This window comes from Pseudorasbora parva, chromosome 7 (assembly GCF_024679245.1).
Source record: "Pseudorasbora parva isolate DD20220531a chromosome 7, ASM2467924v1, whole genome shotgun sequence".
Classification (NCBI taxonomy): domain Eukaryota; kingdom Metazoa; phylum Chordata; class Actinopteri; order Cypriniformes; family Gobionidae; genus Pseudorasbora; species Pseudorasbora parva.
In genome coordinates, this window is record NC_090178.1 from 13,637,713 (window position 1) to 13,769,875 (window position 132,163).

At 38.5% G+C, this 132,163-nt stretch overlaps 5 protein-coding genes across 7 annotated transcripts; 2 read left to right on the top strand and 3 right to left on the bottom strand.

The window, feature by feature from the left end:
- Positions 1 to 724: 724 nt before the first annotated feature.
- Positions 725 to 44,850, top strand: col6a4a (collagen, type VI, alpha 4a). 3 transcript variants are annotated; one of them, XM_067448220.1, is made up of 41 exons: positions 725 to 767; positions 6,830 to 6,927; positions 12,543 to 13,133; positions 13,802 to 14,356; positions 15,439 to 16,056; positions 16,555 to 17,112; positions 18,530 to 19,087; positions 21,309 to 21,881; positions 21,996 to 22,571; positions 23,470 to 23,825; positions 24,912 to 24,990; positions 25,163 to 25,308; positions 25,632 to 25,724; positions 25,807 to 25,860; positions 28,012 to 28,083; positions 28,195 to 28,221; positions 28,543 to 28,587; positions 29,785 to 29,838; positions 29,954 to 30,016; positions 30,317 to 30,382; positions 30,592 to 30,645; positions 30,736 to 30,771; positions 30,847 to 30,909; positions 31,103 to 31,165; positions 31,280 to 31,342; positions 31,978 to 32,040; positions 32,229 to 32,279; positions 32,402 to 32,437; positions 32,527 to 32,589; positions 32,986 to 33,048; positions 33,122 to 33,157; positions 34,816 to 34,852; positions 34,956 to 34,967; positions 35,382 to 35,875; positions 37,359 to 37,455; positions 38,477 to 39,145; positions 39,478 to 39,586; positions 40,329 to 40,474; positions 40,624 to 40,794; positions 44,146 to 44,193; positions 44,360 to 44,849. In XM_067448220.1, the coding sequence occupies exons 2-41, from the start codon at positions 6,852 to 6,854 to the stop codon at positions 44,530 to 44,532; spliced, it is 7,707 nt and encodes a 2,568-aa protein (XP_067304321.1). In that variant the 5' UTR covers positions 725 to 767; positions 6,830 to 6,851; the 3' UTR covers positions 44,533 to 44,849. The 3 variants fall into 3 exon arrangements, with proteins under 3 accessions (XP_067304321.1, XP_067304320.1, XP_067304322.1); XM_067448219.1 differs by lacking the exon at positions 725 to 767 and adding an exon at positions 876 to 923; XM_067448221.1 differs by lacking the exons at positions 725 to 767; positions 40,624 to 40,794 and adding an exon at positions 881 to 923 and having other exon boundaries at positions 44,360 to 44,850.
- A 929-nt stretch (positions 44,851 to 45,779) lies between these two features.
- Positions 45,780 to 61,758, bottom strand: pik3r4 (phosphoinositide-3-kinase, regulatory subunit 4). Its single transcript, XM_067448222.1, has 21 exons — positions 61,520 to 61,758; positions 60,213 to 60,964; positions 59,990 to 60,123; positions 59,002 to 59,611; positions 57,630 to 57,764; positions 57,242 to 57,464; positions 56,990 to 57,162; positions 56,756 to 56,901; positions 56,244 to 56,447; positions 55,439 to 55,640; positions 55,313 to 55,333; positions 53,909 to 54,129; positions 52,193 to 52,415; positions 50,477 to 50,642; positions 50,228 to 50,392; positions 49,864 to 50,075; positions 49,447 to 49,578; positions 47,943 to 48,043; positions 47,744 to 47,832; positions 46,483 to 46,603; positions 45,780 to 46,396 (listed from the first exon to the last, which is right to left on the bottom strand). Exons 2-21 carry the CDS (start codon positions 60,928 to 60,930, stop codon positions 46,226 to 46,228), a joined length of 4,167 nt encoding a protein of 1,388 aa, XP_067304323.1. The 5' UTR covers positions 60,931 to 60,964; positions 61,520 to 61,758; the 3' UTR covers positions 45,780 to 46,225.
- Positions 61,759 to 61,879: 121 nt separating this feature from the next.
- Positions 61,880 to 73,396, top strand: decr1 (2,4-dienoyl CoA reductase 1, mitochondrial). Its single transcript, XM_067448223.1, has 10 exons — positions 61,880 to 62,078; positions 62,468 to 62,664; positions 63,812 to 63,869; positions 63,969 to 64,055; positions 64,151 to 64,298; positions 66,870 to 66,969; positions 71,719 to 71,791; positions 72,022 to 72,168; positions 72,511 to 72,573; positions 72,654 to 73,396. Exons 1-10 carry the CDS (start codon positions 62,007 to 62,009, stop codon positions 72,711 to 72,713), a joined length of 1,005 nt encoding a protein of 334 aa, XP_067304324.1. The 5' UTR covers positions 61,880 to 62,006; the 3' UTR covers positions 72,714 to 73,396.
- A 901-nt stretch (positions 73,397 to 74,297) lies between these two features.
- Positions 74,298 to 95,893, bottom strand: calb1 (calbindin 1). The gene is made up of 11 exons (XM_067448224.1): positions 95,697 to 95,893; positions 95,318 to 95,394; positions 86,371 to 86,445; positions 83,961 to 84,041; positions 83,491 to 83,547; positions 79,766 to 79,843; positions 79,634 to 79,689; positions 79,488 to 79,527; positions 79,353 to 79,406; positions 78,171 to 78,242; positions 74,298 to 75,053 (listed from the first exon to the last, which is right to left on the bottom strand). The coding sequence occupies exons 1-11, from the start codon at positions 95,773 to 95,775 to the stop codon at positions 74,940 to 74,942; spliced, it is 783 nt and encodes a 260-aa protein (XP_067304325.1). The 5' UTR covers positions 95,776 to 95,893; the 3' UTR covers positions 74,298 to 74,939.
- An 8,880-nt stretch (positions 95,894 to 104,773) lies between these two features.
- On the bottom strand, positions 104,774 to 121,033 carry pnp4b (purine nucleoside phosphorylase 4b). The gene is made up of 6 exons (XM_067448225.1): positions 120,883 to 121,033; positions 119,708 to 119,880; positions 115,765 to 115,868; positions 108,864 to 109,039; positions 108,544 to 108,734; positions 104,774 to 105,189 (listed from the first exon to the last, which is right to left on the bottom strand). The coding sequence occupies exons 1-6, from the start codon at positions 120,903 to 120,905 to the stop codon at positions 104,942 to 104,944; spliced, it is 915 nt and encodes a 304-aa protein (XP_067304326.1). The 5' UTR covers positions 120,906 to 121,033; the 3' UTR covers positions 104,774 to 104,941.
- Between the last annotated feature and the right edge of the window lie 11,130 nt (positions 121,034 to 132,163).

Consider the following 132,163-nt stretch of genomic DNA (forward strand, 5'->3'; position numbering starts at 1 on the left):
TTGCATACTCGTACTATTTATGCGCATTTTTCGTGAGATCCGGCTGATTAAAGCACATAATGCCTAATTATTCCTGAACATCTTCATCCCTTACCCTATACCTAAACGTAACAACTACCTTACTAACTATTAATAAGCAGTAGCCTAATAGTATGGTGGACTAAACCTGCAAAAACATTTGTGAATAAATATGTATTTATTCAAAAAAGTTTATATGAATAAATACATCTGCAAATAAATAAACAAATACATAAATCCACATAAAATAAAATACTACATAAATTAGCAGTTTATTGAGGCATGAAGTTGTAGTTAATAGTATTATTAGTGAGAACTGGACCCTAATCTAAATTGTGACCCTTTTCATGGATTACAAGCCGCAAAACTGTCATTTTGAAGGGTCTATAATGAATGTTGATGGGCTCATTCAATATAATCTTACTTACTATATTATTATATAATGTTGTTTATTACAAAGTACAATTACAAACGTATTTTAATATTTTTTATTTTTATTGTATGTTAGTTTTATTGTCATTTCATCTCACATTAAATGAAACGTACACAATAAAAGGTTATAAGGTGTTCTGATGGGATGTTTATATATATAGCCTATAGTTTGAAAATTATATTCCAAAATATGTCGAAGAACTCATGAAAAAGAATGAAGATATGGCGGGGGGAGGGGGTTCACTGAGGAGTGGTCACACACCATCCAGGCACAGATGCGCTCGTGCAGTGCTTGTCTCGCGCTCCGCAGATGCACAGTAAGTACACGCGCTTCATTCTTGTGTGCAGAGGAATTTAGCTGCATCATTGTGTTGTTGAAAATTCCTGAGTTTTTTATTTATTTATTTTTAGTAAGAGCTGCAGCAGGGGTGTCGTGGGTGTGTGGAGAAAGCTAAGTGAGATGAAAGTTTAATGTAGGTTACATGTAAACATGTGACTGTTTATTTAAATCTATTGTTCTTTTTTACGTGCCAATGTTCATTTTTTGGGGAGTTAGTGTAATTCATGGTAATAATAACATTACGATCATTTCATTAGTTAAATATATATTTTTTCAAAGGTTATGACCCACATCTTGGCGCGTGTCTGTTTTCTGAGGGCTCTTAAAAATGTATGAAGGCAGCAGACAAGGAAAAAATAGTATACATTTCCAAAAGATTTAATTAAGTATTTGCGTTACACTCACCAGCCAAATACATGAATTCCCTCATAATAATAATAATAATAAAAGTTATTTTTCATGAACAAATTGGTTCAATTCAAATGTGATAAACTGGGGGAAATACTGGAAGCTGCTGAAAAAGAAAGCTGAATTGTTCATCTTTGTTGAATGTGGTAAATAAACCTAAAATCAACATTCAATCAACTTGGGGGGTATGCCTGTAAGTCCCCAGTAGTCTCCTCTTTATTTACATGCTTTTTATGAATATGATGTGTTTGCTTGTTCAGTGATGCTATTTACTTAAGTCATGAAGATTGCATGCAATGCCTCCAATCAGATAGTGGCCTGGTCTAGTTTGGAAATGAGGGGGAAATGAAGTGTTATCATTACAATTCCTGAGGCAAGCCACTGAAGCTTCTCGCATAGTATACGGAATATATTCTTCATATTTTCGGCTTGTGGTGACTTATGATCCTAATAAGGTGTTGTGGAGCTTCGGTAATTAGTTACTTAGTTAATTTGGTGTACAGCCAAAATTCTGCGTTTAAAGGATTTTACAACCCAACATAATTGCACATCTGGCAGAGAAGATCACAGCCATATGTTAAATTCTGTCAGGATGCTTGATCATACACAATACACAGTACAATGAATTGTTTATATGTAACATATGTGGCATGTTATGCACATGGGCAGACTCAGTAATTACAGAAGAGAGCATCAAAGCCGTGTCTTTACCCATGCATACCCAGATGTGCTATGCTTTGTCACATGAAACTGACTGTTTGCCATTGAGGAATACAATCCAGATAGATTGAGGTCTAGATTGCACCATTGAGGAAGGTAACTGTAATTGTAATGGGGTGATTTACAGAGTATTGCATTTGTTATGTTTGATTATTTGATATGATAAGATCATAAGGCAGGAAACGCTTGACATAAAAGAGCACTCAAAGATTTGCCCCAGTGAAGTGACCTGTCATGGCCCCTGGCTTTGCCTTCTCAATCTGTCAACTCTCTCTTCACAGTTTAATTACTTCCTTATGCACATTATTTAAAACCCCCACATGTGGGCCTCTCAAAAGGTTTTACACTCAGTGTGTTGTTTTGTGTTGCCAAAATGGTTGACTTGGCATAAAACGTCCATAAAAAATCAGATTGTCTTTTGATCTCTGTGCTGTATTTCCTCTTGAACTAGGGTGTGGTTTAGTGAATTGGAGCAAAGACAAAATGATAAGAGAAGTCAATGTAGAACAAAGGAGCAAATCCAAGGCACTCTTCATCAAATTATTAAAAAGCCTTTATTTAACTGGCTCTTTCATTATGAAAAAATTAAAAGACATGAGGGAGGAAAGCAACCCACGCATAGCGGCCCGAACAGCCTTCAGGGTGTGTTTCCCAGACAAACAATTTCCTCTTTTGTATGTGCTGATTAAAAACACCTGCGTAACATAGTAAATTAACACGAGCTATGCAAAAACAATCCACTGGGTGGCAGGCTGTAAATGTTCACATGCAAAAAAAGAGATAAACATAGGGGGCCATACTAGCCTGGATGCCAGCCGAACTTAGCCCCGCCCACAAAATGTTTAGGTCGGGCAGTTCGGTCTGGCCTTGCTCCATAGAGGAGTAATTATCTTCGAACAGAAACTGTTTGGACCAATGAAATCATCAGGGTGGGCTTTAGACAATGATGGACAGATGATAAACAGTAACGTAATCATGCACGTCCCCAGAGGGGCTTGGATTATATTTTTTCGAATCGTAAACGGAGAGCTTGTTTGTATATGCATTCACCTTCACAATTTCTCTCAGAAATGATGATCATGTTGGGTAAGTACTCTGTGTATCATTAAATTATTTTATTTTTTTACAACACCGGCAAAGATCGTGTATTCCAGCCTGATTCCAGCGTGCGTGCAGACAGGGTTGCCAAGTTTTTACAACAAAACCCGCCAACTACTAGCCCTAAACAATAGCTTCTCGGGGGTTCTCTGGGGGAAAAATGGCGTTTGTGGGGTAAAATGTGTGTTATTTTGGCAAGGTTGCCTGCTAGAATTCGCACTCATGGGTCTATATATCCCATAATAGTCGCTTCAACCCGCGGACAGAGAAAACAATCCTCGGGGAAAAAACGCGGACTTGGCAACACTGTGCAGTTGAGCTCTGTTGACTTCGCTTCGTTGCTCTGATTGGTTGTAGGTCTATCCAATTGATGTCTTTCCTGGTTCGGTTGAAACACGCCCCATAATCACAGCCCAGTGGAGCAGTTTCAGACTCTGGCTAGAATTGAGTATGTCCATGTCAGGCTGGGGCCATACATCATGAATATAAAAAAATATATCGAAATACAGAGAGAAGCCACTAGGTGGCTATACTACAAATCAAGCACAAACAAATTCAGAAAGAATTACTACAAGAATGGACTGAAATCAAATTCTTCATTCAACCCTAGGTACACAGTGGCCTGTAATTCCTATATGTAAAAAGTTTCTCTCTGTAAAAGTAATTTTGATCGGTCACCACCCCAAATATTCTTTTTAATTGTTTCTAAGCCTTCAACCATTAGGCCTTCTGGATTGCTGTTATGCACTTTTTGCAAGTGTTTTGCCATAGGATAATCGACATTGGCTTTTCTAATAGCATTTTTATGCTCCGAAAAAATACGTAACGCGTTTCGATTATGCCATTGGTTCCCGTGTTGTGATTGGACAGCAGCTTAGCGCACATTGCCCGGAAAGGCCACACCTCTTACCATAACGGGGAGATGCAAGTGCTCAATGTGCTCTTCTCCACGTGGGAGAGAAACAAGACCACGCCCCCTTTTTTGCGTGTTCTTGTGGGCAGAGGGTCAGTCAACAAACGGTTCTAGTGACGTCATTACATCCCTGCACTTCCTGCTGTAGTCCAAACCGGCGGTTCGCTGTAGGCTTTGAAAGGGAACTTCTGTTAAATAAAATATCTCGCTTGGCATTGAACTTTGAGCTTTATAATTTTACAGGTATTATTTATGCTCTAACAGCAGCATTACACACTAACTAAACTGGGGTCGCGAGGAACAGGACCTTTAATACTTTTTAAAAATAAAACGCCATATTTTTCACAAATAAATTTAACCTTTATTTCACACCGCTGTCTCCACTGTCCTTTGAACGACTCGTTTGCTTCCTGCTTCTATGAAGCCCATCCCTCCGAAAAACGCAATGGTCTTAGATTGGTTAGATGGCCAAATGTAGTTTCATGTATTTTTATTGGCTGAAGTGCCAAGCACAGGTTGCCGGAAACGCCACGGCCTTTACCATTACGGACAGAAGTCACATCTGCGGTGTAAATAATGGCATCAATATTGCCAAACCAATTTGAGCCTGAATCAGACTCAGATAGCGGGGATGAAAGTCAAGCAGAACCTCTGCACGCAAGGCTTTTAATGGTCATTAGTGAATGGTAAGCATTTTCGTATTTCAAGTATTTTTGTAGAGTCACTGCTGTTTGTTATTTTTTCATACTCTGGTTAAAGTTTTACTGTAACCTAATACACGACCGAGTAGCTTGTTTGTAAAGGCATTGTTTTATTTGTAGCATGAACATCTTGTTTATATAATATATTTTATATAAATAAATAAACGATGTTCGCAGGTGTGATTACATATAAGTTTGTTGGTGTTTGTAGCCGTTTGCTGGAGAAGTATGAAACAATTTAGTTAACTGCCTAGCGTAGCCAAACCACATTGGTCTTGATGCAACCAAAACACATACATAAACTACACATTGTAAAGACATGTACTTATAGGTTTAGGCCCATAAAGACCAGCTTCTGTCTTTAATGTGGGAACTGCTTCATCTTTTAGTATGAGCAAATGGCTAAATGGTGCATTGCAATCAGTTGGAACTGAATTAAACACAAATTGTAACCATTGCTCGCGAAGTCCAGCGGCCCGAGGAAGGCCGAACACAGAAGTTGTGCACTTGGGGTGAAAATAACTTTGTTTCGATGGCATGTCTGCTACACTCTAGCCTACTGCAACAGCTCTCTCTCTTCCGTAATGACTGCGACTGGGCCTCGCCCACTTTTTTCTGTGTTCGCGGGGGCAGTGTTAAAGGGTTACTTCAGCGATTAGCATATGGCTTTGTATCAGTAGAAACCCTATAGCCTGACGTGGTCATACTCAATTCTAGTCAGAATATGAGTCTGAAACTGCTCCATTGGGCTGTGATTATGGGGCGTGTTTCAACCGAACCAGGAAAGACCTCAACTGGATAGAACTACAACCAATCAGAGCAACGAAGCGACGTCAACAGAGCTCAACTGTTGGATTGAAAATGGACAAACCCAGAAATTGGGTTGTTTGACCCCAGTGAATGGACCCATTCAAACAACCCAATTTCTGAGTTTGTCCATGTGGCAAGCAGCGGGGCGAGGGACCGCGAGAGCGGGCCGATGACGAGTGGTAATGAGTACCAACTGCGTGACACACCGGTCTCGTCTCGCGGCCAAGGGATGGGAGCATAAAAGGAGGAGCGAAGGCAGCGGAAGATGAGAGAGGACCAGGCCTGGATTTATGTTATGTTTTGTTTACGTTTTATTATGTGTGTGTGGGCAGTCGTCCGTGAAGGGCTGTGATGGGTCCCCTCACAGACGATTGCCCACACACACACACACATAATAAAACATAAACAAAACATAACATAAATCCAGGCCTGGTCCTCTCTCATCTTCCGCTGCCTTCGCTCCTCCTTTTATGTATCTTTCCGCTGCTTGCCACAGTCCATTTTCAACCCAACTTTGGTTGTTTTTAACCCAGCATTTTTAGAGAGCACACTTTTTGCTGAACAGAATAAAACAAAATCTTAGCAATTTAAATAATTAAATTGGACTATGGGAAGTCTGACATTTCTGTGGTTGTTGGGTCTTTAAGGTTGTGTTCTGCATTCCATGAAAAGATTGGCATTCCTTTCTTCTCACCACATGAAAGAGTTTGTGTCTTAGGCTATGAGAGCTTGATGGTCTAGACATGCCCTCATTTTGACCTTACATTTTACAGCTCATCTGTGAGTGAAACATGCTCTATGCTGTCATCCAACACAAACATTTTTTAAGAGGGGAAAAAACAACACTTTTGTTTACTTCACTGCAAGTAGACCATTTATTTTTGTCGTTATGTTTTCAGTTCATTTGGGTAGAATATAAAACTGAGACTCATTTCAGCACAATTGTTATGCTTTGCTTAATTTTTCACATTTTAATCTGAATCAATTAAATCAGAAGAATGTATGATTAGTGAATCTAATTTTTTGACACTGTTTATTAATGACATGGAAACTTAAATCACATAGAATACATTAATTGATTTCTTTAATAATTCCATACAAAACTAATTAAAAAAATGGTTTTATCATTCTTTATTAATACTGACTGTTGCTATTCAAATGCTCCTCATTTTAAAATATGTATTTTAAGGAATAATTTTATCTTTCTGCTGTATTTCCTTGACTGACTTTGGTTTTTCAATTTGATTCACCTCTGTAAAAATCAGATGTTTGCTGGTATAAGTGAACTTTTTCAGAGATCTTCTTGCACGTGTTAGAGGTCATCAGGTATTGCTGAACTGACTGGTATTATAATGCAAAATTGATTTTTTAAAATTTTTTTCTGTTAAGGCTTTCGGGACGCACTGAGACAATGGGGAAGGCACTGACATTTCTTTCTGTTTTAGTCATTACATCATGTTTCATTGCAAGCACTGCACAGCAAACAGGTAAACACTCAGATATGACAAATGTATGCAATTACTAATTTACAGAATAATATGAGGCAAACAATGTTATATTAAATGTATAATGAATATATGAATATGTAATGTTTATGGCTATTATTATTCTTTAAAGGTGCAGTGTTTAGTATTTATGAGGGTCTGTTAACAGAAATGCAATAAAATATACATATATTTTCAGTAGTGTATAAAAAAATACATGTACCATTATGTTCCCTATCTGGGAATTCGAGCTGCGTCGAAATGCTGTGAGAACGCCTCTGCGTGAATGCATCGTGAAGCGCGTGTAGAACCAGTCCATCGGGAGATCAATAGTCGCCGACGTGATGACGTCATCGACCGGAAACTATAAAGCGTCCGCGAACACAAACAGGAACTAGCTTCTGTGCCTTCAGTAAGCGATCTGTGTGAACCTGTCTGTCTATTTGGTGTTTTTGTCTGTATATTAGAGAGAATTTTCCACCTTTGTTAAATATATCTGATATATATTTTATAACATAAAGAGAAAAAGGAGATTATGGCGAGTGAACAGCATTTCACAGTGTGTTCATCCCTGCCCTCGAAAAAAATATATATTACGTGTGGGAAAACACACTCATTGTGTATGGCTGTTTGGGAGCGCAGCATGCTCAGGCAGCCCTCGAGGGGGCTGCTTGCGAGCATTTTTGAGCGGTTTGCGTTAAGAATGCTGCGCTCCCGCCGGGCACTCTTCGAGGAGGGTGCTTCGGCTCTTGTTCCCCGCGGCTCGGTCCCGCTCCTGCCGAGACAGAGTGGTGGCTTCAGTCGTGGGGTTCACACATGGACCTTACAGAGGGGTTCGAGACGGGCCCAGCCTTATCTCAGCCCTCAACTGTACCGTCCAGTGCCTCGTCTCGGGGTTTGGAAGCCCGCTCTGCGGTCTCTTCCTCCCCCGGCGGGTCACCGGTGCTCCAACTATCCAGCTCTGAGGAGGTGGACGTTGAGAGCATCGCGACTGAAGACTCGCCACTTCAGTCACCCGCCGTTCTTCCCCGACCTGCACACCGTGGTGTCTAGGTCATGGAGGAAACCGGTATCATATAGAGTGTTCAAACCTCAAACATCTGCATATAGTAATATATTAGGGGTGAGACACTATGGTTATGGGGCGATGTCGAAGGTCGAAGAGATGCTTGCGAGCCATCTCTCGCCTTCAGCTGCTTCGTCCCTGGCATTTCCCACAAAGCCGTTAAAAACAACTTTGGCATGGGTGGGTAAGGCGTACTCCGAGTACAAGCTCCTCACGTAGGGCGCTCGCACCGAGGCCTTCGAGGGGTAGGGCTGTTCGGAGGACAGTCCTTATCGCCAGGGAAGTCTCGTCGAAGAAATCCTGACACCAGACGGGTCAGGACAACGAGGGGTTCCCCTCCGAAGGAAGTCGGTGCTTACCTCAGCACACGGTACCCGTCTTCCTTCGGTGCCCACAGGGGGCCGCGCTGCCAACCCCGCCGCAATGTCGGGTCGCAGAGGGTCACCGCGGGCCACCTGAGGGTGGTCCGCCCCCGCCTCGGAGGGCATGCGAGTAGTCAGGTCAGGTGTTCCCTGCCATTTCAGGGCACTGCACTCGCTGCTCAAATTACATCAGAGGCCAGCCTCGAGAGGCTGGTTCCCTTAGTTTCCCCTCCGTGGGAAGACGGTGCTTACCTTTGCCTACGGTACCCGTTGTCCTGCGGCGCCCTCTGGGGGCCACGCTGCCGACCCTGCCGCAATGCCGGGCGCAGACTGTCCCCGCGGGCCACTCGAGGGTGGTCCGCTCCCCCTTCGGGGGGCTCCCGAGCAGTCAAGTCAGTCGTTCCCTGCTGGTCCGCCGCTTCAGGGCACTGTGCTTGCTGTTCAAAGTACACCAGAGGCCAGCCTCGAGAGGCTGGTTCCCTTAGTAGATTTTCTAGACGAATGGAAACGTCTATCGAATATATCTCATTGGGTCCTGCAGATAATAGAAGGGGGGTATGCCATTCAATTCAAAAGGTGGCCACCTCTCTTCAATGGTGTCCTACCCACAGAGGTGGGCCCGGAGCAGGCTCTGGTAATGGCACAGGAAGTAGAGACACTCCTGCGAAAGGGGGCTATAGAAAGAGTTCCTCCTCCCGGCAGGGAGTCAGGGTTTTACAGTCGTTACTTCATCGTGCCCAAGAAGGATGGGGGCTGCGCCCGATATTAGATCTGCGCCTATTAAATCACTCTGTGGCAAAGCTAAAATTCGAGATGCTCACACTCAAACAGATTGTATCACAGATCAAGTCAGAGAATTGGTTTGTCACCATAGACCTCAAAGATGCGTATTTCCATATCTCCATCCTTCCACATCACAGGAAGTTTCTGAGGTTTGCCTTCGGGGGAGAGGCATACCAATATCGAGCACTTCCCTTCGGTCTAGCACTGTCACCCCGCACATTCACCAAGTGTGTGGATGCAGCTCTGGCGCCGTTGCGGCTGCAGGGCATCCGCATACTCAATTACATCGACGATTGGTTGATTTTAGCTCACAGCTAGCAGATGGCGGTTCAGCATCGAGATGCTGTTCTCGCACACATGGCGAAATTGGGGTTGAGGCTGAACGCCAAGAAGAGTGTGCTTTCTCCGGCTCAGAGAACCACTTTTTTAGACGTGAACTTGGACTCTGTAATTATGCGGGCGCAATTATCGCCGACACGCATAGCATCGATCCTGGCAGCAGTCAAAGAACCGAAGCTAGACCGTGCAGTCACTGTAAAGCAGTTCCAGAAACTGTTAGGCCTCATGGCAGCTGCGTCCAACGTGATACCTTTTCACCTGCTCAACATGAGGCCGTTACAGTGGTGGCTCAGAACGAAAGGGTTCTCCCCGTCGTGCTCTGGTCATGTGGAAAGATCCTGGGTTTCTGTCCCAGGGACCTGTGTTGGGAGCTCATGTTCGTCGCGTAACACTAACGACAGATGCTTCCCTCACGGGGTGGGGTGCGACCATGGGTGGTCGTTCATCCCAGGGTCTATGGCAGGAACATCAGCGGTTATGGCACATAAATCGACTAGAGATGCTCGCTGTGTTTCTTGCATTGAAACAGTTTCTGCCCGACCTCAGGGGCCATCATGTATTAGTCAGGACAGACAACACATCAGTGGTCGCCTACATATAAACCATCAGGGAGGTCTAAGGTCCCGTCCCTTGGACAAACTGGCACGTCAGATCCTCCTGTGGGCCTAAGGGAAACTGCTTTCGATCAGGGAAGTTTTCATCCCAGGGGTCCTAAACCAGGAAGCGGACATCCTGTCGAGGCAGGGGCCGAGGCCCGGGGAATGGAGACTCCACCCCAAGGTGGTGGAGCTCCTAAGGCAAAAGTTTGGGAGAGCAGAGATAGACCTGTTTGCTTCGGCAGAGAATTCTCACTGTCCTCAGTGGTTCTCTCTGTCTCATTCAGCCCCACTCGGGTTGGACGCCATTGTACAGGAGTGGCCGAGGCTGCCCCTGTACGCATTTCCCCTGATTGTTCTGCTTCCGGGAGTTCTGGAGAGGGTACGCCGGGACGGAGCCCGTGTACTTCTAGTGGCTCCGTACTGGCCGACCAGAATCTGGTTTTCGGACTTAATATCTCTCCTGGAAGGTTCTCCTATGGAGATTCCGACCAGGAGGGATCTTCTCTCTCAAGCGGGCGGGAGATTCCTGCATCCCCACCCAGAGTTATGGAAACTGTGGGCCTGGCCTCTGAGGGGGCCAGGCTCCTAGAGGAGGGTCTCTCGACTGAGGTCATAGAGACCATCCTGCACTCCAGAGCTCCATCTACGAGGAAACTGTACGCTCTGAAATGGAGACTGTTCTCAGCATGGTGCAGAGAACGCCAGTTGGACCCAGTTAACTGCCCGGTTGGTACAGTGCTGGAGTTCCTGCAGGCGAGATTCTCGGCAGGGTTGAACCCCTCCACAATAAAGGTGTACGTGGCGGCCTTAGCTGCTTTCCACACTCCTTTGGGTGGAGTGTCTTTGGGAAGACACCCTCTAGTTACACGTTTCCTCCGTGGCACTTTAATGTTGAGGCCGGTGGCTCATTCGAGGGTCCCGAATTGGGATTTGGCCATTTTTTTACGGCCATTTTTTGTCTGAGCCTCCGTTTGAACCCATAGAGGAAGTATCAGAGAAATTCCTCACGCTAAAAACGATTTTTCTGCCGGCCATCTCGTCCCTTAAAAGGATAGGTGACATACAGCCCTTGTCGGTAGGGCCCTCATGTCTAGAGTTTGCGCCTGGCATGGTGAAGGCTTTCCTTCACTCCAGACCAGGATATATCCCCAAGGTTCCTACGAGCCCATGGGGTCCTATTACTCTTCAAGCCTTCTGTCCTCCTCCCTTTATGACGTCAGACCAGGAAAAACTAAATCTGCTGTGCCCAGTTAGGGCGCTTGACGCGTATGTCCACAGATCTGCCCTGTGGAGAAAATCTGTTCAGCTTTTTGTCTGTTTTCGAGCCCCGAAAAAGGGGGCGCCCGTGTCTAAGCAGAGAATGAGCAAGTGGTTGGTCGAGGCCATTTCACTTGCTTATGAAGTGGTCGGACAGCCGTCTCCTCTGGCTGTCCGGGCGCATTCTACCAGGGGTATGGCTGCTTCTAAAGTTTCGTTTTTGGGGGCTTCCCTCCAAGAAATCTGTAATGCGGCAGCCTGGTCTTCGCCGCTTACTTTCGTAAGGCTTTACGATCTGGATGTTGCATAGTGGGGGCGCAGGTGCTATCGTAGTCGTGTGCGCTACAGTTTCACACATACGAGGCACTTGGTCCTATGGCGATGTGGGTATAGCGTTCTCACAGCATTTCGACGCAGCTCGAGTTCCCAGATAGGGAACGTCTCGGTTACGTATGTAACCCTAGTTCCCTGAGGGGAACGAGACGCTGCGTCGCTCAGCCATACTCCCGGCATGCCTGTGATCACTTACTTCAGGCTGTTCCAGAAGCTAGTTGCTGTTTGTGTTCGCGGACGCTTTATAGTTTCCGGTCGATGACGTCATCATGTCGGCGACGATCGATCTCCCGATGGATTGGTTCTACACACTTCACAACGAATTCACGCAGAGGCGTTCTCACAGCGTTTCGACGCAGCGTCTCGCTCCCCTCAGGGAACTAGGGTTACATACGTAACCGAGACGTTTTTATATTATATTTACTATTTACAGACAGTAAATAGTTTCAAAAAAACTTTATAAAACAAATTCTATTTGAAATAATTGCTATTCTTTTGAACTTTCTATTCTTCAAAAAAATCCTGATACATTTTATATTTATAATTTAAAATTATTAAGCGGCACAGCTGTTTTCAACACTGATAATATTAATGTTTCTTGAGCACTTATTCAGCATATTAGAATTATTTATAAAGGATCATGTGACATTGAAGACTGGAGTAATGATAACTATATTAACTATTTTACTAAAATAAAAAATAAAAATGGTAATAATATTTCAGAATATTACTGTTACTGCAGGGTTAGGTTACTTGGTGAGCGTGAGAAACGTCTTTCTAAAGCATTAAAAAATCTTACCGACCCCAGCATGATATTAATTTATGACCATTATATATGTCTCGACTGTCATGTGCTGTCTTTTGTACTCTCATTTATAGGATGCCTGTATGAAAACCCGGCATATGACATTGTATTCCTCGTGGATAGTTCTAGCAGCATCAGTACTCGAGACTTCCGGGAGGTCAAGACGTTCATGCACACTTTCGTAGATGGTTTGGATGTTGACACTAAAAATGTACAAGTTGGCCTTGCTCAATTCAACAACGATCCCCACAAAGAGTTTCTTCTGGGGGGCTATGCAAACAAAGCAGAGCTGTTAAAGAAAATAGATAACCTTCCATACCGAACAGGAGGCACATTTATGGGAAAAGCCATGAATTTCCTTAAGGACAATTATTTCACGAGTGTGGGTGGAAGCCGCATCAATGAAAAGGTGCCTCAGATTGTTGTGGTGATTACGGATGGAGACTCAGTCGATGATATAAACGGACCTGCCAGAGATCTGCGACAGAAGGGTATTATTATCTTTGCTATTGCTGTCAGTCCCACCAATATGACTGAGTTGAAGGCCATCGCCAACAGCCCACCTGAGCGTTTTGTTGTTAAAATCGACAATTACCAAGCACTGCAAGGACTGACGACCACCATGAAAGAGACAGTCTGCGTCTTGATGAGGGATCAGGGGCAAGGTAAGTTAAGTTTTGAAGCCATGTTCATAAAAGTCAACAAGCCTCGGCCTCTGGTGATCCAATCACAAGTGGTCATGTGAGATATTTGTATTATTTATATACTGTCATATGATTTATTCATATTTTAAATCTGTTTGACATCAGGTTCAAGTACAGGTCACACAACATTGCAGGTTGGCTGGTGGTTATGTTGCCCGCATACCGCCTCCCATGGCCGAGACTGGTATTACGATACCTTTTGGGCCGGGGCTAGTAAGGCTACTGCTAATTAAGGTTGATATCTCTGCAGCACTATAACTTGACATTTTTTTAATGACATCATCGCCCTTATTTCTTCTCATTCTTTTGATGCGTGTAAGTCATTTTTTGGAGATTTTTACGTCAATTTTTACACATGGCACCTTTAATTAAGCTTATTTTAGTCTGAGCTGTGGCATAGTGGGCTGTACACATGCTCAGTAGAAATATAGAAAGCCCAGAAATTAGCTTTTTTCCCCATTGTTTTTCTTTGTAACCATGCACTACAGATGTGTTTAACCCATGTCTTTTGCAGCATTTTGTGCATGATGGTTTATTTGTAATAATTTATTGTGTAATATTTTTAATATTCATGTATTAATGTGCAAATACATTCAATAATTGTTAATTCTTTATTGTGTCTGTTTCAGCTCTCGCCCCAAAGTTTGCTGATATATTTGTTCTGGTGGATAGTTCATCCCAGGTAGAGACACGGCAGATAAGGGACCTTCTCAACCAACTGGCAATGCAGCTCAGTGTGGGTGATGGATCTCATAAGATGGCGTTGGCTCAGTTTGGCGAGACCGTTGTCAAAGAGTTCCTGTTCAATGATTTCCAAACCACGGAAAAAGTCGTTCAGTACATAAATCGGTTCATGCCCAGGCCAAACGGAGAGCAAAAATTAGGAAAAGCCATAGATTATGTTCGCACTCACTTTCTCAACACGGCATCCGGCAGCAGAATTGCTAAAGGCAACAAGCAGTATCTGCTGGTGCTGAGAATAGGGAACTCATACGACTCCACTGTGAGGGCCATACAAACAATGAAGAATCAGGATGTGACCGTGATTGATATTAGATTGGAAGCAAATTTACGCTACCTGTCACCTAAACTACGTACTTTCCAGATTGACCAGAATGTTGTGGATGTTGCTTCAGACATCACAAAAAGGATTCAAGAAAAAGAAGCGTTCAATGTTACAGGAGGTTAGTTTCCCTTTATTTTAACCATTTAATTATGAATTTTAGGTGCTTAAAGGTGCAAAGGTGAGAAATAATAAGATAAGAAATAGTGATAAGAGAAATATTGATACATACGAATAGTTTTTTAGTTAAAATGTGTCCAGTTATATCAGTGACATAGAAGATGTTTTAGTCTACATAAGGTGGGTCATGGTGGCCACCATGTTAAGATCATGACAAGCCATGTTTTGCAGTTCAGCCCTATAATAAACACACCTCAACCTTCTGTATTTTCCAGAAAATGTTAAAGGGATAGTTCAACTAAAAAAAAAAATTTCTGTCATACTCACTCTCTTGTTCTAAACCATATGAATTTCTTTCTTCTGTTGAACACAAAAGATATTTAAAAACATATGGGCACAGTTAACGTTGTGCTGTGTGGGCCTTTGTGTGTAATATATAAAATGACAAGTTGTGTGGAATAATCAAGTTCACATAACTTCTTTTTTTTTCAATTACAATTACGCTTGAAGTTTATTACTTAATCATGTTAAGTTTTCTCACTTTTTTAAGTTAACTGATCACTTTTTACATGAATGTTAATGGGGCCCATCAACTGTTTGGTAACCGACATTCTTCAAAATATGTTCTTTTGTGTTCAGCAGAGAAAATAAAGGTTTGGAACAGCTTGAGGGTTAGTAAGTGATAACAGAATTATATTTTTTATAACTTGTGTTGCATACTAGTCAATCTGTGGTAACATCTTATAAACGCCAGAGCTCATGGGGGCAGCAGAGAGCTGCTGCGTTGGTTGTTTAGGAAAAAAACAGTTCAAAATAACTGAAATCCAGTAGTTGATCATTTACGTAAACTGAAAACCTTTGCTGTTAATATATATATATATATATATATATATATATATATATATATATATATATATATATATATATATATATATATATATATATATATTATATATATATATATATATATATGAACTTAGCCTTAAAAAAATCACCTTTGAATATTTTTCATTACTGTTAAATTTTACCTCACAACTTTTCCACCAGTTAACCTATTAATGCATTTTTATTGTCTTCGAACAGACTGCAGATCAGCCCAAGTGGCTGATATTGTGTTTATTGTGGACGAATCTGGCAGTATCACCAGAAGCAATTTTGAACTGATGAAGCGATTCCTCCACCGCACGATTAGTGGCCTAGAGATGAACCCTGACAGTGTGAGGGTGGGAATGGTGCTTTACAATGACAGACCCAGGGCTGAAATTTACTTGGACACATTTGATAACAAGAATGATATTCTGAACTATATTAAAATCATACCATACCGAGGCGGAGGAACTGCAACCGGTGCAGCCCTGAGGTTTGCCATGGATAATCTCTTCACTAAGAGTAGAGGCAGCAGGAAATCTCTTGGAGTTAAGCAGATTGCTGTAGTCATCACTGATGGCAAGTCACAAGATGATGTCACCGCCACAGCTGCTGATCTGAGGCGCTCAGGAGTAACTGTTTATGCCCTTGGGGTGAAGAATGCTAGTGTGGAGGAGCTTACTAAAATGGCATCCTACCCTGAAAGGCAATTTGTGTTCAATGTGGATAGCTTTCAGATGCTTAGTTCTCTGGAGAAAAGCCTCAGAAAGAGCCTTTGTAAGGTTGTGGTCAATAGACGTTTTGACAAGAACAACAGATTCCTCTTAAAACAAGGTAAGATTCCTCCTAAAACAAGTATTAATGCATGTTATTACTCTTTAACTTAATATACACCGATGAAGTGTGACATACAATGTGTTTGTTTGTTTGATGTAACCGTTGATATTTTAGTTTAAAGAGAACGAAAATTCACCTTAGCAATTTTCTAAATCTATGTTATCGATCTTATTTTGAATGATTCATCCATGTCATAACTTGATCTTCCAATGAGGGACCAGACTTCTCTTTGGCGATGCTTATTTTGTCTGCATTTTACTACTATTTTGTAGAATGGCTTGGGCCAGGGAGACTTTAAAATGATACCGATAACATTTTTCATAATCTATTACTTTTTTAATTATTTTTATTGTATTATTTATTTTTAATATTATAATACACTTAACTTTACAGAGCTTTTGCTGAATGTTATGCTTTAGATGGTTAAGAAATTTAGTGTTACAACAGCCTTTATATTCCCCTTCTCATAATTTCATGTAATTCAATTCCTTTTAGGATGTGTGAACACAGAGGAAGCAGACATTTATTTCTTGTTGGACCACTCTAGCAGAACTCGTGCCGACTTTGAAGATGTGAAGAAATTTATCCTAGGCTTCCTGCAATTATTCAACATTGGACCTAATCGAGTTCGCGTGGGAGTTGCTAAAGTCGACCGTGATCCGATTCTACAGTTCAGCCTGACGGACCACAAAAACAGAGCCTCTTTAGAAGCAGCTGTGAAGAACATCATTCAACCCACTGGAGGCACAGAGAAAGGCAAAGCACTATCCTATGTTGCCGATCTTTTTAATCAGGCTAAAGCGTCCCGTTCGGCTAATGTGCAGGAGATTCTCATTGTCATTACTGATAAGGAATCTCAAGATGACGTGAGTGAACCAGCGGCAGAGCTGAGCGCTCAAGGTGTTTCAGTCTATGCCATTGGAGTTAAGGATGCCAACCAGGATGAGCTCTTTAAGATGACGACTGACGAAACTAAGATGTTTTACGTGACCAACTATGATGCCCTGAATGCCATCAAGAGTGAAATTGTCACAGATATTTGCTCACAAGAGGGTAAGACTAATCAAATATTTAATGCAAAAGAACATACAAACAAAATTGTATTTATTTATTTTTGACTGGTTTAAAAAATTTAGACAAACATTAAAATACTAATCAAAGATACCATTGAAATGTTTGAGGTCAGATTTATTCGAAAGAAATACATTATTTTATTCAGCAAGGATGCAATAAATTGATTAAAAGGGTAAAGTAAAGACATTTGCAAATGTTTTCAGTATTGATAGTAATAAGAAATGTTTCTCGATTACCAAATCAGCATAGAATGATTCTGAAGGATCATGTGACACTATACTGGAGTAATAATGCTTAAATCCTATCACGAAGATAAAAAATATTTATATATAACTTATTATAATAAGTATTTAGAACTCTTTCCCCACCATTGACTGCATTTTCCAGCTTTCCGTGTTTTCCCTGTTATACGGTAGGGGGCGCTATGACACATCTTCTGTAATGCCGAACTTACACTGCACAATTTTAGCCCCAATATTGACTCGCTGACAGGTTTTGTGCAATTGCCGACAAATGCTTGCCTGGCTATCACCAAGCCAAGCTCAATTTAAGATTGAACATCAGTCTGGTGAGTCTGCTCTCTATTTTCTACTGCACGAGAGGTGTGATAAACGAGCATAATTCAAATGACTCTGTACACAATTGGATAGTCCTTCAACCAATCAGACGACAAGATGCGTGATCAATGGGCAACGACCCATCGCTTCTCTGTCCGTCATTAAGTTAAACCCACCAATAGCGCGCCAGGGGAATAAGCCAGTCTGTGATTGGTTCCTGCAAAAGTGTAATAGAAGCAGTAGAAATTAATGTACAGGTTTCCAGACAGTTGTAGGGTGAAATCAAGTCACCGGCAGATCAGGCTGGGATTACCCAATGTAGACAAATGCCCGAAACCATTGGCAAATGTACGTGAGTGACAGTCACGCAGAATGATCAAAGAAAATAATGCAGTGTGAACTCAGCATAAGAGTACTGAATCTTCTGATCAAATTTAGCATATCTAAGCTGATCTATATGTAAAATATCGAGATCATCAAAAAAAAAATTTAAGCAGAGGCTCTGTTCTATCTTTTGATATATTGCTGGAAAGAGCTAAATTAGAAAACTTATTTTAAATTAACACAAATTGTTTAAAATAACAGTATTTTTGTTCAAATAAATTCAGCCTTATATAAGAGATTACATTAAAATTATAAACATTAAAACATTCTACCAACTTCAACATTTTGAATAGTAGTGGATTTTCTTTGTATCTTTTTTTTGTTGTTGTCTTATCTCACACAATTTCTATTCTCAATAATTGTATTTTAATTATGTTAGATATATTTACTGGATTTGAACACAAGATGAAAAAAACTGGTTATGTAAATAATTGTTTCTTTTCTACTTTCTTTAGCCTGCAAGAACAGTGTGGCCGATATCATGTTTTTGATTGATGGCTCTTCTAGCATTTACAGCACAGACTTTACATCAATGAAGACTTTTATTACCAAAGTTGTTAATGGTACCGTCATCGGAGAAGATAAAGTGCACATCGGTGTGGTCCAGTTTAGCAATAATCCAAAGGAACAATTTGCCTTGAATAGGTTCTATAACAAAGATAAAGTAGAGGAAGCGATTAATGACATTGGACAGCTAACGGGGGACACATACACAGGAAAAGCACTCTCATTCATTTCAGACTATTTTGATGCATCCAAGGGCGGTCGACCTGATGTTCCACAGTTCCTCGTAGTTATCACAGATGGGGAAGCTCATGATGCTGTCGCCATACCTGCCAAGGCCATCAGAGACAAGGGTGTCACCATCTTCTCAATAGGTGTGGGGAGTGTAAACGCCACACAGTTGTGGGAAATCAGTGGAACTCAGGATAAAGTGTACGTGGAGAGGGATTTTGATGCACTTCAGTCCATAGAGAAAAACCTCCAATTCAAGCTCTGCAGCTCTGACACAGGTGAATCATAAAATGTTCCTAAAATGCCACATTTACCGCACACCCCTGTTAAAAAAGAATTGAACGCTGGTTATTCAGGGTTTGGCAAAAAATCTCTTTCATTTTGAAATTAAATTGGATTGAGAAGAAGTGAAATTTGCTGATTAACAATTCTAAGAAATACAACAGGCAATGGCTTTCTGGGATATATATTTATTTTAAAGGAACTGTATATAAGAAATGTATTTTAATTAATCATAAAATGGCTCTGTTATGTCACTAGACAACAAGAAATCATGTTAATTTCAAATACTAAAATCTCTGAAAACAGTAGTCCGGCCAGGATATTGTCATTTAAAGGTGTCATTAACTGGCTTTTTTATTTTTTTGCTGTTGTCTGAGGTCAACTAATGATGTTCGTGTGGTTTTTACATTCAAAAACATCATAATTAATAAGTAATAGGCTATTTTCTACACTGGTTTTGAGGCTTTTTCAAAAACGCTGGGTTTTGGTTGGTGTGCCGCACTGAAGACTTGGAAGTAAACGCCCACGGCTAGGATTGGATAAGATTTGCATATTTAATGAGCTTAAGCTCCCGTCAGTCCACATGATGGAGAGGAGAGAGTGAGAGAGAAGCAACCGGAATGATTATCTCGATCACATGGCTCGTAAACGTCTTTATCAAACAAACACAATGTTTTAACTCTCATCGACCCGCGATTGATTGGACTATTATTTTTATATTATAAATAGCCTGCAGGATCGGACGATATAAGCGCGAACACGCGCGCGCGCCGCCCTTCAGATGTCAGAGAGAGAGAGAGAGAGAGAGAGAGAGAGAGAGAGAGAGAGAGAGAGAATGAGAGAATGAGAGAATGAGAGAATGAGAGACAGAGAATAGCAGAACATTGGCCTGCCGGGCTTTGCGAACCCTGGTCCATGTCTGAGTCCAGTGTGCGAAAGGTAGGCCTATGTTCTGTTTGAGACATACACATAAGCAAAACGATCTATAACAATGCAATACTATCACATATCAAAACACGTTTTACTCACATGGTGTGTTGCACCATTCCTGTCGGATCCTAATCCAGCTGCTACTAGCATTCCATGAGTCGGTGAGTGAGGCTACTGAACTACAAGTGCTCATTATTCTGTATAGGCGGTGTTTCGTTGCGCACTGACGTCGCGCACTGACGTCAGTAGAAGCACAGGACCGTTTGTTGAGCCTGGTGTCTATAAAAGCTTTTCTTTGACTAACAAGGAAGTTTTCAGCTCTGAAACTTAAGAGGATATTCTTATATTACCATGACCTTTTATATATCAAAAGCTCAAGGAAAAGATGAATCCTCAAATCATACCCCTTTTAAAGTTGTTGTTGCCGCCCTCAACTGATGTTGATGTTGACATTTTGTGTTTTGGCCTGAAGCTCCACCCTCCACCTATCTACCAATCACAAAGTCAGTAGTGTTTCGCCATCCGGGTTGCCAGCTCTGCTCTAGTTACCTCAGCTGCAGCTACAAACGTTCCTGCTGAATCCTGCAGCCAATCTGGCAACCTCGAGTCGGGGGGATGGGGAGAGGGGATACACCGCTCTACAGTAATTTGAAAGTGATTGCAGTACCAGTTCTGGCCACAATCTTACATACACTTCCTTAAATTATAGGAATTCTACTTCACATTTTAATTGGAATTCTGCACCCCATTAGTTACCCTTTTAAAATTCACTACAAATTAACCATGTTGGTTGACTAAAACATTCTGCTGGTGAACAACAAAGCTATGACCAGCATCAAACAAGCACTAGAATGAACCAATTTGGAACAGTAATTCCCCAGCAAGAAATTGTACATTTAAAATATATAATATCCTTCCAAACACAGCCCTGTAATCTGAGCTATAAAGCAAGGCAATATCTGTCATTGAACATTTTATAGATGTCTAACCATAGTCCAAGAATAGACTAGTCATCTAGAACATGAACTTGAAACATAACACCTTGTAATCACTGTTGAATTTGCTTACATGATGGAATATCATACATCCCGTTAATTATTTTGGCAATAACGACATGTAACCAAATTGAAGGTTATTTTGGCTACTCTATAGCCGGACTATATCGGGTCTATAGTTAACTGATACAGTGAAATATTGCTTGCTGGGTCATGCTAGTTTAAGCTAGACTTGGAGTACATGATTTCTTTTTGGAATATCAATAAACCTTTTTTCTCATTTTACCTGTAGGTTGTCAGAGCACCCAGTTGGCAGATGTGATCTTCTTGGTGCAGTGCACCAGGCAGATTCGCTTTCAAGATTTTGAAAACATTAAAAACTTTTTAAGTTCCGTGGTGAACAACACACAGATTGGGGACAATCTAGTTCGCATTGGCATTATTGTCTACTCAGACACTCCGAATCAAATTTCCCTAAACCAGCACAACAATAAACGTCAGGTACTGGAGGCCATAACAACCTTGAAGTCCCCAACTGGAAACGGCTACACAGCGAAAGCTCTTAGATACTCACTTGCTTACTTCACTGAAGCGAATGGTGGGCGACAGGGACGAGGCATACCTCAAATGCTATTCTTGATCACGGACGGTGATGCTCGAGACCAGCAAAACCTACGTGCACGGGCTGATGAGTTTGCAGCCAAACGTATCAATGTATATGGAATTGGAGTGGCCAGAGCTCAAGATAGCGAGCTGGAGAGGATTACCATGGACAAAAACAAAATCTTCCGTGTTGATAATTACGCAGGCCTTCAAGATCTGCAGAAGAACATCTCAGGTGTGCTCTGCAGTGCAGCCAAACCAGGTAAAAACCATGCTTTTTCTTTAGATCTTAAGAACTTAAATGACTTAATTAGGTTTCATATTTATCAGCATGATCAGTATTGGCTCATCTCAGTTTGATTGTTCTGTCTTGCAGAATGCCAGAACCAGGTAGCTGACCTGGTGTTTCTGATTGATGGATCTGAAAGCATCAGCGAGGAGTCATGGGAAACTATGATTTCTTTTTTGATTAATGTTGCGAACAAGCTCCGTATTACTCCAGAGCTTTTCAGAATCGGTATAGCCCAGTTCAGCAACATTTATCAGAAAGAGTTCTACTTGAATGAGTATAAAGATGCAGATGAAGTGAAATCAGCAATTCAACAAATCACACAAATTAAAGAAGGGACAAAGATTGGAAAAGCTCTGAGTAACGTCATGGAATTCTTCCAAGAAAGCAAAGGGAGTCGCAAAAAGAGCGGCGTACCGCAAAATCTCGTACTCATCACTGATGGCGTTTCATCAGACAGAGTGAACGAAGCAGCCGATAACCTCCGAGACTCGAAAATTAATGTTTTTGTGATCGGAATAGGGGCTGTCTCATTGCAACAGCTCAGTTATATTGCCGGGTCACCAGATAGGTTATTCAAGGTGCAGAACTTCAACTACCTTAACCTGACAACAGCCACATTTGTTGATACCATTTGTGCTCATGTACCACAATCACAATCAAGTGAGTAGAAGTGCCAGTGTTTCTATGTCTGATATTAAATTGTAGCACGTTGAAAATAACCTTGAAATACACCATTAACTAGAAATATTGTATATTGGTACCATATTGGATATTGGCTGATATTTATGATTTTTCCTTTTTTTATTTATCAACACTAAATTAAATTGTATCACATTGAAAATAATCTGGAATATACATTTAAGAGAAACACCAAACTAGAGTGCACACAATTTTTGTTCCATATTGGTTATTGGATGATATTTGAGCTGTTTTTAATTTACCAGTCGACACCAAATAAAATTGTTGTGGTACATTGAAATTAATTTTTAAGAGAAACACAATATCATATTATTATGATTTTGATAATTAATTATGCTTGTTTGTGTCTTTAATTTTTACATTTAGATTACCTCTGCTATTATCTTAATGGTCACTTAAAGTTACAACAAAAAATTTTTTAGGCCTACTGTCAGATATAATTAAAATTTAATTAATAAACTTAATTAATACATTTATTAAACTCAATTAATAAATTTTTCATACTGCACATTATAATGCTGTGATAGCTAAATTCACTTGTAGCATTTAGAACGATTGATTTTGATAGGTTTTGGGGTTAATTTTGATTAAATTAGACAAAATAGGATATCATTTTATTATCAGCCATTTATAACCCAGACAGCAACATAGTCTCTGCCCAGATCAAATAAGGCTCTCATCTGGTACGTGTTAAATCCACATGTACCAGATGTTGCCCGGATCTGGGCCAACACTTTGGTGCTGTCTGGGAAGCAATGACATAAAAGCAATTATTGGTTTCTCAATTTCTGATTTAAGCAGTGATAGCATTCAAATTTTAATAATCACTTATCACACATGAATTCTATTTCTCTTTTAGGTACTGAATGTACTGTTGACATCGGCATCGGATTTGATAACTCCCGCACCAGTTCAACTTCTCGCTCAATCTTTAAAGACCAGAATAAGCTGCAAGCCTACCTGCCTGAGATCATCCGTTACATTTCAGTTGTGCACAACTTGTGCTGTATCGACCAACCAACCCTAAATACCAACGTTGGCTTCCGATTGATCGATGCTAATGGAAAGAAGTTGGATGATTTTTCTTTTGAAGAGTACAATGAAGGTGTGGTACAAAAAGTGATGGCTCTGCAGACTTCACAGTCTCTGAAATTCAACTCCCAGCTTCTGCGCTCTTTTGAGGAGAAGTTTAGAGCTTCCAGTTCTAATGTAAAGGTAAGAATGGCAGGAACCAAACCAACCGTATCTGACAAATACACTAATTTGCCAGACTGTAATTACTTAAAGCTGCAGTCTGTAACTTATTTTGATCAAAAAATATTTTTGAGCAAATGCATAACCAGCCAGTGTTCAAAACTATCTCCTACCATAGCCCGATTTTTGCAGCAAAAAAATAGCAGCTTCAAACAGAGATGGCTACAAAGAGGCAAACCTTACGGACTGCAGCTTTAAGAATACCACTGGAATTATAAAGTGTTAAGCTTGGGACATAGGCCCTGTCCCAAATGGCACACTTCATGGGGACTTTCGATCTTGTGGACTTACAATGGCCGCTGCGTGCGCGTGTCTGTTAAGTCCACAAAACCGTAGGGTGTCCTATTCGTCATTTAAGCTTAAAGAAGGGTGCTCGTGAGCGCCCCCTTTGCGGCTGCTATGCGCCCTCGATGCGCACTTCAGCTAAGCCCGCAAGTTTGCGAGCTACGCAGAGGAATTCTTACGTCGTGAAAGTGCGGACTCAGAGGAGGACCGTGAGGGTTTAGGGTGCCATTTGTGACAGGGCCATACTCTGCAAGAATAAAGATATTTGTTACATTTTGCATTGGCAAGAGCAAGAATAAAGTTTTTGTTCTGGGCAGTACATTCCATACTTCATGAGAAAAGCAGGTGCCGAACATCTGCGTTTCTCCGCATTAACCATGCCCACTTTAAATTTCTGACCAGTCACACAATTGTTCTCGGACAGCCGCAAGAAAAATGTTCTGCTCAGACGATGTGTCGAGAACAAGCTGTGAGAACTCCCAAACCAGGGCTGTGAGAACAAAATGACATAATTTTTTTCTCACAGCCCAGGGAGCCAGAAATGTTTTCTCTTTTCTTGTGGTATGTAACGACCTTTACTCTGTTGATTGACATTAAGATAGATAGATAGACAGACAGACAGACAGACAGACAGACATACAGACAGACAGACAGACAGACACACCACTATAGACCAGCCTGAACCAACATATTGGATGTTCATATTTAAAAAGTTGGTATTTTCTTCAAGGAAGTAAGTTTTTCCTTAATTTCTCTTCATAGGTGCTGATCGTCTTTACAGATGGGTTGGATGAGCCTGTTGAGGACCTTCTGCTTGCCATCAGGAGCCTCAAGACGAGTGGTACAGTGACTAAAACAACATTTAATTTCTTTAGAAACTCTTTACTTTGTATAGCTTTTCAACAAAAACAACTTCATCCTGTGTCATACAGTATGTTAAACTTTTCCAGATGAGCCTGGTTCAAATCAAAGGCTAATTAAATTTGCTAAAATTGCCTTTGTGACATACACAGGTGTAAAAGCACTGCTGACTGTGGCACTAGATGGATTTAAAAGCACTCTTGACCTGCAGAGACTAGAGTTCGGTCGAGGATTGCACTACAAGCAGCTTCTATCCATCGGCATGCAGAATGTGGCCAGTGTCATGCAGAAGGAGATTGTAAGTCTGTTTAAATTGCATTAAACCAATCATAGGCAAAAGAATGACACTTTAGGGAACCAGTCTTAGATTAACATCAAGTAGAATATACATTTCACATGAAATAAACAGTACTGAAATACATTAACTGGCTTATGATTTGCTTTAGTGATCACAACAGTGCTTTGACGGCTGAATAAATAAATGGCTCCCTGTAGGTGGGAGTGTGAGGCGAAAGGGAAACAGCTGTGAGTTTTTAAGAGTGCTGAAGGAAGAGTGCCTGGTCAATCCATGTCAAAAATCACAGTTTCTCTCTCTCTCTCTTCATTTCTTTCAATTCGCAGGATACAGTTGTCTCAAGGGAGTGCTGTAATGTGTTGTGTAAATGCACTGGTCATGAGGGAGTACGTGGAAATCAGGGTCCTCGAGGTGTTAAGGTGATTAGCTAAAGATTCACGACTGAAGATTTACTGAACATGGAGATAAGTGTTTAATTTGTCTTACTGTACTGCTGATCAGGGGTCACCTGGACTGAAGGGGCTTCCTGGTTACCCTGGAGAAGAAGGAGGGCCTGTAAGTTCTTCAATTTACATATATAATTCCTTTATTTACATTCCTTTATATATATATATATATATATATATATATATATATATATATATATATATATATATATATATATATATATATATATATATATATATATATATATATATATATATATATATATATATATATATATATATATAGCCCACAAGACAAAAAAAGATGAATTCATTAAAATGACCAAAAGTTTATGAACCATTGATCCTTAATACTGTGTATCGTTACCAGGATGATCTACAGCTGTTTTTTTTTTGTGTGTGTGTGTGTGTGTGTGTGTGTGTGTGTGTGTGTGATGGCTGTTCACTAGTCCCTTGTTTGTTGTCAAGCATAGCATCAGGGTAGTTAGTCAAACTTTAGTCCAAACTATAGAAATACGACGTCTATCACAGCATACTTATAAAGCTCATTCAGTACTATCAGCAGCTATCACGTTTCTCCAGAGCTCATTTACCCTCCTCCATCCCCAGCTCCACCTCTTGTGGATTCGTAATTCCTGAATTATTTTGTACATTTAATATCAATATTAATGATATCTGCAATACATCATGTTAGTTCTGTTCTGTTTACCCTAAGGGGGGTTATTGCTGGCGAGTTATTGCTGCTCATGATTCCGTTCTGGGCAAGAACTCCCTGCACATCCATGCAGACTAGCATTGATGAGAGCAGGGAGTTCTTGCCCAGAACGGAATCATACCGCCAATCCAAAATATATGCTAATAGTCAATCAATCATCTTTGAAAATAGTGGTCCTGACAGAACTGAGCAGTTGTTCTTCAGCTGCTCAGTTCTGTTGCAGTTGCAGAACAGTTGCCCAATGTTCTTCAGAAAAATCCTCCAGGGCCTGAACATTCTTCGGTTTTCCAGCATCTTTTGCATATTTTAACCCTCTCCTGCAGTAAATGTATGATTCATGTATGATAAATGTATCTTTCCACACTGAGGACAATTGGGGGACTCAAACACAACTATAAAAAAGGTTAAAACATTCACTGATGCTCCAGAAGGAAACTAGCCTGACGTGGTCATACTCAATTCTAGTCAGAATATGAGTGTGAAACCGCTCCATTGGGCTGTGATTATGGGGCGTGTTTCAACCGAACCAGGAAAGACCTCAATTGGATAGACCTACAACCAATCAGAGCAACAAAGCAACGCATTGTCAAATGTCAACAGAGCTCAACTGCACTGTGTTGCCAAGTCTGCGTTTTTTCCTGCGGGTTGAAGCGACTATTATGTGATATATAGACCCATGAGTGCGAATATTAACAGGTAATCTAGCCAAAATAACACACATTTTACCCCCCAAATGCCATTTTTTTCCCGGAGAACCCCCCGAGAAGCTATTGTTTAGGGCTAGTAGTTGGCGGGTTTTGTTGTATATATGATGATATATATATATATATATATATATATATATATATATATATATATATATATATATATATAGTTTTGATATAGATCTATATACATAGTTTGATGATACACAGAGTACTTACCCAATATGATCATCATTTCTGAGAGAAATTGTAAAGGTGAATGCATTTACAAACAAGCTCTCCGTTTAGATTTCCTTGGTCCGAACAGTTTCCGTTCGGAGATAATTACTCCTCTATGGAGCGAGGCCAGACCGAATCGCCCGACCTAAAAACTTTGTGGGCGGGGCTAAGTTCGGCTGGCATCCAGGCTAGAAGGAAACATGATGCATAAAGAGCTTTTCATATAAATGCTTTCTATTCACCAAAAAAATACAAATTGGCTTGTTTCGATTATCAACTTTTCAATTGATAATAAGAAATGTTACTTGAGCTGAGGACCAATCAGCATATTAGAATTCTTTCTGAGGGATCATGTGATTGAAGACTCAGGTAATGGCTGCCGGAAATTGCAGCCTTGGTGAGCATAAGGGACGTCTTTTAAAATCATAAAAAACCCTTTCTATCCCTGTTTTTTGAGTGGTATTTTATTTGTGAGAAGAAGTATTAATTTAGTGTAAAATTATTTTTAAACAAAACAAATCACTTAGTGCCCCTTTAAACTATGTAGCCTCTTTTAATACCTGAATATATACTAAAATATTGATATCATATGACTTTCATGTGCAATGTATGTGTGTTTCAGGGTGACAGAGGGCTTCCGGGTTTGAATGGAACTCGAGGACATCAGGGATGCATTGGAAGAAGAGGTATAAAGGTAACATGGAGTTCAATGCGTTCTCCTTTTAAAACCTTATTGAGTTTTAAATGTGTTGAGTTTTTGTCTTGAAACACTGCAACATTAATCTTCTGCTGTTTTTTTCTTCAGGGTGCCAGAGGCTACAGAGGCGACAATGTGAGTACTTTCACAAGGCTATGGACAGTGAGGATTGCATAAATATTTAAGCTTCGGGGGAGAGCAAGATGACTTGAAGATAGCTGTGTGCATCAAGTTTCTATCTAATTAATACCAGACAGTTGTTATTAGCCAGCATCTGTGTTTGGATTATTGTCTTTGATTGTCATCTGGAAAAGGTTTGTTTTAACCTGTGTTTTTTTGTGGTTGCATATAAAATGTTCCTGTTTCCTTTATTGCTTTCATCTGGCTTGTTAATGAAGTTTATGTAACCGCTGTTTGCTTATTAATAGCTTGAGTTTCTTTAATGTTCTTACACAGGGAGATGAGGGAGAAGATGGTATAAATGGGGTGGATGGTGAACAAGTAAGAAAATTATGGTGCACTTCTAATATCCAGTGAGTAATCGACATACACTGATCAGGCATAACATAATGACTACTGACAGGTCAAGTGAATAACACTGATTATCTCTTCTCTCTGTTAGTGGGTGGGGTGGGATTCTCTCTTATCTCTGTTAGTGGGTGGGATGTATTGAACATTTTGTCCTCAATGTTGATGTGTTAGAAGCAGAAAAAATAGACAAGTGTAAGGATTTGAGCGAGTTTAACAAGTGGCAAATTTTGATGGCTAGACGACTGGGTCAAAGTATCTCCAAAACTGCCGCTCTTGTTCCCGGTCGTGGTCAGTATCTATCAAAAGTGATGCAAGTAAGGAACAGTGGTGAACCGGCGACAGGGTCATGGGTGGCCAAGGCTCATTGATGCACGTGGGGAGCGAAGGCTAGCCCGTGTGGTCCAATTAAACAGATAAGCTAATTAAAGTTATTTCTGGTTCTGATAAAAAGATCTCAGAATACACAGTGCATCACAGTTTGTTGCGTATGGGGCTGCATAGCCGCAGACCAGTCAGGGTGCCCATGCAGACCCCTGTCCACCACTAAAAGCAGCAACAGTGAGCAAGCTGGCGAAGGCAGTGTGATGCTTTGGGCAATGTTTTGCTGGGAAAACTTGGGAGACTTGCCATCTATGTGGATGTTACCTTTACACTTACCACCTACCAAAGCATTGTTGCAGACCATGTACACCCTTTCATGGAAACGGTATTCCCTGTGGCCTCTTTGAGCAGGATAATGCACCCTGCCACAGAGCAAAAATGGTCCAGGAATGGTTTGAGGACCACACCGAGTTTGAGGTGTTGACTTGTCCTCCAAATTTCCCAGAACTCAATCCAATCGAGCATCTGTTAGGATTTGTTGGGCAAACCAGTCCGATCAATGGAGGCCCCACCTCTCAACTTCCTGCAAACATCTTGGTGCCAGATACCACAGCACAACTTCAGGGGTCAGGGCTGTTTTGCAAGCAAAATGAGGGACCAACACAATATTAGGAATCATAATTATGCCTGATCAGTGTATGTATATAATAAGATAAAAAAAATAAATGCCCTGGCAACACCTTAGTATTGTGGTGGCAAGCACAACTCACATTTTGTTAATATCTACTTTTGCCTTTATTTTTACAATGTGGATGTGATGCATTTCTGTTTCACTGTACCTCTCAGGGTGTAACTGGAGCAGCCGGAAGAGCAGGGGAGCGAGGAGATGCAGGCAGCCCAGTAAAATCTCTTACACATATTCTCTACACTTCTCAACCATAATCCATTCTCTCTTTAGTGCTCTAGTTTTATTGATTCCTTCATATGCATTATCTTTATTGTGCCAAAACAACAGGGTCCACGAGGTATCAGAGGAAGCCCTGGAACCCCAGGACAACGAGGCCTGAGAGGAGATCCGGTTTGTAGGATTTAGCTGCACATAATTAACAACACTGTTCATTCATACTGTCTTTGAAAAATTCATTAGAATTATGTTTTTTTATTTAATTTTATTTTTTCCAGAAGCAAATGATTTAGTTCAGGTTAGATGGTTCAATGTTCCAATATAAATTTAAAGGAATGGGTTGCAGCTAACATTTTTGTTGCCAAATTTGACAGAATAGTGAATAGTGAGGCATTGGCAAGATCAGCCATTGATTCATTTTATGCAGCAGATGTTCCATTTTGACCCCTTGTCAATCCATTTAATCTTAATCAGGGAAGATCAGGATTGGACAACAACACCCCTGGTCCTAAAGGTGACATCGGCAGTCCAGGCATACCGGTATGGGACATTGTTTACTTTCAGTACAAACTGACCCCTTATTTTTATGCGTCTAGGAGTATTAATAGCTGCATACCTGATAAACAGACATCACTGAACTAAGACTTGACTAATTGATGGTGAAATGTATTGTTGACTATATATTATCAAATATATCTACCCAATTGTTCTGGTAAATTTTTTTCTCATTCTATGTGCTCTGTTAACAGGGTGAACCAGGTCCAGATGGCATTCCAGGCCAAAATGGTGATAATGGCAGATCAGTAAGTTAATATGTAATTATAGTACAGAAGATATAAGTATTAACTTATGAATCCTGTTTTCTATGTTGATATTTTTGTCATTATTTTCAGGGTCTAAGTGGCAGAAGAGGCTCAGCGGGTCTACCGGTACAGTACTTTAGAAATAATAATTAAGCCACTACAGACGTTATACCAAATGACTTAGTTTGCTTGTGCGTTCAGGGTCCCAGAGGGCCTCCAGGAGAACCAGGACAACAGGGACTTAATGGGGCTTCAGGTCCACTGGTAATGTACAAATGATCCTATTTTTAAAAACTAGGTGGACCCCATAATGACACAGCAAAAAAACTGTCAAAACCATGTAAAGCTGTATCTGATTTGCTTGCCAGATTGTTAACAGTGAGAAAAGAAAAGAAAAAAATATTGAAAAAAAAAACAGTTTGAACTGTTTAATTAGTGTCTTTCTGTCTCTGTTCAGGGAGCTTTTGGTCCATCTGGTCCGGTTGGGCAGAAAGGTTTTCCTGGTCTACCTGGACCTCAGGTAATTGTTGAAATAGAATGAATTGACCAATTTTTGTTGTTGTTATTAACACCAATAATATCTAATAAACCACATCTGGTCATCCATGGGACTTTGTTAATTCTTTTTACACAGGGGTCTCCTGGCCTTCCAGGAAGGCCAGGAACTAAAGGAAGCATTGGGTCCAGGGGACAGAAGGTGAGTGACCTCTTTATTTATTAATCTATGCTTTTTTAAAGGGATAGTTCAGGCAAAAATGAAAATTCTCTCACCTTTTACACATGCCATCACTGTTGTATACAACTTTTTTTCTTCATAAAACCCAAACACATTTTCGGGGGGAGATACTTCATCTCTGTGAGTCCATATAATGCCATTGAAGGGATGTTTCTCGGCTGATGCTTTAAAAACCACACACAGCGATTATGATGGTAATCCATATGACCCCAGTAGATGAATCAATGCCTTCTTAAGAGAAATGATAGGTGTGTGTAAGTAATTTTTTTAACTACAGATCATTGCTTCAGGTCTATTTTCATACAAGCATCACAACACACTTATTTCAGGCGTCACAATGTCTCTCTCCCGAACGCTCCTATTAATATTAGTATTTTTCTTACACATACCTATCATTTCACTACAGAAGACGATTGCTGAGTGTCAACTGAGCGCACCCATTTACTTGCATTATATGGATTAACAGAGATGGATTATTTTCTTTAAAATCTCATTTGTGTTTATCTGAACAAATAGTCATATACATCAGGGATTTTCATTTTGGGATGAACTATTCCTTTAATGCTAAACCTGTGCATCATGCTTTTGCCTTACAGGGCCAGCCAGGTGATCCTGGAGTTAAAGGAGCTCTCGGACCACAAGGCCCCAGAGGACTGCCGGTTACTTTTTCTTTCTTTTTTAACCGCTACTAAAATTCAGCAATGTCAGGCCTCATCCATTATCATCCAAAAAAACGATTTTGTTTTTAAATGTTACAATTCAACAAGTTGTCTAATAATGTGTTTACTTGCATTTGACATTAGACACAAGTGATCCAGCTGATTGCGCCATTATTTATTATTAACAGGGAAAAGATGGTGCAGATGGCTATGGATTCCCAGGACTCAAAGGACAGAAGGTTTATATAGAATCATACCACAATACTTTGTTCTTAAATAGCAAATTTGGAGTTTTTAGACATAACTCTTTTTGAGCATATGTATTGATGTTTGTTTATTTATTTGTTACTTTTCTTTAAAGGGAGATTCTGGTTTCCCAGGTTATACTGGACTTCAGGTGACTTCACATTCAAAACTTGCCAGTCCAGTGATTATAATGATAATTATAACTTGATTGTGGAACAATGTTTCTTCTTTGAAATTCAGGGAGAACTTGGCTTTAAAGGAGCAAATGGAGGTGGTGGTCCTAAAGGCAACAGGGGAAGAGGGGTATGGAATAACATTTTGTGAGCTTTATTGTGTTACTCATTCTGTGAACCCTAAAGGGATAATTCACCCAAAAATGTAATTTTCTCCCCCTTAGGTTGTTCCAAACCTGTATGAGTTTCTTTGTTCTGCTGAACACAAAAGAAGATATTTTGAAGAAATAGTAGATTGAGAAACCTATGAAAACCATAGTAGGGAAGAAATACTATGGTAGTCATTGGTCGCTCCATCTGCTTGGTTACAAACGTTCTTCAAAATATCTTCTTTTGTGATCTGATCATCAGAACAAAGAAACTCATACAGGTTTGAAACAACTTAAGGGTTAGTAAATGATAACAGAATTTTCATTTTTGGGTGAACTATCCCATTGAGCAGACTTAATTGGATGTCTGATTACAGGGCAATGCTGGCAGGGCAGGACCACCTGGAGATCCTGGCAGCGAAGGGGTGACTGGACACAGGGTATGTGAATATTAGTCACGTCATATGATAATAAGATTTTGAAGGGATAGAGAATGTTTTCTTCTTTACTTAGGGCCCAAAAGGACCACGAGGAGCCAGACAGATGTCTGTAAGTTTCTGATTTTCTTTACTATTAACATGTACACACACATATACATATACATACTTGAACCTGGAAAGAAATTGTAGGATTTTGAAAATAACACTTTAGTATACATAATGTGCCAAAAATCGAACTATTACAAAACATTTAAATGGCTATAAAACACACACATTATATTATATATTATTTGTTATAATAATTTATATTATAAGTTATATGCTAAAGTAACAATTCTTAGCATAATTAATGCTGAAAACAGTTGAGCTGCTTAAAGGGGGGGTGAAACACTCAGTTTCAGTCAATCTCATGTCAATCTTGAGTACCTATAGAGTAGTATTGCATCCTTCATATCTCCAAAAAGTCTTTAGTTTTATTACATTTATAAAAGAAATATGGGCTGTACCGAGTCTTTCCGGAAAAAAACGGAGCGCCTGGAGGCGTATCGTGTGGGCGGAGCTAAAGAATGACGAGCGCGCACAACGGTGAAGTCCTCAAGCGTGGAAAAACCCATGGCTATCGAGCTCAGCTAATACAGATATGATCCAGAATCATTCTGAGGCTGAAATAAATTGAACAGGAGAAACAGCAACAGCAGGACGTCCGTCTCTGTGGTATGTACTGTATTTAGTGGCCTGTCAACATTTGTGTGTCTTTACTCGCAGTTTATGAGGACATGATTCGGTTTATGGACTATTGTATGCGACTAAACCTTAGTAGTAGCAAGCAAAACGGTTTTGCACGTCAGACTAGTGTAACGTTATACATAGAACAACAATGGAGGAACCGTTAGCGCATTTGAATGTCGAAGCACGCGATCGTGCCGTTTACTGATGTTTACTCACGCGACGATAGCCAACAGCACAGACATTTGAAGCAGTTTTACTCACCGGCTGCTTCCAAAGCAGGACCGAACCTTTATCGCTGGGACCGCTCCGTCAAAAACACACTTCTTTGGTATGATTTGCTTAAGTCCTGTGACAGCAGTGACGGTGGAAATCCACGATGTTGTGAAGCTTCCCGTCATTTCTGCGTTCAAATCGGTTCAAATGCAGCGCTGCCTTCCCGGAATGCTGTGCTGAAGCGTTGAAGTCGCTTGATGTCACCCATAGGAACAAAGTGGAGCGCGGCGCGGACTATAACAACATAAGTGTTAACGGACGACTAGATCTGCAGCTGAGCGAGTGTTTATGGGCGTGCATTTCCTCTCTCGCTCTAGTCACGCGCGCGCACCCTACCGGGAGAAGAGCCCGTACGGCCCATACAAGGACCTTCCGCTCTTATTAACGTCAAGCCGAGCCATACTCGAAAAAAACTCTCAGAAACTTGTGAGAAACCGGAAGGAGTATTTTTGACACAGAAATACTCCATCAAACGTCCAACATTAGTTTTTGAAACTTTGTCTATGTTTAGGATGGGAATCCAAGTCTTTAACAGTGTAAAAAGCTCAGTATGCATGAAACAGCATTCCCCCCCCCCTTAATATAATTTTTTGTGCCCAGGATTCTTTGATGAATGGAATTATGTTCCTTTTGACCAATTGAACGCTCTCCCTTTTCTCTCAATACAATGTTTAGTTTCTTTAAATAAATAAAAAACATTTTAACTTTGTGTTTCTAAATACAAAGCATTTTGTTAAATACATATTAATATATAATCTTTTGTAGGACTGTCAACTGATTTCATATGTTCGAGACAACTGTGGTAAGAAATCTTTATTTATTCTTTCCCCCCCCCCTTTAAATAGACAATAGTAACATAATAATGATATTGACATTTTTATGTTTTTTATTTTTTTATTTAACAGTGTGCTGCAAAAGTAGGTAACATTTTATGTCATAACATTTTATATCATAAAGGACACGGAAATACATGGAAGCTTGTTTCCGCCACAGAATACAAAAACGTCAGACTTCTTTTTTCTACTGCGAGATATAAACACACAATTGCGAGTTATAAAGTCAGAATTGTAAAATATAAACTCGATGTAAACGTGATTCAGATTTTCTGGGGGGGTTCTCGCAATTTTGTCTTTATATCGTGCAACGAAAACATTTTTTGTCGGAATTGTGAGGTAAAAAGTCGCAATTACCTTGTTCATTTTTTTAATTCTGTGGCGGAAACAAGCTTCCATAGAAATGAGATGCAAAAAATGTGAGATATTGTTTTTTCAATTTACCCTCCATTTTTAAATATGACTCATTATTTTTCTCTCTCATATTCGTCTCTCTAGATAACATAAAATGCCCTGCCTACCCCACTGATCTTGTGATTGGCATGGACATGTCTGAAGATGTGACTCCTCAAGGCTTTGAACGCATGCGTTCTGTAGTCCTGAGGCTGCTGGACAATATCAATATTGCAGAGAACAGCTGCCCGACGGGGGCTCGTGTGGCTGTGGTCTCCTACAACTCCTACACCAGATACTTGATTCGTTTCAACGACTATCAACGCAAGAAGCAGCTTATCGAAGCGGTGAATAACATCGCCCTGGAGCGCACTTCAAATCGGCGCAACATAGGCGCTGCCATGCGGTTCGTGGGGAGGAACGTCCTGAAGCGTGTGCGAAAAGGTGTCCTGATGAGGAAAGTAACAATTTTCCTCTCTGCTGGAGAATCTCAGGATTCGACCTCCCTCACCACGGCCATTCTAGAGTACAAAGCCCTGGACATTAAGCTCGGGGTCATCGCACTGAGGAATGTCCCTACTATTAGAAAAGCTTTTGAGGTAAAGTTAAGCACTTTACTTTTTAATCATTTAAAGGTATTGTTAAAGCAAAAATAAACATTTTGTGATCATTTACTCAACCCCAATGTCTTAAAATGTTTAATTTAGTCTGTGGTACATAATGACATTTTAAATTGTTCATTTAAATATGCACTCATCTAAAGGATTATTAGGAACACCTGTTTAATTTCTTATTAATGAAATTATCTAATCAACCAACATGGCAGTTGCTTCGATGCATTTAGGGGTGTGGTCCTGGTCAAGACAATCTCCTGAATTTTCAAACTGAATGTCAGAATGGGAAAGAAAGGTGATTTAAGCAATTTTGAATGTGGCCTTGCCATGGTTGCTAGATGGGCCGGTCTGAGTATTTCACAATTTGCTCAGTTACTGGGATTTTCACGTACAACCCTATCTAGGGTTTACATAGAATGGTGTGAAAAGGGTAAAAACATCCAGTATGTGGCAGTCCTGTGGGCGAAAATGCCTTGGTGAAGCTAGAGGTCAGAGGAGAATGGGCTGACTGATTCAAGCTGATAGAAGAGCAACTTTGACTGAAATAACCACTCGTTACAAACAAGGTATGCAGCAAAGCATTTGTGAAGCCACAACACGCACAACCTTGAGGCGGATGGGCAACAACAGCAGAAGACCCCACCGGGTACCACTCATCTCCAATAAAAATAGGGAAAAGAGGCTACAATTTCCAATAGCTCACCAAAATTTGACAGTTGAAGACTGGAAAAATGTTGCCTGGTCTGATGAGTCTTGATTTCTGTTGAGACATTCAGATGGTAGAGTCAGAATTTGGCGTAAACAGAAAGATAACATGGATCCATCATGCCTTGTTACCACTGTGCAGGCTGGTGGTGGTGGTGGTGTAATGATGTGGGGGATGTTTTCTTGGCAAACTTTAGGCCCCTTAGTGCCAATTGGGCATCGTTTAAATGCCATGGCCTACCTGAGCATTGTTTCTGACCATGTCCATCCCTTTATGACCACCATGGACCCATCCTCTGATGGCTACTTCCAGCAGGATAATGCACCATGTCACAAAGCTCTAATCATTTCAAATTGGTTTCTTGAACATGATAATGAGTTCACCGTACTAAAATGGCCCCCACAGTCACCAGATCTCAACCCAATAGAGCATCTTTGGGATGTGGTGGAACGGGAGCTTTGTGCCCTGGATGTGCATCCCACAAATCTCCATCAACTGCAAGATGCTATCCTATCAATATGGGCCAACATTTCTTAAGAATGCTTTCAGCACCTTGTTGAATAAATGCCACGTAGAATTAAGGCAGTTCTGAAGGTGAAATGGGGTCAAACACAGTATTAGTATGGTGTTCCTAATAATCCTTTAGGTGAGTGTACTCTTATAATAAAAACCTTTGAGTGACCTGTCCCTTTAATTATTGAATACATTACACAGTTACAGTGTGTTGACCTATTCATTTGTTGGCTGTTCTATTGTATGCAGGCGGATGAAACCAAGAGTTTTATCTTCACTGTGCTGGGTAGATTGCAAGACCAGAATGCTACTCTCAGTAAGATCCAGAGTTGTGTTATCTGCTTTGGTAAGCACCAGAAATCATTCTAATATTAGGGCAGTAATGGTTAGCGACTCAGACTGATAACCCAAAGGTTTTGACACCATGATTACAGATTTTCTAATGAGTAGAACCTGAAGATAATGCATGTATATGATGTATATGAAATAGAAATCTTTTGTAACATTATAATCACTTTTGATTAATTTAATGCATCCTTGCTGAATATATATATATATATATATATATATATATATATATATATATATATATATATATATATATATATATATATATATATATATATATATATATATATATATATATCTTACTTTCCCCATAATATAATGTAATATAATATTTGTATAATTTATAGTTGATATAAAATAATATTCATATACAATTGTTTGTTTTGCATAATATAATTATTATTTTTTTATTTAACTGTTACAGTTACAAATGCTGTTATAATTTCACCATTCATTTCACATATGTGTGTGTGGGGGGCGGGAGTGGTGGGGAGGGAAGTTTGTATTGTAATGTTCAAATCTAATCACTTCATATCTGTGTGCAGTCTGCATTGTGACTGATTGATTTTTTATTTGAAAAGGAAACAAACACACACACACACACACACACACACACACACACACACACACACACACACACACACACACACACACACACACACACACACACACACACACACACACACACACACACACACACACACACACACACACACACACACACACACACACACAAACACCTAGAAGTGCCCATTGAAATAAAGGAACGGAGCATATAACTTGCAAAGCTTTGCCCATGTTATATGCTCCCTTCCTTCATTTTAATGGGCACTTCTAGGTGTTTGTGTGTTTGTGTACAATGTACAATGTTTTGAACTGTGCTTTGCAAAGATTTCAATATGAACATGCAAGGAATGAAGTATGTGTAAAACTCTGAAAAGATGAGTGTTTTAATTGTACAGAGCATTCTATGGCTGCAGTGTCTTTGTAGTCATATCTACACTCTTTTCTCTACTAAGATCCCTGCAGACCAGCTAGGGAATGTGAGGGCACCAACCTGGCACCTGCTCCTCAGGAGTTGGAAATGGACTTGGCAATGATTGTGGATGGCTCCCGTAGCATCTTGGCTGACGAGTATGAGGGTGTGAAGGAGGTGCTAGGACGTGTGCTAGATCAGATTGTTGTGAGCAATCGACCCAGCGCGGTTGACAGACTTGCAAGAGTGGCCGTCTACCAGCATAGCTCCACGTACAGTGAAGCCCAGTCTGCTGTAAAAATGGTATTTGGCTTCCAACAGTTCTCTGATCGCGATCAAATGAAGAGAAGCATCTACCAGGACCTAAAACAAACCGGAGGCTCTTCCAGACTCGCCCTTGCGATGGAACATGCCATACTGCAGGGCATCCTCGCGGCCCCCAAAGGTCGCAAGAACAAGATGGTACTGGCCATTGTCGGGGAAGAGATGACATCTCAGGACAGAGCAAAGCTGGCTTTTGTCTCCAGGGCGGCGAAGTGCGAGGGTGTCGTTCTCTTCACCTTGATGGTGGGTGACCACATCAGCAGTACTCAGGTAGATGAGTTTGCAAGCTATCCCATAGAACAGCACATCATACACCTGGGCCACTTGAAAAACGGAGAGCAGGAATACACACAGCGCTTCATGAGGACATTCTTCCACATTCTGAGCAGTGAGTGTTTCACATCATTCAGTACAGATTTGAGGGCCTAAGCTTTGCTATATTTCACTTATTGAAAACTGTTCACCCTCATGTCGCTCAGAAAGCACAAAAACACCACAAAAGTCATTGATATGACCTGTGCACGGTATTCCGCCTCTTCTGAAGCCGTAAAATAGATTTGTGGTACTTTTTGTGTTCCAAAACATGACATCGTAGATTTTTGAGCAACAGGAGGGAGTAATTGTTTACAGAATTATTGCTTTTGCACTGTCCCTTTAAGGATGACTTTGCAGACATTTTGTTTCTGACTGTGTGTTAATATAGTTTCTTTGTGAATGCAGAGAATGTGAACTCCTACCCTGATCCATCACTCCAGAGTCAGTGTAGTAATTATCCACAACGTCCAGATCAGCGTTTGGACTACGAGGCTGCAGAGAGACCTATATACTGGTATCAAAAGACAAAACCATCTAATGTGAAACAGCTGAATGTTAGAAACCATAGCAGTAACACTGAGCATTAACATCTGTATTCATTTATTTACATATAAAAGAGGCAGGTGCTTATTAAGCTGCAGGTTAAAATAAATCTGAAATGAATAAATACGTTATTTATTTAGTATTTATTTAAATCAAGTTAAATAATTTTTCTATGTAATTTAAAATATAAAAGAATTATAAAAAATGTGTAAATGTATTTTATTTATATATAAATTATATATATATATTTACATTTTAATAATGGCTTATAACATAAACCTGCAATAAATGTATTTGTTTATAAATTAATGTAATTTACTTATTTTTAAATTATATATGTATATTTTATATTTATACATTTATTTATAAATTTAATATTAATGTACATAGAAAGATGACTGGTGCTTATTAATATCCAGGTTAAAAAAATAAATGTGAAATACATTTATTTATTTTGACTGTAGAAAGATTGCAGTTACATAAAAATAAAGCCGATGTCCGTTTCCGAACTTTTCAATGTTGGTAAGTTTCCTAAAAAGCAACATTTTGAACTAAAAATGCTGAGAAAACCGTGTTTTTGTCAAAGACTACATCAGATTCAGAAGGATGGAAGATAAGTTTTTGTCTTCAAATATGCTAATATATGCAAATATGCAAAAAAATATGTAAATATCCATTATGTGCCCAGTGTCAAAACAAATGCTATTCCCTAGGGTTCCTGTGCCATCTACTGAATTCCCAAATGTAGTGGTGGAAGAGGAAATGGAGGAAGAAGACACTGCACAGGAGGAGAAAGAGGGCCAGCAGACCTCAAGCCGTGGAGACTCAATAATCGAGTCCCCGACTGATCGCACAAACAGTATGTTCTTATACATCTCTGCTCACGTCACAGTGTATAGTGGTTAAACCTATTCAACAAAAAGAACAAATCATTTAAAAGTTACGCATTTAAATGATTCTCCAGCATCATTGTCATTGCTTATTAGTAAATAAGTGTTTTGCTTTCAGGTCAGTGTCACCTGAACAGTGACAGTGGCACCGCCTGTGGTGAATATATACAGCAGTGGTATTATAATGAAGCAGTTGCTGCATGTTTACCCTTCTGGTATGGGGGCTGTGACGGTAACAATAACCGCTTTAGTTCAGAAAAGGAATGCCTTCAGACCTGTGGCAAACAAAGTAAGTCCTGTACAGTGGCAGTGTTTGGGAAAAAAACCTTTAAAAATAATGCATTACAATATAGAGTTACGGCTTAAAAAGGTAACTAACTAATTACATTTCTCACCTGGGCTGGGCTTGCTTGTTTTTTTTAAATAACAAAAAAACAAGTTCTATTTTTGTCAAGTTAAAGGGGTACTTCAGCGCTGGGAAGATGAATCTGTATTTAAACTGGGTCATCAATGCAGTAGAAATGTGAAATTATTTTTGAATTTGGTGTCTTCTAGACTGAGAAAAGACAGAAAATGTATTTTTGTCCCATGGGGATGAAAGACTACAATTCCCAGAATGCTTCGCTGCCCTGTGAGGCCATTCACAACGCCAACAACTTCATTACTGTGACTGAGTTAGAGAAGACACTACAATTAAAAACTGAACGTGTCTGTTCAATATAATGAGTGAGTCACGGCGCGATCACAGCACTGAGCACTAACTGCACGAGTGATGAGAGCTGAGGTAATCGCGACTACATTCGCGGCATACATTCACAACGCGAGTTCAGTCTGGCGCGTTTCAGTTCATGCCTTTGCAAGCTTAACTTTCATAGAAATGTATTTGAGAAGTTAAAAGACTTACATTGCTCACCATAGCTCCGTTTAAATGATCCTGTCTGCAAGCTGAGCTCTCCCTGCAAGCTGAGTGTAATCTCCCATCCCCCAATGCCGGATTCAAAACATGCAGAAATGGCTCCCTCTGCTGGCTGTAGTCTTTAGCCTTTGGGCAAACATTCCTCCTATGATGCAAAAATCGTCATTTTGCATCATAGGAGGAATTTTTCCAGAAATAAAATGCATAAATCTCTCGTCTCAGGGAGATATGAGGGGGGAAAGCACAATAATTTGAAAATTCTCCAGGGTTTCTACTGATACAAAGCCATATGCTAATCGCTGAAGTAACCCTTTAAATGACCAATGACCTTTCAGACCAAGGGCCCTATTTTAACGATCTGAGCACATGGTCTGAAGCGCATGGCGCTGGTGCACTTAGTCTGAATCCACTTGTGCTAGTTTAACGTCAGTTGGTGCTCCAGGCACATGATCTAAATCTCCTATTTCCTTTAAAAGCCAGTTGCGTTTGCACCATGGCAGATTCGCTATTTACATGGCGGAATGTGAGCAGAAAGACTGAGCGCTTCCACAGAGGAATTTTATTTTTAATATTTAAAAATGTTTGTCTGCTGCTGCCCTGTGTGTAATAAGCAGAGTGTACGCGCATTGTGCACCCACCTATAGGCGAATATTACTAACGCGTCTTTTAAATAACTAAAATTCTGTGCTGTTGACTTTACACCTGGTTTTTGTTGCTCATGGCGCAGTCATTTTCAGGCACCTCAAAATAGCAACAATGCGACTGAACACCTCGTTTTGTACTGTAGAGGGCGCAGTGCAAACAAACCTTTCAGCTGTGCTGACATTCTGGATTCCAGAAGATGCAGAAGAAGAAAGTTGAACACTCTTACTTCAGTAATAAAAACCAAACTTTAACAGAAATGTTATATTTAACTAGTTATTTTTGCTTATTAGATAGTTGAATTGGATCACTCAAGGTCAGCAGCAAAGATATTGGTTAATAAAGTGAGATTAAATACATAAAGAATATTTGTATTATTTAACATTTCATTATTGCAAGTTCACATAATATTCAGCGTTTTCATTTCACCTGTTTTCATTTAATTCATTTTGAGGAATACTGAATCTGTTTTTCAAGTGAGACCAGAAATGCCTGCTCACAGTTAGTCTGGAACTACAATAACCATCATGTTCCCACTGTTCACACAATGCCTCTGTACTTTACCAAATATTTTATATATAAAGTAGACTGGGTAAACCCAGCCTGATCTGCTAGCGATTTGATTTCGCCCTGCAGCTCAGTCTGGAAACCTGTATATACTTTTATCCTGCTTAATCCTAGCCTGACAAGCCAGACCCACATCAAGATGTTTGGTCTGGAAACTCACCATAGACAGGGCTCAATCCGAGGGGCGGGATAAAATGGTTGTCATTCAAACTCCCTCTGCCTGCGATAGGATAGCGCTACACCAACCAGAGCAACGAAGGTGAAGCGGAGCTAGTCTTCCAGAGTCGTGGTCAAAGCTGATTCGAAAGTCCGCCGTTCGGCAGTTTCTGTGTTTACTAGAAGCACGCAAGCGCAACTCTGCCTTCACTATGTTAAGCCCCGCCCACTGACTCTATACACAATGTGACTGGCCAGACCAGAGTTTGGCTTTTACAGCTCAGAAGTGTATTGAGAGTTGCTAGACGACACTCACGGCAGATTAGATTTTCTGCCGCTAGGGTGCGTTTAGATTTCTAGGCTAGCTTAATCCTGCTTCTGTTACAAATTTGTGGAGACCAATCACAAACCGGCTTAACCTGGCGGCCTTTTGGAAGTTTAACACAATGACGGATAAAGAAGCGATGGATCGTTGGTCCGATTGGTTTAAAGGACTATCCAATTGCGTTCAGAGTATTTTAAATGATGCTTATTGATCACGCCTCTTGTGGTCTGATTGGTTAAAGGACTATCCAATTTCGTACAGAGTTATTTGAACTATGCTAGTTGATCCTTTTGTCCAGTAGAAAATACAGAGAAGACTCACCAGACCAATGTTCAATCTTAAATTGAGTTTGGTCTGGTGATAGCCAAACAAGGAAGATGGTGGAGTCCAATTACATATGAATGAGAGAAAAAGCCAATCGTTGATTAGTAAAGTCATCGGGTCACTTCAGCTGTCATTAGATGCTCCGGTTGCTATAGAAACAGGTAGGGATCTGAGACGCACGCTTAGGATTGCGCATGGGCATAGACTTCATCCAGGCTGAAAAATGTTTAAGTGTTCAAAAACTAAATTTATGAGACAGCAGTCAGATTTCATTGGTGATTTCAAATATGAAATTTAATCGTAAACTTGGTGAACAGTTTCTGAGTTTTTGTTGTTTCACCATTCAAAGACAGAGGAGCAGCACTTGCATGCCCAAGAGGCGTTTCAAAGATGGTCGCCGAGTGAAAATGTCTTTGAGGGACTTTGATTTCTCTTAACTTGGGTCTCATTAAGTGTCAGTCAACAAATAGGAAAATAAACTTGGGTAACTTGCATGATTTACTTGAAAAAATAACTCAGATATTGTGTTGTAAAGTAATGCATTACTTTACTAGTTACTTGAAAATGTAACCTAATTAGATAGCTTGCATTATTTGCAAGTACTCAGCACTGCACTGGTTTATAAATCTTTGTAAATTTACATAGTTTTAGTTTAAGGTCATTTGTCAATATAAAACAAATGGTGAAACATTTATTTATTCCATCTCCAGATCCTAAACTAATCCTGCAGGCAAAGGAGGAAACTGCATTATATGATGGTGAGAAATGAGCCACCTCTCATTGCTTGTCTGTCTTTTGTTGAGTACTTCAAAATAAATCTTCATTATTAAGTTATCTGTAAAGCCAGTAAAAGCATTTGACATGCAAAAACAATATTGCCTGAAGTGCTATGCATCAACTCTTTCCTGATGTTTCCACTCACAGATGCATGCCTCATGAAACCGGATGTGGGCCCCTGCAGTAACTACATTTTAAGATGGTACTATGACATCCAGCAGAATGAATGCACTAAATTCTGGTTTGGAGGATGTGAAGGAAACAAAAACAAGTTTGACACGCAGCAGGAGTGTGAAGCCCTTTGTCTAAGGGACATTTAACCTGGATTACTTATTTTTTTTAAATGACACAAATGTTCACCCTCACATTTAGCAAACTTTTTTTTTACAACGCTAGAAAATTATATTTGTAAAAAATAGTTTTTTAACTTTTATTTTTACTAAAAAAAAATTTTTTTTTTTTTTTTAAATCCAAGAATTACCCACCAGCATCCAAATAAGCATTTTTTTGTAATTGTGTTTCTACTTTTATGAAGTTACTGTAAAAGTGTAGATTAAAATGTAAATGTACATAATGGTTGTTAGTGAAGAAGTTCTGTGACAGCACCAATACTGTGCAATTAAAAAAAAATGTATACAAATTAAAATACAAATTTTAGTCTGTGCTTTTTTTTTTCTTCATAAAAAATTGTGAAAAATTACCCGCAACCGACTTTACATCAGTTGCTTGACGTATGTTTGAGTGAAACCAGGTTTTCCACAATAAAAACAGGGTTGGACTTCAATGGGAATCCATGAGTTAAATGGTTAGTTCACCCAAAAATTAAAATTATTTAATTAATTACTCACCCTCATGTCGTTGGACACCCGTAAGACCTTCGTTCATCTTCAGAACACAAATAGAGATATTTTTGTTGAAAGCTGATGGCTGAGAAAGGCTTCAGAAAGGCCTCCATTGGCATTCAGTACATTCCCACTCTCAAGACCCATAAAGGCACTAAACACAGTCCATCTCACTACAGTGGCTGTACAATAATTTTACAATGCGGCGAAAATAGTTGCACAAAAATCAAAATAACAACTTTATCCACCAAGTTATTGACGTGAACTCAACGCATGCACGAGAATATGATGCAGATCCGCCGTTCAGATGCATGACCCAGAAGAGGAGGAGCGCCGCTATCGCGCGAGTTCACGTCCGACCTACATTTTAGTACAAATTTAGTACCTACAAATGTACAGCCACTGTAAGGAGATGAACTTTGTATCGATGTGTTTAGTGCCTTTATGGGTCTTGAGAGTGGGAATGTACTGAATGCCAATGGAGACCTTTCTGAAGCCTTTCTCAGCCATCAGCTTTCAACAAAAATATCTTCATTTGTGTTCCGAAGATGAACAAAGGTCTTACGGGTGTCCAACGACATGAGGGTGAGTAATTCATTAAATAATTTTCATTTTTGGGTGAACTAACCCTTTAATTTAGAATTTTCGTGTTCACTTTAAACTTTAAAATATGCTGAGCTACGCACGATACAGTATGTTGTCTTTCAGCAAAAACTCCAAGAAAATACGGCTTTATCATCACATTTATTCAGTAATTTCCATTACGCAGTGATTACAATGGAAGTTTCATTCCATGTCTTGCATTCAGGCCTCAAAACAAAACTACGTGTTTACATAGCTGTGCAGAAATAACACTATAAGTGTAAGTACTGTGTGAAACAGACCTCAAATACTTTTTAGCTACGCTGTGTCCTGTTTTCTAGAGTGTGGCCATATTGTATGACCTTGATATCCACAAGAAGCAGTTGCAGAAAAGAACAAAAGTACAAAGCAAACTGTTCACACGCAAACTGCAGGCTTACACTGTTTTATATAGTCATTTCATTTCTGTTTGAAAGTGAATTTGATCCTATTTGACTGAATTATATTAATTGGCATTATATTTAAATTTACATTGCACATGATTGGACGTCCATACAAACAATGTCGTCCCATCTTGGCACAGCGCATCTCACTTCCAAACTTTGACGATGCCATCTCTAGAGGAGGTGACTATAAAGCCCTGGGTGGTCTGGAAAGTCGCAATATCAGTAATGATGTCGTGGTGGCCCACGGGAAGGGATTCTGGGCCACGGCGAGGCGTGTCTTCAGTGGATCCGCTCTTCTGCTTACTGTGGATCTCCTGTTAAGGGAAAGAGAGGCAGGAGTGAAGATCAGCTAAATAGAAGCATGCAGAAACCAAAAATCTGATGGAAATGAGCTTCAGACCTGTACTACTTCTGTTCCTTCTATGATCTTGCGATTGTAGAACACAGAAGGGCAGTGAAGAGAGTCATTAGCACCACCTGCGACGATGTAGGACCTCTCAGGGTAGGCCAAATCCCAAAACCTGTAGATGCCATTTAGAACATATATTGAATTTGTTATGAATTTAAGCCTTTCCATTCCATATAACTATATGGTATGGAAATAGTCTATATCCGAAAGGCAATTCTTTATATATGTAGGTACCCTCAAAAACAAAGTCACCTAAGCTTTGGGGATATTCAATAACTATATGGAGGAAATAATGTCTGGAGTTGAAAATAAAGGCACATTTTTAATTGATTTACTTTAAACCGCCCAGGATTGTGGGATTTCATAGGTGGCCTTCTTAAAAGACTACCATAATGTGAACCAGGGACAATAATAATGATTTAAAAATACATTTGAAATAATATTATATGGTTGTGTACTCTATCATAATATAGCCACAGACACATTTATTAATGAGGGAATAATGACCTAATACTTTTATTAATTTTATTGGAGTCTTACACATGATGTACAGTTAGTCTATGCCATGCGTGCATTAATTTGAACCACGACAGACATTAGGGGAGAGGCTTGAAACTTTAGTAGTAGATATGTTTTAGTATAATGCTGTCATGTAACAAATCTGCTTTAAATGTCAAATGAAATGAATTGCTAAATTACAACTATAATATTAAAATGTGAAGCCAGTACAAAGACTAGAAATCATTCATATAAATTAGGCCTATTGGGAATCCTGTGAATTTTTTTTACACATTTAATTTATCTTTTATAACTTTTATGTAATTTTGGATGCCTAATTCTACCTTATAAAGGTCCGGAAATTTGAAATTTTGGAAATTTTCACCAGGTGTCTTTTTTAATTGTATGATCTCACTACGTTGCTGTCTTGACACCAGCCAAATGTGGTTTCGAGTATCGATGCATCTGCCCTTTTCAGGGAACACAAGAACGTGATGTTGATGATCCAGATATTTTAATCCAATCCACAGATTTGTTTGAAGAACCAAATTAGCCAGAGTTCAGTTATCACGATTAGAAGAGCTGGCATGTCAAATCATCTCAGATGTATTAATTGAGGCACAAAGAACAGACCCCTGAATTGGACACCCCTGATATTGACAAATTTGTGGATGGCCCGAGATGGACTGCCTGTATTTTTTCAAATATATCTGTTAACAAATCAACAGTGATTATCTGAACTAATTAGCCACACCTGATTCTCATGTCAGATCCAGCTGTTAGTAGGAGAGGGTTGCCATCGGCAGGGCTGCAGTATATCCCATGTACACTGTGAGGAGAGGGCTATGGAGGACAACATAGACAAGTATGATGACAGCAGGTTATGCTGATTGAATTTACTCATTATTGTGAAAATGTTCTGTGATGAAGAAGAAGAGACAACATGTAACAACCTGCATCTCTGAAAGCGGAGGTGCAGAACTGGCCCACAGAGTAAACTTCCTGTCTCCAGTCTCCATATCCCACATGGACACCTCATTGTTACCTTGGACGGCTGAAGAGAATGATAAAATATTTATGAACATACTCTATATTATATATTTATAATCTATATTTAGACATGGTAGATAGTGAATACACACACACACACTACCATTCTAACGTTTGGGATAATATATAAATATATATATATATAGCATATTGTGATAAAGTTCTTTTTTTTTTTTCAATAATGAAATGATAAAAATTTAACTTTCATATAATTTTAGATTCATTTCATACCAACTGAAATATTTCAGGTCTTTTATTGTTTTAATACGGATGATTTTGGCATACAGCTCATGAAAACCCAAAATCTCAAAAAATTAGCATATCATGAAAAGGTTCTCTAAACGAGCTATTAACCTAATCATCTGAATCAACGAATGAACTCTAAACACCTGCAAAAGATTCCTGAGGCTTTTAAAAACTCCCAGCCTGGTTCATTACTCAAAACCGCAATCATGGGTAAGACTGCCGACCTGACTGCTGTCCAGAAGGCCATCATTGACACCCTCAAGCGAGAGGGTAAGACACAGAAAGAAAATTCTGAACAAAAAGGCTGTTCCCAGAGTGCTGTATCAAGGCACCTCAGTGGGAAGTCTGTGGGAAGGAAAAAGTGTGGCAAAAACGCTGCACAACGAGAAGAGGTGACCGGACCCTGAGGAAGATTGTGGAGAAGGACCGATTCCAGACCTTGGGGGACCTGCGGAAGCAATGGACTGAGTCTGGAGTAGAAACATCCAGAGCCACCGTGCACAGGCGTGTGCAGGAAATGGGCTACAGGTGCCGCATTCCCCAGGTCAAGCCACTTTTGAACCAGAAAAAGCGGCAGAAGCGCCTGACCTGGGCTACCGAGAAGCAGCACTGGACCGTTGCTCAAATTTTGCATGTCATTCGGAAATCAAGGTGCCAGAGTCTGGAGGAAGACTGGGGAGAAGGAAATGCGAAAATGCCTGAAGTCCAGTGTCAAGTACCCACAGTCAGTGATGGGGGGGGCCATGTCAGCTGCTGGTGTTGGTCCACTGTGTTTTATCTTCCATCTGCTGAAAAGCTTTATGGAGATTTTATCATTACATTATGGAAAATAATGAACTTTATCACAATATGCTAATTTTATGAGAAGGACCTGTATAAATACTTTTGGAAGAACAATTTATACCTTTCAGCAAGGATGCATTAAATTCTTTCAAAGTGCAAAATTGTGCATTGTGTATTTAAATAAAAATCAAAAATGAAATGAAAAAAGATATTTTGAACTATCATGTAACACTGAATTAATGGCTGCTGAATATTCAGCTTTGCCATCACAGGGGTAAATTACATTTTAAAATATATTAAACTGGGAATTTAAATTGAAGTAATATTTCACAATATATCAAGTAGATGCAGCATTGGTAAGCATAAGAGATTTTTCACCTGCAATGACAGAGGACTGGTAGAGTGGATGCATCAGCAAGCGTCGGATTCGAGATCGGGCTGGGTGGGAGTGGCTGGAAATTGGTAGCTGAAACCGCATATCCCAGCATGCCATTGTGCCATTACTTGTACCTATGTCATTAGGACAAAATAAATCCAAGCTTGACAGAGCAAACCTCGTTTCTCGATTGCTTTCATATTCTAGGCTTCTTCTGTAATTTGGCCTTTGATCAGCACTCATTTCGACTGTACCTTACAGCAGAATTGAATTGTGTTAACTGATCATTATTTTCCCATTTATCACTGTAAAGCTGCTTTCAAACAATCTGTATTGTATAAAGTGCTATATAAATAAAAGTGACTTGACTTCATGATGTCACTACTAAACATCATCTGTTAGTTATGCAACTATCTTACCCACACACAGCCAACACTGGTGCATGTCCACAGCAAAGGAAGTGATGAGGCCCAGGCGCAGGTCATGACGGAGAGTCCAAGCGTTGCTGTTGCTGCGGAGGTCCCAACCCACCAAAAAGCCATTCACAGTGGCATAGGCCAGAACTGTCTGCGCCCCTGAGTTAAAATGATGTACATCCACCACACAGCCCTCATCTTTTGGATCCAGAAACCTGAAAGAGACTCAGTGGTTCACTGATCTGACTGCTTGACTGACACTGACACTGAGTGTGATGGGCTTGATTTACTTATGTACTGTTGTATGGCAGCACACAAAACTCAGCATGCTACAAGTGGAGTAAGCATTTATATGACCTGCACACACCTGGTCTGACAGGGCTGAACTTTTGGTGATTTGGGTGGCTTGTTTGCCTCAACTGCAAGAAGCTGGATGGAACCATTATCTGATGCGACAGCAAGGTAATGCGACCCCTGACAAAAGGTCAATGTTTTCACGTGTCCTCCAATCCGAGAATACGTCAGCACAGACCTGAAACAATCACAATTTTTAACAACCTAGAAAATGTATAGATCCAAAAGAGTCAAAATATTGACATTAAGATTATATATATACCTTGTGGTGGTCGTCTTGCCCTCCATTTTCTGGCTGTCCCAGATCTTTACAGTTCCATCATTGGAGCATGTAGCAAAGATGGACTGCTCGTCAGAGACTCGGATTCGGTTCACAGCAGATTTGTGCTCGTGGAGATGGGCCACTAGAAGACCTTTTGGATGCCACCCTGCAATGCAACAGCTACAATTACCAAGTGGAAAAACTAGTAAAACTTGAAGTAACTTTTTCGGAACCTGAACATTTCTGACAGGAAAAATTTCTGTTTTGAAATGTTAAAAATCACTGCTTCATCGGAATGATAGGAAACTTGGTGACTTTTCTAGCATTAGGTATGTAAACACACACAAAAAAATTGGGGTCATGATTCGAGCATGCTAACTGGTCGTAAAAAAAAGTAGCGTTCATTGTCTTCGGTCATTAATGACCAACCATTGGAAATGAATGGGAAATCGGCAAAAACACAAAGATTCTCTGAATATTTGTGTGTACAATCTACAAATCGGCTACAATGCTGAAAAAAAGTACACAGCAGTAAAGGGGTGACACTCTAAAACATTAAGACTGTGATATTGACACATCCACTCACACACACACACACACACACACACGAAAAACTGAACCTATGAACCACATTTTGAATTTTTAAAAATCACAGCTTCATCGGAATATGAAACTTGGTGACTTTTCATTAGGTATGTAAAAAACACACAAAAAAATTGATGCATGATTCGAGCATACTAAGTGGTCATAAAAAAATACTCCCTCTTGTGCTCTTTGGTCAAAAATGACAACCATAAGAAATTAATGGTAAATCTGCAAAAAGACAAAAATCCACAGGAAGAAAAAAATTATAATTATTTCTAACAAAAAAAAAACTTTTTTTTTAAAACTTTATAATAATATTTTTTTTGTTTTTTCTAAATATATATTCAAATCTATCTAAAAAAATATTAAATGTGTTCAAAATAGAACTAAGGAATTCACAAGCCGCTCCATAGAGACCTCTAGTGAGTACACCCATGGTTGCATACTTTCTTAAATAATTCTAAAAGAGGGCACTAATCTCCCTTCAAATATTTTCATTTTGAAGGCCTAGTTTTTAACCTGAAATACTGCAATAATAATAAAAAATTACAATATAAAAAGAAATAAATTTCAAATGGTAAGAATAGACAATAATTATTGCATAAATATTAAAAAATACCATAAAATCACCTCAAAATACAAAATTAAAAAGAAAAATATTATTGAAGAAAAATAAATTGCATTGGTTTTACTGGAATAGAGGAAGTTAAATTTGTAGGTGTCCATTCACATAATCGGGAAGACAACCAATGCAACCCCTAAACGAAGAGCACCAGAGTTAAAGTAGTTCAACTACAGAAAAGCCACCCTTTTCAAAAAGCAGTCTCTTTCAAAATATCTTTATGATAGTGTTTATACTTTCTTTCAAAATCCTGTTCTAGTAAATTATGCTTATGATTAATTACCCTAATTACACACACACACACAAATCAGGCATAGCATTAATTAACCACTTAATTTACATACCCTGTGTAAAAGCTACTTTTAGTTGGTCATTCCCCAATTACATTTAATGTATACATTTTAAATATACATTTAACAAAAGAGGTCTACAAAAAGGTCAGCTGCAGCTACTGATTTCAGTACGAGACAGCCACATGACACATTAGCGTGGTGATGTGACTGCTGTACCTGGCAGAGGAGGCCTGCTTTCCCACTCTGCGCTCTCCATCATCTGTTTGGCCATGCGCTCTGCGTTGCATTGCTCTCTTTTCTGCTGCACTAGCTGTTGCAGCTCAGCCTTGCACGTAGTGATGCGCCGCTGGTATGTAGACGCTCCGGTTAAGGACTGTACCACTTGAATGCTAGGGAGCACTGTGGTTTTCCTGGGCTGCACAGATCCGGTCTCAGGCACCTGTGGTTGGAAAAGCAACGGGGAGAGGTATAAGATAAAGATTTTAGTCCTTTATCACCACTATTGAGGAACAACATTCTAGTACATTTAATCTAGGGAAAATCCAGGACATTCCTGCATGTTTGTGTTAAAGGGGGGGTGAAACACTCAGTTTCAGTCAATCTCATGTCAATCTTGAGTACCTATAGAGTAGTATTGCATCCTCTCATATCTCCGAAAAGTCTTTAGTTTTATTATATTTATAAAAGAAATATAGGCTGTACCGAGTCTTTCCGGAAAAAAACGAGCGCCTGGAGGCGTATCGTGTGGGCGGAGCTAAAGAATGACGAGTGCGCACAAAGCGGTGACGTCCTCAAGCGTGGAGAAACCCATGCTATCGATCTCAGCTAATACAGATATGATCCAGAATCTAATTTGGAGGCTGAAATAGAAACAGCAACAGCAGGACGTCCGTCTCTGTGGTATGTACTGTATTTAGTGGCCTGTCAACATTTGTGTGTCTTTACTCGCAGTTTATGAGGACATGATTCGGTTTATGGACTATTGTATGCGACTAACGTAAACTTTAGCAGTAGCAAGCAAAACGGTTTTGCACGTCAGACTAGTGTAACGTTATACATAGAACAACAATGAAGTCCGTTAGCGCATTTGAATGACGAAGCACGCGATCGTGTCGTTTACTGATGTTTATTCACGCGACGATAGCAAACAGCACAGACATTTAAAGCAGTTTTACACACCGGCTGCTTCCAAAGCAGGACCGAACATTTATCGCTGGGACCGCTCCGTCAAAAACACACTTCTTGGAGTGTGGAGATCCACTTTGCGATGCGACTGAAGCGATGTTGTGAAGCTTCCCGTAATTTCTGCGTTCAAACCGTTTCAAATGCAGCGCTGCCTTCCCGGAATGCTGTGCTGAAGCATTGAAGTCGCTTAATGTCAAAGTGGAGGAATGAAGCGGAGCGCTGCGCGGACTATAACGACAGAAGTGTTCACGGACGACTGGATTTGCAGCTTGAGAGCAGTGTTTATGGACGTGCATTTCCTCTCTTTCTCTCTAGTCACGCGTGTGCGCATCCTACCGGGAGAAGAGCCCGTACGGCCCATACAAGGACCTTCCGGTCTATTAACATCAAGCTGAGCCACACTCGAAAAAAACTCTCCGAAACTTGTGAGAAACCGGAAGGAGTATTTTTAACACAGAAATACTCCATCAAATGTCCAACATTAGTTTTTGAAACTTTGTCTATGTTTAGGATGGGAATCCAAGTCTTTAACAGTGTAAAAAGCTCAGTATGCATGAAACAGCATTTCACCCCCCCCTTTAACATGATGGAATATGATTCAAAGACTTTACAGGCTATAAAGCTGCAACACAGACAAATGCACACTAAGATAGGTGTTGATGAAGAAAAGGGAGAAAGGATATGGAGAGAGTGCAGAGAAAGAGAAGTGGGGAGGGGCGATAGCACACTGTCGGCTCAGCGGTCGACCTGGGCTGAGGATGGAACATGAGGGAGGTTAAGAGTCTGTGAGGAACTCTCAGATCGCAGGTGCTCTCCGGCCAGAGTTCCATTGGGCTCCCCACCACCACTCGGAACTAGAACATTAGGTACCGTCGAGGGAGTCGTCGCTGAGCTGGGAGGGTCCAGAGAACCAAACATGCTCTTCCACTCTTCGTTCAAGTTGGAGTCCTGTTTCGTGTGTTTGCGAGCTGCCACAAGAGAAACAAAAGGGACCTATTCAAATGTGGTTCTGATAAATGTTGCACTTCTGCTTTCTAAAACACTCTGTGCCCAGTTACAGTGTTAACATGCGGACTGACACATGAAAAACAAATCAGGCAATGAATTTAGTCAGCAAAGTGACAGTACTTAAAATTCAAGTAATTTAATATTAGTTCAAAATGCAGAGGCAAACAGAATAAAACTTTACTTCACAAATGCACTTGAACTGAAGGGGATCATTAACTCTCAGCAAATAAATCTACAACATTTCAAACCACCTGCAACTTCTCTTAAAGCTGCAGTTTTACAAGCCCATCTTCAATTAATTTCTTAAAAAAATAAAGTAAAATGGTATGAATATAGCTAATATTTCTCAAATTTCTAAAGACAGCCCTAGTATAAATCATTGAAAAATAATAAATAAAACTAGGTAAAAAATGGGTTATCATACATGAAAAACAGTATAACTAGCTGTATATTATAGGAAGGGGGTCCACTGCAAAGCAAACATATTTGGGGGTCCTAATATTTGCATACACTATCATTCAAAAGTTTGATAAAAAATACAGTAAAAAACTAAGGTTATAAAATTGTGAAATATAATTTAAAATAATGCTTTCTATTTTAATATATTTTAAAATATAATGTATTCCTTTGATGGCAAATGTTTATTATTAGTAGCCATTACTGCAGTCTTTAGTGTCACATGATGCTCAAGTGCTCAAGAAACATTTCTTATTATTATTATCTATGCTGAAGACTTTTTTATTAATATTTTAGTTGAAACCATGATGGCTGTTTTTGTCAGGATTCTTTGATGAATAGAAAGTTCAAAAGATCAGTACTTATAACATAATAAATGTTGTTACTGTCACTTTGATTAATTAAATGCATCCTTGCTGAATAAAAGTAAAATTAAACCTAACATTTTGAATGGTAGTGTATACTAGGAAATCTGTGATGCTATTTATGATTAAATTACTTCAGTCGCCAGTAGCTATAGACTCTCACAGCATTATTACATGTGCTGCAGTGCACAGCAAAGTGTATCTATAAATATATCTGCGTGTTATCATGAATTCTGTGATCTAGCCACACAAAGCCTCTGAGTTAGTCAAAGTGATTAAAACTTCAAACAGAGCTTAGCTCTTTGAGATCTAAACAATATACCAGAGGCAGAAGGGATGAAGTCTGTAAGCAAACGAAAAAATATAATGCATTATTTTTAAATGGTGGACCAACGACATGAGAAGTCTATATATCTTTATTTGAGGTAGCTGTAAAAATGTCACCCGCCTCTCTTGTCTTCAGACTCTTGCTTGGGCTTGATCAGGTCCACCTGTCGGCCAGTGATGCCCAATGTGCCGAGATCAATGACTCCACTGAGGGCTCCATCACTCAGGTGGCTCTGGTCTATGATGTTGGCTTTGGCTTTGTTGGACTTAAGCATGAAGTCTTTCAGAGCCAAGAGCTTGTCCTCCTCAGCTTCTGTCATTCCCTGAAAGAAATCACATGATAACATCTCAACTTGATTTATACATACTCCCGATGAAATTGGCTACTTATTTGCCACGATTGGTTAAATTAGCAATACACACATGTATAACTGACTCGTCGTCAGGTTGAGGGTGTCTATATTCTGCTATATAAATGGCAAATCTGCTATGGTGCAAGGGACACTGGCTTTTAAAGGGAATCAGAGATGAGACTCTGATTGGTTTATTGCACGTTATGCCAAAACACAATCATGAATCATAAAGAGAACAGGGGCAACTCTTTCAGATCATGCGCCGGTGAAGCCGACCATTTTTCCTGTCGTTAAACTACAAAAAGAGGACTCGGATACGCCCTAAGTGCAATTGCACCGTGCACTATAGACCATGCCCTTAGATCGTTAAAATTACATTTCTATTAACCAGTCATTATTTAGAGCCAGTGTTCGCATCAGAACTATGGTTATTTAATAGAAATGTTACTCTAAAACTATAAAATAATTATTTACTTATAAAAAAATACAGTAGCAACAAAACTACATAACTAGAACAAAAACTATAAATAAACCATTAAAAACTAAAATAGTACTTAAGTTGAATTTCCTAACCTGTGAGAGAAGTTTCTTAAGGAGCTGTGCAATTGCGGGGTCCTCGGGAATGGGGCATTCTGGGATGGAGCCATTGCGCTTTTTTTGGCGGAGTAGCAGGTGTCTGAAGAGGCTTCCGATATCTTTGGAACGCAGTGCGTAGTCAAAGATGGAGCGACTGACAGGCTCTTTCAGCACACTGAGTAACACAATCTCCTTATCAATCTGTACAAAGGCAGAAAAAGTGTTTGACCAAACTGAAAATTCTCTTCATTTACTCACCCTCATGTCATTCCAAACCACAAAAGGTGAATTGTTAAGAATATTCAGGCCATAATAACTTACAATTCGGTCTGTAAGTCCACCATATAAACTATTTTTATATTATTTATTTACAATTAATTGTATTACTGTATATGAAAAGAATGGTCGGCATACTCATTAAAAACTCACCTTTTGTGTTCAGCGTAAACAAGAAATTATGCAAATAAGTCACAACACTATATCTGAAGTTCACACTAATGTAACCTCACCTGTATAATTGGCTGTGTAATAAAGGGGTTGAGATGGGGCATAAGTTTGCAGTAGACGTCAGCAATGTTTAAGTGCTGAGCGACAACAGTGATGAAACCCACAGCTCCATAGCGGATCCATAGATTTGGGTGACACAAGAAAGGAGCTGTGGAAGGTAACATTTTAAATTATGATATGTTATAATTACAAAGCACACTATACAATGGTCTATGAATGAAGAGAGTTTTTCTGACCAATATCACTGACGAACTCGTAGATGTGAGGTTTCTGAAGTAGCCCCAGCTGACACATGCAAGTGAGAGCGTTGAGAGCTTTATAAATGACAAACTCCTCAACGTCACTCAGGCCTTGCTGTAGAAGAGGTTTCAGGATGGAGGAACTCTGCCAGCCCACATATGCAGCAACACCTGCAGAGAGGAGGAGATTTGGTTACCATTTTGTAAGAGACCGTCAAACATTATATGAATGACTGTGGTGGCAACTTTCCTACTATGCTGTCAAAGAAAGCTCCACGGAGGTGCCAGTCATTTTTGTCATTGAGGAAGGTGATCATGTGGGAGAGGAGGACATCGTTGGCTTTCTGTCTGCCGAAGAACACGCAGAGGCGCGTGATGCCGTTCTCCATCAGTGTCTGTTTGACGATGTTCTCAGGGTCGCTCAGTAAAGTCACCACCTTCTGCTGAACCATCTCATGTAAGGCCTGCAGCTCTTTGGACAAAAGATGGATCATATCCACAGTGTTTTAATGATGGCATAAATATATTTTCATGCAAACTGGTCCATAAAGCGGGTTTGGGATCTATATACAGTATCAATTAACCTTGTTTCAAAACTACCATAAAAGTGAGCTTTAATTGAAGGTCAAATTTTTACCTGAATCATAGTTTTCATTGGGGTGAAGAGTTTCTTCTGTGTCCTCTCCATTGAGGTCTTGTTCAGAGCTCAAATTATTCTCCTGCACCAGCTCCAGAAAACGCAGTGCTGTCTCAGCCAAGTGTGCTATGTTCTCTAAAAAATATGTAATATAATTAATATAATATAATATAATATAATATAATATAATATAATATAATATAATATAATATAATATAATATAATATAATATAATATGTGATTTTGGACACCAAAGCCAGTCATAAGTCGTATGGGTATATTTGTTGCAATAGCCAACAATACATTTTATGGGTCAAAATTATAGATTTTTTTTTTATGCCAAAAATCAGTAGGACATTAAAGATCATGTTCCATGAAGATATTCTGTAATTTTGCTACTGTAAATATATATAAAAAATATAAGTAGTAGTAATATGCATTGCTAAGGACTTCATTTGGAAAACTTTAAATGTGATTTAAAGTCTTATTCTAACAAACCGTACATTAATGCAAAGCTTAGTATATATATTAAAATATAATATAATGATTAAAATATAATATAATGACTAAAATATAATATATAATATAATATAATATAATATAATATAATATAATATAATATAATATAATATAATATAATATAATATAATATATGATCAAAAGTTTAAAGTCTGTAAGTATTTTTTTGTTTTGTTTTTGAAAGAAGTCTCTTATGCTCACCAAGGCTGCATTTATTTGATCAAAAACAGTAATACTGTGAAATATGATAAATTAAAATAAAAAACAATTATATTTTAAAATATTTTAAATGCAATTTATTTCTGACATGGCAAAACTACATTTGCAGCAGCCATTACTTGGTGTTACATGATCCTTCAGAAATCATTACAATACTGTATACTGATTTGTTGCTCATTAAATATTTCTTATTATCATCAAAGTTGAAAACATTTGTGCTGCTTAATATTTTTGAGGAAACTGTGGTACATTTTTTTCAGGATTCTTTGATGAATAGAATGTTCAAAAGAACAGCATTTATATGCAATTATATTTTTTTGTAACATTATAGCTGTTACTTTTGTTCAATTTAATGCAACCTTGCAGAATATAAATATCAATTTCTTTCAAAAAACTTATTGGCCTCACACTTTTGAAAATTATTATAATATAGCTAATAATGATGCAATTTAACATTTAAGTCAATATGAAATAATCTACTGTAATTCTGCAACCTTAAATATTTCAAATTTAAATGTAATTTTCTCCATTTGAAACGTAATTCAAAAACGTATTGGATTGTGAAAAATATTTACAAATTTAAAAAGCAGACCATTAAGACAATTAACTCCAGATATTTTTAGCACATGAATACCTGCATAAGCAAGTCTGACAATCGTTGCTTCATCTTGGGCCAAGTGGGCAATCCCAGGTAAAATGTATTCTGGGTAGATATTGACATCATTGCGAGGAACCTCCTTGACCAGCGCCAGCACTTTAGTCAGCGTGCGAACGGCCTCGGCCCTGACGCGTGGCATCGAGTCATTGCAGAAATGCAGCAAGTAAGGTGTGATCCTGTCCAGCAGAATCTCCACATTGAGCCGGCCTGCGAGATGAAGGATCAGCTCCAGAGCTGCAAGTTTGGAGTCGCAAAATCGCAGCGTCTGCAGACAGGATGTAATCACTGACACCAGCACCACCAGCCCTTGCTCCTTGGATGAACCAAGCTCCTGAGACGCCTTCTCCTGCTTTTCAGACTTCCCATTCTGTCCGCCACTGCACAAGTTATTGAGGATGTTCTCCAGGTTCTTACGGATCACCAACACCCTTTCGTCAGCAGACTGGAAGGTCTCCTTGGCAAACTGGGCCATGTAGGGCTGAAGGAAGGTGTAGAAGATTTCTGGGAAAGCTTTGCCTCGTTGCTGCTTCAGGTATTCCTCAGCTGCCAGGCGCTTTTCCGGTTCTCGCTGCACCATTTGTGCCACCTGCATAAAGTGGATGAAATTATTTAGAGTTCTACCTAGTATCATATTATTATTAATTATTGAAGCTAATAAGATTTTGCTTGAAAGAAATAATACTTTTATTCAGAAAGGATGCATTCAATTGATCAAGTGACAGAAGACTAACTTCTATTCATCAAAGAATCCTGGAAACAAATTGTATCATGGTTTCTACAAAAAAATTGTTTTAACAGGCCTAAACTGCATTTTAGAATATATTCAAATAGAAAAGTTTTAAACTGCAATATTTTAACATATTACTTACTGTCTTAGTGTATTTTGATCAAATAAATGTAGCCTTGGCTAAATGGTATGTATAAGTTTGTAGAATACAAAATATCAAATGAATAGATATGCTACCAGTTCTCTAATGCTGTGATCCTCAATTTTCATCAGCACTTGTTCCGTCTGGAAATGTCCTTTACGGTAAGCCAGCAGTTGAGAGAGGTCAAAAAGTGGGACGCCCTCTGTGAACAATTCTGCAATCACACAACCTAAAAAAAAAGAGAAAGGTCTTTGAAAAATATTTATATATATTATACTGCGCACTGGCTTTAAGTAAACAGAAAACAATAATGGATACCAGCTGAGAAAATGTCCATGGGCTGCTTAAGTTCTCCCCTGGTCCTTTGACTATTGCTGGAGAGATCCACAAGCGGTGTTGTCTGGTCACTTTCGGTGGCAAACATGCTGCCATCCACAAATCTCTCCGGAGCAATGTAGCACGTTCTCCTCCTGGACGTGTCGAAGAAGTAGTTGAAATCTGCAGGGTTGTCTTCAGGCAAGTATGTGGGTTTAAAACTAGCAAAGTCTGTGAGAAGCACCCAGTTCCAGCTTGTCACCATAACATTCTCAGTTTTAATGTCACCATGACGCACGCCAGATTTATGGGCCTGGTCCACAGCATTGAGGAGCTGGAAAGCGATCCACTTCTTCTCCACGTTGTTGAGAAAGGGCCGCGTACTGATACGGTCATACAAGTTATCCCGAACATACTGGCGAAATAGTATGGCTGCTTTCTCAGTGAGCGTGGCTTTTTGAAAAGGCAGACAGTTCTGACAGGAGTGCAGTCTGATTTTCAGCTCCTCCAGTTCTTGCTTGTAGCTGGTCAGGGGCAGAGAGGGGTCCTGGATTGCAAAGACTTTAACCACAACCAATCCTTCCCTATGTTTAGCCCGGGCCACTTTGAAAAACCGTGTACTGCCCAGGCTTTTGTCATATTCATAATCGTGGATGTCAGAGAAGTAACTGTCCACTGAAAGTATTTGTGATGGAGCAATTCCAGCCAGCTGGTTCCCCATCGTGCTGGATCAGTCCCAAAAGACAACTCTATAGCTATGATTAGATAGATATGATTAGATAGATACTTGAAAAGTTGTCATAAATTCAGTATAACCTTAAAATTACTCAAATCCAGTATAAGTTACAGTCTTTTCCCATCATACAGTGTCATCCCTTATGAAAGGAAAATATATTTACCAATATATTACTTGAAATAGATTATAATATATTGTAAATACATGGAATAATATATTGATGGTATTATACAATATATTATATATTCCTGTAATATATTGCAAAATATACAAATGATTGCCGCTTTCATATATTGCAATATATTGGAGAATATAATTATATATGTGAATATATTGCCTAATGTATTACATGATATTTTCCAATATACTGCAATATATTTTTGTTTCGTAAGGGATGGGCTATAAAATGCTGCATCATTTCTGTTAGCAATACTAGCTAGAAAACATAACTCACATTTTTACATTATTGTCACTTCTATCCATATAAACTACCAGTTATAGCGTAATGTGTCACATGCAAGTGCGTATATAATGTTTGTTCACAGCACTGATGTAAAAATAAACGGTTGTTTACCTGAATCTTTGAGCACCAGCGCACTGTCAACTAACCGACTGGTTAACTAGAGTTATTTTCTTCCACCTTACACAAAAAGACATTCTACATTTTGCCTAAGTTAAAACGATCAATACTAGCAAAATTGTCAAATAATAAAAAAGGTACAATATACAGACATTTACATAAAAAGAGCCACTTCGTTTGTTATTATGTCTCACGAGTGAACGAGAGTCGTGCGTCTCTTTCGGCTGATCTGAGATCTGTTCGTCTGCTCATTGGCGACACGCTATTGGATGAAAAGCTTGACTTGACTGATTTTAGATAAGCCTCCCAACCGGAAACCGGAAGATATCGTTCAGGATTTTCGGACTTTAGTTGTAGTCATGTCTATGTGACTGGGGTCTTATCGAGTCTGACTTCACTCATTTTTTGTTTGTTTTTGACATTGTTGAAACACGTTTTCTCCCTCTAATTTTTTTTATTATATATATTTTATTTTGACGTTATGGCGCTGCTCAGAGGACTGGCCGTGTTTAATAGAGGATTAACTCCAAACAAGTGCTTCACACCAGTGCAAGTAAGAAAATTATTTTGTTCATGCATTAAATTGCAATTTAGTTTCAAAATATCATAAGCTGTAGCCAAGACAAAGTCATTTATATCTGGAATTTATAGTTATATAAAAACGTAAATTTTTAAATTACATTGTAATACTTTGCGCAGTAAAATGACCTTGATTTAATTGTTATAATGTACACTGAATGTGATCATGCCTTTCAAAGATGATTTAGGCTAGATTTGAGATGTGTTGCATTAATTATAATGTGTATTTCCCTAAATGCATAGCTCAAGCAGTGTGTACTTTATACTCACACTGTCCTTATGAACTTTCACCCAGTTTCTATTTATACTGCTATTTAGTCCTGTCTGAATAAATAAAATTACCCTCTTTGCATCCTTTAACAGTTGTTTGGAAATGGGACAAACACTTTACACCAGAGCAGTCCTCCAGCTAGTTTCTTCCCACCTTCAGAAGGTGTTATGCTTCTCCCAGGAACCTTCAAAAACAAAGTGGCCTTCATTACAGGAGGAGGAACGGGACTCGGAAAAGCCATGACCACTGCTCTGTCTTCACTAGGAGCAGAGTGTGTGATAGCCAGCAGGTAAGTTTTCCCTCTCGTAAGATCATCAAAAAAGTATTAAAATGCACAACTGTTTCGAAAAATGTATCATAATAAGAAGTGTTTCTTAAGCACCAAATCAGCATATTAGAATGATTTCTGAAGAATCATTTGACACTTAAGACTGGAGTTATAACTGCTAAACATTCAGCTTTGCCATCACAGGAACAAATGACATTTTAAAAAATACTAAAATTGAAAACAATTGTAATAATTGTAATAAATTGTAATATCAATTCTCACTATTACTGTAATTTCGTCTTCTAGTTCCTAAATAATTGTTGACACCCTGCAAGCAAAGCCAAAAGGCAAAGCTTTTATGTTAAAATAATCGTTGGTTAGTTCACCTAAAAATAGAAAATTCTGTCATTAATTACTCACCCTAATACCGTTCCAGACCCGCAAGACCTCCGTTCATCTTTGGAACACAAATGAAGATATTTTTGTTGAAATCCGGTGGCTTAGAAATGCCTCCATTGACACCAATGTCATTTCCTCTCTCAAGACCCATAAAAGGTTCTTAAAACGGCATTAAAAGTCCATCTCACTACAGTGGTTCTACAATAATTTTATGAAGCGACGAGTATACTTTTGTATGCAAAAAACCCCCATAAATAATGACTTATATAGTGATGACCAAAAACACAGCTTTGAAGCCTTGGAGTGTTTAGAATCAGCGAATCGATTCAGGATTCAGATCAAATGTGTCAAACTGCCAAACGTCTGAATTCACATGACTTTGGCGATCTGAACCGCTGATTCCTTACACTGATTCATAATAGTCCGAGGCTTTACGAAGTGGTGTTTTGAAATTGGCAATTGCTGTATAAGACGTTTCTTGGTTGTTGTTTTTTGCGCACAAAACTATTCTTGTCACTTCATAAAATTATTGTAGAACCACTGTAGTGAAATGGGCTTGTAACGATGTCTTTAGAGCCTTTAATGGGTCTTGAGAGAGGAAATTACATTGGTGTCAATGGAGGCCTTTCTGAGCCATCGGATTTCAACAAAAATATCTTAATTTGTAAGATTTTTTGAAGATGAACAGAGGTTTTACAGGTGTCAAACAACATGAGAGTAAGTCACCTTTTTGGGTGAACTAACCCTTTAAGTCTCCTGTCACTTCCAGAAATCTTGATGTTTTGATGAAAACAGCAGAGGAAATCTCACAACAGACAGGAAACAAGGTACCTCTGTCTTAGAAAGTCTATGCCATCATTGTCATTTTTATGTTGAAGAGCTAGTTTTCATCTTCCTAGAGTTTGATAAATGTATTCACGTTTCAGGTTCATGCCGTCCAGTGTAATGTCAGAGACCCTGCTTCAGTGGAGGCTGCTGTTGACCAGCTTGTCAATGAAGTCGGACTGCCTGATGTAGGTTTAGGTCTCCTATCTTAACAGCAGTGATGCAATAAATTCCACATAAAACTCTTTTCTGATGTGATGGGATCCTGTTTGCCATCCCACAGGTGGTGATAAACAATGCAGCTGGAAACTTCATCTCTCCTTCAGAGAAGCTGTCTCCCAATGCCTGGAGAACCATCACTGACACAGTGTTGAACGGCACAGCCTATGTCACGCTAGACATTGGGAAACGCCTCATCAAAGCAGAGAAAGGTGATTTATTATTTTTATAGAGATGTAGCAAAGTAGGTGTAGGGTAATTCAACTTTACCCTACAATAATAACCCTCAATAATTATGATAGAAAGATCTGCTTATATATAGTATGCCAGTGATTTCCATCCCTGGTCCTGTAGTACCCCCAACGCTGCAAATATTTTGATGTGCCTCTTATCCGACACACCCATCCAATCTTAAAATCTTTACTAATGTGTGTTTGATTAGGGAGATATCTAAGGGGCAGTACTCAACACTGTTTTAAACTAAAAACTTAACTTTGTATGTGCTTTGGCCAGATATTTACATAAAAACAGTGGTTTGGGAACCTGAAAATGCAAACTTCTGTACACGTTTTAACAAGTTTTTCCTTGTAAACTAAAAAACGTGGCTTTGTGAAAACAGTGATATCATGCACATGCCATTGCTTATTAGTCTATAGTCACATTGTGTTTCTTTACAAAGTGACCTCGCCAACTACTTCCCAGTTTACAGTTTACTACTAGACAGTGTACAGTCTCCTACACTGTTGACAAAGTGTAAACAGTGCAACACTTCGAGGTACACGGCAGAACGCTGGCTTACCATTGGCAGATGCTGTTCACGTGAGCACCACAAGCTGGCCAATGGTATGCCACTGTTCTGTCGTTGAACCTGGAAGCAATGCACTGTATTTAACCACGTCAGTGTAGGAGTCTGACACAGACAAGAAATTGTTAAATAAAGTCGTTATTTTTTGTTTGTTTTTTGCACGCAAAAAGTATTCCTGTCGTTTCATAACATTAAGGTTAAACCACTGTAGTCACATAGACTATATGCATCTACCTTTCTGGGCCTTGAAAGTGGTAATTAAATAGCTGTCTATGGAGGCTTCATAGAGCTCACGGATTTCATAAAAAATATCTTAATTTGTGTTTCGAAGATTAATGAAGGTCTTATGGGTTTGGAACGACATGAGGGTGAGTAATTAATGACAGAATTTACCAAACAAATCACAGTCCAGGGCCAGGGTTGGGAACCGCTGTAGTATGCAACAGTTACAAACAGTAGACCATGGCGCTCGAGGGAATGAGTGAACTGATTAAAATGTGTATCTAAAAGTGTCTTTGGATAAAAGTTTCTGCCAAATGCATACATGAAAATGTGAAATGGTTATTGGATTGGTTGGCTGGAAGTGGTTGATTTGGAGTACATAACCACTAGAGGGCAGTAAGTGCAAAAAAGTCCCACGGAGTGCTCAAGTCACTTATAATCTGTGCTATTTACAGTAGCCTACAATATTTTTGTTTTGAGAGACACATTGGAATTGACATCTGTGGTAACTGACTAAATAAACTGTCACAGATGCTTTCAACAGAGAGAAAATAGAGAACCCAGAGAGCATTTCTTTTAAAGAAGGTAGTGTAAAATTATTATGTTTTAAAGAAATTAATACTTTTATTCAGCAAGGATGCCTGTAGTTTATCAAAAGTGACAGTAAAGAAAGATTTATGTCAAATAAATGTTTTTTGAATAAAGATCATGTGACACTGAAGACTGGAGTAATGGCTGTGAAAAATTAAGCTTTGCCATCACAGTAATAATTGCATTTGTTAGAATAAAACAGTTATTTTTATTTTGTAATAATAATTATAATACTATTTCACAATAGTACTGTATTGTATTGAACTTTGTACTGTAATTTTTCTGTAAAATGCAGCCTTGGTGAGCACACGATACTTTTTTTCAAAAAACAATTCACTTTTTTTTTTTTTTTACTTTTTATTGTTCTGTAAGTTATTGTGACCAATTCTTTTATATTGTGATGAATTGAAATGTAAAAAAAACTGGCCGTTATGTTTGTGACCTAAGTTGTCCAGATGATCTGCATTCGTCGTCTTCTGCCCATTGTCTTGATGTTTCTGCAGTAATGAGGTTGCCTGTGGCTTCTTGCACATCCCATGGACAACGCTTTTGGGATAGTGGCATAAAAAAAGTGGGATTTGTTTTGCTAATCAAGCTTGTTTTTGTAATGGGCTAATTTATGTGCATTCATGCCGTTTTCTGCTCTTTTTGTTTTCCGTTAAGATAACAGCTTCAGGCTGTAACCAGTAAGCTGCAGGATAATTACTCTTGTGTAAATTAAGACATCATTAGTCTATGTACATTTACTGTATTTTGCAATGATAAGACCCAAGTGTGTGTGTGGGGGGGGGGGGGGGGGATGATTCCAGTTCACCGCATCTGTGTGTTTGTTGTGTGTATTTGTTGTATTAGCTGCTCAGTTTCAGACGTCTAGCCTCACCTGATTATTTTGACCTCTTTCTGCTTCCTCGGACATGGTGATTACAGAATGTTCAACTACTCCGTTAACGCTTAAGTGCAAAGATATTGTTACTGATAACAAGTCTGACCTTCACGATTGTATTTCAATGGTGACGTGATTCTTGATGAACATATAACTATTTATAAACTGTTTGCTGTTTTTCTTTTAATCGTCATCATCTTATGATGTCACAGGTGATTTGCAGCCTAGTTGAATCTCATTTGAAGCACCAGAAACTGATCATCTTTTTATACATTTATAAAGGTGCTGCTTTTCTGGCCATCACCACAATCTATGCTGAGAGTGGCTCAGGATTTGTTGTGCCAAGTGCTGCGGCTAAATCTGGAGTGGAGACGCTGTGCACGTATGTACTCTTACACTGTTACACTGCGGACACGTTTTAGCCAAGTCATCTGGCAGGCCTTTGAGAATCAGGTCCTCCTGTCAAATGCCCTTCTAATATATTCTTGAAGGACTGCATATATTATCATAATGAAGGTGCAGTGTGCCATTTCATTTACATTTTAATTGTAAAATGAGGATCTTGATCCTCTCCCCTTAAGGAGTGTTAAATATGCTGGAAATACAATAGGGAGAGGTGGACAGCAGACCTAACTGATAGTTTAGATCAGTAGCTCACTACATCCTCCCTCACATCTCCCCCTCCCCCCTATTAACAGAAATGAGAGAAATGGGATGGGGAGATGTGAGGGAGGATTTTTCAGGCGTGACTTTTTACTGCGCCGAGTCGAAGTACTCTCAGAAGTGCTATTTCGCCACACATTGTAGTTCTCCTTTTTAATCCGCTTAGAAAAGCGTCATGTTTTATTTTATGTCACCATACTTGATCTTTCAATTATTTTTGTAGCTGTATTTAAAAAGGGGAAACATGGAGGTGTTTGGTCGCTTCTAACTTGATCTTTGTTTGGTACCATAGTGAATGAACTGGGCTTAGTGGGCTAAGCTAAATGCTATCAGATCGTCACCACGCGTCAGAACGATTAAGTGCATGCACTGAGTCTTAGTTAAGGGAATAACATTGTTTAATATGAAAAAGCAGTAAAGTATCCCTTTAAGGGCTAGTTCACTCCAAAATTCAAATTAACCATTGATTTACTCTGTCTCAAGCTGTCCTTAGTTACAGTGCGGGAAAAAAGTATTTAGTCAGCTACTAATTGTGCAAGTATTCCCACTTAAAAAGATGAGAGAGGCCTGTAATTTTCAGCATTGGTACACTTCAAGTATGAAAGACAGAATGAGGGAACAAAAATCCAGAAAATCACATTGATATTTAAAGAATTTATTTGCAAATTATGGTGGAAAATAAGTATTTGGTCGCCTAAAAAGAAGAAGAAGCAAGAGTTCTGGCTCTCACAGACCTGTAACTTCTTTAAAGGGGGGGTGAAACACACAGTTTCAGTCAATCTCATGTAAGTCTTGAGTATCTATAGAGTAGTATTGCATCCTTCATATCTCCGAAAAGTCTTTAGTTTTATTATATTTATAAAAGAAATATAGGCTGTACCGAGTCTTTCCGGAAAAAAATGAGCGCCTGGAGGCGTATCGTGTGGGCAGATCTAAAGAATGACGAGTGCGCACAAAGCAGTGACGTCCTCAAGCGTGGAGAAACCCATGGCTATCGATCAGATTCAGCTAATACAGATATGATCCAGAATCAGATTCGGAGGCTGAAATAAATTGAACAGGAGAAACAGCAACAGCAGGACGTCCGTCTCTGTGGTATGTACTGTATTTAGTGGCCTGTCAACATTTGTTTGTGTTTACTCGCAGTTTATGAGGACATGATTCGGTTTATGGACTATTGTATGCGACTAAACCTTAGCAGTAGCAAGCAAAACGGTTTTGCACGTCAGACTAGTGTAACATTATACATAGAACAACAATGGAGTAACCATTAGCGCATTTGAATGACGAAGCACGCGATCGTGTCGTTTACTGATGTTTACTCACGCGACAATAGCAAACAGCACAGACATTTAAAGCAGTTTTATTCACCGCCTGCTTCCAAAGCAGGACCGAACCTTTATTGCTGGGACCGCTCCGTCAAAAACACACTTCTTTGGTATGATTTGGTGAAGTCCTGACCGTGGAGATCCACTTTGCGACACGACTGAAGCGATGTGTGAAGCTTTGCGTCATTTCTGCGATCAAATCGGTTCAAATGTAGCGCTGCCTTCCCGGAATGCTGTGCTGAAGCGTTGAAGTCGCTTGATGTCACCCATAGGAATAAAGTGGAGCGCGGTGCGGACTATAACGACATAAGTGTTCATGGACGAGTTGATCTGCAGCTGAGCGAGTGTTTATGGGCGTGCATTTCCTCTCTCGCTCTAGTCACGCGCGCGCGCACTCTACCGGGAGAAGAGCCCGTACGGCCCATACTAGGACCTTCCGCTCTATCGACGTCAAGTCGACCCATACTCGAAAAAAACTCTCAGAAACTTGTGAGAAACCGGAAGAAGTATTTTTGACACAGAAATACTCCATCAAACGTCCAACATTAGTTTTTGAAACTTTGTCTATGTTTAGGATGGGAATCCAAGTCTTTAACAGTGTAAAAAGCTCAGTATGCATGAAACAGCATTTCACCCCCCCTTTAAGAGGCTCCTCTTTTCTCCACTCGTTACCTGTATCAATGGCACCTGTTTGCATTCATTATCAGTATAAAAGTCACCTGTCCACAACCTCAAACATTCAGACTCCAAACTCCAAAACCACTAGGGGGGACCTATTGAATGACCTGCAGAGAGCTGGGACCAAAGTAACAAACTCTACCATTAGTAACACACTATGCTGCTGAACACCCCTGCTGAAGCCAGTACATGTCCAGGCCGGGAGTTCTGAAGTTTGCTAGAGAACATTTGGATGATCCCGAAAAGGATTGGGAGAATGACGTATTGTCATATTGTAAGGAAAAAATGAATGGGGCCATTTATCTTGAGATTTTGAGTAAAAACCTCCTTCCATCAGCAGGGGAATTGAAGATAAAACGAGGCTAGGTCTTTCAGCATGACAATGAATAAAACATACCCCCCGGGCAACAAAGGAGTGACTTCGTTTCATTCGCATTTCAAGGTCCTGGAGTGGCCTAGCCTTATAATGGCAGTGAATGGGAGCCCAAAATTGAAAGCCCGAAAAAGTGCATCTTTTCATGAAGTACTTCACACAGCTCTTGGGGGTTAATAAAGGCCTTCTGAAGCGAGGCGTTTGTAAGAAAAGTATCCATATTTAAAGGTGCCCTAGGATGAAAAATTGAATTAACCTTGCCATGGCGAAATAATAAGAGTTCAGTACATGGCCATCACATACTGTGAGTCTCAAACATCATTGCCTCATACTTCTTATGTAAATCTCTTGAATCCAAAACTCCACGGAAAAAAAGTGCTTCTCAACATAAACCCTACAGTGACGCAAGCATTGGGGATCATTTATATGCACGCCCCCAACATTTGCATCTGCCCAAATATGTTCATTGTCAGGCGGAAATGGAGTGAATCATCAGGTAAACAAGCTGCTCGCATGGACACACTTCATGTTCCAAGCTGTTCAGGAGACCTGAGGACTTTTCTACCCTTCTCATAGATAAAAAATCTCAACAGTCATGGTTGATGATTATAATCCGATACCACAACAATTTAATTCAAGATCGTTCGTTTGTTCGGCCCATTTTAAGCAAGCTTCGCTCAGTGTCTTAAACTGAAGAAAGTGGCAATTACAACTGTATTCCTGCAAGCAGTAACAGTAAGCAGTAGTTCTAGCAAACGTCACCTTTTCCGCCATATAAGTTAAAACGATTATTTTTGAGAACTGAAGTATGGTGTTTCCTATGATGTTTTTGCCTTTGTATTTCAGATTAGGCTACATCACAGTCGTAACCTTAGCCTACATTGTGACTAACATTATATAAACATGCAATAACGTTGACGAAAAAAGACAAGTCTAAAATGTAGGAATGACACACTTTAAGCAGAACATCTCAAATGGAGATGGATAAAATGCAGCTTACTTGTTTATTGGTGTTTTCAGATCAGATCGGCGAGAGAGAGAGAGCTTGTGTGCATATGGTTGACAGATTAGACATGTTTAGGTAAAAACCGGAGAGTATACAGGTTTCTTTTCACAGAAAAGCTCTGTTTGGGGGATTTAATTACTGAAATCTGGCAATCGCACGAATGCGAGCTCTTTTTTTCGTGTGCAGATGATCTGAAAACACCAAATAAACAAGTAAGCTGCATTTTATCAATCACCATTTGAGATGTTTTGCTTAAAGTTTCATTTAGTCGGTATGTGTTCTGTCAGGACGGTCAGGACTCACGAGGTGCTTTACTGAATTGTTGTGAGCTGCTGAAATAAGCCAATCGGAGCAGAGCTCAACATTAATATTCATGACTCTTCCAAATAAGGCAAAAACAGAGCATTACATCCTAGAGACAATTTATGGGTTGTAAATGGACCTGGGTGAACTTTCCCATCAATTAAAAAATAATCAACAAATTATCAGAACAATTATTTGAGTGAAAGTTTCAAGTAAACCAATTAAGAGTTTCTTTTTAAAATTGTAAGATTTATTTCTGTTCAGTGAGTTATAAATACTGCAGAATATTAAATATTTCTTTAACATTTATACATATTTTTTAAATATATCTTAATAATTGTAGATCATAATAATTTTTTCCTTTTCAGAATTTCTCAAGCTTACAAATACTGCATTTTATTTTCATTGTGGTTTCACAAAAGGACTCTACAGTAATTGTATTCAGGATTTAGACCCTACAGAAATATCTGTTGCTTAATTAGAAAGTGGTCACATAATTACTGATAGCCTGACTTGGTCTGTTCCATACATTCTTTACATTAGATCACCAAAGCCTTAAGGCCAATGATTGCATTTTCCTTGGCTTGACTTTGAGCCACCATGCTTATTATTGCTTCCCCTGTGTGATAAACTTAATGGAAAAAGGTCCATCCCAGGGAGATAATTACACTAGAAGAACTATTGGCCATGGCTGATGACCAGATGTCCCCAAAACGTGGGACAAGTTTCAAATAAATCAGAGCATGTGTAGAAGGTCTGACTGATTGTCTCTACCTACAGGTCTCTGGCAGCAGAGTGGGGCAGTTACGGCATGAGATTCAACGTTATTCAACCAGGACCAATCAAAACCAAGGTAGTGTGCATGTTTTATCGTTGATCTTCTTTGAAGATGTTGTCATCCATTTCTTGGTGTGTTCAGAGAAGTAGCGATGACCATTTTTGAATGAATCATGCTTTCTAGTCGGACCAATTCGATCTGTTAAACTCTTTAGTGAAACTCACTGACTCAGTCCAGATTGGAATTTTTTTTGTATCTCTTTTTTTCAAACAGTATCCTAACTCTTTTTAGTATATTTCTTGAAGGGTGCCTTTAGCAGGATGGATCCCACTGGAATGTATGAGAAGGCGGCGCTTAAGAGGATACCCGTGGGTCGTATGGGCACTCCTGGAGAGATCGCCAACCTTGCCGCCTACCTCTGCAGCGAATACGCCAGCTGGGTATCAGGCGCGGTGAGTTCGTTGACCTTGCATGAAAAGTGCTTCGCATCTCTGGGCAAGAGCTCACCTAGAATCTTCCCCACAGGGCTTCTCCATTTACAGCCAAACGGAAATGAACCCAAGGGCGCAACCTACACCTGTCTTTCCCTCTGTGATGGGTAGCCCTCTGTGAGGGAATTTTGTGAAGAATTAGGGGGGAAAAGTTGCGCTCCACAGATCAATATGGAATTATATGGTCCGGCGCATTACTGTAATGGCTCTATATAAAGTTAAGGAGTTCTGACAGGGCAGCTAATATGTTTTTCACAGTGAAAGACAAATTTCCTGCTTTAACGGCTCTTTCGTTCCTCACAGATCATTCGAATGGATGGTGGTGAATATGTCTCCATGGCTGGCGAGTTCAATGGTCTGAAGGAGGTGATTATCAATCAGATATTTACAATGGGGAGTTTTCATTACTTTATTTATTATATGTTTACCTTGATTTTATTTGCTAGGTCACAAAGGAGCAATGGGCCATGATGGAGTCAATGATCAGAAAAACAAAGGGATCGTAAACCTCTAAAACCTGCAGTAATGACAGTTCCAAATCTCAATCTCCCATTGTAACACATAAGATCAATTGAAATATGGTTTGTAGATTGTATGAATTAAGACTTTAAATTGTCACGTACAAATATTAATTCTAACACCTTAGATGTAAAGAATGTTAAGAAATGTTGTTTGGAGTATTAGAGCCATATTGAATTAAAAATGTGTGCAATTCTTGACATTTTATTTGGCTTGTCAGCCATTTCTGCCTTAAATATCCATTGTAAAAATGGCAATTACATTCTGTCGGCTGTAAACATTTTGGTTACATATTTACATAGTACCCTTGGATATGCTCCAGCATCCCTGCGACCTAAACAGAATGTAAGCGGTTTGAAGAATAGAATAGTGGATTGATGGATACTGCCCCTGTTTTGATAAAGCCCACAAAGATTCCTACAAATATCATGTTTAAAGGAATGTATAATTTCAACCTGAACTTGTCTCTGATCTTTTGTGGCAAGTTTCAAATGCCTTATAATGTAATGAAGAAGTAGAAATGACAATTTGGTGTACATTGTTTCATGCTTTGAAATTAGTTTAGTCAAATATAGAATAAATTCTGCATTATTTACTTGCTTATTCTTGGTTAAATACCAATTAAAAAAGGAATTATAATAAATGAGGGAAATACATTTCAGAATTTTGATATGCTTTGTATGTTTAATGTGTAATTTAATATGTTTGCTGAACAAAGCCTGAGTCTTGAGGTTTTTAGTTCTCAATATGTTCTCGTAGTCATCAGTGCTCAATATCGCTTAACCTTAATGTGGCATTTTCAGGGCAGCCTAAATCACTAGATATTGCTAGCAGGGTGCTAAAATAGCTCATAAATTTGCATTGAAATTCTGGTATCAAAACATCAAATATCATTTAAATATAAAAATATTGTCTGACTACAGCGCCTGAGGAGGAAAGGCATTACTCTCGAATGCCATTCAATTCATCCTTGGAGTTCCAGTCCAAAGGTGTCTAATCGAAAACTCTGAGCATAAAATCTTGAGAAAATATGTAAATCAAATGCGTTTTCAATATGTGGATATCCTGTCTGATATAGTTTCGTCAAGCTATCAACGTTCCAGCTAAACAAATAGATTTTAGACTCTGAGCATTTCTGTTTGTTCACAATGACAGAAGTTTTATTGTCTTGCAGTGTCCGCTTTGGGAAGGTCGACTGTTCAATTATAAGATAAGATCATGATCTGTTTAAACTTTAAATGGGCAGGAGAAGTCTACTGAGAGTTGTTTTGTGCTTTTGCCAGAGCTTCCCAACGCCAGCTTTATTTTTCATGTACTGTTTTAAACTACCCATTCAATTTGATGATTTTGCATACTGAACAAACTAACATTTGCATGTTTATGAATATGTTGGACCAAACCACACGATGAGCTTCTTGAGATCTTCATCATTTACTCATATTGATTCAAACCTAACTTGCGTTCTCCTGCGGTACACAAGAATATATTTAGAATAATTTGTTTGCCCAAACAAAATTGGACCCCATTGACTTTTCAGAGGACTGAGAGATATGACACACTGGACACAAGTAGTCATTCAATAAGTTTAATATCATCTTACACAGTGTCTGTGGTGTTCAGCATAGAGGAGCATGTCATTCTTTACAGTGCAAAATCTAACATTAAAGACAGGACTGGGGCGATACATTACATTCGGCATGTGCTTGCAGTCAAAAATTCCCCACTACCAGGGCCTGCCGTCAGCTACAGTATAAACATGCATTGCAAAAGTAAATGTAGCCTTTTTGAGTTTTACATAGATCCCACCAACAGGCTATGTTTCATCAGCATTCCTTGAGGACATTAATAATTATTGCTTTTGTCTATGATATTGTTAGATAAATCCTTATTTATTATATTTGCTGAATAGGTATTGGTGAATATTTAGATTTTGAAATCAGAATGGGGATTTGTAGTTTTCTGGGTTTCTTTATGTTGAGGAAAATGTAGCGTTCATCAGTGCAGTGCAGGTTGTGTTGTACGTGTGTCATTGTTAAAAAATCTGTACATTTAGAAACAGTATAGAAACAACAAATTGAAAAGTATGTGCCACTGGTTGCCTGTGTATGTGAAATCCATGTTCAAAATTAAAGAACGTAAGAAGTTTCTAGCTACATTACGCATCACAGGTGAGCTGGGGACGGGTTTCTGAGTGCGAGTAGAGATGGAGGTGTTCACATCTCCTCTGCGCACAACACCAGCGCTAACTCCGTTCTGTAGAGCTTGCCTCCGTCAGACAGAGCCATGATGGCACTCTTATACGTCGGGATTTTGTTGACCTCTAGAACCTGTCAAAAGAGCAGAAGAGCATGTTCAGTGTTCTTAAGAAAAAGTAGTAGATAGTAAAAACATGATTTTAGAGTAATTATCTTTAAGGTCAAATATGCTATAGTTGCCAAATGTATAATGTATTCTTTCTACAGGAAAATGGGCCAAAAATAATGCACTAATCCTGACCCATTACATCATCCATGACTCCTATTGCACTATACAGTTTTTTGAATGAATGAGGCATTTATATAGCGCTTTCATATGTACTACTGGACACCCAAAGCACTTTACACTCTTGTAGTTATTATACTGTGTCATGTACAAATCCGATTCCAAAAAAGTTGGGACACTGTACAAATTGTGAATAAAAAAGAAATGCAATAATTTACAAATCTCAAACTTATTTTTTTATTCACAATAGAATATAGATAACATATCAAATGTTGAAAGTGAGACAGTTTGAAATGTCATGCCAAATACTGGCTCATTTCGGATTTCATGAGAGCTACACATTCCGAAAAAGTTGGGACAGATAGCAATAAGAAGCTGGAAAAGTTAAATTTACATATAAGGACCAGCTGGAGGACCAATTTGCAGCGTCTTTCAGAAGTCAAGATGGACAGAGGCTCACCAGTTCCCCCAAAGCTGCGGCTTAAAATAGTGGAGCAATATCGGAAAGGAGTTTCTCAGAGAAAAATTGCGAAGAGTTTGAAATTATCATCATCTACAGTGCATAATATCATCCAAAGATTCAGAGAACTGGAACAATCTCTGTCCGTAAGGGTCAAGGCCGGAAAACCATACTGGATGCCCGTGAACTTCGGGCCCTTAGTCGGCCCACAGGAATGCTAATGAAAATCACAACATGGTCTCAGGAATACTTCCAGAAAACATTGTTGGTGAACACAATCCACCGTGCCGTTTGCCGTTGATAGCTTAAACTCTATAGGTCAAAAAACAAGCCATATCTAAACATGATCCAGAAGCCCAGGCATTTTCTCTGGGCCAAGGCTCATTTAAAATGGACTGTGGTAAAGTGGAAAACTGTTCTGTGGTCAGAAGAAATCAAAATTTGTAGTTTTTTTTGGAAAACTGAGACACCATATCATCCGGACTAAAGAGGACAAGGACAATCCAAGTTGTTATCAGTGCTCAGTTCAGAAGCCTGCATCTCTGATGGTATGGGGCTGCATGAGTGCATGTGGCAAGGGCAGCTTACACATCTTGAAAGGCACCATCAATGCTGAAAGGTATATCCAAGTTCTAGGACAACATATCCTCCCATCCAGATGTCGTCTCTTTCAGGGAAGACCTTGTATTTTCCAACATGACAATGCCAGACCACATACTGTATCAATTACAACATCATGGCTGCGTAGAAGAAGGATCTGGGTACTGAAATGACCAGTCTGCAGTCCAGATCTTTTACCCATAGAAAAAATTTACACATCATAAAGAGGAAGATGCGCCAAAGAAGACCTAAGACAGTTAAGCAACTAGGAGCCTTGCATTATACAAAAATGGGACATTTCTATTCCTAAAAAAAAACATTCCTATTCCTAAACTTGAGCAACTTGACTCCTTAGTCCCCAGACGTTTGCAGACTGTTATAAAAAGAAGGGATGCCACAACGTGGTAAACATGGCCTTGTCACAACTTTTTTGAGATGTGTTGATGCCCTAAAATTTAAAATCAACTTATTTTTCCCTTAAAATGATACATTTTTTCAGTTTAAACATTTGATATGTCATCTATGTTGTATTCTGAATAAAATGTTGAAATTTGAAACTTCCACATCATTGCATTCTGTTTTTATTCACAGTTTTATTCCATTAATTCACATGACAATGGAGTTTTGGTGGCCTGAAAACAGAAATGTTCGAAAACAGCTTTCAAAGTGTAAAAAAAGTGCAGACAATGTGGCAGAAGACCTACAGGATTAGGGCCAAGCAAAAAAAAAAAAAAGCATCTCGAGATTAAAGTCATTATAATGCGACGTTAAACTCGTTAAATTTCGAGAAAAAAGTCGAGATACAATCTCGAGAATAAACTCATTAAATATCGAGAATAAAGTCGTTCTGTTTTGAGAAAAAACTCGTTATATTTCGAGAAAAAAGTCGAAATAAAATCTTGAGAATAAACTAATTAAATCTCGAGAATAAAATCGTTGTGTTTCGAGAAAAAATCTCGTTATATTTAGAGAAAAAAAGTCGAAATAAAATCTTGAGAATAACGCATTCGATCAGTGTTCGTTGCATAGCATACTGATAGAGGACATTAATACAATTTTGTCATAATTAGCTAAAGTTGATAGTATTTCTTTGTTACTGAAAGAAAGTCTGAAATATAGCTTGACTAAGTGATCCAACTCTGCCATGTCCTCTATCAGTATGCTATGCAATGAACACTGATCGAATGCGTTATTCTCAAGATTTTATTTCGACTTTTTTCTCGATATACAACGACTTTATTCTCAATATTTAATGAGTTTATTCTTGTATTCTAATGAGTTTATGATTGTATCTCGAATTTTTTTCTCGAAATTTAACGAGTTTAATCTTGCATTATAATGACTTTAATCTCAAGATGCTTTTTTTTTTTTCTTGGCCCTAATCCTCTTCCGTAAAGACCTGATGGAGAATGGAAGTGCATTCCAAAATTTGGGGGCCACAGTTAAAAATGCCCAATCACCCTTAGTTTTTAAGCGAGAACGAGGAACAGTAAGAAGCTGTTTTTTTATGATTTTTTTAATGATTTATTGCAGATCCATGTGAATGAGGATCGTTTTGACAACATTGTCGGCAGTACGTGATAAGTATTTTTAGTACAGGGTTATGAATAAATGTACTCTTAATAAAAATGCTCCTCCCCAAATCCACCTGCAAACAACTAGCAAGTTGCTAATCATGGCTCACAGTGACGTAAATATAGCCTGTTGGCTAATAATTCAAACTTCCTGTTTTAATAGGAAATAGGCATTTGCACAGAAAAGTAAAGTGAAACTTATGGCGTCTTCAAACCTTGCAGAAATTTGTGAACACCATGGCCTTCAACTGATATAGCTAGAATACATGAACAGATTTCAGAAAATTAAAGTAAGAGACCTCAGATTAGCATGGTTTTTAAATGTGTACCTTGTTGTTTTTCTCACAAAGGTCTTTGAGGAGGGCGTCAAGCTCATTTTCGTCCATGTAACCGTTCCTGTCCTAGGAGAGGCAGCGAGCATAGTGAACATTAACAAGCACAGATGTGTGACAGCCACTGAGGAAACTCAGTGTCATGCCACTTTACCATCATTTCCTGTATTCTCTATTCAGACATTAGGGACGCCTCATGCAATGTTCTCTAGGGAGAGATTGGAAATCAGGGCATTAAGGATCGGTTTGGCACACAGAGTCAATTCAATGACATGCTGGGTCTTATGTTGCACATTTGGTGTGCTCTGAAGAAATAATAGCCAGAGACAGTGGGTCTGTAACTTCCTTTAGAGAGCTTGAGACATTTAAACATCATCCTAAAAAAGGTACTATATATAATGGCTTTGGTTTAAAGGAAAAGTTCACCCTCCTTTTTCTTTTTTATTCACCATAATGCCTTTCCAAGTTCAAGATTTCTATTTCCATGTTGCACAGAAGAAAATAATAGGATGTTGATGGTAAATAAATAATGGCATCATTTTTATTTTTGAGTGAACTACTTTAATTACTGTATCAATACTGCATCCAAATAAACTTATTTTAAACCATTTTAGGAGGCATTAAAGAGATTAAATCAAGAATAAGTCAGTCAAATCAGTCCATGTATCACCTCTCAATGAGCTGATGAAAGAACAAGCTTACATTATGTGGCCGAGCTACGTGTCTGCTAAATGCAGACCAGCAGTCGGTGTGTCTGTAATGAAATGCATCAGAGCTTTGAGCATATGCTGCCTCTTCTAATGCCACATCATTGCACAGTGTTTTCTAATAGCCCAAAAAAGGGTATGTGTGCATTTGAGCCAACCCGCAACCCGAACCTGCCAGTCAATAAAGATCAGGGGTGCTGTCATCAGCAGTGAGGAATTTGCCCTATTCAGGGACACAGTAATACGTTACAATGGAGCCGGGGCCAAAAGCTTCAATGATGTTGGAGGTGATATCCAGAAAGAGAACTGTCTTTGCATACTAATGACTGCTTTCCTCAATCAGAGACAGTCTGGCTGATCTATGCATGCTTGGTTATGCAAAAATATCAACCAGGATTACTTAGGCATCCTGGCACAGTATTTTGATGATTACATCATTTAAATGAATGACTGATCAATGCAAGACACTTACCTGATCGTATAACTCAAAGATCTTGTTAAACTCTTTTCTGGCCATTTTTACCCCCTGAAGGAAAGATTTGCTTAGTTTTAGATGGGTTTGGGTAAATCATGAGCATTTATGTGTTAATGACTAATGCAGATATACTTGGAATTTTAGTAGAAAGTTTTCCTGGTCTGGTAACAGCCTGAGAGGGGGGGCGAGAGAAGGAGGGAGAGAGAGAAAATTACATTTTTCTAAGAAAGTTAATAGCCAATGACAAATATTCATAAAAAATTTGCAAGCTCACTAACCGTGCCATTTCTGACAGACATAATTTCCCGTCTTTATTTGAATCAAAGATTTTCAGCTGAAAAAAACAACAATATTTATTCCATCAACAAAAACAAAAAAAACATGTTTTTGTTGGGTTCTAGTTTACTTACTGTAGTCAGTGTGTACTCCTCTAATTTCTTCTCATCATATGGTTTTTTAGCCCTCTGAAGCAGATCTTTTAAAAAGTTCTGAAAAACATAATTTGGGAAAAGATTATATTTTTTGCTGAAATTATTCAGCAAGAATGAATTAAATTACAGTAAACACATTTATAATGTTACAAAATATTTTGTTTCAAATGTTCTTTTGAACTAATTCACAATTCACAAAAAGACTTACTGTCGATTTTGATTAAGCACAATTGAGCATAGGAGACTTTGGATTTTTACGAAAGTAAAAATCCCATTTATTGTCTTCATAGCTTTTGTTTAAACCATCAGCCTAGCCTAGAAATCTAGATGCACCCTAGCGGCAGCAAATTTAATCTGCCCGCAAGTGTCGTCTAGGAACTCTCAATACCCTTCTGAGCTGTATTCCTCTAACTCTTGCCGGACCAATCACATCGTGTATAGAGTCGGCGGGCGGGGCCATAATGACGACGGCCGAGTTGCGTTTGCGTGCTTCTAGTAAACTGGCGAACGGCGGCGGTCTTTCGAATCAGCTTTGACTGCGATTCTGAAAGACTTGGAGTTAAGCTTTTCTCTGAGAAAAGAACAAAGAGCGGCACTGAAGTCATTCTTAAAAAGGGAAGATGTGTTCGGAGTTTAGCCGACCGGATACGGTGAATGTTTATCAACTAGCTCTGTTTCACCTTCGTTGCTCTGGTTGGTGTAGCGCTATCCTATCGCGTGCAGAGGGAGTTTGAAAGACAACCGTTTATCCCGCCCCTCGGATTGAGCCCTGTCAATGGTGAGTTTCCAGACCAAACATCTTGATGTGGGTCTGGCTTGTCAGGCTACCGTCAGCCTGCATTATTTCAACTTTCTAAATAAGCATGTTCCGCAGGAGAATTGGTAGACCAATTATAAAGCACATTGTAGTTGGTTAGTATTTAATTGCTTTATTTATAACTCTTTTAAAACAATCCTGGAAAACTGAATGGTAAAAAATCTTTGTAACTAAGTCTTCTGAAAAAAGTGGACGGGCAGTGTTGCACTCTGGAATATAACACATTTTGACCAATCAGCATCTAGGACCAGATCTATCCATTTTAGGTTTTATATGAAGGTGCTGTTTTAAAAATGCAACATTCATATTTCACAGTGCTCTCATCATTTCCTCTTCCTGCCGGAGGTTCATTAGTGGGTCCAAAAGCGGTCCAGTGTTGACAAATTGCACTCATCAAATCACTGACTGTAAATCTGGCAGACGTTCAAAGAAACCGTTTCCCATTTTAATTTAAATGGCAAAATCATCAGTGCTTGCTTTAAACAATCCCCTTGGAGGGGTGCAAATGGTTATTGGTATTGATCTGGAAATGAAATATTTTGTTTCGTTAAATGGCCTACCTTTCAGTCCACATATAAGTGAAAGACCTAGATTGACTTCTTAAGAGGGAAACTCCAATGTGGGTAATCCCATATTGCTATGATTGACCTCATGAATCTTACATTTTAAGAAGGTACGAGTTGCCTTCTGAGTTGATTTGCATTTTGAGGTCAGTTATATGTTGTTAATAGGTTTACACTTTAAAAGGCCAACACTTGTCCTAACTGATATGAAACAAGATTGTGAAGAGATAATAGGGTGGAGTTGTACTTTATGCTGGTCAGCAAGTTTGTGTGCCAAGTGTCATAATGCTTTACTGTCTGGCCAAGCCTAAAATATATTAACATTTATGTCAATGTTTGAGATCCAAAGGCCAGTTTAATAAGCCAAATAACTGGTTGATACATCATGACTTTTTCTAAGCAACACATTTTAAGATTATGACTGAAGTACTCTCCTGCTTATTGCTTATTTTGATTTGTTTTAATGTGTTTTTCTACTATGTGTTTCTGCTCAGACAGAACCGGAAATATTTTGACTTTTTGAAAAGTGCATGTCACCTTTATTTTTGGTAAAATAGAGAGTTAAAGCTGTAAGTGTGTCTTGGTTAGGTCAGAGCAACATACACTATATTGCCAAAAGTATGGGGACACCCCTCTAAATCATTGAATTCAGGGCTGCGTCCGAAACCTGGAAAATCCTGTCCTCGGAGGATACATTTCAAAGTAGGAAGGCATCAAGGCACGTACAAATTTAATGTTCGCTTCACTTCCTGTCTCGTGAAATAATTGAATCTGATCGTGTTTTGAAGGCAGCATAAATGTATCTTTGCGTTCCATTCTATGACAGTTGAGTCAAAAAAAAAGATGGCATCTGAAATTTGCGTTTGAAAAAAATAAGTACTGTAGTAATTCAATATTTATGTATTTCTCACCAAAGCTCTCTCTATTTTGCTGTAGATCATAAACTATTACACTGCCTTAGAGGTCTGTCCAAAATGAGTATCGTGAGGTGCCTTGATGCACAAAAGCTGCCTTTGTCATTGTCTGATAGAGCAGCAAGGCGACGTGTCAGCTGCCTAGGTTATCGGACACAGCCCAAGGGTTCCAATAATTTCCGTGGCCACAGGTATATAAAATCAAGCACGTAACGCAGACTGCTTCTATAAACATCTGTGAAAGAATGGGCCACTCTGAGGAGCTTAGTGAATTCAAGTGTGGTACCGTGATAGGTTGATACCTGTGCAAGTCCATTCATAAAATGTTGTCACAACTAAATATTCCACAGTGAACTGTTAGTGGTATTAAAACAAAGTGGAAGCAATTGGGAAAAACAGAAACTCTGCTACGAAGTGGTAGGCCACATAAAATCCCAGAGAGGGGTCAGCACATACTGAGTTGCACAGTGCACAGAAGACACCAACTTTCTGCAGTCAATAGCTCCTGGACTTTAGAGCAGTGGAGAAATGTTCTCTGGAGTGTTGAATCACTCTTCTCTGTCTGGCAATTCAATGGACGAGTCTGGGTTTGGCAGTTGCCAGGAGAACTGTACTTGCCTGACTGCATTGTGCCAATTGCAAAGTTTGGTGGAGGGGGGATTATGGTTTTGCTTTGTATTTCAGGGGTTGAGCTTGGCCCCCTAGTTCCAGTGAAAGGAGCACTTGGTGCTTTAGCATACCAAGCCATTTTTGACAATTTCATGCTCCTAAATTTGTGGGAACAGTTTGGGGATGGCCCCTTCCTGTTCCAACATGACTTTACACCAGTGCACAAAGCAAGGTCCATGAAGACATAGATGAGTGAGTTTGGTGTGGAGGAACTTGACTGGCCTGAACACAGAGTCCTGACCTCAACCCGACAGAACACCTTTGAGATGAATTTGAGCAGAGACGGAAAATCGGGCCTTCTCATCCAACATCAGTGCCTGACCTCACAAAATGTGCTTCTAGAAGAATGGTCCAAAATTCCCATAAACACTCCTAAACCTTGTGGAAAGCCTTCCCAGAATAGTGGAAGCTGTTATAGCTGCAAAGGGTGGGACAACTACTTAAACCCTACGGATTAAGAATGGGGTGTCATCAAGTTCATGTGCATGTAAAGACAGGCATCCCAAAACTTTTGGCAATATAGTGTATAGTTTGGAGCTAGAGAAAATATGTTTTAAAGATACTATTATGATTTCATAATAGTATCTTTAAACATATTTTCTCTAGGCATTGGGTTTGGGACATTGGGGTCTTCACACACAAGGAACATAGTCATCTCAGCTGAACATGGTTAAAGTCCTCAACAGAGATGGTTGCTCACTGAGCACAAATCAGTTGAGTGGTTAAAAGTTTGCTTCTCACCTTAAGTTCATCAGATTCGATGTATCCACTGTGATCAGCATCATAATTTCTCCACGCCTGGAAGACAAATTAATAACATGGATGTGTAAAAAAGCTGCAGCTTCAGTGTTTCAATAATAATTATTTTGAGATCCGTTGACCACATTTGTGCTGCTTAATATTTTTTATGCAAACTGTGATACATTTTACTAATCAGGATTCTTTGATGAATAGAAGAATCAAAAGAGCAGCATTTAAAAAAATATGTATAAATGTGTTGTAGCATTATACATGTCTTTACTGTCACTTTTAATCAATGTAATGCATTCTTGCTGAATAAAAATATAAAATCTTTTAAAAATGCCTTACTGACTCCAAAGTTTTGGATGGTTTTTGAATACGTTTTTAATTGTATACTTCAAGAAACGCAATGGTATTATCTATTCTATAGTCAGCACAGGTTGTTTAAATTGTGTATATTTTAGAATCACCTCCATAAATTCAGCACAAGACTTCAGCTGTTGTCTGAAAAATAGCAAGAAGTTTTCCTCTGTGGGTAGTATTTGAACCAGCTGTGGAAGATATAAAGAAAAGGTTAAGTTTTGCACTTTCTTATTAATGTAATGAGCATAAATTACTATGGGAAAGACAAGGAATGCCAGCTTATGAGGTGTCCGAGTCTGCTGGATCTGAGGATATCTGCTCAGAGATCACATCTCTGAAAACATCTTTTTTTACAGATTTGACATGGTGAATAAATAATTCTGTTTCACAATTGACGTTTTGATGATAAAATGTGATTCAGTGTACTTGGATGAAAGCATTATATAAATTAACAAAAAGTTGTTCTCAGGTAAATCAACAGTGCAGCATTAAGCTCACGTAGTTTACTAGCAATCTAGACGCACCCTAGTGGCAGCAAATCGAATCTGCCACGAGTATCGTATAGCAACTCTCAATACACTTCTGAGCTGTAAAAAACCAAACTCTGGTCAGGCCAATCACATCATGTATAGAGTCGGTAGGTGGGGCTTGCGTGGTACCGTATTTTCCGGACTATAAGTCACACTTTTTTTCATAGTTTGGCTGGTCCTGCGACTTATAGTCAGGTGCGACTTATATATTAAATTTAATTTATACTGACTGACAAGAATAAACATATAGCCGCGAGAATGCGCTCTATGCTGCTCCTGTAGCCTAATATTTACTTAAAGACAACAAATTAGAAAGACTGAACACAAACAAAATGCCCCCATAAAGAAAATCTTATTCTGCAAAATACAAACAACATGTAGTAAAATATGCAGCGGAGAACGATTCACACAGCGTTCATCTCGCGCAGCTGAGCCTCTCCCATCTGTGGACTCGTTCCTTCAGCTCTGGCCATCTTGCTTACAGTCCGCAAGTAGCTTTCTTTTTCTTCTTTATCACAGTTAAAGTAACCTCTGCTTTTCACCTGTCCCTTATAAGTTTCTCACTCACTTCAAACTTTCTTTCTTCTGCTCGGGTCATTCAGTGAAGCGGGCACGAGTGAGTGCACGCGAGCGGGTGCTGGCATGCGCGCGCGGCTCCCGCTCTGCCCTAATGCGACTTATAGTCCAGTGCGACTTATATATGTTTTTTTCTGCGTCATGACGCATTTTTTGACTGATGCGACTTATACTCCGGAGCGACTTAGTCCGGAAAATACGGTACTAGTAAACACAGAAACTGGCGAAAGGCGGTCTTTCGAATCAGCTCTGACCGCGACTCTGGAAGACTTGGAGTTAAGCTTTTCTCTGAGAAAAGAACAAAGAACGGCACTGAAGTCATTCTTAAAAAGGAAAGATGTGTTTGGACTTTCCGACCGGATACAGTGAAAGTTTAATTTGTCAGCTCTGCTTCACCTTCATTGCTCTGGTTGGTGTAGCGCTATCCTATCGCATGCAGAGGGAGTTTGAAAGACAACCGTTTATCCCGCCCCTCAGATTGAGCCCTGTCTATGGTGAGTTCCCAGACTAAACATCTTGATGTGGGTCTGGCTTGTCTGGGTCTGGCTAATAGTTTACTGCAATGACATGACAAACCTTTCTTGAGTTACAGAAGCCGTTGGCAGTGCTGTCATTTTGTTTTTAGACCACAAAACAAAATCAATAATGTAACTAAAGAAGTGTGTTTTTGTTTAAGATAACCTTAAGATAACCTTATTCAGTTTTCCAATTAACCAAGCGTTAAGGAAACAGCGTATGTAGTTTGTTTTTCCGGAGCAGCAACTAAATTCTGCAAGTGTGTTTATTTGGTCCCAGTCACGAGACAAAACCTCAGGACGGTGAGTGAAACTGCATCAAATGTCTTTTTTTGGCAATCAGCATGGAAATTTAGTAAATTGAAAGTTATCCAGGCAGTGTGTGTGTACTCATGACTCTTTATCCCCAACCACTGGACTCCTTCACGAGTTTGACTATCTTCGGACATATGAAGGATTACTGTCCACTCTATATCCTATCATAATAACGGCAAAAATCACCAAAAAAAGTATCTAATATGCTAAAAAAGGAAGAAGCAGAAGCAGTCATCCGCGGCATAATAAAACTTGCACTGCTCTCGAGCTGTGTGTCACGCTCGTCTCATATTAGCAATCACTCCAGCAGCCTCGTTCTTCTCCACAGCTTTCAGCCCCACCCTGCTTCATACTACAGTAATATTAATACATAAGCTCATCGATGAATATCATTTCTGCCCGAGTTCTGTCTGATTATTTTCCATCAGCTGTAGAGGTGAAGACAGCAACTCCCATAATTTCATGAAATCAAGGCATCCTCAAGCTCTCTATAACCTCTAGAGGTGAAAATTACATAATTAAATAAAAATATATATATATGTATTATTTAATACCATAGAATGTGGTTTTAGCTTCCTTACCTCAATGATACCTATTTTCCCATCAGCATTTCGCTCATATTTCTCTACAAAGGCCTTCATTTTGTCTGTTAGTTCCTGGAAAGAAAAGAACAATTCAGGACATCCTAAAGAATAAATTCTGTAACTGTCATGCATGCTAACAAAAATACAGTTTTCTGCAGACATCACTGGTAACAATCAAGCTTCCGGCTGTTACAATCCATTTCTTCTGCCTTCTAAAAGCCATTGAGGTGTAAGAACAAATACACACAGACAGATGGGATATGCTGCTATCTTCATCCCTCATTGCACAATGCTGATTGTGTTTCCATACTGCTTTTGATACAGATGAGCGGAATTCTCATTCCTCAAAAAACCCTACCCAACTTGGCATATGATTCAGAGCGGTGACTGCGCAAAAATCAGTATAATAATGTGAAACAGCTCAGTTCATTCACATGATGAGGTAATGTTTTTGATCAAAGTTAGGCCTCAGACTCCAGAGTTTGTTCCATCCTCTTGATGTGAATAAAATGGAACCCACCAAGTTTTCTAAACTTTTGCCTGTTTACCAAGAGAAAATATATCTACAGATTCAGTGAGAATCAATAGGGTGGCTGAGACAAATGAAAGCATATACTCAAGCAGTCATTTCCGAGAGGGCATTGCACTGGTGTACTGCAGACTTTTAAATGAAGTGTATACTAAGATAAAATGGCCCTTAGACATAGGTCATAAAAAAATGTTTCTTAAATACATTTGTGTGTAAATATAAATATGTAATATGTAAAAATAAATGGCATATAGGAACATGTACAGCACCCTTTATTCAAATACTATAACTTTAAAAAAAAAAAAGATTTTGTAAGCATATTGCATAGTTGCAGTTGAGTCAATGTTATATTTGTGATAATGCAATGAAACACTCTTTAAAAAATAAAAAGGGAAAATATACTGGGAATTTTCTACTAGGACATTATCCAGAATTTTTTACGGAATTTTAAGTTAACCCTTAAAACAAACCTAATGCATAATTCACTACAGGTAAAACACCTGTAAAAAATATTTTTAGCCCTATTTTTATTTACTTTTTTTTACAGTAAATGACAAATGGCTGTCAATGCAAAGAAATTATGAAGACATGCAAAAATGAGAGAAATGTTGAAATATTAATAACTGATTTTGTTGTAATGCATGCTCTTCTCTTTGCTGCATGCTTTTTGTTTTTCTATAAAAAAATTGTGCATAGTAAAAAAAAAATATGTATACAGAGGGCACGGAAAGTATTCAGACCCCTTTACATTTTTCACTCTTTGTTATATTGCAGCCGTTTGCTAAAATCATTTAAAAAATGAAATTGATGTCATTAATTACTCACCCTAATGTCGTTCCACACCCGTAAGACCTCAGAACAAAGTTTAAGATATTTTATATTTAGTCTGAGAGCGTATGCAAGTGTATGCACACTGCACTGTCGTGTCCAGAAAGGGAATAAAAACATCATCAATGTAGTCCATATGTGACATCAGTTGGTTAATTAGAATCTCTTGAAGCATCGAAAATACATTTTGTTTCAAAAATAACAAAAACTACGACTTTATTCATGCAGCATTGTCTTCTCTTCCCTGTGTTTTTTTTTTTTTTTTTTTCAATCCTCAAATAAAGATTCAAACGATTATGAATCAGTGAATCGATTAATGATTCGGATCGCCAGTGTCACGTGATTTTTAGCAGTTTGGCAGTTTGACACGCGATCCGAATCATGAATCAATACGCTGATTCATAACCATTTTAATCTTTATTTGAGGATTGAAAACAAACAGGGAAGAGAAGACAATGCTGAATGAAGTCATTGTTTTTGGCCATAGTAACATATGGACTATTTTGATGATGTTTTTATTACCTTTCTGGACATGGACAGTATAGTGTGCATATACTTCCATATGCTCTCGAACTAAATATAAAATATCTTGTAACTGTGTTCTGGAGATGAACGGAGGTCTTACGGGTGTGGAACGACATTAGGGTCATTAATGACATAAATTTTATTTTTGAGTGAACTATTTAAGTTCATTTTTTTCTCATTAATGTACATAGCACACAGCACCCCATATTGGCAGAAAAACACACAAAAAACTGACATATATCACATGATTCAAGTATTCAGACCCTTTGCTCAGTATTTAGTAGAAGCACCCTTTTTATCTAATACAGCCATAAGTGTTTTTGGCAAATATGCAACAAGTTGTTCACACCTGGATTTGGGGGTCCTCTGCCATTGCTCCTTGCATATCCTCTCTAAGTTCTGTCAGGTTGGGTGGTAAACGTTGGTGGACAGACATTTTCAGGTCTCTCAAGAGATGTTCAATTGGGTTTAAGTCAGGGCTTTGGCTGGGCCATTCAAGAACAGTCACAGAGTTGTTGTGAAACCACTCCTTCATTATTTTAGCTGTGTTCTTAGGGTCATTGTCTGGTTTGAAGGTGAACCTTTGGCCCAGTCTGAGGTGTTGAGCACTTTAGAGAAGGTTTTCGTCCAGGATATCCCTGTACTTGGCCGTCGCCCTGTCCCTGCAGCTGAAAAACACCCCCACAGCATGATGCTGCCACCACCCTGCTTCACTGTTGGGACTGTATTGGACAGGTGATATTTTTTTCCACACATACCGCTTAGAAATAAGGCAAAAAGTTATAATTTGGTCTCATAAGACCAGAGAATCTTATTTCTCACCATCTTGGAGTCCTTCAGGTGTTTTTTTAGCAAACTCCATGCGGGCTTTCATGTGTCTTGCACTGAGGAGAGGCTTTCTTATTGCCACTCTGCCATAAAGCCCCGTCTGGTGGAGGGTTGCAGCGATGGTTGACTTTTTACAACTTTCTCCCATCTCCCGACTGCATCTCTGGAGCTCAGCCACAGTGATCTTTGGGTTCTTCTTTACCTCTCTCACCAAGGCTCTTCTTCCTCGAATAGCTCAGTTTGGCCGGACGGCCAGATCTAGGAAGGGTTCTGGTCTTCCCAAACGTCTTCCATTTAAATATTATGGAGGCCACTGTGCTCTTAGGAACCTTAAGTGCAGCAGAATTTTTTTGTAACCTTGCCCAGATCTGTGCCTTGCTACAATTCTGTCTCTGAGCTCTTCAGGCAGTTCCTTTGACCTCATGATTGTCATTTGCTCTGACATGCACTGTGAGCTGTAAGGTCTTATATAGACAGGTGTGTGGCTTCCCTAATAAAGTCCAATCAGTATAATCAAACACAGCTGGACTCAAATGAAGGTGTATGCATCTCAAGGATGATCAGAAGAAATGGACAGCACCTGAGTTAAATATACGAGTGTCACAGCAAAGGGTCTGAATACTTAGGACCATGTGATATTTCAGTTTTTCTTCTTTAATAAATTTGAAAAAATGTCATCAATTCTGTGTTTTCATGTCAATATTTGCTGCACTGTGTAAATTAATGAGAAAATAAAATTCACTTAAATGATTTTAGCAAATGGTTGCAATATAACAAAGAGTGAAACATTTAAGGGGGTCTGAATACTTAGCCACCGTACCGACTATAAGTATTCAGACCTTCTTAAATAGTTTGCTCTTTCATTAAAAAGTAGCCATGTTTTTTGACACGAAAAAAATATTTATGGACATTTTAACTATTGTTATTAATATATATTAATTAAAATGTTTAAAATGTCATTTTTTTGTCAAAAAACATTCCTACTTTTTAATGAAATAACATTGGTGACCCATACTGATGAATATAAAAATAAGAATAATTGTAGAATTCTGCACTGTAAAAAAATCCAACTTTGTATGACAAATTCAGCTTTTAAAGTTTATTCAACTACAGTATTTAACATGAAAAAAGTTGAAATAACTCAAACAAAGTTCGTACAACTATTGACCCTAATCGACCCTAAGTTTTCTCAACTTTTTTTTAAACAGTGTTTATATTATAATGCAATTTGTAATAATTTCTTGCCTATGAGAGCATTAATCTTATTACTTTCATTGCTTTTGTCAGTACCCTTTCTTGTTCTTTACCCATAAGTCCAACATTTCTGAACTCGTGATGGCATGAGGCTACCATAATGATTGATGAAGGTAGACTTTCTATTTAATACACAGAGGATTATATTTGTTTGGTTGAAAATGCCTATTGATTAATTACACAACCATCCTAAATCCTTGTGCTCTGTTGTTTCATTCTAAAGATGTGATCAACTCCATCGTCCAAATATTTCTGCTTCAGCTGACTGTAAGGATAGGGAAGGAGGGATAAATTCAAAGCATAATTGAAAGGAAAATTTAAATGAAGGTTTAGGTTGAGTTGTCCTCTTTCAGATGATAATGAACAGAATGAGTCTGCAATTTTAGTAATGATTATTAGTAATCGTAGTGGCATGAACACAGTGGCATGAACAAGCAGTTTCATATTGAAAAATGTTGTTGATTTTGTTAGTTAGCTCCCAGCATGCATTTATGCATAAGCCATGCCCTCACTGATCAAGTATTAATGTTTTGCTGCGTGTTGTCTCTTTTTTTATTTATTTGTTGGTTGAGGTCATATTTTTACTCATTTGATGGCATTACTGAGGTTTGTGAGTTGAGGTCCATGCAAGTCTATGAGTGCATTTTTATCCGTATTCAAAGAGTGTTAGGCGAGCAGACCTAAAGTAAGGTGGGCAAAGATGTATATCGTGTAAGATTAAATGACACCTGACCACATGCACTGTCTAGATGTCTGGATAAATTAAGTTGTTATATGCAGAGGCCCATGGGAGATATTTAGGGAGCAGAAAAGCACAGCGTGATATCATTAGAGGTGTGAAATGACCCAGTGGCTGCTTTTCCTCAGTCCTGTCACAGTCCATCACCTCCTCTTTACGCCTAATAGAGCCGTAGCTCAAAGACTTGGGAATCTCAATAAAGCAAAGCAATGGACACCACTTCAGGGACAACATGGAGGACAAGAAAGTCACTGTTTTACAATTTCAGACTAACTGCACACCTGTAGGTATATCTGAACTCTGCAATTACAAAATACAGATGATGGGATTGCTGAAACTCAGTGCTGGTTACCATATAGTATGTACACTATGACAGTATCATCAGGTTCAGCCTCTTTCACCATTCATCATTATCAATATGTTTTTTTAAAAACATTTTATTATTTTGCTTAAACACTTTCAGTGGTTCTCTTGAGGAAATATTTCCAATCCTTTACTTCCAAGGGTCCTAAGCCAACCGAGAAACTGCTTTTTAGATGAATGTAAATGCTTCCTGCAGGTATTAAAGGGCGATAACTATAACGATCTAACTATAACAATATAACTATAACAATCTGCAAATCGCTCTAAATGATAAAGAATACCACAAAACTATAATGATAATGGCACAGAGAAACTATATAATTGGAATTACTTGAATCAATGACAACCAATCAGAAGCCACCAGACTTTAAAAAAGGTAGAGCATTTGAAGTGGCAAATGACAAAACTGTATAATCTGATCCTATAAGAAGCAAGCTTTGAGACCTTTAGAACAGCACTTAACCTGGGTTGCTTTGGGCGAATTGTCCATATAGTGAGTGTTTAAATGCTAAATTGCTATGTACACATGACCTTCAGGATGGAAGAACTTCACATTTATTATAATGACATTTATTAGAGTCATTCAGTTACTGATTCAACATCTATTCAGTCATTCTTGGCCCTTATGAATGTTGTTTACTTGGCAATTTTAGCATGTGCATTTCCAGACAAGAACAAACCATCATTTCTATCCAGTAATGAGTTTCATCCAAGGTCATTCCACTACATCAAGTCCGCATGCAGTTCCCTCCAATGAGGCTTTGGTTCTTTCATCTTTGTTTTCAACACTGTGCATTGCTGTTCTTTATAGATAACAGCATAACCAGCAGATTGCAACTACTGAAGTATTGTAAAACAAACGCAAATGAGGATTTATCCTCTATGAAGCAAATGAGAGGAGGAGCCAGCCAGCAGATGTGCATGGACACAGATGGGGAGACAGACTGACTCTAACGTGCTGACTGAGACAAACTGGGACAACGTCTCTGTCCTCTAACAGAGCTTTTAACAGGTCTGATAACAAGCCACTCCATCATTTGATACAGCGAAGGAATTCACCATCATTTATTATAAAAGCTAGCCTGGAGACAATGTGTATGCCACTAAAATTGCAATATCTTCTAAAAAGGTCATATGGTTCAAGCGTCATTTTGATGAAACAAAATAAGATCCATTTAGATGGACTGTGACCATGACCAACACCTCACACCCTCGTAGAGAGATATTATCTTGTTTCCTTGCAGTGGTGCCTGAAGTTATTTTTTAGTGGTAATAAAGTTATTACATTTATTATCTATTATAATTTTCATTAATTCTTTAATGTTTCCTTTTTCTTTTGTATACTTATGTTTAATATACAATAAGTATTTATTTTTAATAATCATTTTATTATACATTGCCTGGACATCGTTTAGGTTTAAATAGGCAATGGTTTGATCATTATTGCAGTGATTATGTTTCTATCAGTTCTAACAGTTCTTCTAACCCTAATCGATGGAGTGTGTATCGATGGAGTGTGTACCCCACCCCCCACCCCCGGTAAATATGATCAATTGATCAATGATGGCTGTAAAAATAAATCTGCATTGTTTAACCTTTTGACCTTACATTCAAAAATCTAACCTTTCATTGCAGTAAAATAATTGAAAGTACGGGATAAATCACATTATGAAAAAAATGCTTTTCTCCAAAACCCATTGGACACAATTATTGGCATCCATAGAATTCTTTAGTTTATTCCCATTCATTTTTACAGATGGAATTGGTGCAAATGGGATAAAACGGTTAAATATAATGCTGGATATTTCATGTTGCAGGTCTATTTTTTTTTGCTGGAGGTCCTAGACATCTTGTTCTGTTCTTGTATCATGGATTCTATCAAATAAAAAATAAATAAAAATGAAACCTGTTAGAAATCTTATAATAGACCATGGTTGGATTTTCCATCGGGACAATGATCCGGAACAAACATCAAAATCAACACAAAAATGTATCACTGAGCACAAAATGAATCTTCTGCCATGGCCGTTCCTGACCTGAACCCTAGAAAATGAGTGGGGTGAACTGAAGAGGAGAGCTGGGAATCTGAATGATCTAGAGAGATTTTGTATGAACGTATGGTCTCTGATCTCTTGTCAGGTGTTCTCCAAACTCATCAGCATTATAGAAGAAGCTGTTATCCTGGCAAAAGGTTAGAGGTTGAAAAAAGTGTTGAAAAAAAGTGTTGAAAAGGGTGCCAATAATTATGTCCAACGTCTTTTGGAGAGAAAAAAAATCATAAAGAGAGTTTCCCCACATTTTCAATTATTTTACTTCAATGAAAGGTCTGATTTTTGTGTTTTTTTTTCCAAATAAAAGATCAAAAGAATTAACAATGCAGATTTATCTGTGCAGGCTTCTTTGTTCATATTTACCAAGGGGGCCAACAATTCTGATCACAGCTGTATACTATTACACATTATTGTTATTACTATTTGGGCATCAGACCATATACATTATACTTTAAATTGTAATGTAAATGCATTCATTTTCTGTGAAGCGATATGTATTGTGAAAAGCGCTATACAAATAAATGTGAATTTAATTGAATTGAAGAGCCCCCAGGTTGGATGGTCCAAAATTTCAACCACTTCACCACAGGCAGACAGTACATACCACTCCAACAATTTATGTAATAATCATATGTGATGCTATGTTTCTGCTAATTCTAAAACTTTATCTGCTCTCCATTATTTTTTGTTTTCTGGGAAAAAACTGCCTTTTCAGACTTCTGTTATCTAATTCGCATGACATTTGCTATGTATCATCATCATTCTAAAAAGCTGTCAAATATTTGTTTTGTTGTTGTGGCATTGAAAGGATTTTAAAGCACTTTACTGGTAAAATGTTTGGGGGTCGCTTATATTCACTTATTGACACACAGTACATCTTCTAAATGCCTAGTCCAACATTTATGAAACTGAACTATCCAACACCAGGATACTGCATGTGAAAATGTGTCTACTTCTATCCATGGGGGGAGAAAAAAAACGGTTGTCTGCAATGGTTTTATGAAGGTTAATTAAAAAAGCCTATTGAATTGCACTAATTGGAACAATGCTTGCATTTTAATGTATTGTATTTTCTGGGCTCATTACTACAAATTTTATAAATCCTATTCACCTTCCATACCAAATATTCAGTCTGTTTGAAAATACCACATATCTTATAATATTCGACAGGCAATTTTCAGTCTGTTTTATTTCTCTATATAAATCCCCTTTCACTAATTCAGCGGTTCAGAAATTGACAGCATATTCAGCATGGCACAGCTGGTAACAGCAGGAATAACAGTAGAGTACCAATGCCTAATCTCCATCTGCTGTTAGTCAGTCATACGCTTATACTTCCATGCACTTTAGTCGACAAAGTTCACAATCTTGCAATCTGCTGTTAATCTAATAGCTGTTTGCAAATCAATCAAAAATTAACATGAAGAGCCAATAATATTTAAGCGGAATGTATATGTTTTATGTATGCATATACACATACATAAATATATATATATTTTTAAATATACACATACATAAATAAATGTAAGGGTATGTTATATAAGAAGAAAAAATAAAGCTGTGTAAAATGCAGATAAGAAACCTTTTATTTTCCATGTAAACAATTGTTTACAAAGGATTTTTATTTAAATTTGGCTATTTTTGTCCATATTTTGTAATTTTCTCCAGATATTACTTTTTTGCTTGGACCCCAATATGCTGACAGCTGTATTTATTGTCATAATAATCATCATATTCATTTTTTACATTTAACACAATATTTTCTGGGATGTCACATAAATCCCAGCCTTCTATGCAGCAGCAGATTAAACAGAGTGTGTGACTTACCAGTCCTGCTTGTTTTCGTGCTTGTTGAAGTTCTTTGATAAAATTCTGCAACTCCTTCCCCTCGATATATCCATTACCTGAGAGCATTTACACCCCAAATCAATGACACAACACAGTTTCAGATTCAGATGTGTTTTCATCAGTCTGCCAAAGAGTATATTTCAAAACCATCTGAAATTTCTAAAAATCTATATCATGTCAAATGTTGACATCCCCACAGGTTAATGCATGTCAGATTATGTAAGATAAATTAGACAAATCATTTAAACCAAACTTTTGGAAACCAGTTGCAAAGCAGGTGGCAAGAATAATTCCATTTTTTTTCTTCCCCAGAAAATGTTTCAGTTCATGAAATCCACAAAATAAGGAGAGAAATTACCATCGTTGTCATAATGATGGAATATATCCAGGAACTGAGAAGCTGAGATCTCTACTCCTTGCAGGTATGCGTTTGCCATGTTCTCTCCGTGTATCGGGCGCTGATGCTGTGAGAGCGATGCTGTGAGAATGGCTCTGTGATGTCTCCAGTATTTAAGTGAAGTTCCGCCCTCCCCTCAGATGATGACAAACGCCCCGCGCACCTCTGTCGCCGCACACCGCAGGTAGCGCGCGCTATAGTGCTGATCTGCACAGATGTGAGATGCATTTAAATCAGAACTTCTTTATGCGCGAATGTCACAGACTCAAACAAAGCACACAGGCACACTAATACAACTCAAAATAGGAACTGTGGAACTTCCAAAAACATCTGGCTGCAAGAATCACAATCTGACATGCATGCATAAATTGCGCAGTGACCCATGCGTTCATTCTTAACTCCTTTCGACGTCTTTTGGGAGGCTGCCAGGGTGGCGGTCTTTAGGCCTATTTTTATTTTTTAATAAAAAACACTAAACTTCTGTCATTAATTACTCACCCTTATATCTTTCCAACTGTAATAATTATAATAATTAGTAATTTGTTACATTTATAAAGCTCTACATGGAAGGGGGATCTCCTCAACCACCACCAATGTGCAGCATCCACCTGGACTACGATGCCATTTTGCGCCAGAATGCTCACCACACACCAGCTGATTGGTGGAGAGCAGAGGAGTGATGAGGCCAATCAGTGTATGGGGATGGTTAGGAGGCCATGATGGACAGAGGACAACTCTGACGTCATTGTGTTAAGCCCCGGCCACCGACTCTATACACAATGTGATTGGCCCGACCAGAGTTTGGCTTTTACAGCTCAGAAGTGTATTGAGTTTCTAGACACTCGCGGCAGATTACATTTGCTGCCGCTGGGGTGCGTCTAGATTTCTAGGCTAACGTCATTCATCTTCAATTCATCATTCAAAGATAGTACTTTTAATGCAATCTGATAACTTTCTTTCTCTCCATTAGTAGCCTACACACAACTACCACTTTCAAGCCATTAAAGGGGTGATGAACTGAGAAAATTTTCTCTTGAAACTTTGATAAAAGTTCATGGTAATACAAGAATTAGAGTCCTGCACGAGTCCGATTTTGTTAATCCGCACCCGCCCATACCCGCGGTGCGCTAAACCACATCCGACCCGTTTTCCGACAGGGAGCACTAATTAAAATCCGCACCCGACCCGACCCGCTTAAAATAGAACCGACACCCGACCCGCACCTGAAATAAAATCAGTTTAGCATATAACATTATATAGGCCTACACATTTATTGCCAGGTCATACATACAGCACCGCGCCACGTCTTTAACTTTCAAACACATTATTTTCAATGAGACACCGGGCGGCAGCATTCGGCGCCTGTCCGCGTGGGACTCAGGAAGCTGTTCAAAATCCTGCTGCACCACAGAGCACCAATGTACTGATTTCACCCTGTGCTACAAGATGCACACATCGTGCAGCTCTTCTGTCAGAAGTGGATTCAGCCTATATAATGTGCGCGTCTGGGGCTGAGCTTTGTGTCCGGTGTGCGACCCCCTTGAAGTCTTGTGTGATGTGCGGCAGTATACGAATAAATATTGACAAGCTGTGGTTTATTTAAAGGGATACTTCACCTCTTTTTCAAAATTATTTTTTTTATTTAAAAAGGAGAACTATGTATGGTGGAATAGCACTTCTGAGATTACTTCGACTCGGCGCAGTAAAAATTAGATGTGAGGGAGGATGTTTCAGGCATGACTTTTTACTGCGCCGATTCGAAGTACTCTCAGTAGTGCTATTCCGCCATACATAATTCGTTTTAGTTAAGGGAATAACATAGTTTAATATGAAAAAGCGGTGAAGTATCCCTTTAAAAGATTTTTACTAACAGTATGTCCTAGTGCCAATCGCGAGGCAAACTAAGCAATCAAATTACACTTCCAATATTTTTTCCCTAAAGTTAGTTTATATCATTGTAGGCACAAGGCAGTTATCATCATGAATATTTCATTTCAAGTGTTCATATTTTATCTTTGCGTGAAGTTGTCACTGAGGCACTAACAGACATTGATGGGGGATTTTTGGGAGCAGATTGGATCTTTGGGTTTAATTTCTACATTTCCATAACTGTTTATTTCACACCAACATAATTAATTGTTCTGCATCTGTGAAAGTGTGGGTGGGCTTTAATATCTCGGCTGTAGCCTACTCATTGCTGTCAACATTGAACATTGAAAATAAGGGAGATTTCCCGGAATCCATCCCCAAAATAAGGGATTTTTTTTTTTTTACACGATTCTTGTCCACAAACTAAAAAAAAGAAAGAAAAAAAAAGAAGCACTAATCATAACAGTCTAAAGAGTTTATAACTACACAATATATATTAAGCATAATGTTATTGACATTATGCCAGAGCTGCCTTGGTCTATTGTCTGTAATGTTTGTTTACTGTAATATTTACCAGTAAAGAGTATAGCTTTTTTTATACATGATTCTTATACATGATCCCACAAACTAAAAAAAAAAAAGCACTAATCATTAACAGTCTAGAGTTTATAACTACACAATATCTATTAAAGAATGACAGACCAATGTATATGTTTGAAGTGCTTTATTTAGGAACAAATTAACATTACTCGGTTTTGGTTTTGGTTGGTTAAACCTAGGGATGGGTATCGTTAAGGTTTTAACGGTATTAACGATACTCTTAACGATACTGCTTATCGGTCCGGTACTTTAACGGTATTCTTATCGGTACTTTTTGAGATTATATATATATATATATATATATATATATATATATATATATATATATATATATATATATATATATATATATATATATATATATATATATATATATATATATATACACACACACACAAAATTAACAAAGATACACATTATATAGGCCTGCACAGTGCTTTAATTTCAGGAAGAATTCTAGTAGGCTAATCAAACGTAAAATAACACTGCATAGTTTATCATAAATAGCCAAAATAATGCTTATTAAAGCTGGTTATTCATTCAAGAGCTGTGAGTGATTTTATCTTTGCATTTGGTTCTTTAATTCGCAGTAATTCGTCATCATGTTTATTTACACCGCTGCCTCTTTAAGACAGACGTGCAGATCTATAGGCGACTGATAATAGGCAGATGCACTACACTTTCTCCTGACTATATCCATAATAACTACGTCCATTTTAGACACAAACTGTGTTTAAGAGACTCTCCAAGCCGGTCATTTTGACATAGATGTTTGAGTACATTTGATCGTTTAGACGCGAGTGTGAAACCGAAAGTGTGATTTGCTCGTCTCGTTGCGGCTGTTTCGGAGCGTGCGCGGACTTGGGAACAATCTCTTGCACACATGTTTGTGCTTTTAATCGCACTTTTTATTATTAAAATTGTTCCCACAATTTACCAACAGTAGCTAGACTGCATTTTACAACAATCACTGATCGCGCTTATTCTGTCATTGCGTTTGAGTTATATGGAGAAATGACAGCGTAGGCAACTGCTGCAATGGGAATTAAGTTGCGCTAGATATGAATATCAAAATTATAATCTTTGCCAAAGAAGCCAAAATCTAAATTAAATCACATTATCACAATCTAGTGTAAAGTGAAACTAGGCTATTTGAATGTTTAGTTCTGTCCGTGGGCTGTCGTTTTGTTCTCTCTCTCTCTCTCTCTCTCTCTCTCTCTCTCTCTCTCTCTCTCTCTCTCTCTCTCTCTCTCTCTCTCTCTCTCTCTCTCTCTCTCTCTCTCTCTCTCTCTCTCCCTCTCTCTCTCTCTCTCGTGCATTTTCAAAAGTACCGACAGCAGAACCGATAACGTCCGAGCTTATCGATACAACGGTCTTTCAAAATTCAGCCCCGGGGCCCGTTTAATACCGGGTTTCGGTACCCTTTTCCCTCTTTCTCCCGCCCGCCGCTGCAACTGTCTTCTTCTTCGATAGTAAGCTACTGTCTGTATACTGCCACCTGCTTGACTGGAGGTCTAGCAACCCAAGTGCAAAAGCCACTTCACACAGCATAGACCGTTAAAAGCTTCAGACACAGATGTAGTTGCGTGTTCTGAGTTAACACAATCAGAGCGTAAAAAACGGGATATTTTACGGGAAAATACTAAAACGGGAAGACAGCGGGAAAAGAGCTAAAATACGTGAGAAACCCGGGAAAAACGGGAGGGTTGACAGCTATGAGCCTACTTCCTGCTCTCTACTGCGAAACTCCAGGCCCCGAAATCACTACTGCGCAGACTCCGGTCCCAAGATGTCAGCACCGTGCGGGGCATCTGAAAGCTTCAACTTTGTTCAGCGGAAACGGATGAAGTCGCGGCGGTACTGCTCCTTTAAGGCGGAACGCACTCTCTCGCTGATGAGTGGGGGCAGTCCGTATGGAGCGCGAGCTGTGAAGTCGCTTGTATGCGTTTAATATTTCTGTTGCTCTTTTGCCCTGTTTATTTTTCTGTTCAGTAACGCAGTTGTTAGTGGAGCGTTTTGCAAACTGCCCCATGTGTGTGTGGGATCGACGAAGCTGATAAAACATTACCTGTGAAATATCAGATAAGTGAGTTTTGCTTACACGTGGCTACAAAAGGCCTATCTGGCCTCTCTGTAAAGCGTTACACTAGTCATACCAAATAACAATATGAGGTGTTGCAAACTTTGCACCCATACATTTACATTTTACATTTAATAATTTGGCAAATGTTCAACAGTGCTTTAAAAATGGCGGCATATTCCTTTTAAAATAGTTGCCACTTGAAAAGGGGCATAATTCTGCTCACACTGGTTAAGTTAATCCTTTCATGCTGTGCCAATTGGGTCATTAGAGAATAAAGCTTGCAATGGATTACAAAAAAAAACAAGGTGTAAAAGTGGTCCTAGGTAGAAGAATTGGTCTTGTTTTTTGTTCACTGATTTGCAGTAGTTCGGAAGACCTTGCCGGGTTTGGTTTAGTGAGCTAACGTTAGTGTAGGCTACATTTTTGTGTGTGTGTGTGAGAGAGAGAGCTGAGAGAAATGTAAACTTGCAATGTGATTGACACATAGCTTTATTCTATACAATTGTTTTGCTTTTTAACTGACACAGTTAAGACTCCTCCATTAAAAGCTGGAAATTGTTTTGTACTTTTTGGCATACATTTTTGTAAGCTGTGTGTATGTTATTTATATTCTTATTGCTGAACTTATGGAATTATAAGTTCAGCCTTTATGGGCATTGCCCCCTTGTTCGGTTGACTTGTTAGTTTTCAGAACATTAATTTGTAAATAATGAACAATGACCCATGAGATAATTTCTCTTAATAAGTTAATTAATGAGGCTCTGCTTAGACAAATTATGGTTGTGTCTGGTCCTGTCATAGCATCCTGCCTGGCAGGTAGGCACAGACAGACAGATAGACAGTTCACCACACACAGTCCTCATGCAACTAGAAACTTCCCTGGTAGTCTGGCAGAGTGAGTGAAATGAGCTTAAATAAGACTACATGGTGCTAATGGTGCAACCAGATGTTATCATAAAACTGGTGGGGTTTTTTAGGTCCCCTTTTAAAAAAACAACAACAACAAAAACAATTCCTGTCTCAAGCGAGAACTTCGGTCAGACGCATGTGTGATTTCGCGTTGTTACTTGTCACATTGCACATGTAGTTGGGACACGTAGTTTGAGAGAGAGAGAGAGAGAGAGAGAGAGAGAGAGAGAAGGACAGTATTACATATGTTTGTGGTTTTGGTCACTAATTGCTGTATAGACACACAGATGGGTTGGCTGGCAGTTGTGTAGTGTGAGCCCAGGCCATTATGAAACACTCCTGCTGTGTATTGTTGTGAGGAGCCTGCATCACACCTTAGCAAGTAAACAGTGACACCTGCACATGAAAATAACTCCTCTACACCTCAGATGCTGAGATGTGCACCATATGATACCTGCGATCGGAGTTGGAAACTTCCATCCGTGACAGTTAAGCTAAGAAAGAAAGATATGAAAGAGTCGAAAGTTGCAGTTGGTGGTCTCTTTGTGGATATTAAAGGGTACATAACACACAGTTTTTGCCAATGCCAGTGTTAATCTTGAGTACCTACAGAGTAGTATTCCATCCTTCATATCTCCGAAGAGTATTTAGTTTTATCAGATTTATAGAAGACAGATACGCTGTACCAATTTCTTTCCAAAAACAGCCAAGCTTGTGGACGTGCACAGTGGGCGGGGCTAATGAGTCACGAACACACACAATACATCATGGCATTATCCCTGGATACCTTTTGATTCACTATACGTTTGTTTTGTTTAGAGTATGTGCACTTACTGCCAATAAAACACAGACATTTGATGCAGTTTCACTCACCATCCTGCGGTTTCGAGTCATAACCGGGAACAAAAAAACAAACTTGCAGAACGCCATTGCTGCTCCGGAATCGAAAACTACGTTTCCCAACTACATGTGCGATGTGACAAGTAAACAACGCGAGATCACAAGTGCGTCAGACTTGGAATTATTATTAAAAATGATAAACTACACAAAGTTTGCTTAACTGTATGTGCGCTGATTTGTGTAGAAAAAGAAAAAAGATTATGGTGGAAGAAATTGTTGGAGAGACAGAGGGAGCCAGGATTGTGTTCTGCAAAGACAGTTTGAGGTAAATAAACAATTTTGTAATGCGCTGCTGCTGTGGCTGGATGTGCAAATGTTTGGGCTTTGTTTCTGTTTGATAGAATTGTAAATATATATATTAAAATACTAATATTCTGCTCTATAATTCCTCCCTGAACCTCCTGCTGCCCTGTATCGCACTCTCTCATTGGCTGTCGGTGTAATTTTCAGTCAGAACGCAGTTCACACAGCAGGAGTTTGAATCGCCGACAGGTCCAGATATTTAGCATGCCAAATATCTCACCGGCATTGGCGACTCGTCTGCGATTCTCTATGATCGCGTCTTTGATTATTCACACTGCGTGATTGTCACTCGCGTGGACGAGCACCGATTTGACTATGATCTCGGGCATTTGTCGCCGATTTCGCAAAACCTGTCGGCGACTCAAAATCGGGGCAAAAATCGGGCAGTGTGAACTAGGCTTAAATGTATTCAAATCCTGAAGGAGTGTATTTGCCACAGAAATGTGTTTTTTTTTATTTGTTTCTATATTTTGGCCATGTTTAGCATGAGAATCCAACACAACATTGCACAGCCTCTGGTTTAAAAATAAAGAAGAAATTTGAATTCCTGAAGAAATAAAATAACCTCTCATGGGTAAGATTGTGTTAGTTTGTGTTTTTACATGTATTAAATCAATATTATAGGGTTTAAAACTATAGTAACCTTTTAATATTGTGTTATCTAATGCGTTTGTCTTGTTTTGTGTTAATGATAGTGTTGTTTACTGTTCGTTTTTAACACAGCTGTACGGTTGTGTGGTTCGTACAACTTTTAATAATTGCAGTAGAAACTCTCCTCACTAAAAGTGTATGTTTTTCATGGAAGAATAATTTATCCATTAAGCAGATCACTGTTGAGCAACCAGTGGGAAAGGGGAATCATTTTCTGTATTATTTTTGTTTATCTTGATCACTCATTTTAAATTACATTCCTTACTTGCTAATTTGACAAAATAGAAATGTCTTCATTTAAATTGTTGTGATGTGGAAAATGCTTGCATTACTATTTTCCAATAATTTGTATCTTGCAAAAATAATTCAGCTTTGCTCCCAAATTAATTGGCAGCTATTTTTAGGAAGTCTGATTATAACTGGTTTCAGCCTGGCTGTCTAACATATAGAATGCATCTTTTTGTCCCTCAGATCCTGAAGATGCAGCAAATAGTCTGCTGCGTATGTGACAGCTGAGGTGTATCAGCAACCACACAGACATTTTGTCCTGGGTATTTTGGAACACCTTCTAACCACGAGGACATTTGGGAGGATGTAGCAGGTCTGGATTTTTCTGATTATTCCACAATAAGCAGTTTAGTCCTTGCTAATATATGTGTGAGCTTAAATGGTCAAAGTTCAGCCTTGTGTTTAGTGAGAGATTTAACACAGTCTGAAAAGTTTTAGAATCATCTGTCTAGCTGAGCTTTCAAAGACCCAAATAATGTTCAGAGGGGACCAATATTTCCTGCTGACTCCAAAAAAACAGGAATGTGAATTTGGGCCCAGTGAACCTTTGGTTTCTGCACTTGACATTCAAGGAAAATCAAAGAAGGTTGTGCCCGTAACATCAACACAGTCAAAACTCCTGATTAAGTACAAATCCATTTTATTGATAAGAATACTCATTATAAAATGGTGCTAATTAGAAGAATGACTTTTTGACCCTGAGAGTTGCATCTTAAAAAATTAAAGTCTTTGCCAGTAAATAATAAGAGTTATTCAAAATAGTTTGCCCCAAGCAAGTCTTTTTTACTGTAACTGTCTTTATCACATAAATACCTGCTCATAAACCACTCATCTAAACTTCAGATGTTGAGATAATTCAAATTCACCAATTTGTTAACATGGTCAATATATGATCTCAAAAGGCTAACTAAATAGATAATGCACTGATGTATCATTTCAATCTGCCCATCTTTAGTCATTTATATTTAGTCATTCATATTTAGATTGATTCATTTGTTTAGCATTGGGTGTGTCAAAATAGATCAGCAAAATCACTTTGTATGAATAAACTGCTACATATTGCTTTGAAAACGAATACATTTTTGTCTGTAGGTCGGAATTATAGAAAACTCTGTGATCCAATAAATGGTTAGGTGAAAATGCTAAATATATAAACTTGTAAAGAAAACTTTTAGATGATTTCCTGCTTGCATTATTTCGTATCATTTAGTTTAACAATTTCAGTGTTGATCTTAATGCTCAATAGAAATTATGCCATTTAACTAGGGGTGTAACAGTACACAAAAGATTAAGAACCATACTTTGTGTAACTGAATTTTGTTGTTTTTGGCTTGTAAACATGGTTTGAAACATGTTCCCACTGAGATGTCAAACGTTTAAAAAAATCCTCTCATCTTGAAATGAAATGTCAGGAAAAGTCAGCAAGACAACAATCTCAGTCTGGAAATCAAATGTATCCTCTCCAAAGGCACAGCGAGGTCTCACATTGGAATTTTTTAAGCAACCAGATAGATAAAGGCTAAACATAGCATGGAGCCTTTAAGATCTATTGTATCGAAACATGACTTCCACAGAGCCCTTGATTAAACTGGTCTGATTGATCCTAGACCGTATTTGAGTAGATGCAGTCATTGTTGTTGATGGTCTCCACTTGGTGAGAGCGAGCTATGAAGGTCATGAGCATGTTCTGGAGCATCTCAGCTCTCATCTTGCTGATTTGTAGCACCTCCTCATGATTCACTTTCTCCTCACGGCTGTAGTCAAGAGAAACCTTGTTGGTGATGAGCGAGAGGCCCAGGACCCGCAGTCCGCAATGCTTGGCTACCGTCACCTCAGGAACTGTGCTCATACCTGTGAGGAAGACAAAGTAAAGATAGATAGATAGACTCTTCTATAAATAGCATTTATCTCTGTTGTGGCACAGTAGGTGAATCATTAATAAAGCAGACCGGCTCTGGGTCTCACTTAATGAGGACTATTGGGGTCCTGTTGTAGGAAGGAGAACGCACATAGGAACCGGTCATTGACCGGTATAGTTAGAGGAGCCCACCAGTTAGCGCACAGAGCTGCTGTTTGGTAATCGGAGCCCAATTATCTGAGGCATCATTCGACTCATCAGAGTATCAGCAGTGAGTATAGTTTATGCCAATCATATGGACAAGAAAGTTATTCAGATCACTGATTAATCTAATCACACTGATTGAAGTGGGCTGCTTTGGCTCTTTGGGTGGGCCTTATCTCCATCAGTTAATATGGCAGGTCTGCTAATATGGGACATCATTATTAACGAGCTATAATTTTCATGAAGCAACACTTACAGGAGAGGCACTACACACAAAAGAAAAGAGCAAGCTAAACCACTCAAACTCCTTTATATATTGTATTATATTTATATACATAATACTAGTATATATAGTATATAATATAATAGTATATTATATATATAGATATATTGTTCTCTCACTCTCTCCAATTTTGCCTCCTCTTAAAGGGGGGTGAAACACTCAGTTTCAGTCAATCTCATGTCAATCTTGAGTACCTATAGAGTAGTATTGCATCCTTCATATCCCCAAAAAGTCTTTAGTTTTATTATATTTATAAAAGAAATATAGGCTGTACCGAGTCTTTCCGGAAAAAAAACGAGCGCCTGGAGGCGTATCGTGTGGGCGGAGCTAAAGAAGGACGAGTGCGAACAAAGCGGTGACGTCCTTAAGCGTGGAGAAACCCATGGCTATCGATCAGATTCAGCTAATACAGATATGATCCAGAATCATTCGGAGGCTGAAATAAATTGAACAGGAGAAACGGCAGCAGCAGGACGTCCATCTCTGTGGTATGTACTGTATTTATTGGCCTGTCAACATTTGTGTGTGTTTACTCGCAGTTTATGAGGACATGATTCGGTTTATGGACTATTGTATGCGACTAAACCTTAGCAGTAGCAAGCAAAACGGTTTTGCACGTCAGACTAGTGTAACGTTATACATAGAACAACAATTAAATGGAGGAACCGAAGCACGCGATCGTGTCATTTACTGATGTTTACTCACGCGACGATAGCCAACAGCACAGACATTTGAAGCAGTTTTACTCACCGACTGCTTCCAAAGGAGGACCGAACCTTTATCGCTGGGACCGCTCCGTCAAAAACACACTTCTTTGGTATGATTTGCTGAAGTCCTGTGACAGCAGTGACCGTGGAGATCCGCAATGTTGTGAAGCTTCCCGTCATTTCTGCGTTCAAATCGGTTCAAATGCAGCGCTGCCTTCCCGGAATGCTGTGCTGAAGCGTTGAAGTCGCTTGATGTCACCCATAGGAATAAAGTGGAGCGCGGTGCGGACTATAATGACATGAGTGTTCACGGACGACTGGATCTGCAGCTGAGCGAGTGTTTATGGGGGTGCATTTCCTCTCTCGCTCTGGTCACGCCCGCACCCTACCGGGAGAAGAGCCCGTATGGCCCATACAAAAACCTTCCGCTCTATCGACGTCAAGTCGACCCATACTCGAAAAAAACTCTCCGAAACTTGTGAGAAACCGGAAGGAGTATTTTTGACACAGAAATACTCCATCAAACGTCCAACATTAGTTTTTGAAACTTTGTCTATGTTTAGGATGGGAATCCAAGTCTTTAACAGTGTAAAAAGCTCAGTATGCATGAAACAGGATTTCACCCCCCTTTAACTAATTGTGCTGTCATTATAAATAAATAAATAAATAAATCAGGGAAAAAAAGAAGGTCGGCACTCCAGGCGCATGGTCCAAAAGGGTTGTACCTAGTCTCTTAATGAGTCATGATTGTGTTTTGGCTATAACGTGCAATAAACCAATCAGAGTCTCATCTCACATTCCCTTTAAAAGTCAGTTGTGCTTGCACCACAGCATATTCGCTATTTACATGGAGGAATTTGCTAGCGGAAAGACTGAACGGTTCTACAGGGTGAATCTATTTATTTTTTATATTTATAAAAAATGTTTGTGTAAAAAAACCTGCCTATTGGTGCATATTACTAACTTGCCCTTTAAATAACACAAGAAATAGTAGTTTTCAGCAACGCACCAACAATGTGCCTGAACACACCTCATTTCTAGATCAGCAGGCAGATGGCCACGAGTGCATTTGCTATTTAAACAACGTGGCGCTGGATGTGAAAATGATAACTGCTTGGGGCTGAAGCTAGCAACAAACACTTTCATTGTGCCTGCCATCGCATTGCGCTGGGTGTATAATAGGGCCCATGGTCATGTTTAGAATCGTCACTGACAGAAAATCAGTATTCAATCACTAATGAAAAGTCAGACAAAAGCCCTATTCGGACAGTAATTGTTTCTCAAGTGGACGTCCATAAAAATAGCACCTGGGAACACAGCTCACAGGGTCCGTCGAATGATTGTCTGCTGTAAAAAATGTAATCTGCTTGGAATAATAAGAATAAAATCATATTTAACTTAATAATAGGAAATTATTAATTATTTAAATATGCTGTTTAAAAATAGAAAGATGTCATTTTAAAAATGTGGAAGTTAGTGGAAATATAATTAATATAATGCTGCAAATTTAACCTAGGCTATATAATGTTAATAACTGTCGTAATAATGCCTCATTTCAAATGTTTAGGTGTTTTTCTTCTCTTTCAACTTTGATCAGTGATGAAAGATTATTCTTGTAAATACTTTCTAGCATTTCAGTGATAAAAATGTAGGCTAAAATCTTTAAAATGCATCCAAATGACAGGGAAACGCAACAATACGGTGCTCCGCAGTGGAAAAATGATATAAACAGTTCATTTTTAAGCAATCTTTTCTTGGAAACTCCGAGATGTGGATTCAGATGGCAATTAAATCACCACATGACCTTGGTGTTTGTCAAAAAATTGTAGATAATTCGGATGGGGATTTTTATGTGGGAGGTGGGAGAAAACACTGACATTTTGCATTTGGACAGCAATAAAATAACAAACCCTGTCAATGATAAAAATACTTTACAACCCGTCTACATTACAATACATTACCGTCTGAATAGGGCTAAAGCCAATACATTAATAAATAAAAAACTGTTTGGTTGTTTTGATGATTGATTAAACTGTAGACAAGTATTTTCTGTTTGAAGTTGTCTTATGTTGAAATCTTGACAGCAGCAGCTCTGAAAATTTTCATATGCATTTTTGCCAGTTTTCCCTTTTGTGTATTGTGACTGTCCATACCAACAGAGTCGCTCCCCAAGATGTGCAGCATGCGTGCCTCTGCGATGGTCTCAAAGTTGGGTCCGCTAACCATACAGTAGACACCCTCGCGCACAAAATTTGAGTAGCCCAGCTCAGAAGTGATGTCCAAAACTAATTTCCTCAGGTCTTTGCTGTAAGCGTCAGACATACAAGGAAACCGGATCCCAAATCTGAGGAAGAAGAGAGAACATGCACCACTTTTCCCCTCCATAAAATGGGAAACAGTTCTGTAAAATAATATCAATAACACTCACTCTTACAAACTTTATTCTGCCTTTTTCTCAAACTTATCTGCATACCGTTCATCATTGGGTCCACACAGTGGGTGCTGTCCAGCAAACCCCGGCAAGTTAATATGGTCCTTAATGACCATAATGTCTCCCACTTTGAAATCCTGACAAAGACCTCCAGAGGCGTTTGTTACGATAATGGTTTCTACACCCATCAGCTTGAAGATCCGCACGGGGAACGTGACCTGGAAAAATTCCCCAGAAAACGCATGCTGTTACTCAAAGCAGGATCTCTCTGACATATTATTTTCACTTATAAAAAAAAAAATTAATTATACTGGATGTTAATTAAGCCGTGGCCATACGTCCGTTTCAGGTCCATACGTATTTAAGTGAAGAAAAATATCATGTTACGGTACAGAAATAATTTAAAACAAATAGATCATTATTTATTTATAATTTTGTGGCCTGGTTTCACAGAAAGTGCTTAGATTAAGCCAGGATTAGGCCTTAGTTAAATTAGGACATTAAACAAAGATTTATTTTATCACATTTATATTGGACTAAAAAACAGCCCCCTTTCATTTCAGTAGAGCACGTGGGCATGACAGTATCCACATGCGTAAATGGTATCCCACAGTGCCTAACCACAGTTTTAGATGGGTATTAAATAAACTTTGGTAATTCCAAATGGGATAAATATAGGAGTGTAGAGCAGGGAGCCATTAAGGGAGGTGTCAGTGCGAGCAGGAGATGAATAATGAACTTGTGGGCTCAGTAAAGCAAAGCTCAATAGGGATGTCACAGTCTGTCAGCCTGCTCTCCAGCTGATGAACCAGGGTGGACGTGTGGGGCTGCCATGAGCAACACAGCCATTACAACTATACACAGACGGGTCACTGAGGTGGACCAGCATTCTCAGGAAATACACCCCAGTTTGGTACCCTTTAAATTAAAGAGATGACTTCTTTTTGGATCGTCAACTCTCAGAGACCAGATCACTTCAAATTTTTAGTATTTAACTCTCCTAAGAGAATTGGTCTGCATTATAGGTCTATAGATAGTCTGTTGATTACCCGTCACTGGCGGTTTGATTAATGCGCGCTATTACGGAGTAAATGTCTATAAGAGAATCTTTTATGTCTTGGCACTGTGTCATGAATTGGCATATATTTCAATTTCAGGGTATTCACTAAGAATGAATTGCACTTGCTGATTGCATCATGGAGGCTATTTGCACGCACTGATCATTAGAACATGGGCGTTGGAGCTATTGTGTGTGGGTGGGACAAGACCCCGTTTTTTACGATGAATGATATTGGACCCACTCACTTTTATCGTCACTAATTCAGCACAAAATGTCTGTTTACCTACCCCTAATGATAAACACTTATTAAGTATGGTAGACGCTTTATTTCCACTTTTCTCAAATTTTCTTAATTTTTATTGGGAGTAGAGTGAGTTTGACATGAGACAGATTCGAACCATGGATAATTTTGCATCAAAACTTTATGCCTTGCACCTTACCCCTACACTATTTGTACTTAATGTAAATGGCATCTACTCCAGTAAAAAAATTCTAAGTCTGCATAGAAAAGAGGTGTTGATCCTAAAAAAAAAAAAAAAATGTAATTTATATAAATAGCACCAAGCTGGACTCGACTATGGGTGGTTAGCAAATAATGAGAAGGATTTTTTTTAAATAGTACAATAACAAATATATACAGTGAGGAAAATAAATGTTTGAACACCCTGCTATTTTGCAAGTTCTCCCACTTGGAAATCATGGAGGGGTCTGAAATTGTAATCGTACAGGTGCATGTCCACTGTGAGAGAAAAAAATCCAGAAATCACAATATATTATTTTTTAACTATTTATTTGTATGATACAGCTGCAAATAATTATTTGAACACCTGTCTATCAGCTATAATTATATTTAAAGGCAGACCTGTTAGTCTGCCTTTAAAATGTCAACCTCCACTCCATTTATTATCCTAAATTAGATGCACCTTGTGAGGTCTCAATTATCCTTAAAAAATGTGAGAAATTAGCCCAGAACTACACGGGAGGAGCTGGTCAATGACCTGAAAAGAGCTGGGACCACCGTTTCCACTGTTGGTAATACACTAAGACGTCATGGTTTGAAATCATGCATGGCACGGAAGATTCCCCTGCTTAAACCAGCACATGCCCAGGCCCGTCTTAAGTTTGCCAATGACCATTTGGATGATCCAGAGGAGTCATGGGAGAAAGTCATGTGGTCAGATGAGACCAAAATAGAACTTTTTGGTCATAAATCCACTAAACGTGTTTGGAGGAAGAAGAATGATGAGTACCATCCCAAGAACACCATCCCTACTGTGAAGCATGGGGGTGGTAGCATCATGCTTTGGGGGTGTTGTTCTGCACATGGGACAGGGCGACTGCTCTGTATTAAGGAGAGGATGACCGGGGCCATGTATTGCGAGATTTTGGGGAACAACCTCTTTCTCTCACTTCGAGCATTGAAGATGGGTCTAGGCTGGGTCTTCCAACCCGAAGCACACCGCCAGGATAACCAAGGAGTGGCTCTGTAAGAAGCATATCAAGGTTCTGGTGTGCCCTAGCCAGTCTCCAGACCTAAACCCAATAGAGAATCTTTGGAGGGAGCTCAAACTCTGTGTTTCTCAGTGACAGGCCAGAAACCTGACTGATCCAGAGAAGATCTGTGTGGAGGAGTGGGCAAAAATCTGTAATTGCAAACAAAGGCTACTGTACCAAATATTAACATTGATTTTCTCAGGAGTTCAAATACTTATTGCAGCTGTATCATACAAATAAATAGTTAAAAAATCATATATTGTGATTCCTGGATTTTTTTTTTTTTTTAGATGATGTGTCTAACAGTGGACATGCACCTATACGATGACAATTTCAGACCCCTCCATGATTTCTAAGTGGGAGAACTTGCAAAATAGCAGGGTGTTCAAATACTTATTTTCCTCACTATAAATCAGTGCATGAAATATTGATGCGAGTTTTGTCTGTATAATTTCTTAAGTCAAAATGTACAAAACCATCAACCTAGTAACAAGACAAACACTGCTGCATCAATATTACAGTAATATTAACAGAGATGGGACCAAGTCACACATGTGCAAGTCTCAAGTAAGTCTCAAGTCTTAACCTTAAAGTCCCAAGTATTTTTTTCCTAGGCAAGTCAAGTCACAGGGTATGTCAAGTCAAGTCAGGCTATTTTGAGCCTTGTTAGTGGTATTAACTAGCGATTTGACTTATTCTATGCCCCATATGCTATCGTTATAAGCTGGAGTTGTCTTTTAATAAGCAGAGTGTCCGTGTGTTGTACCTATGTGCATATTACTGGCAATTGGTATAAAACAAGTGAGCAAGAGTCTGTGGCATGAAATGAAAGACATGAAAATCATGCCGGTTCTGTTTTTCATTGAGTGGACTGACATAAAACATAAATATTAGGAAACATCAGATGGCTTAACCCTCTGGGGTCTGAGGGGTTTTGGGCCCCTGGAGAAGTTTTGACATTTTTTTGTTGTTGTTGTTTATAAACATTAATTGCTAAATCTCATTCCATCTCATTAATCCTCATCTCATTACACTGACTGTATTCAGCACAAACTGGGCTACAATAATATGTGAGCAACATTTATGTACATGTTAAACAGCACAATGACACTTATATTGGATTTCTGAACACTGAATGTAGAACACAGCATTCTGAACACAGAAGGCAGGAGCGTGGAAGTAGGGTATAGTGGAATGATAAACACACCCTGTTAAATCTAGAGATGCGTGTTTATTAAATTTTTACTTTTAATTTGAGTGCTGCATTTTTAGAACGAGACACTGCAAAAATCATCCGTTTAGCCCATGTTTACATAAAAACAACAGAAAAGCAGTGCAGTGGAATGCAAAAATGCATTTTGTGAATGGCCCTTTTACTTTCTAGACAAGCTCTCTAAATGCATCTGAACACCATAATGCTGCTTTACTTGCAGAGAAACAGAGGTCAGTGAAGGGCTAACTAAGCTTGACTGTCCAATTACCCTCCATGGCACATCTCTCCACAACAAAGAGATCATTTAAAGAAGCCATAATAACGGGTTGTGTTACCAAGGGCAAGCATGGAAGCAAGCTTTCATCCTAAACTGTAAGAGAAATGAGTTTGGTGCACTTTTAGGATACAGTGAGTTGGCACAGATTTGCACAGTGACTCATAGAAATGAGTCAGCTAAAGCAAATTGAACAGTGGACTAAAGGTACAAACCAGCTGTCACAGTTTGACAAAGGATTTAATAACTAGATTGTTTGAGCTCCTGCTTATTATATGAGGGGCTTCAAAAATGGCTGCTTTTGTTCCAAAGCCCCCAAAGCCCCCCTTTGGAACTTTTTGTTCCAAGTTCCAAAGCCCCCATGCCCAGAAAATGTCAGCTTGGAGTAAATAACAACAGAATTCATTTTAATACAGAAAAAAGTGTCTTTAAGGTGTCTCAGTCTGTCCCAATTTGCATACTTGTTTTATGGACTAAAATCTTAAATCTGGAATCTGCATATCACAAATGACATAAAGCTAAATTATTAGATGAAAAACTTTGAAATGATAAATGTTGCCTTGGAAACTAACTAATACGTTTAAGTAAAAGTTCTAAAATTACAGAAAAACTAAAGCGAAAAATAAATAAAAAATGTAATTAATAAAAATCTACAAATTTACTAAAGTCTAAAATAAAATGAAAAATTAAAAAGTGAATTAAAAAATATGAATGAACATTATAATAATATATAAATACTAAAATAATGCAGATTAACATATACAGTGCATCTGGAAAGTATTCACAGCGCTTCACTTTTTCCACATTTAATGTTACAGCCTTATTCCAATATTCCAGCAAAAAGCTGTTTACAGCATTAGCTGAGAGAGATTTGTTTCCTTGAGAAAATGTATATTTAGCCTGATATTTAGCCAAATGAATTGAATTGCAAGCTTATGAACTGAACTGAATACCCCCCCCCCCCCCCCCACCCATACAGACAATTTTTTATTATAAATAAAACAAAAAAATAGACATAAACAAAAAAGGTGTAGGATGAAGCTATTTCTTATTATGGCTACACATTTATACATATTTATCTAATCAGCTTAAAAAAAAATCTACAAGATTTGATTAGTAAAAGATCTACAAATAAAGTTACATATGACATTTTCAAAAATGTAACAAGATAATTACAAAAGTACACATTTCAGATATTAATACAAAAGATTAAGTATTACATGCACAGTTATTTATATTGAAATATATAATTATTCATTACCTTGTTTAGTCATTGTCTTAATTTTGAGAAGGGATTTATGAAACATTAGTTTCACACCTTTGATAGATATACATCTATTTTTTTGTATTAGTTATTGGCCCTTTTTTTTTAAACAAAGGCATTCCTCTTAGTTTATACTGACTTTGTCTCATTTCTAACAGCTTCCGGATACAATCTGGAAGTAAATTCTTGTATACTTACTTATACATTGTCTGTGCAGTATAAAAATCAACTAAATCAACAGATTTTAAAACCTTGTAATTTAATAAACAATCTTTTTGTTTGTAATCCATGCTTAACTACAAAAGTTGGCGGCCCAGCCGGCCCTGCCTTATAATTATTTTTAGATTCCCAATGCTGTGAAAGGTTCTTCCACTCAATCCTTTTCATTAAAAAAAGAAAAGAAAAAAAAAGAAACCGTACATAAAAAAATATGTACCAATTGCCTCACTTAACTGTTAACTGTGGATGTCGCGCTAGTAATGCTAAAGTCATGGGTGAAAATGTCATCATAAAGTACTACACTAGGGGCCTTTGCTGCACTATTTTTTTTAACGTCTGCCTGATTTGATCTGATATATGCTAATTGAATTCTGGTATTCTATTTAGGACAGTTATGCAAATTTGGATGCAGTGTGTGTTTATGCACCACAGCTATTAAAACATTAAATACAAAATAGTCTTTTGAAAGGCTCGGGTTTGATAATACAGGGGGGTGATGGATTTAATTCCCCAGCCTCATATTAAGAGTAAAAAGCTTTTGGCTGGCTGTAGAGGGCATGGTGGCCATGACAACTGATTGTAATGCATTGTGTCATGCTGTCAGGGCTGCAATTACAATGACAGTGCCACTCCAGGGCAAGATGGTGTAGATTCCTTGGTAATTTAGTAAAAAGTGTCTCTCTGGCCCCATGTGCAACAGATAAATAATTTCCCAGGACAGACTTTGATGGAGAGAAAGCCAAGAGCTCACACAAATTAAAGCTATTTAGTTGAACTCTGGGGTAAATGAACATCGGATAACTTGTAAATAACTAGGACTTTTAACCGAGGTGAAAATGTATTCATGATATAATATATTTTTCATAGTCAACATGCTAATGCATTCAGATCCTTTTTAAAGGAAGGTTTTCTTGTTAACATCACAACAGACTACGAGTGCAAGCTGAATATTGTCAATGAGCTGCTTTGATATGAGATTAACAGGAGCAGCGAACAGTTTGTTTCTCTTCCACACCTGCATTCTCAGCATTCAGCCTCAGTATTCGTGTATCTCCTGGTTGTGACAGATAAAGTTAATGACCCATACTGGAGGTAACAGCTCCTCTCTGTTTTACAAATAGGATCTGTTTACAATGAGTTCACTTGTCCTTGAGGTGATGCTAAAAGGAACCAAGGCCACTGCTTGAAAGGCACGCCACAATACTTTACGAGACAATGATGCTACAGAGAAAAAATGTGGTTTGTTATATAGCTTTTGCTTTAAGTAAAGGAACCACTGAGCTTGTAAGTATTATAAATGGATACATCTAAGAACTGTATTAAAAGGCAAGATGAAGTGAAATCAGTTTCGGACATGTTAAACAAGATGGCTGTGGTAGCACTTGGAATAGAAGCATCAAACGGTTTACTTGAGCTCACCTTACACAATGAGTAACCCTCGTACAGATGGAACCTTCCTTGCATGAAGACACACGACTCGCCTTTGATTTGACCAAACACCAGGCAGCCTTCATGACCAGGAACTATGCATAAAGAGACATATCATTAAAAACCTGCTTACTCTTGTTTAGTGTAATGTATTCTTTTTACATACTATCCGATCAGGCATAACATTATGACATCCTTCCTAATATTGTTTTGGTAAATTTTGCTGCCAAAACAGCTCTGACCCATTAAGGCATGGACTCGACTAGACCCCTGAAGGTGTGCTGTGGTATCTGCCACCAAGATGGTAGCAGCAGATCCTTTAAGTCCTGCACAGATGCTCGATTGGATTGAGATCTGGGGAATTTGGAGGCCAAGTCACTACCTCAAACTTGTTTTTGTGCTCCTCACACCATTCCTGAACCATTTTTGCTTTGTGGCAGGATGCATTATCCTGCTGAAAGAGGCTACAGCCATTGGGAATACCTTTCCATGAAAGGTGTACTTGGTCTACAACAATGCTTAGGTTGGTTGTATGTCTCCAAATAACATCCACATGGATGGCACAACATAAAGTTTCCCAGCAGAACATTGCCCAAAGCATCACACTGCCTCCACCAGCTTGCTTTCTTCTCATAGTGCATCCTGGTGCCATGTTTTCCCCAGGTAAGCGTTGCACCCCACCTGCACCCAGTCATCCATGTGATATAAAAGAAAACGTGATTCATCAGACCAGGCCACCTTCTTCCATTGCTCTGTGGTTCAGTTCTGATGCCAACTATTGGCGGTGAACAGGGGTCAGCATGGGCACCCTGTCTCATCTGCTATGCAGCCCCATATGCATCAAACTGTGATGCACTGTGTGTATTGACACCCTTTATATCAGTACCAGTATTAACTTCTTGAGCATTTTTTTTTGTTGCTACAGTAGCTTGTCTGTTTGATCGGACCACATGGGCCAGCCTTCGCTCCTCACATGCATCAGTGAGCCTTGGCCGTCCATGACCCTGTCACCGGTGCACCACTGTTCCTTCCTTGCACCACTTTTGATAGATACTGACCACTGCAGACCAGGAACACCCCACAAGAGCTGCAGTTTTGGAGATACTCTGACCCAGTCGTGTAGCCGTCACAAATCTTGATACTTGCTCATTTTTCCAGCTTCTAACACATCATCTTTGAGGAAAAAATTTTCACTTGCTGCCTGATATATCCTACCCACTAACAGGTGCCGTGATAGAGATAATCAGTGTTATTCACTTCACCTGTCGGTGGTCATAATGTTATGACTGATCGGTGTATGTTATTATATAACTATTATACTACATATTGCAGTTCAACACAGTTTTGCATCATTTGAGTATGTGATCATATCCAAAGATACAACATTGAGGAGAGAATTTCATGTGAGAAACGTTTTTGAGGTAAAGGGTAAAAGTTCCTAAGTTAAAGGGTAAAAGGAGACTCATCGTAATTATAGCATTTCACATGACTGAGCACAACAAACTATAAAAGCATTTAGGGCCAGATTTATTAAATAGGGCAAATTAGGGCAGCCATGGCAAGCATAAAATGGGGCCGCTTTTTAGACAGCTTTTAGGTTAAATAATGGTTCATATAGTAGTAAATTGACCACCGCAAACCTCACGTGGCATGATGTTCAAATCTCCTCGCATACATTTTGCAACTGAAAGGGAAACTCCTTTAAATGCATATAAAATAAGGTTAGGCGCAAAAACAACACACATTTCTATCTCAAATGTTTCACTGCATGTCTTTAGTAAATCCTGAAAGTAGTTTTTAATGGCAAAAGAGGGTTTGGCGTTGTAAATCTGGCCCTTAGTCTGTAAATATTTCCCTATGGACCCCTGTTATATTGATTTGTATGTGTTGTTACTCTAACACAATGTGATGTATGAAGTATCTTAATGATAAAATGCAGTGTATATTGGGCTTTAAGAGCTGCCTTTCCCTGATAAAGAACCTCCTGCTGTAAAGCATTTACTCTTTGCTCCCTCCTTAATTTATTGTGTCTACCTAAGGGGTTATTCATCCAATGCTAAACCTCTCTGTAATGAGCAAATAAAAGGTCAGATGCTGCCATTGATAACAGATGTCATCTAATCCTTTTCTATAATATGGTGTGAACTGACTAATGACTGTCCCCAAGTCTCAGAGGTCCTGCTGGCTTGGCTGTATTTAGAAGTTCATTGATTTGCATTTGCATGTTCACTTTGCTCATTCAACTTTGTAAAAAAAAGTTGATATCTGCTGATGTCATCAAGGACAGCATTAGTGAGACTTATTGTGTGTATCATTAGTGTACTAACAGGTGGAGCAAACATTATTTTCTAACATTATGAGCCAGTAAGAGGATGCAGTTTGTTAGAAGCTTCAGGAACTTGCTTTGACATGGGAACAGGCCGACTGAGCCAAGGGAATGGGAACATATGTAAATATAACCTTGAATTTTGGCTGATGAGATGAGTTTGGCCCTAAAACCTGCAGCGTAATGAGGTTCTGCTAGAATAATAGCTGTTTTTCCAGGGGCTGATTCCTCTTTACTTGCATGAGCATTGATGAATGGCTCTGAGAAAAAAAAAACTCACTCAGAGTGGGGACTTATTACACTCACCGTAAAATGTATTTCCTGCAACATTGTAAAAATGAATGAGCAAATGAACATTTCAGTATGCTGCCCGAGTTGTTTTAAAAACATATTGTCACAATTTGGCAAAACAATGAGAACAACAATAAATTTAGTAATGCTTAAAAATGGCTAATTATCTAAAAAACTAAATTTAAAAAAGTGTATGTAAGAGTGTATATATATATATACTACATATTGCAGTTCAATATATACAAATATATATACACAAATATATATATATTTGTGTATGTATATATCGTATGTGTACATTCATTATATAGACAGATTAATATTCTAAAGATACATATACAAAATAACAATATATGCATTAAAGTGCAATATACATGATAATTAAGTAAATAAACATTTATATTATAATTCTGTACTATAATCACATTTTAAAATGCTTCAAATCACTTTTTTTTAACCTGTAGCAGTAATCCGTTATTATATTGTCTATTTTGCACCCATCTATGGTGTAAGGGCGATAAAGTAATTTGATTTTGACTGATTTGCTTTTGACATTTGTTGATTTATATGAATGATAAAATGGGCAATGTGAAGAATTTATTATTTAAAAAATCAGCACAGAGCATCCATAGTTTTCATAATTCAACCTGTCCGTCATTGCTCTGATAGTCTCCATAACCTAGCGAATTTAAATTTTGAAGTGGATTAGACAGAATGACAACACAAATGGATTCTAAGACCCTTATTATACAGTACTTTCCCTAAATTACAAGGGCTCTTATTCTTCAGCCACCACACACACACACACACACACACACACACACACACACACACACACACACACCGGCTACAGGTATTGCAAATATCATTTGATGCATCTGAACACTTCTCAAGATTATTCACCTCACCATATAAATATTTAAACCTGTCCAAGATTTCATAGTATGAACTCCCTGTGGCAGATATTAGAGGCTATTTTTGCTCCAGTCATGATATTTTATTCATAAGCTGTAGTTATTCATTTTGTAGCTCATATTACCAGGAGTTGGGCGTAATTTGTTAACCATACAATACAATGAAGGACAGTATGAAAACCTCTGCGCTTTCAGATTCACATGAACAAATCATGTATCTGTCTAGTGGCTTTTTTTTATAGACTCAACATGCTGACTGAAATGAGCACACTGTAAATTAACATAAGAACATCCACCGACTTCATCCTTTGCTTTATCACTACATATGCCAACTAATGTTTTATGTATAGGGCTGTTTCTATTCTATTAATTCAGCTCTGATACACTTCCATGAATCCGGTACCTGTGCTCACTGGGAAATTGGGAATGTCCTCGTAGCGGATGGTCTGTTTATTTGAGACACTGTCTGCGAGAAGTCCCAGTCCAGAGCCGCACACTATAGCTATCTTTGGCCTGTGTCTCGTCCTGCTCAGCAGCCATTCTGTGGTCAGTTTGCAGTCATCAAAGGAACAGCAGCTGAGTCGGGAGAAAGAAAGAACGAGGGCAAGATACATTAGAACGGGACACATTGATAACTGCTGATGTGTCTGATAAGATACAAAGTGAAAATAAACATCTACCGATCAGCCAATGCTTACACTGAGAAACAAAATGTTTTGAAGATCATCAATCATGCAACATCAAATCATGGACTGTGATCCGAGATCAATATTCTATATATAAATACAGAACAGACTTTGACATTAAATTCCACCAAAATGTAAGAACAGTCAGACTTACTCTAAAGCTGATGATACACAGGGCAACTTTTTGAGCAATGTTGCTGTGGGCTTTTTTCCCATTGGGAATGGGCAACAAATTTCTCTTTGGATATCCAGATAGAAATGTGTTGCCCATTCTCAGTGGGAAAGTGCCCAAGCAACATTGCTCAAAAAGTTGCCCAGTGTATCATCAGCTTTATGCACTGTAAACGTCTGCATCATTTTTATTACATTTCCGGAGTCAGTTATGAAAATATAATGATGTATAAAGCATCCAGGAAATTAACTAATATAAATGAAAGCACAGAGACCCTCTTGATAATTGAAAATATGCTGGTAGCAAAAAGCTGAGAATATAAAGCTAGCGTAATGTGGTTAAAGCTGAAAAGGTATAAAGCTTAATAGAAATTATAGTGGAAATATAAACAGTGGACACATTTACAGTTTCTAAAAGCATTCCTAAACGCAAATTTACAGCATGCAGTTGTCAAGGCTCTATTTAATTTGCATCTCATTTAAAGATAATTCTGCTCCATATTGTGACTCAGCTGTGTTTGGCAGGGTTGATATTTTTATTGGCCTTACTGATTTGATTAAATGCATAAAGGATCTTACTCTATAACAGCTGTGAATCCAAATTATATTATCAACTGACTATTTTAGTAAACAGTAAATGTAAATATGTTTTCATCAATAATGTTCCTTTATACATTCTCTGGTACATATAGAATATCAATGACATAAAACTAAAATTTACCATGAGTTTTCCTTGGTGTGCATGATCTCAGTCACAGGTAATCACAGGCTGACAGCACCTGGAAATAGTGTGTACTTGTTCTATGAGAACAGATAAGAAAGAGATAGGGAGAGAGAAAGAGAGAGAGAGAATAATCTCTTAGGACTGTAAGTTCTCGTCTCATTGGCTGCATAAATAATGAGAGCAGGAAATCTTCATAAGTTTTCCAAGAAATTATATGACTCAATCTCCTGGTAAACTTTACTTTCAGACACCAAGATAAATACCATTTGCTCACAATACAGACAACCATAAATATATAGTGTACAGTGTACAGGCTGCAATGAACATCTATTATGTTAGATAATGGTATTCAAAAATTGGTTGAGAACTATCACTTTTATTATGTATTAAGGGTCTTGAAGGGATTGTTCACCCAAAAATAAAATCCTGTCATCATTTCAGCCATCCAATCTTTGCTATGACTTTATTCTACACACACACACACACACACACACACACACACACACACACACACACACACACACACACACACACACACACACACACACACAGGCCAAAAGTTTGGACAAATTACTATTTGTAATGTTTTTGAAAGAAGATTCTTCTGCTCATCAAGCCTGCATTTATTTGATCAAAAATACAGATTTAAAAAAAAAAAATATTGATATATTATTAAAGATTTGGATTATAAAGATTTGGTTTTCAATTTATTATACTTTAAATTATCATTTATCTGAATTTTCAGAATTGTTACTCCAGTCTTCAGTGTCACATGATCCTTCAGAAATCATTCTAATATTCTGTTTTTTCGATGTATGTATGTGTGATTTATGAATGTATGTTTACACACACACACACACACACACACACACACACACACACACACACACACACACACACACACACACACACACATATACATACAGTCCCTGACAAAAGTCTTGTCGCTTATCAATTTTCTAGAAATACCTGATATTAACCTGACTTTTAATTAATTCATTGGTGTTAGAAATAGCTCATATGAAAAGCTAAAACCCTCCCAAATGATGTTTAATGCACTGGAATAAATAATAAATAAATAAAAATAATAAATAAATAACAAAAGTTTTGTCGCCTATACAGAAATTGAACAAATTTACTGCAAATACAAAAATATGTCAGCAAATTAAGTTGTGGTGCTGTGAGATCCAAATGTAATATCTTGTATGACTTCCATGAGCTTGAAGGACTGCATCCATGCGGTTTGGCAAGGATTCATACAATTTATTGATGAAGTCATCAGGAATAGCTAAGAAAGCAGTCTTGCATGCCTCCCAGAGTTCATCAATATTCTTTGGTTTCGTCTTCCATGCGTCCTCTTTCATCCTACCCCACATATGCTCAATGATGTTCATGTCTGGTGACTGGGCTGGCCAATCCTGGAGCATCTTGATCTTCTTCGCCTTGAGGAACTTTGATGTGGAGATGGAAGTATGCGATGGAGCACCCTCCTGCTGCAGAATTTGGCCTCTTTTATGGTTGGGAATGTAAGAGGTAGCTAAGATTTCTTGATATTTTAGACTATTGATGTTGCCTTCCACCCTGCAGATCTCTCGCACACCCCCATACTGGATGTAACCCCAGACCATGATTTTTCCGCCACCAAACTTCACTGTTTTCTGGGTGAATCTCGGATCCATTCGGGCACCAGTAGGTCTCCTGCAATATTTGCGGCGACTGTGGTGTAATTCAACTGAAGATTCATCTGAAAAATCCACCTTCTGCCACTTTTCCTGCGTTACACCCTTTTAGCAGGCTGTGGGCCTTGGCAAATGCCACACGGTTTTTCAATTGTCTTTTGTTTAGTGCTGGCTTCTGGGTACTGATTCAACCATGGAGGCCATTTCGAGACAGAATCCGACAAACTGTTCTGGTTGACACAGGGACTTCAGGTGACCAGGTCTCGTGGAGCTCTGATGCAGTGGAAAATGGGCTGGCCTTGGATTTTCGAGCCAACAAACGGTCCTCTCGAGCAGTTGTCTTGCGGGGTCTGCCTGACCTGGGCTTGTCAAAAACGTCTCCAGTCTCTTCAAATCTTTTTTATCCTCTGTACTTGAAGCTGAGACACATTGAAGGTGTCTGCAACATCATCAGTGGATCTGGTCTTCAGCCTCTTGATAATCAAAACTTTAGTCTCAGGGTGAATCTTAGGCATGTTTGCAGAGGTCTAGTTGCAGTTGATGTGAAGGTCTAGTGTACTGGGGTTCTTTTTATACACACTTGAGACCTAATTGATCCATTATTAGTCACAGGTGAAGCTCATATGACAAGTTGACAACACTTATGTCTTTGCAAAAATTTACTCAATGGGCTTTACCAAGCTGTGAATATTAGAATACTTTTTGAAAGTTTAGTTTTTCACTGAAACATTATCACAAAAGCTGGTGGGAATAAAATGAGCCATTTCTTGTAAAAAAAATCTTGATAATAAATATATTTCAGCGGCACTTTAGATCAATTTGTACACAAGCACAAGACTTTTGTCAGGGACTGTACAAATATATACACATACATACTACATACATACATATGAACCCAGGTGATTTTCTATTTTAAATCTAAGCTAAATACTAGAAAGTAACATTTACATATGGATTAATACTGTCCTGATGCAATATGGCATAAACTTATCCTACTCAAGTAAAACAAATTACAAACTGAATAGTTAAACTGAGGTTTTCACATGAGCTGTTGATAGTGAGTTGACCTATGTTAACAGAGCGTGGTTAATAGTTAGCGTACTTGTGTACAGATCAGTGTTTCCCTGTCCCTTTTCAGCTGGAAATATGTACTTGACAAGGGGCAACACAATCTTTGAACCATCTGAACTCAGTAAAAGTAGAATGAATGATTAATCCATTCAGTTTTGGCCAGTCAATGCTTTGCGTGGACATCATACTGTTACATAATTTAACATCTGGGTATGTTACTCATTGACAGGAACTACCTTGGACCCCTGGCACAAAAAAAGTGTCCTGATACCAAGTTTTTTCATACAACAAATAGCATAAATGAGTAAATACGTAAAAGAGTACATTTTCAAAAGTCACAATTTTATGCAATTTGGTGAAAAGCAATAAGTTGCATGTTTTGTAACCATTTACTTTGGGTTCTCAAATAATGTTCAGATTAGGTTATTTTCTATATTATGGTTCTCTATCTCTGGAATCAGCTCAATATCTCAGAGTAGAAATGATGCCTTAGACACTGCTGTAAATGCATCAGCAAATTTAGAGTCGCACCTTTCCAATACTGAGACTGCCAATCCATTTCTAAGCCACAGCATAAGGGCTTTAGAGAATTATAATGGACCCTGAAGCTCTAAGCCATAATGTATACAGGAATCACACAGCTCAGCAAAGTGCACAAACATATAAAAGTGTTTGCTATTTAGTCCCTACCTAGACCTACCTAGTCTTTACGCATCACGCAACCTTTCATAGACTGGTCAGGGTAGACAATGTGTTTTCCTAGTGATTATTTTTTCAAGATAATGTCACTGTAACAATCCAGCTTCTATAGAACAAAATATTTGACAAAAAATTATTAGCTGTTTTAGCTTCCTTCAAGAGTCAGAACATTACCTATTGAAAAGATAGATCAGCCCCAAAAATTTACATTCATTTTGAAAATGTATTGTATTCAGACTGTACAAAATGTGTGTGTGCATAAGTGTGCTCAAAAAATTACTTGTTGAATTTACTTAAAGCAGCATCACGTGGTTCAATGCAACTATATTGTGTAATTTTTTACAAATAACAAAGTTATATGCACAAAAGAAATTCAAATAAAGCTGACCAAATTTCTATGAGTTAATACAAACCATTTCAATTTGTCATCATTACATAATATTTATATGTGCAATTTACTTAATAATGTTATGTTGAATTTATAAAAGTGTGTTAGTTCAACACATTTATAATTTACCATATTAAATTATAGGTGTCATAGAATGAGTTGAAACAATATGTTAAATTGTTCTCTGATATCTACATAGAGGGTATGTGGCTTATTTAAGGGCAAAAAATGTCCAGATACAGTTTTACAGGTCCATTTACAACCCTAGAAATTGTCCCTAGGATGTAATGCTCTGTTTTTGTCTTATTTGGAAGAGTCATGAATATTAATGTTGAGCTCTGCTCCGAATTACTTATTTCATCAGCTCACAACAATTCAGTTGTTCAGCGAAGTGGCTCGTGAGTCCTGACTGTTCTGACAGAACACAGAGCGACTGAATGACACTTTAAGCAAAACATCTCAAATGGAGATTGCTAAAATGCAGCCTACTTGTTTATTGGTGTGTTCAGATCATCTGCGCGCTAGAGAGAGCTTGCATATGGTTGCCAGATTGTACATGTTTAGGTAAAACACCGGATAGTATAGCTGTTCTTTTCACAGAAAATCTCTGATAGGGGATTTAAATTACTGAAATCTGGCAACCGCAAAAACACCAATGCTCTGGACACCAAGGAAAATGCAAAAATAACTCATTATCAAGGGCAAGAATTCCATCCAATAAGAGTGTATGCCCACAGCCTAAACACATGCAGTCACCACTCTTCTGCATAATGGTAACCACAAAATTACAGAAGCTCCTCAATGTCCAACATAACAGAACATTAAACACTAACATACACTAACAACATCTTTCCCTTCACTGAAAAACACATAAAATTACACTCTAATTCCCAAATTTACTCCTAATGCAGTCCCTTGCAAAGCATGTTGAACAACAGGTCCACTGCCCAGTTTGTTTGTTTCACTCAGCAATGTTAAGTTGACCAAACAAACACTTACGTAAAGCTGACAATACTCATTTTTAGTAGAAATAACTATATATATATGAAATGTGAAAAAGGATGACTTGAGTGCAACTAACAAAAGAAAAAGTTGTGTGTGTGTGTGTGTGTGTGTGTGTATATATATATATATATATATATATATATATATATATATATATATTAGGGCCGGGACTTTAATGCGTTAATTAAGATTAATTAATTACGTGACTTTAACGCGTTAATTAATTACGCAAAAAAAAATAAAAAATTTAACCGCATTTTTTTTTGCACCGCGGAACGTTTTTCAATAAATCAGTTTTGACGGACCGATTATACTGGAACACCAACTAGCGCTCCGGAGTTACGACAACAACATGGGTGCGTCTCAATCAGCTCCCTAGTTCAGTAGTCAGGGCACTGATCAGGGAGTCAGCCCATTGACTTATGTCTTGATCAGTGCCCTGACTAGGGAACTAGGGAGCTGATTGAGACGCAGGGCATGAGTGAACATGAACGAAGAAGCTGATGAGACCGCTTTGCTTGGCCCCGTGGATGGGAAATTTTGTTTTAAAAAACGAAAGAATGGAAGCGTCGACAAGAGCATGGTTGTGTGCAAGCTATACAACAAGGAATTAGCGTATCACCGCAGCACATCGAGCCTCAAATATCACAAATATGCTTTTGCTAAACTTAATGGCAAACATTGCACTGGTCTGCTGGACTGAAATAAATAAACAATATTTTGTTGATTAAGCTTATGTATTCAGTCATTATTCAATGGTATACTAAAAATACATGTGAAAAATTACTTCTCATTGTTCTCAGGTCAAATATTTATATGCAATTAAAATGCGATTAATTTCGATTAATTAATTACAAAGCCTCTAATTAATTAGATTAATTTTTTTAATCGAGTCCCGGCCCTAATATATATATATATACACACACACACATATTATATATATATTATATATATATATATAATACACTCACCTAAATAATTATTAGGAACACCATACTAATACTGTGTTTGACCCCTTTTCGCCTTCAGAACTGCCTTAATTCTACGTGGCATTGATTCAACAAGGTGCTGAAAGCATTCTTTAGAAATGTTGGCCCATATTGATAGGATAGCATCTCGCAGTTGATGGGGATTTTTGGGATGCATATCCAGGGCACGAAGCTCCCGTTCCACCACATCCCAAAGGTGCTCTATTGGGTTGAGATCTGGTGACTGTGGGGGCCATTTTAGTATTGCTGAGAGAAATTTATTGCCCCCCTCGGCACTTGGTGCCCTACGCGCAGCGCGTGATCCGTGTGGTCGTAGCGGCGGGCACGGACTGTAGTTAGATGGACTTTGTAACGACGTCTTTAGTGCCTTTTATGGGTCTTAAGAGAGAAAATGACTTTGGTGTCAATAAAAGCCTTTCTGAGTCATCGAATTTCAACACAAATATCTTTATTTGTGTTCCAAAGATGAGCGGAGGTCTTACAGGTGTCGAATGACATTAGGGTAAGTAATTATTGACAGAATTTTCATTTTTGGGTGAACTAACCCTTTAATGACAGACATCCCAGTATCAGCTTTAATAGGCTGCTGTCACTTCGCACGACACAGATCTGATGCACATCTTTATCTCGCAGCTCTTTACGTACTTTTAAGACTTCATTTAACTGTGCTTGTGAAGATACTTGACAAAACAGGCATTTTGTGTTTTTGTCTATGAAAGCGCTGTCTGAAACAGCTTTTTGTGCACGCGTGTGTGTGTTACAGAAAGGTGATTGAATTCACAGACGCGCACTGTTCTCTTTTGTGTCTTATCACGCATGAATGGTTTACAATAATTTGCTTTTAAACTATTCAGAGACTTGTCACGATTGAAATATATACCACTATCATTCAAAAATATATATTTTTTAAAGAACTTAATACTCATCAATACATTTTTATTGCAGTTTCTTCAAATATATTAAACAGGACAATTGCTTTCAACATTTATGGTAATAAGATATGCTTCTCGTGGACCAAATCAGAATATTAGAATGATTTCCAAAGAATCATGCGATGCTGGACTGGAGTGTATGACTAGAGTAATGGCTTCTTTTTTTATTTTTTTTATTTTTATTAATCTATTTTAATTTATTTAAAAAAAATACTTTATTCAGACAGACAGACAAACAGATACAATCCAAATCTTACATAATCTCCAACTGGGCTGCTATTGGTCTGGTGTTGTGTTTTGATCAGATTTCATTTGACGAGCCCTGCAGGGAGGAAGGGTGAGACTGACCCTGACTGTTTGTCCAGACATGCAGTCTGACAGCTGTCTCACCATCATACAGGTGCTGGCAGAGCTGTAGGGTCCGTTCAGTTAGCAAACAATCTTCTACCGACCCATCAGAAGAGGGGAGTGGGAGCATGTGGTCAAGGTAAATAAACATTTTAGGAACAGACAGTGCAAATTACGTATTGCATGTGTGTGTTTAACGGATGATTTGGCAAGGATATGAGACATGCCATCTGTTCACACGTCACAACAGAGCTGGTGCTGAGCAAGTGAATAATAACCTAGCAGTTCTGATAAAGATGCAACAATATAAAGACACTCCAAACACTACAGACAGAACAACTAAAAGCCAAACATACAAAAAAAATTAAACAATACTTGAATAAATCCCAATTTCACCCAACTCTAACTTTCCTCCATGAGCTGTCAAAGTGAGTGACTCTTCTACCTTGCTGTGAACCACATTATTTAACAAGATTTGAATAATGATACATGCTATTTAAAAACAATGTATTGTACTCTGCAGTAAAATCAAATTACTTTTGAACATCAAAATCTTATATTTGCAGTCACAGATTAAGAAAGTCAAGCAACACCAAGCTTAAAACAACAAGTGTGACTAAATGGTACCAGAACTTTATTTTTGGGTGAATTATTCCTTTAAAGATCATCTGAATCTGAATGACTAAATATTTGTAAATATTCCTTAACTGGCATTCATGTGACTCCTAGGATAATGCAGTGATTGAGTAATGTAGCATGTATCATACCTTCATTATTGTTGCAGAATCGTATGGTTTTAAAAAGGCTCCCTCCTGTATCATACCTATAGCAACTCCATAATGCATCCAACCAGGTTTAATTGCACAGAGCTTGACTGACATCAGCTCAATGGACTTAGATCAACCTATAATTAATCATCTGACCTGACTTTACTGAGGGCAAAGGTTAATGATCCATCAAGCCTATACTCGCTGAGTGGCCGTGACTGATCTGTCAAGCCTGAAACCTCAAGTCTCTGACTGGTTTGCTCCACAAGCAATTTGTAACTTAAAGGGATAGTTCTCCAAAAAAAAAAAAAAATCAAAATCACCCCATGATTTACTTACTCTCAAGCCATACAAGTACAAGTGCATGACTTTCTTCTTTCAGGCGAATACAATCAGCGTTATATTAAAAAATATCTTGGCTCTTCCAAGCTTTATAATGGCAGTGAATGGCGAGCCTGATTTTGAAGTCCAAAAAAGTGCATCCACCATCATAAAAGTAATTCATACCACTACAGGTACGAAAACGTATCAATTCGCTTCAAAATGACTTGATTAACCCAATCAAGTCATTCTAAAGCGGAGCAATGCGTTTTCGTAAGAAAGATATCCATATTGAATACTTCATAAAGTAGATATAGTTATACAACTAGTTTCTGAAACACAGCCGTACGCATTGCTTTACAGCAAATGAGTAACCTCTGACCTGACACATGACGAATTGATGAATACGGAATCTCAGAGGATAGAGCAAAACAAAACACCAGTCACGAATTAGAAATCTAAAACGAGAATTTTGGGAAACGTTAGAGAATTTTGATGTATAAGTGAAGACAATCTTGAGTTTGATGCCAAGCACTCTGTTTGAACCGAGAGAGGCATCAAAGCTTACGCTACTTACATCCTACATCATACATCGCATCACAAGTTACTCTAGTGGAGTAAGTTGACTTGCATAGGCCGTCTGCCGGAAGCTGGATATCTTAGTTTATAAAGTTTGAAATATGGATATTCTTCTTACAAAAAACCATCACTTTGCTTCAGAAGGACTTTATTAACCCCCTGGTGCCGAATGGATTACTTTAATGATGGATGGATGCACTTTTTTGGACTTCATAATCAGGACTGCCATTATAATGCTTGGAAGAACCATGATATTTTTTATTTCGTTTAAAAGAAGATAGTCAGTCATGGCTTGGGGGTGAACTAACTAACCTCTTGAGATTACTAGACTAATAATGACATCACTTTACTAAATGTCAATACCATCTTACTTTTGAATCAATATATGATCATTGTGGAATTCATGCGTCTCTCTTCTGTCAGAAAGCGTATTTAACCGCGTAAACAAATGGATTTGTTCCTCTTGGGACATTTTAAATCAATAATATTCTGCTTCTCACTCGCATTGTACTTGGATCTTCTATCAATAAAGCACATCTTGAAATCAAGGTCAAATATTTTAAGCATGCAAAATCAAATATATATATATATATACAGTATATATCCAGGCCGAGATCTCAGACTAAAAAAGATGGATTTCCTTTGTGAACAGATGGATCATCTTAGTCCCAAGAAATTTCTGTCTCAATGAACTCAACAAATCAGACTCAATTACATTTCAATGGAGCAAACTGCTGATGCAATCAGGAAAGCACATATCCAGATCCATAATTCTATGCATCACACCAGCAATATCTTGGCTGAGTGCTGAGGACTAATCATGTATTAATAATGATCTTACAACACAGCCGTTGTGAAGCTGTTCATGATTCTGTCATTGTTTACTCATGTTGTTCCAAACTTGAATTACTTTCTTCTGTGGAATGCATAAAGGGTGTTTATGTAAAAATGTGAAGTTGGGCGATTTCTATTAATCAAGTCATTAATAAATGCATTACAACATGTTTTACCTTTACTTTGACATCATAAATTAGAGTGAAAGTTCTCAAAATGTATGAGATATAAAACCTGTATCGCTCTCAAATGTTGCAATATATTGCTGTATTCTACATGTCAATTTTAAAGCAAGAACCAAATTATTTCATGCCAAGAGTTTTGCAGAGTGAAATTTTATATGAGAGAAGGCAGCAGATTGTGAATTTGTCATTTAATTTCGGCTTTAAATGGTTATGCGCAACAAACGCACACACAGAAATGTTTGGGAACAGCAACTCCAAACTTCAATCACTGATACAAATTTATACCCTTCCAATGCTAGATACCTATTTCTGACTCAGGAAATGTCTTGTGTAATGTCACAGAACGCTTATTAGATTATCCCCAAAAATGCCTAATGTGCCTTGAATGGAATTTTCTTCTGGTAAATCAGCTGAGGAAACTAGGAAATTACTTTTTGACAAGTCACATGTGAAACACCACTTTCTATTAATCTTTGAATAAATTCAATTGGAAATGAAGGTATAGGCCTATTATAATTCAGATCTCTTTCTCCATATACATGAATACACATACTCTCTTTTCTCTGTGTGTGTTCATGTTTTTCTATCTTCAACCTGAATGCATGCATCCATGAATAATACAGCAAGAATAAGTTGGTTGTTGGTAAAAAATTTTTTATAAAGAAAGAATATTATTATTAGCTGTAGATAATGTTGTGACTCATTCTTCTCTCTACGTTGCGGTAAGTAACATAAACATGAATTTAGCCACTGGGCAGGGGTTTTGGTTCACTAAACATCAGGAGGCTGCTATTGCTAAAACTAAAATGTTCTGTGCCTGCGACGTGATTACCTCGCATATTACATTTTACTTTTACATTTATGCATTTAGCCGACGCTTCCATCCAAAGCGACTTACAACTGAGTATATTAAAGCGCCACTGTATTTGTGTTGCTGTGTAACGTGTCAGAACAGTTATTATTGTAACCGATTTGTTTGTTGTGTTACTTTGTTGTCCAATCTTTAAAAAAGCAACTTTCCATCATGAAATATGTACTCATCCTCCATTTCTGTTTTCTTGAGACTTAAGAAAACATGACATTTCCAGTAAGTGTGAACAATTTTTTACATTTTAGAATGAGATTTTTTAGAGAAAGAGCGTTTCAGTGTACTTACAATGAGACGGAATTAGAAATGTTTCCATTTTTTAAGAAATGTTTAAATTTGAACTCTTTCATCGTCAAAGGAAATTTCCATCATTTATGAGACAACACTTCTCAGCCATTGACAGAAATTTCCGCTTTTCGTGTTTCCACTTTTAAACATTAGAGCGCTATACACATTTTCTGAAAGATTGTTGATGTCATGATCAAAACAACAATGGAAACGAAGAAGCAGAAACAAGTGATATCTGTACGCAGATGCCCTTGTAGAATAAAGTGAACAATTAACAGCACATAAATCAAAACCGCCTAATATTACATATGATGAAATGTCGATC

What these genes read in the sequence shown, in the direction of transcription:
- col6a4a (XM_067448219.1), top strand. An exon ending in GATGAGGGATCAGGGGCAAG is followed by an intron (nt 13,134 to 13,801) that starts GTAAGTTAAGTT and finishes TGTCTGTTTCAG; the next exon opens with CTCTCGCCCCAAAGTTTGCT. An exon ending in CTGGAGAAGAAGGAGGGCCT is followed by an intron (nt 25,861 to 28,011) that starts GTAAGTTCTTCA and finishes TGTGTGTTTCAG; the next exon opens with GGTGACAGAGGGCTTCCGGG.
- pik3r4 (XM_067448222.1), bottom strand. Translation starts at nt 60,930, where the DNA reads ATGGGGAACCAGCTGGCTGGAATTGCTCCATCACAAATACTTTCAGTG. An exon ending in ATCACAGCATTAGAGAACTG is followed by an intron (nt 59,612 to 59,989) that starts GTAGCATATCTA and finishes CACTTTATGCAG; the next exon opens with GTGGCACAAATGGTGCAGCG. An exon ending in GTTCAGCCCTGTCAGACCAG is followed by an intron (nt 50,076 to 50,227) that starts GTGTGTGCAGGT and finishes AGTCTCTTTCAG; the next exon opens with GTTTCTGGATCCAAAAGATG.
- decr1 (XM_067448223.1), top strand. Translation starts at nt 62,007, where the DNA reads ATGGCGCTGCTCAGAGGACTGGCCGTGTTTAATAGAGGATTAACTCCA. An exon ending in CCTCATCAAAGCAGAGAAAG is followed by an intron (nt 64,299 to 66,869) that starts GTGATTTATTAT and finishes ACATTTATAAAG; the next exon opens with GTGCTGCTTTTCTGGCCATC. An exon ending in GGAGTGGAGACGCTGTGCAC is followed by an intron (nt 66,970 to 71,718) that starts GTATGTACTCTT and finishes CTCTACCTACAG; the next exon opens with GTCTCTGGCAGCAGAGTGGG.
- calb1 (XM_067448224.1), bottom strand. Translation starts at nt 95,775, where the DNA reads ATGGCAAACGCATACCTGCAAGGAGTAGAGATCTCAGCTTCTCAGTTC. An exon ending in GGAAAATAGGTATCATTGAG is followed by an intron (nt 84,042 to 86,370) that starts GTAAGGAAGCTA and finishes TATCTTCCACAG; the next exon opens with CTGGTTCAAATACTACCCAC. An exon ending in AGGAGTACACACTGACTACA is followed by an intron (nt 79,690 to 79,765) that starts GTAAGTAAACTA and finishes TGTTTTTTTCAG; the next exon opens with CTGAAAATCTTTGATTCAAA.
- pnp4b (XM_067448225.1), bottom strand. Translation starts at nt 120,905, where the DNA reads ATGCACACCAAGGAAAACTCATG. An exon ending in TGTGGACCCAATGATGAACG is followed by an intron (nt 108,735 to 108,863) that starts GTATGCAGATAA and finishes CTTCTTCCTCAG; the next exon opens with ATTTGGGATCCGGTTTCCTT. An exon ending in CTTGGGGAGCGACTCTGTTG is followed by an intron (nt 105,190 to 108,543) that starts GTATGGACAGTC and finishes TCTTCCTCACAG; the next exon opens with GTATGAGCACAGTTCCTGAG.